This window comes from Electrona antarctica (assembly GCF_951216825.1).
Source record: "Electrona antarctica genome assembly, chromosome: 13".
Taxonomy (NCBI): Eukaryota; Metazoa; Chordata; class Actinopteri; order Myctophiformes; family Myctophidae; genus Electrona; species Electrona antarctica.
Window position 1 is genome coordinate 13996563 of NC_136794.1, and position 144179 is coordinate 14140741.

A 144179-nucleotide genomic window follows, 5' to 3' on the forward strand; every position below is an offset into this window, starting at 1 on the left:
CCTGGTACAGTAACAGGTCTTTGCTCTCTGGAATCAGGTCAGCATAGAAATGAGCCACTGTAGGATTCAAGAATAAAATCATTTGATGATCCAGAGGTGACTGCATCCTGAGATCACAAATAAATTGAAAGATGAGGAAGGCACCGTCGGCTACTCTTGACATTTGATCGTGAGCGAGACTTGAGAGAACATACATTATTACACACTTTTAGATGTACTATAAAGTAGCCTGGGCAGCATTCCATTTCGTATATATGATCTGGTTGGGAGCGGGTGGTAACTTTCGTCATGTTGTAGTCAATGATTTGTAGTCACCTGGCAGGAAACCACAAGGCGGAATCATTATTATGAATGGGTACTTTCTTATTCTACCTTGTTTCCTGCCTGATGACTACAAATATGACTACAACATGACGTAAATTACCATCCGCTCCAGACCGGTTCACATGGCGATTTTGGAACACAGACCAGGCTTTCCTCCGAGGTGGAAATCCTGGTGACCCAAGTTACTATGAAGAGTACTTTATGAGTTCACTGTAGTGATTTTTATTAAGAGCAGGCCTCTACTGTATACCTACTCCCTGGCATATTCATTGAAGTCTTTACTCTTTACACAAACTTAAAATGTATTTAATTGTCATTTGTCATGGATAAAGTGTTAAATATGGATATGGTTGAATGCTAAATAAATAGTTGCTTCCTCTCATGTAAGATAATAAAGTTAGTTAAAAAAAAAGGGAGACGGGTTACAATTCGAGGAATTTGATTGATAAAAACAGCAAAGGCTCACTCAGTGTTAAGCTTTTCAAAGACCCAAAGCAGACTGCTGCTGTAGGCAGTCTCTGCATTACTGTCATCTGTCTGGGGGGGGGGAGGAGGTATAAAAGCAGGCTTTTCTGAGCGATATAAAAATATATCGAGAACTATTTCAGTAGAGGCACAATGGCAGCTATTGGCATCATAAATGGACATATAGCTTCAGCTCAGTGTACATTTCTAACATGTATAGATAATTAATTATGCTCATTTTGAGTGTATTATGTAGCTCTTTTTGGATGAAGTAGAACATTACCTACTGATGCCACTCTCTCTGGCATGTCTATCCTCCCACCCCTCACGCCAGGAAACGGGGGTTGCAGGACTGTGATTGACAGCAACAGCTGAATTTCTCTCCTGATTTATACAACACCTTTAGTTCAGCTTGACGTTGTGGTAACATACCAGATCTATGTTAATGATGCACTAGTGGATCTCTGCTACTTAGCCCTCATGAGCAAGGTCACCAAATTGTTAATAAATACCTTTGGAAGACTGAACATTTGTTGAGGTCCTCATAACCATAACCACACACACACACACACACACACACACACACACACACACACACACACACACACACACACACACACACACACACACACACACACACACACACACACACACACACACACACACACACACACACACACACACACACACACACACACAAAATATATATAACATATAATGGCAGGAGTAAAAATAAAACGGTCAGAAATGTTTCTTTTTAATCCTATCTCACAACTTTAAGAAATAAAATAAAACCCCAAGAATTCTGTGATATAAATTGGAAATGGCAAGAAAGAAAAAAAAAACTAACAATTCAACCCCTTTGTATTTGGCTTACTATGAATTGCATTTCAAATACTCAAATGATATTGATCAATAGAAAATACATTAGGCCTATAGTAATTTCTAATCAGTTTCATGATAGGCTATACAGTAGCATATAAATAGGGTATGTGCTATATTTAACATCACGACCAAAGTGTGAAAGTTTGTCTTTGTTCCATATGTTTTTGACTGCTGGGTAAACAGCAGTCTGCGATGTCTGCGATGAAGCAAAGCGATGTCTGTTTGGGTTCAGATCACTTAACAGAGCATATTGACAAAGTGTGTAGCCTATGGAGGCATCCATTCCTATACACTTGAATAAATGTAAATATTACAGGTGACAAATGATTGTAGCATTAGATGGAGAACTTTGGAGAACTATTACCAAGGGCACCATGGGGGGAAGCTGCAGTCAGAGTAGGCTTACATGATGCTTAGTCACCATCTGACAGCTGCAGAGAGACAGCCAAAACATAAACACAGACGATCATTCTGTCAGTGATGTTGTCCCCCAAACACTTCGGAAAACAATCCCCCCATTGCTGCTGCCTGCTGGCGTAAGGGAGCTAAATGGAGGTGATTAGCTGATCACTAGGTTCAATGGCAAGCTAAAGTAGACTTTAACTAGTTTAGTTAGGCTACTAAATGAAAAACAGTGCTTTCAAAATAAGTAGCTACACAAATAGCTATTTGAATCTACTTACCTGGAAATGGGCACACTTTTGGGGTAGAACGGTGCACATTCTTTGTTTTACATTTAAAAACTGTAGGCCTACTCTGGCCCTGCGTGTATTGTGTTTATTTCATCCAGACTGGCGGTCAGTTCTTTTGTCACCAAATCCTTAGGCTTAAAGTTTTCCACAAGCTTCATGCGGACCACATTCTCTGTAAGTTAGCCCAGAGAAATATATTAAGAGTGGCAACACTATAGCGTTGACTCCTAACAATGGAATGCGGAAGTACTCATTCTATCTCAATGGGATAGTTCCAGGAGCAATGTTTGGAACTATAGCCCATAGGAACTAACCTGACTCCGCCAGATGGGGCAGCAGCGAGTACACTGGGTTCCCCCCTCCTGCTCCCTTTGCGGCGAGATCAAAGCGTGTCGCTACTCTCCTACTCTACACAGGGGATGATAGCACGCTGCACGTACGCAGCAGTACTTTATACAGCTAAATCTTCCTTAACCTTAATGCGCTTAATTATGTACTAAACAAATACCAGGTGTGTCTGGTGTGATGACAATTACCCCCAAGAGTACGCCACCTGTCAGAAGCATGACAGGTGGTGAAGTATAAGACCTGCCCTGATTTGTGTCATTGCAATCTTCTAAGAAATAAGAATTGAAGACTTAATAAAATACTATAGAAATGTTTTATAAATGAAAAATTCTTCACTGTCCAGAATGTTTAAACTGTCATATATTTAATATCAATAAATTAACTTGGTACTTAATGTCAAGATTTATACAGGGACCACTTTGTAAAAAGGACACAATTGTCCCTATAGGGGCCCACTTAGCAAAAGCCCAGTTCTCTTGTATTTCTGGGTAATGTTAAGCTGGTATAGCGCCTTTCAGTAGCTACTGTCCAACACGGTCAAACAGCCATGCTAGAGATCAGCGCGCACGTGTGCACACACACACACACACACACACACACACACACCCCCCAACACCTGCCCTGACCTTTATAGCTCTAAATTGAGCAATGATGTCTTAGGTTGACAGTGACTATCTGTGAAATATGAGGTTGACTTCAACGAATGAAAATGGATTTCACTACATCAACACAGCTGACAGCTCGATGGAAAATGTCTCATGTCATGAATGAAATTAGTTGGAATCTCAGACAAATTATGAGAGAAGTGACACAGCAATGTCAATCAATGGGCTCTCTAGTAATATCATTGGCATTGGTGTGGAATCTGAAGACCTTGGCTCAACATCTTTCATTACCAATCTTCACAATGCCTTAACTACTTGCTAAATTTGTCTTCACTATTGGCAAGTCATATCAGTGGTAGCCTACCTACACAGTAATAGTGTTTTTTTTAAATGTCTCTACTTGTGACTTGTGTTAAACATATGTTAAAATCACACCCGTGTGAAGTAAGTGGTGCAACTCCGTGTGGGAACACACCCAGGGTGCCGGCCCGGTTCCGGCGAGCCGCCCCGTGTCCGAAACGGTAGAGAAATGACAGTTACCATGTGGGGGCCCCCGGGGGTGGGGGGAGCTCCAGACCCCCAGGAATGCGCCCAGGGGGCCGGGCCGGTTCCGGCGTGCCGCCCCGTGTCCGAAACGGTTGAGAAATGATGAAGTTACCGTGTGCCGGTCCCTGTACTGCACCCTCTACTGTACTGTATTGTACTGGCACACCCAAAATCATCATATATACAGTTAATGTGCGTGTGTTTGCGCACAGGTGGTGAAAAACAAGCATGCTGTTTTCGTGCTCATACCCAGCCAGCCAGCCAGGCAGGCAACCACCCACACACACACACATAACTCCGTAAGGGAGTGGTTGCACCACTCAAAAATATTTGTTCTACTGTATATGCAATTTCGATATAAACATGTCGAAAATGTACACACTTTAAATTGGATGGAAGTAGTAGAAATAGTATTCAAATGAAAGGTGCAGTAAGAGACTTTTTGTTAATCTGATAGCAAATCATTGCTATATAAGATTTATTCAGTAACATGGGTCTCCTCTCCAACTCTTTAGTAAACAGAAAATGCATTTTCAGGTCTGGGCTACCAATTTTATCCAATCAGGATTAAAAAAAAACTTGTAAATGATACTGGACAAGCAAGTTAAATTGGAAGTGATAACACAAAGACATTAACAGACAAAATTGCAGAAGACTCACATTAAAGCTGATGAATAGGTACTCTCCTGATTGCCTGAAATTGGCCAACCCAACAGAAAATGTAAGAGCCAGAGAAACAGGGAGACCCATTATTGAACAATCTATAATTTTTACTATCAGAATAGAGCTTTAACTTTTTAACACAACCCTTTTTGTTTTAACCCAAAATTATTACTTAGAATACTTACCCTACATTTAATGTGCAGGAAATTTCAATCGTACAGACTATAAGCTCACCATGTACCGAATCTGCTGTGAACTCGTTTTGACTAATGCCACAGACGAAAAACAGTCTATGTCCACACTATTTATCCATAATGTATAAATGATGGATAAGGGGTCAGGACAACGAGGCCTTTCGGTGGAGGGGTCAGAATGAAATTTGGACTTACTGTTTTTCGTCTGTGGTACTTGTATTAACTTGCGCCACCAGACTTTCTTCTAGCTCAGCATTCACTCACTGTCCGCAGACTGCATTTGGGCGCATGGTAGCCTCTGGCCCTCTCACTTCTGCCCCCCAAAGGACAGTAAAATGAATAACTAAAACTTAAAACCTGTGATTCTCTCTGAAGGGGTTTTACTTTTGTAAATAAAAATGTTAACAGTTAATAAAATAGAGCTATCCAGTGGACTTTACAAAATACTCATCCATGACACACTGCAATTCACCCGAAACAGATAAAAACACTTTATTTCACTGGTTTTCATATGAGCCGATAGGATGAGCATACTGCAATTTCACCCTTGGTTCGGCTTGACTCTCATTCATCAGCCATCATCAGTTCAACCTTCTGACGCAGGCACCAGGTTAATGTAAATACTGGACTGTACACACAGAAGGGTGGGGAGAAGGGTGGGGGGGGGGGGGGGGGGGTGAAAACCTCCACAACCAGTCCGGCAATACTGCAAGGCCACACACTGGGCTAGGCTCACACACACCTAAAACACAAAGAGTCCATATACAGTCCCAAGCCAGACAGCTTGCTGACCTTGGGTTCATTTTAAGGAAAACCGTGCAGAAAATAAAATACACATCAGTCTCTTTCTTCTGTTGTCCCATATGCTCCAGTAACTGTCAAGTTTCTTTGTTCTGAGTGTTCCGAGTTCACAGAAGTGTTTTGTAAAATAAATTATCACGCAAGAGTCCTGGCAGCGATCTTGGCCAGGTCAGTGTCAAGGGAGGAGTAGGAGGAAGGAGCAATCCTTCCACGACCTCACCCGCAACCTCGTGTATGGAGGTGAAAGAAATCAATAGCACGGGGCACACTTCGAATCACAGATCAAAGGTCATCATCTCACACGCAGACGTGACATCATCCATTCAAGACCTTGGCACAACCTAGGGGTTAAAGATGAAGGAAGTTGCAGAATTGTAGAAAGATTAGTAGGAGAAGAAGAGAAGACAGAGAAAGGTTTATTACGTTATGTGCTTCATGGATCACTTATTAGTAATTAGGTCATATTTGCAAAACCGATGCAAAAAATGCAGTGTTTGTAGTACCCACCCCTCTCCAGTTAGGGCGCAGCAGGCCTGGATGTGCCACTGGTGGTCTTTGACGGAGGTGAGCTGGAGGCTCTGGGAGATCTCAGCCACAGACATACAGCCTTTCACATCCTGTTTATTGGCAAAGATCAACAGCCCTGCCTTTTTCAGGTCCTAGGGTTGAGATGGGAGAGATTACAGGGTAAAGAAATATTTATGTTCTTTCAAAACATCGATTATATTGAATGCATCTACACAGCAATACTTATCTATACAAGCAAACTATAAACACAAATGGTAGATGCATTTAGTAGCTTATACAGCAGTATATTTAAATTCTTTAATGCTTTATCAGTTCTGCCTTTAAACCCATTTTACTGTACACAATATGCATAACATTATGTCTCATTAGGGGCTGTGTCCACAGACGGAGCATTGACACCCTGGCCTTCACGGTCAAAAGCTATAGCTGTAAACATCCTGACATCTGTGTTAATAGCAAAAATGGCTAAACTGAAACGGTAAAAATGTACTTCTCATGGTTGTAACGATTCAATGTCAGCTTGTAAATGACCGGGTTATCAGACAAAGCCAGGAGGATAAAAATGACATTGATGAATAGAGCTCCTCTCTAAAAGTTGACGTACTACTCTGCTTGATTCCGGAAGTGCTGAAGCGCTGGGACAAGGAGCACTCCAGTGCGTCTTTACCTTTCAAATGCATAGCAGACAGGCAGTGGCAGCTAAAACAAATAAAAAAAATGTGCTTTCATAATAACTCACTTCATGTGCAAGCATTCTGTAGAGTTCCTCTTTGGTCACGGAGATCCTTTCTCTATCTGTGCTGTCCACCACCACAATCACAAACTGCACAGAAAAAAGGGGTGAAAGGGAATTGATCAAACATATAAAACTTTGTTTTACAGTACCAGTGCATCCCATGTTTGAAAGCTTTTTAACAGGGTAGAATGACAGGTGGACATTAACACAATCAGCGCCGGGATCCCTCGCGTTCATATTTTGAACGAGAGGCAGGTCAGAAGTCAGAAATGAAGAGCTTAGTATATCCATCTGGTCAAAACCACGGAGAGCTCCCTAGATTAGCAGATACGAGGCAATCTTTCTGATCCGTGTCGTTCACTTCCCTGTATACTACAGGGAAGTGAACGGTCTAAAAGGGTTAAGATAGAAAACAGAACATGGGACTAACTTGGTCTGACCTGATTAGATTTTGCATTAGATTTTACTTTTATTGTTCACTTGGAGAAATTTCTCCTCTCCATTAAACCCATCCTAAGGGTGAGAAGCCACCGTGCAGCACTCAGGCACCTACTCCAGTTGTAAATACCAGGACCTTGGTCATATGATTCACAATATTTTCATACTCAAACATTCAGTGCCCACTAATGCCCTGTGGATGGGGGAGTTCCAATCAGGATACAAACATTTCATCATAGGACAAACAATTACTCAGATTTACAGCTACCCATCCTACTAAGGGGACAAGTAGACCCAAACCATGGCAGGAAAAAGCCCCCCATAGCATAATAGAGCCACTGGACCCCTCATTGTAGGTGTCCAATGCTGTCCATCATTCAGACCTCTTTGTGTATACTAAAGCCTACAAGCATTCACCTACTTCTCTGACCATAATCAAAAATGTCCACATCACTGCCTATGGTTTTTGCACCGCAGAACTCTTGTGCATTTGTCTTTTTAATGAGGAGTTAATGCAATGCAACCCTAGGATGACATCCCTCTCTATGTAGTTGTCAACAATAGACTGTTCTTGTGTACTGATCATGACCTGAATTGACAGTGAATTCTCAGTCACCTGAGAAAGAGTTGCTCTTCTGGTTTTTCTTACAAATCACATTAATGCACAAGCACCACAGTCATTGAATTACCAATCCTATTTATCTTTCCCGCAGATCGAAATGCAGTTGTCACTTTAGTCACTGTTCCTATTGAAAGAGTCTTTGTTACTGAAACTCCTGTCATCTGTTACTCAATTATAAACCCTCTTTCATAATCACTTGGATCTTAGTTTTTCTCTTGCCATCTTGATCCAAAATTGAGGTCAATTTGGCCAGCCCATCATTTTTATACATGCCACAGTGCATAATGGGATGTTAATTGCTTAATTGTATCATAGCCAACCTGTTTGGAAGGAGATGCATTATTTTGTTTCTCCGCTCAGTTAGTTTTTTTTATATACATATATACTACAGTATACCAGTAAGACGCCTGAGGGTGAGACGCTTCGCGTGCACGTCGGGTGACAGCTGACTGCTGGGCAAGCGCACAGGCATGGGGGGGGTCAGATCAACATATGGAATGAATTCTGTACTGGCCATATATGGAGCGTGTCTTGAGTGTACATGGTTTGATGTGGTCAGATCAACATATGGAATGTCAGAACAGGTCAGCTCCATATATGGAGATCTAAGGGTGGCAGCGGGGCAGTGTCTTGAGTGTGCAGGGTTTGATGAGGGCCCAGGTAGGGCCGGGCCTTAATTTTCGACTTCGAAGAGAGGTGGCGAAAAAACAAGAAAAACAACAAATGATAGCCTACTCTGGCAGGCTGGCAGCCCATGTGCATGCAAACCACAGCATGCAAGCCGCCTTTGTTTTCAATGATCCCTCCATTCGCACGTCGGCAAACCAGTTCTCACCTATCGGCCGGAGATGCGCTGACCCCCCCCCATTCACGATGATAATTTGTGTGTGTGTGTGTGTGTGTGTGTGTGTGTGTGTGTGTGTGTGTGTGTGTGTGTGTGTGTGTGTGTGTGTGTGTGTGTGTGTGTGTGTGTGTGTGTGTGTGTGTGTGTGAGAGAGTGAGTGAGTGAGTGAGTGAGAGAGAGAGAGAGAGAGAGATGCTCTCAAATCTCAGACATGCTTTTATTTGTTATTGTCAGTAGTTAGTAGTAAGAGAAGTAGCCTGCAACACTGCCCTGGGTAAATACAGAATAGATATAGGCTATTATATTTAAAATAATCACTATAGGAGAGGATGTTACACTATTCATTATACATGTCGTAAATTGACATTGAGCTTTTTTGTTAAATAAACATTTGACTTCTTATTTAAGTTATTTTATACCATTTTGGAACCGAAATAGGGAACCGTTAAGAAACGGAATCGATAAGCAGAACCGGAATCGGTACCGGATTCACAAAAATCCTAACGATACCCATCCCTAGATTTTACCCTAAGTTAATTTACCCTTGACTTTATTTTTTACGAAGTAAAATAATTTCACACTGGTATCAGCTGTATGGCATACTGTAGTCTACACTATGCCATACAGCTGATGCCAGTGTAGACGATACCTTGAACCTATTAGTAAGCCTATGCAAAGTGAAAGACCTACTGAAACTATCCTTACCTCTGTGTTGGTGTAGTATGTGTTCCAAGATGACCTCAGGGATTCCTGTCCTCCGATGTCCCACATCAGGAAGTGGGTGTTGTTCACCACAATCTCCTCCACATTGCTGCCTATCGTAGGAGAGGTGTGCACCACCTCGTTCATTGAACTGTATCACAAAGTCAGGTAAAACTGTCAGGTTCTCCGTGACACAAGCAAGCTCACCACACATACTAATTGCCAATATTTCATGAATGGACAGCAGGGCTGAATGATATATCGTTATCTAGATACGAACATACAGGATGATATCACAAAAGGCTATTGACTTCCGGTTGGCCTTCAAAGTAAGTGAGTTTGTCAAGGGAAAAGGAAAGTAAGCAAAGTAAGAGTGAAATTGACTTGTTTGTTTTGAAGAATGCTTAGTTTTCACTGTTGCTACACTTAAAATATAAAATAATAAATGTGAACCTATTGTCACATCGTATCGCTATCGAGACATTTGGCAGAAATCGAGATATGAAGATCTTTCCATATCGTTCAGCCCTACCCTACCATTTGATTAATTGATTGTATATCATACTTTATTAACATGATTAGATTAGATGTCTTCATTATCCACAAGGGAAAATTGTTTTGCTGTTTTGATTAACAGTACAGGAAGTACAGTCAGGTAATACTAAAAGGATAACAGAAAAAGCACCAGGGGCTTGTTTCCGTTGTGGTCCATTGTACTCAACTAGAGTGGTGCCCGTGGGGCCTCTACAGTGGTGCCCCTTGGGCACTAGCCTACTTGGAACGATGCAAGTTGGAAATGCATGCCCCACCCAGATAGTATGAGTTGGAGGCGGAGCCTCTACAGCGGTGCCCGTTGGGCACTGGCCTACTTGGAATGATGCAAGTTGGAAATGCATGCCCCACCCAGATATGTCTGTGTCCCTTTTATGCCCATATATGGAGTTCTTTGTCAGGCATGCTCAAATATGGAGTCTATGCAGACGTCAGAATGATGTCAGAACAGGCCAGCTCCATATGGACCCTGTCCAGAGCCCGGGCAGAGGCCTTTTTGGGGCACTTCTGGACAACCATGAGTCGGACCGACTCGACACCGGGCACTGCACTCCCTGTGGTGGTGTGGAACGTGTGTGTCGAATTTGAAGTCGGTGGGGCTAACGGTTCTCGAGTTACGTGGATTACACACGTACAGAGACTCGGTGCATTTATAGATAGATTCATCAGTAATACATAATACATACAATATATTATACAAATACAAAACAAACATATTTGAATAAAGCTCAGTAGAATCATAAGGTTTACAGAGAAAGGGGGGGTGGGGGAAAGAGGACATAATATGTGCAGTAATAGTTATTTCCATACGTACAACTGGTAAAGAATCGTGGTCTTCCCAGCGTTGTCCAGGCCCACAATAATAACCTTGTGCTCTGAAAGACAGAAAAACAACCCACTCAAACTCACCAACAATTAATAACACAAAGCGTGACATCAACTAAGGAATACGATTACAGTGTGACTGTTAATCGCAGTGACTGATCATCACCCACACAATCTCTGCCAATGTGTAATGTTTCACTAACATGCCCATTGCCCTTCGTCTCAATATCTGGAACACAAGACTAGCTTGAGCCCCTGAAACAACTGTGCTTCTTTATTCTTGACACCACTTTCTCTGAGGCAAATTAAGCGTGGCTCGCATCTCTCTTCACCAACGCATTGTAGTGTTGGAGACAGTGCACTCAATCAACATTGGAGTAATACATACACTACCTATAGTGTTCACAATAGCGGAGAAAGTTCTATGTTATAAGCCATGTTACTTTCCATCTACTGTAAAATCATGCTTACCGCGCATTAATGGTAAAATAAATAAAGATTTAGAAGCTCACAACGCATCGCAATTGTGGTGGGTTACTGGGTTGAGCTTATTGCATGTAGTTCGCCCCAGAATAGGGACACTAGGGTTTAAATGGTTAAACTTTTAAACTAGATGTTGTAAATAGCATTCTTTTTTTATCACTGTCTTACACAGATTTGGACAGGTTGGACATCGCTATGGTCAGTGGAAAATGAACTGAAGGAAGTGAAGTCTAGTAGTACTGAGCCGCTACCTTGCATTGGAAAAGTGCCATGAGTGTGTGTGGCGATGATCACACGCACGCACGGTGTCGCGCACACACTCACTACTCTACTTAGCGAGCCTGTGCCATTGATTGATTGATTGAAATATTTATTAAGTTTGCAGAATTACAGTACATTTCAAGGACGACCCAATAAAGCATTACACTTGTTTACACCTTGTTCAATTCATCAAAACATTTAGAGACGTACAAATAGACACCAAAGAACAGAACAGAACAGGAATTCATCATAAAGGAGGTAAAAAGGGAAAAGAAAGATGAGGGGGGAAACAAACGGGGGGGATTCCGATTTTACGGGGGCCAGTTTCGAATTGCAGCCATCCGTAGTGCCCTTTGAGAGCGGTTTTGAAGGAGTCAAGGGATTCACATGTCTTAATGACTGTTGGTAGGGCATTCCACATTTTGGTGGCATAGGAGCGAAAATAATTTAGTCCCTTGTTTGTGCCGAATCTGGGTTGTACATGGTTTGTTGCACTCCCTCTGGTGTTGTGGGTGTGGACTTCGTTAACATTAAGGAAGTATTTAGACAGGTACATGGGTATCTTGGTGGTGTATCGAATCTTGTGGACCAGACCCATTGCAAGATGCTGTACTCTGTCGTCGACCCTAAGCCATTCCAGCCAAAGTGGGCAGGGGTGAGGTGGGTTCGGGGGGTGAGGCCAAGTAGGAGCCTGACCAGTTTGTTTTGGGAGGTCTGGAGCCTTGTTTTAAGGGCCTTTGAGGTGCTGTGGTACCAAGAGGTGCATGCATAGTCAAAGAAACCTTGTACGAGGGCTCCTGTTAAGGTCTTCAAGGTGTTTTTGTTGACCAGTGAGGAGATCCTGTAAAGGAATCTTGTTCTTTGATTGACATCAGAACCACAGGCGTAGTGCAATATTATGCACACAAATAGACACATATGCCTCTACCTCTACCAATGAGAAGGTACAGTACAAACAAGAAATGACAACGACTAAGGGAAATTGCTATCTTTCTGTTTACACAATGATGTGGTGACATAATGATCTGAGATCATTTGTCACATACAGACTGGAGGCCAAAGGACAAAAGATTACAGATCACTGGGCAACTCAGTGTTGGCTGTAGCAATTGTGTTCATTATTAAGATAAATTGCTACTTAAATTATTGACTTAAATTATTGGTATTGATTGTTTAAGGATGCCCAATAAACCATTTTAAAATATAGAACAATTCAATTTCAAATATTGTCTCCGCTATAACTGCAAATTTGTAAATGGCACACAAGCTTTTTTTGCAGGCCTGAGTGATTCCAGCAATCAAACTCAGTCTTTTCTATTAAAGTGAACAATAATACAATATTCATAATATATCAATGAATCAAAATAAATATGATTATTATCAAATTATATTATCAAAATAATAATCACTTGAAACTACATGAAATTGAGTTGTGCTTTCACGTGAAATGTACCCATTCTGCAAACTGTTAGTACATCAATCTATCGTGTGTGTGAGTGTGAGTGTGTGTGAGAAAGAGAGCAATTACATAGTGAATTGATATAGTGTGGATTACACAACTTTCTACCATGCCCTTCTTATTTTAAAAAAATAATAAAAAAAAACAGCAAGTTCCTCTCTTGGTAAGGGAAATGAAACTCACTTTTGAGCTGTAGCTACAAATATGGTAATTTAATATTTTCATATTTCCTCTTCATGTCCTGCAAGGAACTCCTGTGCGTGAGAAACATACCTCAAAGAGTGGCCACAACTCAACGAGTAACCGTTTTAGAGTGGACATAGTTAAGGTTTCTACAGTGACAGCAACAATATGCAGCAATAAAAGCCCTTCTTGAATGTTCAGGTCATATTACTCAATGCCTGTGGCCTGTGACCGGCTGTTAGTATTGGGAAAATTTTTTATAGGGGTTTCTTGTGACCCTACCATTAACATCCTATGGGAGGCAAAGATGTCAAAAATGTCAAACTTTCCTTATACTTTAACTAAGTAGCATGTGACATGTCAAACTAGGGGGTTTTCATGATTCTGAATCCATTCCAAGCATTAGTTTTGCACAAAATACACTCCTTGGGCTAAAAACAGCCATAGCCACTTGCCAAAAATGTGCTGACCTCATCACATTTGTCATGATTGCAATGGCCCAAGGAGTGTTTTTTGTGCAAAACTAATGCTTGGAATGGATTCAGAATCATGAAAACCCCCTAGTTTGACATGTCACATGCTGCTTAACCCATTTAGGCCTGACATCGAAATTAAAAAAAAAAAGGTATTTTGAAAGAATATATATTCAAAGATTTGTGCCGCATTTTCACGATTTTTCAAAAATAGCAGACCTACAAGCTCGTAGCTTGAGCTTTTCAATAGCTAAAGTATAACATAATGCTTAGGGGTTCCCGTCCAGAATGGGTTAAAGCAAAAGGAAAGTTTGAAATTTTTGACAATTTTGCCTCCCATAGGATGTTAATGGTAGGGTCACAAGAAACCCCTATAAAATAAATTGCCCAATACCAACAGCCGGTCAGCAAGTGGATTCATTAATGTATGTAAATAGACAATATTTTAGGCCAATAAAAAATACTATATACCAAATTTCCCACTTTAAACAAAAGAAGCCTGTCGGCTGCCGGACTACTCCGATTGGCCTACTGAACGTCCCCTTTTGCGACACACATAGAACTGCATCGCCTCTAGTCATGTGTCTAAAAATGCAATTAATTATGTGTCACTGGCTGGCTTTCCTCTGTGGTGGACAATAGTGCTCGGCACTGGCATCCGGGGGGGGGGATAATTTAGGATTCTGTCGTGTCTATAACGGTACATAACTGAAACGGTGCCGAGTCGGCTCTAGCGTCCAACGTTCGGCCCGGTGAACTCTTTGCTCAAGCCCGCCAGAGACGGGCAGGGGCAGAGGCGCACCTCTGTCATGTTTATTTTGCCTAACTACTGCTGTAGTCTTTTCTCACCAAGTGGGCACTGGGGGGACAAGAACTATGCCTACAGTAAGCCTAACCTTAAAGGGGAATACCACTCATTTTCAACAATTTACTATGTCATTAATATACCTTTGAGCTGTTGTGTGGAAAAAATACAAATACAAAAGTCCCCCCATTCTGTGTTTCCTAGAACTGGAGTTTTAAAAAAATCATTAACATGGTGAATCACATCTTGATGACATCATCAAGATGTGATTCAGTCTACTCTAAACTCTAGCCTATACATGTTTTGAAACACGCCTCTCTTCTTATCTCTAATCATGTCAGACAACACAGCACCAAACACACATGATGTAATTTCATTGCTTGAGACACATAATATAAGCAAGCATGATATTCTATGAACCATTCCTTCAAAGAGGGCAAGGTAATTTGATGATGTCACATTTATCTAAATACAGATTAGGTTGTGTCAAGGGGCAGAAATGACTGAAAATGTCATTTTCTTTTGAGGACAATCACTGTGATGTTTGTTAGAATAAATCACGAATCACGGCACAAATTCCTATCCTAACCCATAGAATTATTTAAAAAAATTACACTTATTTTGCCCAAAACGTCTCCAGACGTCTTTATAATTACACCTGTAGAAGGCCCAGGACGTGTGGAGGTCTTTAGGTCCTTTTTAAATGGTATAAAACCGAATCACTAAAATCCATTTTTGACAGCTCCCGTTGCTAGGCAATGCTCCCGAACATGTTTCGCGCAAATGCGCGCAGCGCAGCCATTCACTTCCTTGTTTACGGGCCGACAAATCTTGCCTTCATCTCTGAATCTACGACACTCTCCATGGATTTGATCAGAACGCTGATGTTCTGTCCTCATTTCAAGCATCTCGTTTGGAATATTAATGCTTCTAAAGAGAGATCAGACGCAAAGTAGTAATGGAACATTATACCTCCTGGTTTTGGGGGAATTTCCATTTCCCCAATTAACACAATCATGATAGTTGTTATAATTTGGCTACTTTACATTCAAATCTCATTGCACTGGAACTTTAAAGTCTTATTAGGGGGAATAGAACAGAAGGAAGCAAGCAGGATTGAGCAGAATATAGCGTAAGTAAGTGTAATAGGCCATTTGTTGATCATACAAATTTGCCTCACAATGATGCCTGATGCCTCCATAACATACTTGGCTCCATGTCTGTCTATCTGTCTGTGGAAACTGTAGGATGTTTTAACAAACATTGCAGTAGTTGGATGTAGGTTAGTCTTTCTGACAGCTGTTTAAATGTGATTGATTGATTGATTGAAATTTGTATTCACAGTATGTAGAATGCCAATGGGTACATTTAAAAAAGAAAAAGCACAAGTCAATACAAAAACTGCTACGAGGATGAAACCAGAAAAGTACCAAGACTTGTTTACATCAGGGTCCTCCATTTTCAATTCATCAGAGCATTTAAAGACTTACAAATATACACTTCTATGAGCCAGGTTATGTATCACATAATTTCACTCTCTTACAACACCATCTTTGCACAATGCAGATATGTGACAAGACAACAATCTAGCAAGTTGTAAGGATGAACACACGGTCACACACAACATCGGTCTTCGCAGCCTGACTTACTATAATACTGTGACTAGTCTGTAGCCTTTTCAACTGGGGAGGATGCCTTTGCAGTTTTAGTTTTTGGCAAGTCAACATGACACATGTTTGTTGCACAACAGCTAGATCTGTGGCATATGGAATAGCCTATACACTAGCCAGGCAGCATTTAAATTAATTCCTATTGTAAATGTCTTGCTGCTGTGGCTAAGTTTTGTTTATGTACTCTAGCAGCCTTGGCCTAGAATCACACAGTCAGACTGGGATAGTTTAGGAGGGGATTAACTTTCAGGAGCCTGTATCTCACGTTACATCATACGGGCATATCCTTTTACTGCTTTAGGATCTGTAGGCAAATTGGCATAAAACAAATATGGCTTGCAATCTAATGCAAATGTTGTGTATATGAATGTGATTGATTTGATTCTGATTGATTGAAATTTGAATACTGTATTAGTCAAAAATGCATACAGCACTGTGGTGCACAGTAAAGCAATTTGGCTAAAAGGATATTATACTCCATGGACCATGACATAACGACATTGAACTATGGCTTCAGTGCAAAGCTACAGGGTTAGTGAGAGTGAAACAGTGAAATGACAACAGAGGACGCATTCCCATACAGTATTAAAGGCAGTGCACAGTCAGTCAGTGATCCAAACATGAACAATGGGTACCCTCATCACACAAAAAAGAACAACTAAATGGCAAAGAATGGAGACATTCTCCAATTGATTGACATGAGCTCTTGAAACAAGAACACAGGAACATGGGCATTTTTAATAGTTGTAAACTGTAGTAATTAGAATGATTGAAACAGTTTCAAAAATATAAGTTACTTTCCATCTAATGCAGAGATAAAGCCTATACTGATGAATAAATACAAATATATAGGTTTAATTGTCGTTATAGATACATTATAGTAACCCCCCCTCCCCCAAAAAAAGGCACATTCAAGCCGACACACGCCGTAAGAGAATGTAGTAGTAGACATCTATAGGGAAGGGAACTATGGACTACAGGTTTGCCTCATTGCCTGTACAGTCAGCTCCATATGGGCCTTTTACTACAGTAGCTGAATTATAGCTAGCAAGCCATCGGCCTTCACAGAGCCATGTCACGTTCTCATTCTTACCTTGATGGTTAAAAAGCCTCCATAGTTTAGTAAAAAGTATTCCCATGGCTGATGTGATGTTTTTTTTTCTTTTCTTTTTACGATGCCAGCTTGTAAGAAATCGCTGCAGCCAGCTGTGGCTATCATTAGCTATCTAGCTAACTACTACACTTGGAACAGCTGTGGAAAAGGACTGGGGAACTGTCAGCGCTTCTAAGTAAAGCCTCCATAATTGATCGAATTAAATCTTTCACACAATGTGAATTGTGACAGTGACCTACCTATCTTCTACCTATCTATCTGATTCTGATGTGGTTACCTGGCCGCTATGCTATCACCATCACTATCAGCTGGCAGTGGCTGCGCTCAACTGCGCTGCTTTGCTGTCAAACGTGCGCATGCGTGTTTCATGCTGGGCGGTGCCAAACAGTTGACTGAAAAATATGAATTATCTAAGTACCTAGAAAGAATAAACAAATGAATGTACCGGTATGTAAGAAAAATGCCTTCCTACACAATGAACCGTAAATAAAGAACATGAAGTATGCAAATGTGGCCTAAATCTAAGCCCGCAATGTAATGTAATAGAATAGATACGCCTATTTATTTGCATGCATTGCCATTTTTGGCAAGGATCACAGTATTTTAATGCTCATAATAGGCTAATATGCCTTCATTTTCATGCTTTAAGAAATTTAATTCCTAAAGGTGTAGGCAGAAAGTGAATGGTCATTGTGTGCTTTAAGAAATTAAATTCCTGAAGGTGTAAGCAGAAACCTTAAGTTTGTGTTCTTGCATAAATTGGATGCTATTTATTTTTATTAAAGCATCTAAATGACTAGGCCTATAGTGAATCATACAATAATGCATTATAACAGGGATTATACTGCATTTAACACAACACGGTATTCATACACTAAAGTCATTTATTTCATTACAGCTGCAAAATTACAGTAGGCTACACACAAACTTCATATTGTTGCATGACTTGCATCATTCTCTCACAAGCAGTATTGAAATATTTTGGGATCATTGATTGCGCTCCAGTTTTCTTCATCAACATTAACAGCTACTGTACGTAGTGTCTCTGTGGGTTCACAAACTGTTCAGGCCACGACCCCTCAAAATAATCATATTTGAACTGCCCTGACAAGCCTGAGAAGCACTTGGACTTGAATAGGCATTTATACATGAATTTGACTCGGTTCCACTGTAAGCTTGTAAATCGTTTAAATGCAAAAAAAAGAAAAAGAAAGGGAAATCGACTATTTTCACAATGTTTGCCTCTTTCTTACATATATAATATTTGACAATTTGGCCAATTTGGTATTAAAAATGTCTTAAAAGTCATTAAATTGCAACTTTAGAACTGTGCAGATACCCTGTATATACTTACACTGTATTTTGGTTTGTTTACTGTTGTGTGAGAAAACAATGTTGCACATTAAACTAATCATCTGGGGACCTCCACAAAATGTTTGACCCCCTATGGGGGCCATGACACCCATTTGGGAACCACTGTCCCAGAAGCACTGAAGCACAAAGGCCCCTTTTCCACCAGGGTTGAACCGGTTCAGTTCTTTTTGGTCCATGAGCCATAGCTCCAAAATTTTAACGCAAAACCATACCTATATTAAATTGTATATAGGATCAATATAAGTAAATGCATATATGATAACCCTTCCACAGGAGTAGCTTTTACATATTTATCACGCATTTTGTTATTTATAGGTAAATAGGTAAATAGGTAAAAATGTAATTAATAGTTATGACCATTAAACTTCCCCAGTTGAGTTGCATGAAGACAATGATTATTTGTATTACAAATTTTCTGAAAGGCATTATATAGGAAAATATGGAAAAAAATTAAAATGTGTAAAATCTACTACTGTGGAAGGGTTATCATATATTAATTTACTTATATTGATCCTATAAACAATTTAATATAGGTATGGTTTTGCACACTCAATTCATTATTAACGTTCCATTTTTGGAGCTCTGCATGGCTCATGGACTAAGAACCAAAAGTCACAAAGAGACACATGGTCCATTAGTTAAAAAAGCTCAAACAACCCCCACTCCCCAACAAATATTAAATTACAAGATGTCACAAAGGTAATGGTTTATTCATCCTATGTTGGCTGACAAAATCTGCAAGTAAATTTGCCTGATCCAAAATGCCAATCCTATGTATGAGTCATGATAAGGCAAAATTAGCTCAATAGCTACACACATTTAAAAGCATACTTGGGGGATTAGTGTTATTCATTCAAATTAATTCAATGAAATGAGATTGAGAGGGATTACATTTTTGATCAGCCATTGGAAGACTTATGCAGAATTTGAAAGAGAGACAAATGGAATGTCAATTTAATTTATTGCAAGTGTACATTCAAATGAATAAGGTGGCATATGAAAACATTTCTGAACAAATGTCTGCATATACAGTAAAATGGCCTTTCCTCACAGAAACATCTTTCCCAGTAACGGTACAACAATGCTCAAACTTTTAATTATGTTAAAATATGAAACCTGTTCAACTGGTTAATATCACTTGGATATACCCATCAAAAGCCACCCACTTAAAATAAACTATTATTACAGCCTACAACCCATTTTAAGGAGCTCTGGTCATGCCCATTTCCAGAGGAGGGAAATCTCGTAATATTAGTTTTATGGCAGTTCTCCACTGTTTTTGTCTGTCCCGATGTCTGTCACGGAAGATTGGCACTAAACTGGTTTTAGGAGAAATAAGAGAGGTCCAGACCAGAGAGATAGAAAATCGTAAAACCATATTATTTTCATTAACTCTATTAGCTTTTTTGTGAAATGGTCCCTAGAGATTTGAATACACTCATACGCAATACATTGTCAAACAAACTAATTATTTTACTGTGTGGAAACATGCACACAGGTTATCTGCAGTTCATCGCCACAGGATGCTTGGTGCTTTCTGGCACTGACTTGAGGCAGGTACTGAACTGTAACGATGGCAGTCCCACCTGCATGCTACAGTAACAGCTGAGATGGCAGGAGGAGTCCAGAAAGGCATAAGCCACACGCTACCACCTGCTAGTGTACTTCCTATAAACCACATGCCTCATCTGGGAGATATTCAGACGAGCAGAGGCTCAGCTTACACTTTCCCTTTGAAACACAAGCATTTTTACCCAATTTCACATGCAAAACCGTCTCTTAAGTGTGTAAAAGGCAAGAACAGGAATCACATTCTGAAATGTATAGGTTCAAGTGGTAAGAACCACAGTCAAAGAGAAAGGCGAGGTGCAGAACTACACTTCTGATAAAAATATGTTAAAGTCCAAATAAACTGGAGCCAAAGAGCTGTAGCCGTTTCATTGTTGTGACAGTGAAGCTGCCACAGCTGTTCGCTCCACGGCAGTGGGCTAGAGGATAGAGAGGCCTGCTCTGGGTTTACGGTGGGCTCCAACTCAAAGCCTGTGCCTCGAGTCCTGACTGTAGCCTCCCGGGGAGGCGGTACGGTGAGGCTTGTACGAGTCCTGGTAGGGATCCTGATAGTCTTCCTCCACCAGAGGATAGTGGTCTCGGCTGTGCTGTGAGCCAGAGGACAGGCGGTTACGGTTTTTCCGGGTTCGTTCATTGTGGGAGTTCTCATCGGCAGGCATCAGGCTGCGACGCTCCACAGACGAGTGGTCTCCCCCCGCATGGTTGCTGTTTCTGTTTCTTTGGGCCTGTCCGAGAGAGGGAATAATTATGCACATTATGAACATTTCCCATAACAGTTCGTCAGAAAATATCAATAGGGAGGACCTCATACATCATAAGACATTGAGATATGGTTTAACTATTTCTTATGAAGCCCATTTCTGCATTATAAATATACTTATAATGTATTATAATCTGTATAATTATAGTGATAAGCACTGACAGACATTCAAAATGTATGAGTGTTTATAACTAGAAGGAGATGAGGTTAGCAATTGTGTTTCAGTCTTTCAAATATTGTTTCTTGCACTCTCCTGTCCCAAATGTTATGTTGTTTATCTATTTTTTTGCCCTTTCCTGTTTTTGCATACTCCCCATCCAATTTTCTAGGTTCAGGTGAGTTTAGTTCACCTGTATGGCAGCAGGATATGGGGAGAGAGCAGTGGAGCCCAGGTTGCGTCCCAGCAAAGGGTTCAGAGGTGTGCTGAGGGAGGTGTGCGTGGCACGCCAGTAAGCCTCCAGGTACTCGGCCAGGTGTTCACATGCATCCTCCAGCTGGTTCTCATCCAGAATGATGTCAAACATCTCCTGAATGAGCAGGAAGTGGGGTAGGTGGAGAGGGAGGGACGGGAGGAGGGAAGAAGGGAGGAGAGAAGGATCAACATATTTGATATGTTGATATATGAAAGGCAAGCAAAAGAGAGAGAGAGAGAGAAAGAGAGAGACAGAGAGAGAGAGAGAAAAGGGACAGAGAGGGCTGTGTGATAGACAGTTTAAAGTGTAGCTGCTGCTATAGATGTGTATGTAAATGTTGTCTGACATGCACAGATGGGATGAAGCTCAACCTATGAATGGTGGCTGTTGACAAGGCTGCAGCAGATGTCTTATGCGTTTCTCAAGTTTACTCACAGGAGGACATTGTGCCAACTTGTCTGCTGCCACTAGCTGCACATTCAGGTGTTTGCTTTGGGACTTTCCTCTCGATTTTATCAGCCGCTGGAGGACCTGTAGAGAGCATAGATACAAAAACACCAGTTAGAAAGACCTATTTAGACAGCACGACACAATGCCTGGCGCAATGTCTTGGGGGTGTAACCCAGCGCTATTTTGCCATCTTCCACCAAGCACAACACCAGTGCCGATTAGCCTACATGGTGATATAAAAACAATTGATACGAGGAATTAACAGTCATATTTGTGAGGATTACAAGTGCCGGTGTCCAAGTGTTGGCGTGTTGTGAAGCCGCCTGCCAAGAAGTGTTCTGGTGTACAACCAAACCCTTGTGCTTTGTGGATAAGACGTGCTCCGTGGGTATAAAGACAATCGCATGGGGAAGATAACATAAGGGCCAGCTATAATCAGAAATACTGCATATCGCTGGTCATAGAAAATATGTTTTATTTAATTAATTACTGTGTGTACAACTACAACTATAAAAAGTTGAATGACTACTACCAACAGAGGGCAGTAGATCACAGATTACATGATGACAATCTAAACAAATATTACCTTAGGCGAGGAGACCTTAACATGGACGATGATGGGTGCTAATGAGGTCTTGATGAGCTGTGCTGGATGGTTGATGGTGTCAGCATCCAGCACCACCAGCTGTAGAGACCTGGCCAGTTCAAAGATCCTTTCTATCTCACTCTGGACCTCCGCTACAGCACAACAGTACAGAGTACAGACACGACAATGTAAAGGCATAAGTTAATTCACATACACGTACATACACGCACGCACGTGCACACAGATACAGAGAGAGAGAGAGAGAGAGAGAGAGAGAGAGAGAGAGAGCACAATAGGGTAATCCTGAAGCATTACCAAGACTTGAGCGTGTGTTGGACCTCTCGATGATGGCTCTCTTACTGGGGTTGTTCAGCACTGATCTCTTGGCCAGAGATATATCAGCTGTTACCCTTGTGATAGATATCCTGAAATGGAAAAAACATGATATATGCTAACTAATAACTCCCACCACTCTCCTCAGTCTGTGTATCTGTTCTTTGAGATTATTGTCTGTCAAATTAACACATTCCTTATAGAACAAAGAGGAGATCCGGGCACACTTAATGTTAAAAGGAGGAAAACTTTATTGAACCGACATGTTTCGACCTATACGGTCTTCATCAGGGCTCATACAGTCTATCAACACATTCCTTGTTGATAGACTGTAGTGTGTAGTGTACATCATACTTTATTATACACACTGTTACACAACACTGAAGGCAGACTGACTGACTGTGTGTGTGTGTGTGTGTGTGTGTGTGTGTGTGTGTGTGTGTGTGTGTGTGTGTGTGTGTGTGTGTGTGTGTGTGTGTGTGTGTGTGTGTGTGTGTGTGTGTGTGTGTGTATACACTATGTGTACACATACTTACTGCTCTTGCTGCTACAACACCTTCATTTCAGTAACATTTTGGCCATTCAGGCTTTTGTCAGAGTGATCTCTCTGAAGCCCAACTCATACTTTGTCGTGTGACTGCAGCACTTGCTTCAGTTAGTTTCACTGAGCACGGTATATACTTCAGTTCTGCATATATAGTATATTAGCCATGACGAGTAGTCTAGTCTATGTTCGTTTTACTCTTGCCTGCTCAAACAACCAATTACTCACCTCCCGTCAAACCTGTGCTTCAGGAAGTCAAATAGTGCTTTCTGCATCATATCTGTCACCTACATCCATGAACCATGGCATGGCGAAGTGAGAAGATGAGCATGGGATAAGAGAAGGAGTGAAGATGGATGATATAAAGAGCAGAAGATAAGAAGATAAGACAGAAAATCGGAAATAATAGAATAGTAAGGGAGAATAAATAGGAGTACAGTCAACCACCTTCAACCTTATGCTATTTTGGGCATGTCATAGGCGAACATGTTGATAGATCAAAACGTTAAAAAAAGATAGGCCCTAAGTGACGAAAAAATATACAAGAACTGCCTTTCGCAGTTGTATCACCATTCACACAACCTCGTCTTAATGTTCACATTTCATGGTAACACTCTGTTACGCAAGCCAAGGCACAGAATGGTGTGGAATTATCATTCATAGGTTTTATATCAAGGCCTGCAACCAAGCAGCCTTTCAGATGATGAATCATCACTCTATGGAAATCAAAGAGGATAATAAACAAGGAAGGTTGTCAAATCATTAAAAAAATATAAAAGAAATCTCAGTTCTCCTGGGCGTCCGTTTAGAATGTGGTGCACAATTAAACATGAATTCTCATTCACAGACCTACTAGTGCACTATATAATATTATTCTTCTGTTTCTCATTTCAAACCGTGCTCTACTTCTTCAGACTGACGTAGTTTCCCCGGAAGGTGTTGCCACGGCAACACCAGCATGAGAGGTGAGGACTGTGATACTATGACGAATGAACCCGTCCCCACTGCACCCCCCTTGGCCTCCTTTACCATTATTCCAGCGGTTCCAGTGGCTATTGATTATTAGAGTTTTGAAGTTAACCACATGAACCCTAGCATCCTTCTGGGCATGACAATGACATACTGTATTAGATGAACATTCAGTGCAGCTCTCCAAGCTCTTGTGACGCATTGTGAGGTTGTATTGGCTATTTTAGGCAAAGACAAGAAAAGGAGGAGAAAAAAGAGGCGGCCAAGTATAGAACCCTGGGGGACTGTGGTCACCGAAGTATATAGAGATTGGTTACAGTAAAAGGTGGTAAATAGAGAGAGGGGGAATGAAAAGAGAGGCATGGCAAATTTTGGCAATATATTGATATTATATTGATATTGTGATATGACTAGATATTGTCTGGGATTTAGCATATCATAATATTGTATCATAAGGATTTTTACAACAAGGTTTCATGTATAATTTTGTAATGATAATAATTAAAATATGAGTGTTAAAAGATGTCACGTTTTGCTTTCTATCTGGGTTTTTTGAGTGGTGCAAACCACTCCAACAACTAGCTTTGTTTGTACCCGTGTATGTGTGTACCTGTACGTGGGGCCCAAAAGAATGAGCATGGTTACTATGGTCACTGACATTACGTCAGACCACAGCTGATCAGGCTATATAAGACCTTGCACCACTCAGTTCACACAGGTGTGATTTTTTTTAAAGGATAATTATGGACCAGCGCTTTTCTGAAAAAATTTAAAAGAAAAACAACATTCAGAGGGGACCGCAGCTCAGAGCAGCTGTGCGCTCGGTCTTAGGCTTGCTCGGCTTGTTATAACGATAGAAAGCAATACATACAAAAAACAGTTGTCCTTTAAGCGTTATCTTTTACTCGTTTTAATCACCAAAGACCTATTTTCTAAACAAAGAAACAAACCAAAAAAGACTATATTATCAAGCTCACAACACATATCTGCCATTTTTAAACATTTTTGAAAACATTTCAAACCTATAATAACATGCCCAAAATAAGGACTCCAAGTTGAAAGTGGTTAAACATCGGGACACATCGGCTGCATAACTGCCAATACCGAAGTCAAATATAGTGACAGATATATTGGTCTGGCTCTAGTCCTACCTCATACCCCTTCAAGGAGGGTCCCACCAGGACCACTGGCCTCATGGAGGGTACCACGTCATATGGAGGGATGTGTTCTGCCTGAGATGGTGAATACACGCGCACACGCACACGCACACGCACACACACACACACACACACACACACACACACACACACACACAGAAGAATTACATTAATATATGGCAATACGTTGTTATAATGTTTCATACAGCTATTTATTGTAGATGTAAGATGTAAACCTTTAACACATTGGATCCTAAGGACGGGTATACTCGTCGTATAAATAGATTATGCGGGGCACGCACCACGAGTAGGCTTGTCTTAAGGCGCTTGATATCGCTATAAACAAGCCCTGCTGTGTTTCATCTTTGGAATCGCTCCGGTTGCTATGGAGGCTTGCTAAGGCCTTGCCAGCACTGTTTTTGTTTCTGTACAGCCATTAGCTTCTGTCTTAGCCGCGGCCTTTGCACGTTCTTTTCTCGGAAACTACGGCAGGCTGCAGACAGAGCAACGCAGCAGAGAAGCATGATCACACTAACGGGGTGACGGGGAAGGAAGGGCTCACCCTGACACGGTGCATACTACAGTTATTTGACACGTTTGCAATGTTCGAATGTCACTCGATATAACTTCAGTTCAAACCAAACACGGCTGAAAAAGCACAGCGCAGCCAATGCCATCGCGGTGGGGGGTGCGTGGCAGACAACCAGCTCACAGCCTGGTGACGCGCGGTTACAGATGCAATCGGATCGATTATCTGTCTAAAGGGCAGGGGGGGGGGGGGGGGGGATGCACAACGCGAAGAGAACTTAGAATATTATAGCAGCAGCAGCCGACTATTCTATGCCAGTCAACCGTCTTCCTTCGTGCCGAAATACAAATTACATATTTGCCGCAAATACAAACGCAGCTGCATGGTATTAATATGACTATCTATGTCATATACGTTACTAAAAAACGTATAATAAAGCGCATGTTTCACCTGACATGTATGACTGTCATGTCATCATTTCTTGTTTCTAAATTGTTTTGAACAAGAGTAGTATTGAGTTACACTCACCACTTTCTGTTTCTGCTTTCCTGTAGAGCAAAAGGAAAACATGGTCAGCGGTCCAAGTCAAGTCACAATGTGTGTACACAGACATTACATGACTTTAGCGCTACAGTTATTGAACAGTTGTGGTTGTATAGTGCTAATACTGCGCACATACCAAGGCAAAGGATTGACAGTGACACTAGTGAGTCTGGTGAAGGTGTGTGTTCCTCCACTGACCTATACATGCTACTCTGTCTGTGGGACTTACCCAAAGTGTTGGGGTTTGGTTTGAAGGTATCTCCAAGACTGGAGGAGGAATTCCCAGTGGACTTACTGTTAACATACAAAACCAAGTATAGACGATTTACAATTTAGGCATTTAGCAGACGCTCTTAATCCAGAGCAATTTACAGTACGCAAGAACAACACATGGTAATACATCAAATACTGTACACATAGTAATAGTCATCAAGGATCATAAGTAAGCTAAGAACCTAACATTTGTCTAACAGTAGAATACCTGTACAATGAAACTATAAGTATACGTATACATAGAATGCTAGTATGTCTATTGTCTACATAATATATGCTATCTAAATTACATAATTGTAGCCTTTGCATACAGTACGCCTGCAAGGTCGTCGAGGCTAGGGCAAGTGCTACGGCATGTGCTGTGGGCTAAGGTGGAGTCTGAAGAGTTTTGGGTTGAGAGTGAGTCTGCAGTTCTGACTGCAATAGAGTAATAACAGTGTTAATGTGATGAGCAGGCAGACATCAATCAAACGGAGCAAACTGGTCATTAGCCGCTCTGAGCCCATCATAGGCTAATTGTGTTTTTCCTTTTTTTTTTACCACTTTCAAACTGGCGTCCATATTTTGAGCATGTAACTTTAGATGAAAATGTGTTAATAGTTTTTTTTCAAAAACAGTTCACAGATTTATATAGACTATACTATAGACTACGAAAATGTATGTTACACAGAAGGACTTCAAGGGCTATTATTTTGTCATTTTCATATTTTGTTGGTAACTGTATGATGTACCCACGACAACTCAGAGTCAACAAAAATGTGCTTTACAATGAAATGTCCTAATTACAACTGATTTGCTGACTAAAATCAATGGTGGGAAAGACCACCATCGTCAATGAACAGAAATGATGACACATGGCATTCTCTAATCCCTTAGTGTCTGAAACTCAACACCCTGCTTGATAGAGAATTCTGCTGTGGCCACAAACAGGCACACAGATACTGCGTTCACACTAGTGGCAACAAAGCAACATGCTACAAAACATTTTAAATGTAAGCCAGCGACATAAAGATATAAACCAAGCTCCGGCAAACCTGCACTTGCTGACTAAGATGAGCTGATTCCAACTTTTTTCAGTGCTACAATAATGCAGTGAAGTGTCAATCAATCATATGTTTTTGTTCACCATTTCCACTCCTCTTTTCTACCCCCATAATTCCTGCTATATAATGTCCACTAATCTGGCCTTTAGCCAGTCCCCTCTGTTATCTGACCCTAGGCTTTTTATTAACACAGTGTGGCTTGACCAAAACTTCAAACGGCAGCAATGTATGTTCTTTAGATGGCCACACTTTTGTAGCTTTGTCATACAACAATGTCACGCGACGATGTCACTCAGTATGACAACTAGTATAAATTAAGCTTTTTAGTTCTATCATTAGCGCCCCACACTCATAGGTGACATTCACACCAGAAAGCTTTGCTGCGATTAAAACGAATCCTGCTGCACATTGTCAGAAAGTGCACTTCGTTTGGCAGGTGTGAAGGCTCATTTGAATCCTAATGCGTATCAAAGAACCGCATTCTACTCCGAGCAAAAACGGGGGGTTCGCTTCGCTTCCAATCGCACTTGATTACGATTCGGTGCAGGTGTGAATGCAATCCGCAGTAAATAAAGGAAATGAAGCAAACAATGTGGCGGGTGAGGAGCTGAACACAGTTGGAGACGGAGAAGGCATATTTTACGCAGCGCAAAGATGTCCCGTTACCGTGGATAGACGTGGTCGAATGAGGAGACTGAAGCCCTGATCGAAATTAGGATGAGTACATCAATTGCTTAAGGAAACACATAAAAACACTGCAGTGTATTATAGCCTACACTACAGAATATTCTGTCTGTCTGTCTGTGCGTGCCGTAAACATAGAGTGCTGTCACTGTGTGGGGACTGGGGAGTAGGGACTTTCATCTCGATAAACTTGTAAACATTTTGCGCCGCTCAGCGCTGTTCCTTCCATGCCCAAAAGAACAGTGCGTGGCTGCGTGCGTAGAGAGAGAGAGAGAGTGAGAGAGAGAGAGAGAGAGAGAGAGAGAGAGGGGTGGGTCCAGTCCCAGACGGCACGACACATGCACGTTATGAGTATAATTTGACATTTTGATCACCATAGATTTCACTGTGTAGGCTATAGTTTATGAATGGAACACATTGATAAAGGTCCACCCTGCTGCGTTTCCAATAGCTGCGGATGACAGTGTGAAGGCAAACCGCAGCAAATTAAATATGCAAGAAGTCCCAATTCTCCTCCCATTCGCATCGAGTCTACCGAAGTATTAGGTGAGAATGTGACCATATACACCCATGACCTCCATGTATCCAATTTAGTTAATTTAAACAATTAAACTCAACCCATCCATACCTGGTCTCACGTCTTTCCTCAGCACTTCCACCCTGTCTACTTAGTTGAACAGGGTTCAACCCTTTCTCATAAATAGCTAGTCTACAAGCTCACAATGATGCGTTGTGTGCATGTTGATATACTATTGTTGTCGAACATTCGGCCCATAATAGGGACGCAAGGGTTCATGTGGTATGTGCTTAATGAACTTCCTTCCAAGGTCCGTTTCCAATTAATTGTTGCCTTCACTCACAGCTGAGCCTCTTTACCTATGGAAACGACTCCTTTTCTGTTCCTGCTGTAGGCGAATATTCTCTAGCTTCAGAGGGCTGGGGATGAAGCCAATGTCACAGCCCTCCTTCACCAGACGGCCAATCCACCAGTCATTGTTGTACTTCTGGACATCCATGAGAGAAAAGACAGAGAGGAAATCTACAATGTGAGAAGGGATCTGTGAAGGTTTAACCACTTAACTACTTTATATTGTTGTCCATTGTCCTGCTCCTTTTTTCCCTTTACACCACATCTCTTGCAACAAAACATGGTTGAGGAATGGGATGCCATCCCACAACAAAATGTGGCTAGGTTTGGTGACCAGCATGAGGAGGAGCCGGTGCCAAGCTGTTGCAGCTGCTTTTTGATCTTCCACCCACTATAGAGTTCCCTAACACAGAGTGTAAAATTAATAAAGTGTGAAAATGGCCTATCTGTGTTTTTTGGTTTTTTTTTCCTTATTACTGTGTGAGAGTGCAAACATCCAATCCACTAAGCAACTCAAAGCAAGGATGAATACCAATACACATTTTTTTGGAGGCGCTACCCACACGTTTAGCGGTGTTGTTCATTCCACGAACACCCGATCCTTACAATCTATACCTCGTTGTAAAGGTGACTAATCAATGTTTAAAATTATATAAAATACAATACCAATTGGTATTATCAAAGTGGAGAAATATTGAACCAAATATTGAAAAAATTACTTTTCCTATCACGAAAATGTTGTTGTCAAACAAAGTGTTTAAGTGGTGGAACACTAAACGTGCAAAAATGTGATTTAGGTTGTAGTACTGCCGGATTGCATAGCACCTCTTTGATGTGCAGGAAGTCCTTGGCATCAAAGGATATGGCAGTGCCTGATACAGGGACGTCTTCATCCAGAGCCCCACAGTAGCTGACATTGGTCCTCACAGCAAAGGCCACCGATTTCGTCTGTGAGATGATGCAGTATGTTTAATGTGTTTTAAATACAAGACAACATGCAAGTTTTGCTTCATGAATTCAAAATGCATGATGTGTTGAACAACTGCACAAGCTCACGATGTGTGGTGTACAGCTATTATAAGTCTTGCAAATTGTCCATGAGGTTTCAATGTGGTCATTCGACTAGAGTCTGACTTTTTATGGCATCGGTATCAGAAATTATGCAACCAAAAAATAGCAGATAGATCAGATTTTTATAAGAACACAAATCTAAACTTAAGCCTTTGAATACGTCTTAAGTCAAATGAAATGTTCATTTCATGTGTAATCTTATATTTACTTATTTTCTTGTTCATTGTTATTTTTCATTTATTTGTTTGCTTATAAGATTATCACCAACATGTCCGTACGGACAAACATGTCAATTATGTCAACATGTCAAAAAAATATATACATTTCTTCTCAAAATATTCACAGTGTAATATTTCCTGCATGTGTATGTGTATGGCAAGTGTCGGGATGACATTTACATTCTAGTCATTAATTATTCTGCAACAACATCAAAGCCCCTATTTGTGTTTGTTTTCCCCATTCGTGTGTGCTCACAGGAGGAAAGTGGAGAGAATAAAGCTTGTGGGAAAGCGGAGATATTTTACTAAATGCACGTTTTCTGCCATTAAATGTCAAATGGATATGAAACTAGAGCACAATCAGCTGACCCTAAGTTCCACTTTTCGATAATGCATTCGCAAAGTCGCAATGACGCCCCTCCGTTGGAAAAACGTGGACGTGTTCATTGCCTGATGTAGGTTTGCTGTACCTGTACATAAAAGTATACAATAGCCGCTGACTATTGTGCACCACTGTAGTAATATGTAATATTATTGTCGCTGCTGAACGTCGACTATGGAAATCAACGCGACTGCTTGCTATGAGAGATAGAGAGAGAGAGAGAGAAAGAGAGAGAGGTGGGTCTCCAGATGGGTCTCAAGACGACAGTAAAGTGACAACTTAAGGACTTTTAATACCTAATTGTCCTAATACCTAAATAAATAAATACAAATAAATGAAATTAAAATGGACCACTACTGAATCAAAAGTAATCAACAAACGATACTATAAAAACGTTTCAAACATTGGCCAAATTGTCAAATAATGTAAAAAAAAAGAAAAGAAAAAAAGGCAAAACTAACTGATCTACAAGCACATGTTATTTACATCATAATATTGACCATGTGGTCCTTAAAATAAAACGCCTATGGTATAATAGTTGCAGTTGGTCAAATATCCTATTAGCTGATCCCCATTCACTGCCTAGTGCCTATGGTTTCTGGTAATATTATCGACCACTTATGATCACTTTTGTAAGTCCGTGACAAAAATCTAATTTTGAGAAAATGTCCACCACAAGATGGCATGGTGGTGACCAAATCAAAGTGCTGAGACATACCTTGGCCCTCTCCAACTGGAGGGTGGCCTGCTGTTCCTTCTCCTGTTGTCCCCCCTCCTTCTCCTCCTCAAGGGACACATCCGAGTCGGACGGTCGGCTTGTGTAGGAATCAGCTGAACCCTGGAGAACAGGACAAGAGAAAGGAAAATTAACAAGAATTGGCATGCCTAGTTCAGCCAGATTGCTAAACCCCAAATACAACAACAACAAAATAATTCACCTTCAGAGATTACAATACTGATCAGCATTACTAATACTATGTGCTTGGGTAAGGTTAGGGTTGAAAATATGACCTATTTTTGTATCTTTATGATTCTTGGTTTGGGGATATTATGTCAGCATGACAACTAAAAATATTTTTAGGGGCGCTAGCCACTCCTATGTCCAGCTTTGAGGGTCTGTGTAAACAAACATTGAAGACAAAAGTGTGTAAACACAAACATTGAAGACAAAAGTGAGGACACAAATTGTGATTGGCCAGAATGAGATGATGTATAATGACGTATGATGATAAGAGCGCCCCTCACTTCACACCGATGTGATTTTTTTTCTAATTAAATTATCTACCAATTTATTAATCTATATAATTGATTTAGACCATAAAAAAAAAGAAAGTGCTAAACAATATGTGTTAAAAGAATGATATACACTACTATGAGATCTGCGCTCCGAGTTAGTGGAAGAGAACTGACTAGAGAACAGTGTCTGTCTGAAAGAGAAGCACCCTGTGACTTTCTGTCCATAAATGAGGCTAGCCTTTTCACATTGGTTCCATAAAATACTAATCCCTATTGAAAGGCTACTGGCAGTGTGCACAATGAATTTGGTGCTGATTGGTTCAATGGTTTGCAAAATCAGACCTGGAGAGACACAGACATACAGACAGACAGACCCGTGTGTAGACAGATCTGCCTCCTATAGACCTGCAAATAGGTACTTGTACTTCCTTGGCCTACTGGCACGGCAGCACACTAAACATTTGGAACTGATCAGTCTCACGGTTTGCTAGATTAGTCCCTGGACGTATACCGTACAGATAGACGGGTGAAAAAAATTTGTTAAACATGTAACAAATTCCAACACTTACTGTATCTGCAGAAGAGCATAAATAAAGGATCTACAGTCAGTGAGGAAGCCAAATCAGAGGATAACAGTCATTTTTCATTTATGCCATCCACCTTGTTAACAAGGATGTTTACAAAATAATATCTTGTAACAATCAGGTTATGGCAATAACTCAATTGATGCATATTATATTTATTTTAACTGCCCAAATACGGAGATGACACTGTATTGACGTCACAGCATTGATGTCATAGATTACTTTTAAATGAAATGTCCTTATTGCTATTATACCCAAACTGAGAGGTTCTTGATCACAGTGAAGATAATGAAGATGTTCCATGTTTTGACGTTGTCCCTAATTATAGCTCTCCTGTGCTGGTACCCCTGTCAACATGTGTATTGTTCGGAGCAGTTCTTTTCTGGTCCAGGTCAGTCTACTAGAGACTGCGACCCACGTGACCAAAACCAGGAGCAGGACTCGACACAGCAAAAGGTGGTGGAAGAATGTCCGTCACACATATATGATTCCGGAGAGGAGAAACAGAGGCCAGTTGTCTTAGAGCAGCTGTCAACACAAAAAATACACCAAGGCAATAATGAACAGACTGTGAATCCAATAGAGGCAGAGATAGTGGAGGAGGAAGTCTATTCTGAAGAGGTACTTGCGACTGCTGCTGAGCCAGAGCCCTACAACCATGACCAGGGTCATGACCAGGCGCCTCCAGCACCTTCCACCCCCAACCCCACCCCAGCCACAGACACAACTACTGCCCAGGTCCAGAGCTCCACAGACTCCCCAGCTCTACCTCCAGAGCTCCCCAACTACGCCGCACCTCCTACGCAACCCATCTCTGGCTCGACCACACATTCAACTTCAAACCCAGAAAAGCGTCAATACACAGCTGCCTCACATAGTGGCAGGCCAGACCACACAGGTGTGGCTATAGAAGGCATAGAGACCCAGTCAGGGCAGGTCCCCAGTTCTGGTCCAGAAGTGGAAGACCAGACCTCTCTGGTTACTGTGGACCAGGAGCAGAATCAGGCCCATGGGCTGTCAGATGATCTGGACCAGGGTGACGTGGCCTCCCACTCACAACAAGATCAGCAGGTAGTGGATGCCAGTGTGCGAAAGGAAACTGACCCCTCAGTGCCCAGTGAAGAGGACATCCCCACATTTGACGAGTGGAAGAAGCAAGTCATGGAGGTAGAGAAGGAAAAGAGTCAGTCTCTACATACCTCAACCAATGGCAGGCCCCAACCAGTGAGGAAAGTCCAGAAAACCTTCAAGAATAATTATGCCTCTGTGAAGTGTGGAGCAAAGGTACTTGCTGCTAACAATCAAGCCAAGAGTACCTCCGCAATTCTAAAGGAGGACATGGATCTTTACATGCTGAATCCGTGCGGCAACAAACTTTGGTTTGTCATAGAGCTCTGTGAGAATATTCAAGTGAAGCAGCTGGACTTTGCTAACTTTGAACTCTTCTCATCCACACCTAAAGACTTTCTGGTGTCCATCAGTGACAGGTATCCAACCAATAATTGGGTGAAGCTGGGTACATTCCATGGACGTGATGAGCGCACTGTTCAGAGCTTCCCATTGGACGAACATCTTTACGGAAAATATGTGAAGATGTTCACCAAGTACATAAAGGTTGAGCTTCTCTCCCACTTTGGATCAGAGCATTACTGTCCCCTCAGTCTCATCAGGGTTTTTGGCACCAGTATGGTAGAGGAGTACGAAGAGATAACAGACTCCCAGTATCCCTCAGAGAGACTGGAGTACTTGGATGACAATGATGACCACCTACCTGGTTACCAACCACCTAAGGACAAGGCCGCTAAGAACCTGCTTGACTTCACCACCAATGCCATCTCAAACATGCTCAACAACATTGCTACCAATGTGCTGGGGAGAAAGCCAGAGCTGGATGGTGGAGCGCACATAGAAGCCAGTGCTACAACAGGGGTGCAGAATAAGCTTGAGGGGAACTTATCTGTACCTCTCACACCCACACCAACTGCAGCACTGTGTGCTGATACTACATTGAAGACAACAGAGACTGGACAGTCAGTGTTCCAGGAGGTGTCTGTCTCACGAGTGTCCTCATTTAACGAGGACGAGGAAGGGGAGTTCGACGAGGAAGTGGAGGATCCCAGGTGGACCACAGTGATAGAAGAAAATGAGGGGTACAAAGAGGAGGAAGAAGAGCAGGAGGAGCAGATGAGAAGGGAGGCGAGGAGGAGACGGAAGGAGAGCCAGGTGTACTGTCCCGTCTCGCGCAAGTCGCCCCTTTCTCTGTCCTGCATGGCCACACTACCGGAGCTGCTGCATCAATGGTGCTCCGTCCGGCTGGCCATGGAGAGGCAGCCCAGCCTCAGACAGAGGAACATGAATGCTCAAACCTGCATGCCTCATGCTCACATGGACACCCCTGCACCTACGCAAACACATATCACTGCCCCCAGCATGTGCCCCCAGGAGGAAGCCCTTCCACTCACAGAGAGTGTCCCAGAACCAGAGATGGATCAGATCGAGGTCAACCCCCCTGCTGAGGCCCACACCATGAGCGTGCACCCCATCGATCACACCCCCGACTCGAACACAGACATCCTGCTTGAGCTCAGTAGAACCACCGCCATCCCTACTCACAGCCTCTCATATGCCTCCCTGACACTGCCCACCCAGGAGGACAACACACTACCTCACATTAAAGACACAGCCCTGAACCCTGATCCAACCCTCCAGGTAATACCAGTTCCAGAGACGCAAAAGTCTTGCAGTGTCACCCTAACCCCCAGCCCCAACTCTCCCCTTCAGCCTCTGGCCTCTGAGTCTGCCTCTGCAGACTTTCTGGTCTGTCCCATCGAAGAGCAACCAGCCCAACAAATTCCCACAGCCATCAGGCCTGCAGACATGATCCCCCCTCCTACTGAGCTGCCCACAGCCATCCCACAGTCAGACTCTCACACGGACGGGCTCAGGTCAGGCTTGGACAACTGGGAATCACAGATGCACAGCCCCCAGGCTTCCCAGACCCAAGGGGAACAAGTTGACTTGTTCACCCACGCCAAAGAGCCCCATCGGGCAGACTCGGTGGATGACCTGCTTCTGAGCACAAATGGCAAAATCCACCATATTGCTACAGACTTGTATGGGGAGCTGCAGAGTGCCATGGATTATGATAGCAGGGGGGAAGGTAATGGAAATGGTGGAGGGCTGCTGAACACTGGAACTGTGCATGACTCGAGTCAGAAAGAGAGCGTGTTCATGAGGCTGAACAACAGGATCAAATCCCTGGAGATGAATATGAGTCTGTCAAGCAGATACCTGGAGGAACTCAGCCAGAGGTACCGTAAGCAGATGGAGGAGATGCAGAAAGCTTTTAACAAGACCATCATTAAACTGCAAAACACATCCAGTATTGCTGAGGAGCGGGACCAGAAGCAGACAGCTTTCATTCATGTTCTACAAAGTCAGCTGCAGAACATGACCAAGCTGGTGTTCAACCTCACCGATACATTGGGCCAGCTGCAGAGAGAGGTATCGGACCAGCAGAGTTACCTGGTGGTGTCCCTGGTCCTGTGTCTGTCTCTGGGTCTTTTGCTCTGTCTAAAGTGTTGTCGCAGCTCTTCTCCCAACCCTCACACGAACCCCGCTACCCTGCGTAGCTTTACCTATCATGATATTACTCTAAAGCATAAGATGACCTGTCTGTTGGAAGTAGGTTCAGATGACTCATACATTGTAGAACCAGTCAAGGTTATGCCTCTGAAGCCGTTGGACCACTCCTCTCTGCCCACCAATGGAGGCCCCAAGTGCATCAGCTGCATCAACCCCTGTGCTTCACAGCCGCCTCCTCCCACTCTACCTCTCCCTCCCCCACCTCCCCCTCTGCCTCCCAACACATTTGTAGAGGAGGTGTCTTCACTCTGCCACTCCTGCAGGGAGTTCCCACCGGAGCCCAGTAGCTGTTGCTCATCCACCTACTCCGAGAGTGCCTCTCCAGAGTCTCCACATCTCTGCAGAGGAGGTATCGTCGCTCTCCTCTTGCTCATCCAAGGAGTCGAAGATCAGCAGCTGTTCCTCGTCCACCCACTCCGAGGAGTCCTACACCAGCTGCCTGCCTCCTCCTATCCCCATCTTCTCCTTGGGTCTCTGCAATGGCCACACCCTGCCCCTTCCCCAGCCTCCCTCCAAGTCCCATCAGGAGAAATGCTCGTTGAAGAGGTGGAAGTCTCTGCATGCAGAGCTTCATTTCTCCTCCATGCCTGCAGTTCTCCATGCATACAGCATACAGCGTCAGCTCCATGCCTAGCCTGCAGCAGCTGATGAAGGGAAACAAGGAGATCAGTGTACTATGACAGTCATAGTGGGGGTGAGGAGTTTGAAGAAAAAGTTGACAAGTGGACAGCTCTGGTACGGCAAGCTTTGGCAGGTGGCTCGACCATTAGGATGGCAGGAATTTTCAGTTCACACTCCAGATAATGCATAGGCCTAGTGTAGCTACAAAGTGTCTGACACACCACTGGTGTGTTTCCAAATGTAAACACCTTTCGTGGTTAGATTTGACCTCAGATTAGGCCTCATTTATACACTAGCTCCCAGTCCCAGGGACCCAAAAGGCCAGCATTGCCAACCCCGGCTTTTGAAACGGCCTTCTCCAGACCTCCTGCAGGGTCCCTCCCATCAAGAAGCAGTTGGTTCATCTTCTTAGGCAGAGTATTTCATTGCAGTATACCTCATCTCACACAAATAGAGAATGCAAGCTTCCAATAAAAGATATGTAAAACAACCCAACAACAATTTTGCATAATGTCAATGCTGTGGTTAGTTTACCAGAGCAGGGTGAAGTCAAACATGGCCCAGTACAAAGAAAATGTGTCTGCTAGTGAGCCGAGGCATCACGTACTGTAAACCTGAACATATCAAAGACCAAAGAGCATTTTAGATGATGCTCAACCACCCACTTCATCAGAAGTGAGATCGAGTTGGTGAGTATAAATACCGTATCTTGGTCTTAGTAAACAAAGTCTGATGCGTTGATTCTATTTTTTAAGAAGCCAACTTTCTTAAGTTAAGTAACTTTTTTTACAAAGACAAAATTCTCACAATTTTAGACATATTGTATTACTGATTTGTCCTTTGTTATTGTATTGTATGCTGGTATGGACATTCCAAAATCACTTGTGGGGCAGTCATAAGGCATCAAAGGTTACGCACATCCTATTTTTAGGAGATTTGGTGTAGACAAAGCGGTCCAAGTACAGTATCACTATGACCATAGGGTTTAAGTGGTAAAAGGCTTAAACTTGCTTAACTTCAACGGAGACAAAGATCAAATAATAATAAAGGTTAACGCACAGTAGCTCCCTTCAATGACTTTATTTTAGGACCACCTGACGCTTCGAGGACACTGCTCTTCGGGCTGAGAATCAACATACAGTTTTGGTTAATGGTCCGCATTCATACTTGTATTTTTTCACTGACTCTATCTGTCTGTCTGTCTGTCTATCTACCTACTTAAAGATGAGGTGCAATGGGTTTTTGGGGGATTTTATTTTGAAGTTTCAGTCTAAAACGGAAGGCTGTGTGCTTCTGAACCAATCAGAGCGTTGCATTCTTTCAGGCTATGGGTCGTATAGATCTGCAGCGCCCGGAGTTGTTTGTTTACAAGTCAGATACAGAGCATGCAGCTATTACGTGGCTTATTTCTAACCTATAATGTTTTCAGATACATATTTTAGTGTTCTGATTAAGTTTAAAATGAGTACGGTAACACACTGTCTGGAATCTGGTTGTCATCTTGAATGAGATTAAAAACGAGTTGTTCTGTAATCAACATCAGCTGTGTTTGGAGGAATGTGCAGCAATGATAATCAAACAAGTGAATGAAATCAAGATTATTTTTTATTCATGCAGGACTGAACACGTCATCGTCATCCGTTCAAAGGAAGTTATTAAAATTAGATTTGTATGGACTTTTGATATAAAAATACACAAACATTGACATTTTCCCATTGTTTTGGCATCCATTGTTAGATATGCCCATATGATGACCACGATAAGGTCTAAAAGTGTGAAAAACATATTTTTCTTTCTCTCAACTTTAAGGTAGAGTAAGTGATATGTTTTGGTTAAAACAAAAAGGTTTTTGTTACAAGGTTAAAGCACTATTATATAGTAAACATTGCTGTAGAGTGTTTGTTCAATAACAAGAGTCTCCCCAACTCTACATCTCTTTAATAGAGAAAATACATTTTCAGGTAGGCGGCACATTTTCAGCCAATCAGGAGAAAGTACCCATGTATCAGCTTAATGTTTATATTCTTCCAGTTCTAATTTTGTCTGCTCATTTGTGTAATAATCAATTGAAGTTTCACTTGTTTAATCTGTATCCTGTCTAAGTTCTCTATCCTGATTGGATACAATTGGTATCCCATAGACTCCTGCTACTGTAACTCTATCTATAGCAACGGGTACAATAATATAGATCTATTTAACAGTTATTTTAATCAAAGAAAATCATTTGCCCAACCGTTATTAATTTTTTCATTTTATTTTATGATTATTATTATTGATTGGTAGACAGTTTACATGTACCTTAAATGTTTGCCTGGTCTGTGGTGATGTCTATACTGCTTGCTGCTATGGATTATTGTTGTTTTCATTTAAAGACTTTGTCTTTTTTAACAACAGGAGGAGAGAATAAGTGAGTGAATCGGAGGGTGCAGCAAAGATCCAGGTGTGTCTGTGTGTGTGTGGGTTCTCCCCTGCGTTGCTTAGCATATTTAACGCCTCTCCTTCTGGGATCAAAGACAGCCTGATCAAAGTCTGCCAACCAGCCGAAAGAGCTCAGAAAGAGTGGAACTGACCTCGCATCACCAGGCTTTCCAAATGGCCTCGCTTTTGTTACAAAATGACCAGCATGATTGATCCGGTCTAGACCCTGCCTAGCCTAGAGCCTGCTCACCAATATCCATATCTGGATCTACTTATGTACACCGACGGTTATCACATGTCAGTAATTCAGTATCATGCATTTTATGTCAAATTCTCAATGGCTTCAGCCCAGGGACGTTTACTATTTTCTATAGTGGGAGAGAATGTAAAATTGTTTAAACCTTTCAAACTGACCACGTTTATTTTACCAAATGAAATGTCAGATTAAAGCAATAGTAACTGATGGATAAGAAATAATACAACCGTAGGTTTATAGTGAGCAAGAGAGCATGCTTACTATGGTCAAGCAAGCTTTGGTTTTAGCAAGAGAGAGAAAACTGTTCATGACCAGTGTCATTTTTAAGTGTTTGCTGTTTAAAAATGAACGAGTGATTATCCCATTTCAAGAAATGTTGTCTTGGAGGTGAGGAGATTTTAGGATGAGGATATATAAGCTACACAGTACACATTATTCTGCTCCTGTAAATGGTTACTTGTTGATCTGTTTCTTAAGCAGAAAGTGGTTCGCTTCTCTGTTCTTTCGACTGATTTAAGTTAGTGGACGACCCAATAAAGCATTACACTTGTTTACAAGAGGGTCCACCTTGTTCAATTTATCAAAACATTTATAGACGTACAAATAGACACTTCTATATAGTCAAAGAACAGAACAGGAATTCATCATAAAGGAGGTAAAAAAGGAAAAGAAACATATACAGTGAGGGGAAAAAGTGTTCAGATTTTACGAGGACCAGTTTCGCATTGCAGCAGTAGGTGCCCTTTGAGAGCGGTTTTGAAGGAGTCAAGGGATTCGCATGTCTTAATGACTGTTAGGGTAGGGCGTTCCACATTTTGGTGGCATAGGAGCGAAAATAATTTAGTCCCTTGTTCGTGCCGAATCTGGGTTGCAGCAACCTTATCAATAAGAGGCCATGTATATGTAAGAACGACTCCCACAGCCTATGCCAGCATGTTATGTAATTTATTTTAGCTGGTAATGCAGTGAAGATATGGCTATGTAAAGTGCTATACGGCGCAATAGACCCAATCTAAATAACAATCTTAACATTGAGGTGGAGTCTGAAGGGGTGGTTCTTCAGTTCTACTGCCTGCTACTGCTACACAATAATCATTTAGATTATTATTAGTCATTCTAAAACAAAAGTCACTAAATTAGCAATACAACCTTTAAATTGTAAGCATTAAAACATACACTTTTGTAGTAATGTTGACCACAACTACAGTGAACATGGCTCTATGTGCATGTGTACAGGCGTGTTTGTGTGTGTGTGTGTGTGTGTGTGTGTGTGTGTGTGTGTGTGTGTGTGTGTGTGTGTGCATTTCCATATGTCCTCAGGAGGAATCAGACTCATTCCATCACTATCAGAAGAGCTCTCTCCCCCTTCCCTCACCATCCTTATTAACGAGTCAGTAGCTGCTGTGTGTGTGTGTGTGTGTGTGCGTGCGTGCGTGCGTGCGTGCGTGCGTGCGTGCGTGCGTGCGTGCGTGCGTGCGTGCGTGCGTGCGTGCGTGCATGCGTGCGTGCGTGCGTGCGTGCGTGGAGGGGAGGGGGGTGTAAATAGACCAACTACAAGATATAAGTCACTTTCGTCAAGACTGCACTAGTGCTTAGTCCCGTTCCCCGCCCAATCCCCCCCCCCCCCACCACACACACACACCCACAATCACACATACACACACACACACACACACACACACACACACACACACACACACACACACACACACACACACACACACAAACACACGCACGCCGAAGCATTGTAAGGCAGTTGTTACAAAAGCAGTGATAGGCTAAGTCTATATGGGCATAAAGCTTCCCAGCATCACATTCAGCCTGCCTGCCTGCTGTGAGGGGGCGGATTGCAAGGGGGGCCAAGGGGGACGCTATTTCAAGCCTCCTGACGAAGTTGGTTGCAAGACATTGGCTGTGACGACTGCACATCATCTGTACCGCGCAGCACAGTGGGAGCTTTAACCCACTTTGGACTGGAAAAAAAAGTCTTCTGAAAGAATATATATTCAGAAGCTTTGTGCCGCATTTTCACGATTTTTCAAAAATAGCAGACCTACAAGCTCATAGCGCGCCACTCGGTGGCACGCTATGAGCTTGTAGATCTGCTATTTTTCAATAGCTAAAGTATAACATAATGCTTAAAACACCAACAGGGGTTACCACCCAGAATGGGTTAAGTAAAGTAAGGCAAAGGATGAAACGTGAACGTGTAGATGTGATGTAAGCCTCATTTGAGGAGGAGATTAAAAGAATGCTGGTGATTTTTAAGTTTCTATGAGTGTACTAAGTAGCTCTGTACTAGAAATACCCTGGAGATAAGTTTGATCCAACCTTTAATGCGCTCACTCTTCTGAGTAGTTTCTAGATTACTCAGAAGAATGTCTAAATCGGAGAGGAGCATATTCTTGACTCAGACGGATTCACCTTTAGTTGACTTAGGTGCCATCCAGACGAGGACGTATTCTGCGTTACCCGGGCAAGTATTTAGCCGATCTGCCCTTTCTGTCACACGGAGACGGCGTTTTTGGGGACTTAACCGGCTCATTTTGAAACCACCTTCCAGAGTGGTAAAGTTTGGAGACGCGACTTTGTCGTCTCCATGTGTACAGCGAATGCCATCTCTTTCCTGAGCCGGTGATGTCATAGTCCCCTCGCCCCCTCCAAACTAACCAGTGTGTTAATGGTTTATTTCACCATAACCACTTACATAAGTTCACAGCTATTTTATATTTGCACATAATGTCTATAAATCTCCCATGCATGAGCTTGTAGATGAGCTATTTTTGGAGAACAGATATAAATTATGGTGATTACCAATCTGGAAAGACAAGAAAAAAACGGATGATCTGCATTAATGTTACTATAATGGTGTAGTGTAGAATAGATTATAGGCTATATCTAAGATAGGCAGCACAGCCAGGCAGGTCCCTCTGCGAGGTGCACAGAACAGCAGCATGGACTCACCTCGTCAAAGTGCTTCGTCTTCTTGGGTGGAAATTAAACATTCTGAAGGTGCTATCCATGCTTCAACTTGCTCTCTAAATTATATTCTTTGCAAGCAAGCAGCCAAAAGCATAATTAACATAACCGCAATGTAGATGCTGGAAAGTTGTATATCGTTTACAAACTTGCACGGCTAACAGCCCGAGCCGTTCTTGTGTGGCGGGGGCCTTACACTGTACAGTATGCCTGATCTCCCATGTTAGAGGTGTGGCTTCACTTTCTAATGCTTGAAACCAACTAGGCATAAGCGCACAGATGCTGACTTTTTTTCCACTCCACATTAATGAATGCAGCCGTTCTCAAAAGCCACGCACGCACGGCCCACTCGTGCACGTGAAGATTATTTTTGGGGGAGAGGATAAGAAAAAACAACTTTAATGCTAACCCCTGACTCTTTAGTGAAAAAATGATGTGTCTGCAACATTTGATTTGGGGTCAATTGGACAATACGTTCATGACTTTTGGTATTTCTATTTTCTGCAAAATAGGCCCCTCCCGCAAAATAATGCGGCACACATTTATCATATGTCTCCAGAGGTAATGTGTGGCTTGATGTGAGTTTTGATTGATTGTATTACACATAGTTCAAGAGTTATATGCCAAAGCGTGGCCAGGTAAAAGCCGAAAAGGTGAAAATGTAATATCACCCTCCTGCCTCCCAGCATTCTGGCCTGGAGGATTGTACTATACACAGAAAGTAACTGTAACCAAAGACAAGGGAATAACTCTCTAGTTAACGATATGCGTGTCATATTTGCTTGCGCTTCTAAGCCTGTGCACACACCTCACATTGGCCTCCGGGCTGCCACACACACCGGCACCTCCAGGATTAGTAGCCAATCACCACGCTCACCCCTCCGACCGGACCTGGTCACATGAGTAGCGTAGTGTTACATAAGGGGTGAGGCTGAATGATGTGTGAGCCTTCAATGGCTGCCACTACTACTGTTACAAGTTGCAACCAATGACATCAATCAGTGGCCCTTGTGATTCATCGCCCCTGTGCTGCTGATAACCCACTGTTGTACTGTCATCTACAAGTGCTCTTTATCTGACTGTCTGTCTGCCTTCATCTGTCATTTGATTTAAACACATCTCTGGATGTCTGGTGGACTTCCTTTTTTGTTTACATTGTGTGTGTGTGTGTGTGTGTGTGTGTGTGTGTGTGTGTGTGTGTGTGTGTGTGTGTGTGTGTGTGTGTGTGTGTGTGTGTGTGTGTGTGTGTGTGTGTGTGTGTGTGTGTGTGGGGGGGGGGGGGGGGGGGTATAAAAGGTATTTATTTAAAGACCTTTTAAGCCTTGTACAAAGCCAACTCGAGTTGTGACAAATCATGACAACAAACACAATTTTTCGGGCCAAACAAATGATTAGAAAGAAGAAGAAAACGGCAGGTTACAACACTTTTTGTTGTTGTTTTTCTTCTTTGTAATTATTTGTTCGGTCCACAATGTTGTGTTCTTTGTTGTCATGATTTGTCACAACTCGAGTTGGCTTTGTCCGTGGCGTAAACGTATTTAAAAACATTATGTTATAATTTAGCTATTGAAAAATAGCAGATCTATAAGCCACTCGGTGGCGCGCTATGAACTGTGTGGGTTGAATTAATTTTCAAAAAGGCTAAATCAGTATTAGTGGGCACCGTCTACAGACCGCCTGACCAACATGGGTTCTATGATATACTTGAGGGGTGCTTAGCTGAGGAGGAATGTGTAGAGAAAATCCTGATTGGCGACTACAATACGGACATGCAACGTAAGTCATTCAGTAAGTTATGTGATCTACATAGTGTCAGTCAGCTAATTACCCAACCCACTAGAGTGTGTGATTCTACTCAAACTGTCATTGATCTCATTCTGTCCTCGGACAAATCCAGAATCTCCAAGAAAGGGGTTATTGTATGTGGGCTTAGTGATCATTTTATGATATTCTGTACCCGCAAAATACAAAAACTTAAGACCGGCTGCCACAAAACAGTCATATCAAGGGACCTCAAAACCTACTCTAGTGAGGTTTTTAACCAAGTATTGGAGAGTCTGGATTGGTCCGATGAGCTTAAAAGCACACTTGTCGAAGAAGCTTGGCTTGGCTTCAAAACCAAATTTACATCAGTACTGAACAACATGGCTCCTTTGAGAACCACCAGGGGCAAAACCCGCTCGGAACCATGGATGAATTCGGACATACTGGCTGCAATGAAAGCCAGAGACAAAAAATACTCTGAATTTCTAAAATGCAAGTCAAAGCTAGCCAAGCGCTTCGACAGTGTTCGCCAAGCTCGTTTGAACAACCTAAATACACAACGAATCAAGCTACGAAACAGTGTAACTGCCATGACCAAATCAGCTAAAAGTAACTTCATTAATGATAAAGCTCAGGAAAACAAAAACAATCCTCATGAGCTCTGGAAGCTACTAAACAATCAACTAAGCTATGGTCAGAAACTAAAAACCAGATTTTCGAACATAAACATCAAATCGGACAACACTCTCATCACTGACAACCTTGATGTGGCCAACTACTTGAATATCTTCTTTACAAACATAGCAACAACTCTGGTTAACAAACTGCCCTCCCACTCTGGGCTCTTTGGTGTAGAGCACATTACAACCTTCTACAGAAACCTAGGTGTTTGTAAAGACGATTTTAAACTAGTTATGGTAACAACTGGTGAGTTAATTAAGAAACTGAGTGCCCTCCAACCCCACAAGGCCACAGGCCATGACAACATTCCCTCCAAATTTCTCAGAGACTCAGCCATCTCTATAGCTCCAATCATCACCCACATAGTAAACCTCTCCATCAAACAGGGACAGGTCCCCCAAGATTTCAAACTGGCCAAAGTAACCCCCTTGCACAAGAAAGGGAGTAAATTAGACCCCGGCAACTACCGCCCTATTTCTATTCTTAGTTCCATCTCGAAAGTGATGGAAAAAATAGTCTATGAACAGGTTGAAAAGTATCTTGCCACTAATAAATTATTGTACGAGTTCCAATCTGGCTTCAGAACATCCCACTCCACTGACACATGCCTTCTCTATTTGAGCGACCACATCAAACAAGAGGTGGACGCTGGCAAATACTGCGGCATGGTCATGCTGGACCTCCAAAAGGCTTTTGACACCGTGAACCACTCCATACTGGTTAACAAGCTAAAAGCAATTGGTTTCGATAGCACATCAGTGAGCTGGATGCAATCCTACCTGGAGGGGAGAGAACAGATGGTGGAAGTGAACGGAACACTGTCCCCCCCCCCTCCCAGTGAGCTGTGGCGTTCCACAAGGAAGCATACTAGGGCCTCTACTGTTCCTAATATATGTAAACGACATGACTTCAGCCTGTGACTGCAACTTGTTCCTGTTCGCAGATGACTCAGCACTGCTGGTCTCGGACAGGGACAAACTGCAGGTTGAAAATGCCCTCAGCTCTGAACTCGGTAGAATCTGCACCTGGCTCGCTGATAACAAACTATCTTTACACCTGGGAAAAACTGAATCCATTCTCTTTGGCTCTATTAGTAATCTCAGCAAGGCAAATGGCTTCTTGGTTAGAGTGGGTGACAATGTTATCACACGTAAAGATGAAATTACCTACCTAGGTTCCATCCTGGAGGCTAATCTTTCCGGTGATAAAATGGCCACCAACGTAATCAAAAAAGTCAACCATAGAACAAGATTCCTCTACAGGATCTCCTCACTGGTCAAAAAAAACACCTTGAAGACCTTAACAGGAGCCCTTGTACAGGGTTTCTTTGACTATGCATGCACCTCCTGGTACCACAGCACCTCAAAGGCCCTTAAAACCAGGCTCCAGACTTCCCAAAACAAACTGGTCAGGCTCCTACTTGATCTAGCCCCCCGAACCCACCTCACCCCTGCCCACTTCGACAGGCTGGAATGGCTTAGGGTCGACGACAGAGTACAGCATCTTGCAATGGGTCTGGTCCACAAGATTCGATACACCACCAAGATACCCATGTACCTGTCTAGATACTTCCTTAACGTTAACGAAGTCCACACCCACAACACCAGAGGGAGTGCAACGAACCATGTACAACCCAGATTCGGCACAAACAAGGGACTAAATTCTTTTCGCTCCTATGCCACCAAAATGTGGAACGCCCTACCAACTGTCATTAAGACATGCGAATCCCTTGACTCCTTCAAAACCGCTCTCAAAGGGCACCTACGGATGGCTGCAATTCGAAACTGGCCCCCGTAAAATCTGAATCCCCACCCCGCCCCCCCCTTTTTTCCCCTCACTGTATATATTTCTTTTCCCTTTTTACCTCCTTTATGATGAATTCCTGTTCTGTCTATAGAAGTGTCTATTTGTACGTCTCTAAATGTTTTGATGATTTGAACATGGTGGACCCTATTGGAAACAAGTGTAATGCTTAATTGGGTCGTCCACTCACAGTTAACAGCCTTTGTATTGAGTTTGTGCTTGAAATGTACTGTAATTCTGCAAACTGTTAATAAATTCTTCAATCAATCAATCAATCAAAAACTTGTAGGTCTGCTATTTTTGAAAAATCGTTAAAATGTGCCTCAAATCTAATAATTTTTGAAAAACCTATGGAGAAAATGAACGAGGAATTCACTTCTGGGTCTCACGTCGTCATGAAAGGGGGGACTGCGACGCTCTATACTGACCAAAGCATCATATTGCTTAGTATTGTTAGATTATTGAAGCAATTAACTCTTTCTCATTGTGGGTTAAAGGATTGATTGATTGAAACCTTATTTATTCTCGAAAGAGCATAAATAGCATAAATGGTGCATTTATAAAGCACACAACAATGCATTACATTCACCAACACATTCTTCACACACCGACATCAGAGGAAACCATGCATAATTTCATCTGATGTACTGTAAAGGCTATCTCACTTTGGGCTATCTACTCTAGTGATAACAGAACCACCACACCAGACCTCAAGTATGATGAAATGATAACCACGAGGAGCATCAAATTATGAATAACAGTCTGTATAGGGTGAAACACTGCTATTTGCTACAAATGGTGTTTCATCAGAGAAAATGTGTGAGGCGCGCTCGTTGCAAACACACCTGCACATATAAAGCCTGTCATGCCGAGTGAATCAAGCCTCCATTTTCCTGGGCAGCCAGCTGGCCTACGCTCCCACTCCTGCAGACTCAGCCATACTGGAGGAAAAACTGGGCCTCAGCACAAATGTTTACTTAACAGACGATGGCACAGTCTGTCGTCCTAGTAGACATTGCCAGATACTCCACTCCACACAGCCCATTAACAACATCCATACATGCATACAGTATCAGTATGAGAAGAAACAGTGCAGCCAGCCTGCTAACACCTTATTAGCACTCTAGCAATCATATTATGTTGACTGCGGACAGACAGAAACTATAATGCAGGTTGGAATTAATTAATTGTCGTTGAAAAACAGTAGGTGAATATTATCGCAAGAATATAGGCCTACCGGTAGTAGTAGAACATATCCCCCATACTGTATGTTGCAGTCACTTTAAAGGAAAATGTGTGTACCCCACACCTATCTCTCATACACATGCAAGACAAAGCTCATGGGAGCAAACTGAGGGGGGGGGGGGGGGAGTGCTTACAAAGGGCTGTTTGACATGTGGATTAGGCATGATATATTGCTTAAAATTCCTGCCCTATTTACCAATTTCGTCTGAAATACTTTTACCATCTAAGAGTTGAAATAACACTTGTTATTTGTGTGCAGAAACAGAAAATACACATGCCACAAACATCAGTCAACAAAATTGGTAGAAGCCGAAGTATGCATGATGCAAGAACCATAGATTGCAGGTCTAATGTGCTGCTATACTGCAGAAACCCTGAAAATGGCTTGACTGCAAAAAACAAAAACACATCAATAATTTCATTGAAAATAAATAGTGAAGTGAACTGTGCAACAGAAGATGGGAATAGCACTAATTTCAAATCAACATGCCAACGTGTACGGAGACTCGGAGAGGATTAATGCCTTTGTCCGGGGTTCCTATAGGCACCCGTAAATTCGTAATAACGATCTATTGAGAGCCATGGGAGTCTTTCCTTTGATACAAATCACTGTTATTTACTGCCTCGTTACAAATGAAATGTATAAGGAGACGGAAGAAGAAGCCACACCTTAGACCTACAGAGGTGTGAACAACACCGCCATTTAAATGTTGGCTGAAAATAATGAAACACCTTTCTGGAAATATCTGCTTGCTCCACAGGGGTTACCTGTGCTTTTCATAGCACACGTACAGCTAAATCTCCCCCTTCCTGCTCCATTTGTACAGTCTCAGAATTTAATTAACTGTGCTTTCTTTAACCACTTTCACCTGATCATTATAGGTGAAAATGTTCAAATGTTTTCTTTCTGAAAATAGGGGACCTTGTAAATCACTTCTTTTCACTACGTGACATCGCCGTACGACAATAAATCAGGCTTCAGTGGTTAAGGGATTTGTCTTATATTATGCATTTCCTAAAAGTTACATATGTTTGGTATATAAAAACTATTTGCAAATATGTTTTTTGGAACTCTGCCACACTACAGTACTTTGGCCATATATAATATAAGCCTTCCAAGAATGTGAAAACATTGAGATTACAAGAAACGAAGGTGACATCATTTACCACCTCTTCACTTCCAGCAAGAGGGAGAGAAGAATTCAGAGCACAAAGCACTTTAAAACATTCCTAAAATGACTCTCATGGGCACAAGCACACAAGCAACAGCCACCCCATCCACATATGTGCGCACGCACGCACGCACGCACGCACGCACGCACGCACGCACACGTATCAGTCTGACACATATTCGGTACAAAGACTGGGTCATTAGTGAGGCTATTATCTAGGAGTGTCAAGTAGCCAGACTTGAGTCCATCGTGCCACACTCAAACCTTATCTCCCCAGATGCCAAAGCTCACTCTGCTTCCCAATCAACTAGCTCTCTCTCTCTGCTTCCTGCCTGCTCTCCATATCTATCAGGTCCTGCTGATGCTAGAAGCACACAGAATCACCCATGTCTGCAACTATCCCATATATAGCATATCCTATATAATACGCTTAATTCCGTGCCCACAATTCGGTGTTCAAAATCGGGTGGCCATGTTATAGGCTGTGACGTATGCAGAGTATGCGGAAGTGCCGTATACGCCTGTGCTTTATGCAAGGGGGCAGGCAGACTTTCCAACGTTGAAGCTCTGGGTCCTAGTGGTAGGAGGAGGGACTACAGGCGGACCCGTGGATTCATGACCGGGAAACCCCGTGCAGCTGGGCTTTAACGTTGAGCGCTCGGTTGCCCTACGTCACTCAGGACCTCAAAGTTGAGGTCCTGGGAGGGACTTCCGGCAGTCTTCCGGGTGCTTCAAAACGCCACTGAGCAACTTCCACTGACATGAATAGCTGGGGGGGCGGAGCTTCGCGCCAGTTCAGTCTCTATTATATATATACTCTATGGCTTTATGTCACTAACTGCATTTTCAACCCAGCTTTGTGGGTCTTCGACTACTGGCCAATCACAACAGGGCTTAGCTTTCCTAGAACTGCGGTGGGATCCATAATAACGACCCCAGGACACACGCTCCCCAAACACACTTCCGCAGAAAAGTGTAATAAGAAACAACTACAAAACAATGACGTGGCCGGAGACGTCCACTTCATAGCCCTGAAGTGGACGTCAATCCCGCATCAGAAGGAGCGTTTGCATCATAATAATATTGAATCCGAAAACGACGTGTGACTCTCCGCTACCTGGACGTTCCTGCTGGAGCAACATTAGTTCCTGCTTTGTGTTGGTAAACACGTGGCGTGCTCTCTAGGTGTGAGAGCGCTACACGCGCGAAAACCTCTATTAGCCGACAATCTGTATGAACTATGAAACTTCAGCAGGTAGAAGGCATTGTCATATCATATACTATGGAACACACATATTATGCTGCATTTACCAACAATGCCCCCTATAATAATTTCATGTTAACAATACATTTAGAAATGAGTCATGCAAAATCTTAACATACTGTAATAACAGATCATCCAGTACTCACAGGCTGAAGATTTCTGGACTCCAGTCATCTCACAGAAGCCTTGGACAAAGACCCACTTCCTAAAAAGCCCAACACTAACAGGCCAATGACAAGCACTGATAGTCAAGCACAGGGCCACTAAAAGCCTCAGATAGCTGACCTAAAACTGGGTATAAAGCAAGATAGACTGTGGTACTCCACTAGCTTATCAACTAGACTAGAGAGCTTTGTAGTCATTGCCAAGTTTGCCAACTCTGGATGTTTTCAGCCTTGTTGTTCTGACATCAGGTTTGGGTTAGGTCACCTTTTTTTTTTTACGATATTATGTTTGGGCCTTTTTCTGCCTTTATTGGATAGTGTACAGTAAGCTGACAGGAAATGGGGGGAGAGAGATGGGGAGTGACACGCAGCAAAGGTCATTGGGATCGGGAGTCGAACCCGCGACACACTGTCAGGCTGGATTAACAGCCTAGGTGCCCAGACCGCTAGGCCGGGCCGGGCCGGGCCATCACCTTCAGTTCTAAAAAGTTTATACGAGAAAGCTTTCTTGTGACTTTAAATATGCAATCCGTAACTTACTAAATAAGTTACGGATTAATATTTTAACCAATCTGTATGATAGAATTTGTATACAACTAATCTATCAAGACCTGGGATACCGAGCTGCGCTACTGAATCTGTCGGCAGGGGCATTCAGAACGTGTACACATTATTGTTAGTGGGAATGAAAACCAGGCACTCCACCGGAAGAGGAGGGCTGAGGGCGGACCAACATCCTGTTATCCATTATTCTATTGGCCCCCAGAGGCTAATTCAAATGGAAACAAACAGCAGAGGGCGCTGTTTTTTCCTTCTTTTGCTGATGAGTTCCCACTCCCAGATTGCAAAATGATCAGTGGTTACATTTTGACCTTGGTGTCAGGTAGGACACCTACTGGTTGACAAGTAGTACTGTCTGAAGCTCTCAAGCGTAATATCTAATTATTATATATGAATTAATATATTAATAATATTAATATTAATTAATTAATTAATTAATTAGATTCTAATAGAAGGTGCTCAGAAGGTGCTTTGAACTTACAGTAAATGAACATCTTCCAATTTCACTCTGAATACCTTGTAGGCTTGTACGTCAAAAACATTGTTGAGTATGTAAATGGTGCATTTATATAGCACCTTTATCCAAGGCGCTTTACATAGATTGTGCATTACATTCACCCACTCACACACGCATTCATACACCGATGGCGGCGGAAACCATGCAAGGCACCAGCCAGCACATCAGGAGCAATTTGGGGTTCAGTGTCTTGCTCAAGAACACTTTCTTCCCTGAAGAAGGAAACTTGTTGCCGAAACATTGGAAAAATAAAGATTTTGATGGCATCGTGACTACGAACCGTGCGGCCTCTCTCCTTTTCCAGTCAAGAACACTTTGTTGACACTAACTCTGGGGGAGCCCAGGTTCGAACTGGCAACCTTGCAGTTACCATCCAGCCACTCTACCCCTGAGCCACCGCCGCATGAAAATGTCTTCTATCATGAGGAGATCAGATAACCAATTGAGCGTATCATACAAAACACAGTGATGTCTATTGTGTGTACAGTAAGGGCAATTGAGTACAACTCTACAGATATTATTGTAGATGATGTGTCTCAGAGGTGTTCCGATATATGATGTCACCATAATCAATATAGAAAGTAGAAGCTGTTGAACAATGTGTTTTCTTATTTGAAAAGTAAACAATGTATTGACCTATACATTAATCTAAGACTATTAGTTACTTTACTCCAGACTACTACTGCATTATGTGCTGCTACTGCAGAAACCCTGAAAATGGCTTGACTGCAAAAAAGAAAAAAAGAAAGAAAAAGAAAAGCATATCAATAATTTCATTAAAAATAAATAGTGAGCTGTGCAACAGAAGATGGGAATAGCACTAATTTCAAATCAACATGCCAACGTGTACGGCGACTCGGACAGAATCATTAGAGGCTTGAAATCATAGACCTAACTATTTTAATGTCTGTACTGTTTTAAGTGGAGACCCAAACAAATTAGGAGGATGTACGATTACGAAAGTACCTATTCCTAGTACCAAACAACATGCTGCAAGATGTCTGCTTCTTTAATATAAGATTATTAGTAAGAAGCCATTCTTGAACCGAATTAAATTCAGTTCAGAATAAGGGAAGACACTTAAATAGATGAGAATCTATTGAATTGAACACACGCACACAAACAGTTAAGCCTGGGCTATACTTGGATTCATGCCATGTCTCCCATCAAAAATAGCAGAGCCACAAGCTCACAATGTGTGTTGTGAACTTGTGAGCTTGAATTGTTGGTGTGTGATGTTGGCACACAACCAACTAAGTACTATACATCACCCTTTAGGCCATACAGAACCATGGAAAAGAAACACTGTCCAGATCAGTAGATGCTCAGGTAGATGGAAGTGGGCATGGATTCCTCTTGTTTGTTTGTTGCATCCCCAAGTCTGATGCCTGGGGAGCACCACACAGGTTGGAGTATAGAGAGACTTTTACCAATGCGCTGTGAGTCGAAAAAACAACACATTCTCCTTCTGTCTCTGACTATCAAACACACACATGCATGCACACATACATGCATGCATGAATGCACATGAACACATGCACGCGCACAGGAACACACAGGCGCACACAGACCGCACACACATACGCACGCACGCACACCCTCCCCCCAAACACTTCTGACTCCCCAGAGGAAAGCAACAATGTGCAAGATGAATGTACACAAGTGTCAAATACACACGCACGCGCACACACACACACACATTCTCAATCATTAAGCATGTACAGTAGGCACCTCGCAAGCACGCGCGCACACACACACACACACACACACACACACACACACACACACAATCATTAAGCATGTACAGTAGGCACCTCACACACACACACGATACAACATGTATTTCACACCACTACTGTACCGTGTCACCTCACACAAACTCACCGCTTCCGAGTCTTCGAATCCATGAAGGTACAAATTATCATACATGGAGGAGTGATATTCCCAAAAGCACCTCTTGAGCGAATGAACAAAAGTAAAAGCGACTGCCGATCAACCAGCTTCGATGTAGGATGGATGGATGGTGATGAAGGGGGCCTGGGAGGGTTTACAACCCTGTCCCCCTCTCCACATGAAGGTAGGCAGAGCAGAGGAGACCCCACCACAGGAGCAGATGAGAAAAGTGGAGCCTGTTCTCTTTCCCCGAATAGACAGTGGATCGAATATTATCACCACCGAGCCTCAGAGCCTAACGAGCGTTGGTTCCCATTTTAAGGCAGCCTGGTTGTCCCCAGAGGCAGAGCAGACCTGGCATTTTATCTGCCTTCCAAGCACAACACACACATACACGCACACGCACACGCACACACACACACACACACACACACACACACACACACACACACACACACACACACAGTACACACACGCACACAGTACACACACGCACACGCACGAGCCAAACCCTTCCTCCCACACTGAGCGATGACAGAGAAAGGGATGCAGCATGCTGATTGGCCAGGAGATGCTCCAGTCAGCTTGGCTGACAGTGAATAAGGAAGAGGAGAGAGAGAGAGAGAGAGAGAGAGAGAGCTCCACAGGAGCGTTAATCACCATTCTCTGCACTGTGGTAACGGTTCTTGTTTAAAAATAGTTTCACTCCCGAGTCCCAACCCATCAAATACGAGTACCTGTTGTACCTGTTGTAACAGTCTGTCTGTCTGACGTGTCTGTGGCCCTTTTGTGGCCATATGGAACAGTCCTTGTGTGGTAACCGTCTATAGAGGATGTGTGGAGAATGTCTGAAGAGTGAAAACTGACTGAAAAGTGGACTGACTAACTAATCAAAAGGCAGGTATGGGTAATTTGCCAAATCAAGTTTAGACACGGGTTGCCTTGGCAATCAATTGGCTCATTTGGACCATGGTCTGCCCTATACCTTTTCTGGCATTTTTTGTATTGTATTGATTATATACTGTAGTAATAATGTATCAGGTGAAAGAGGCGCTGTCTCCATTGTCCCCCTTTTTGCCTTTGTTTTCCCCCCATATTATTGTTATTATTATTTTAGTAACGTGTATGTTTCACTATTAGAAATTGAAAACTATTATTTCAACTTGGGCGAGTCCATTTGGATGCGTATTGTCAGGCTTTGGAGACCGAACTAGGCATATGAATTAATTTGGAGCGTATTCTGCAGGCACACGCCGTTGTCTCTTGCTGCTGCTGAGAGACAACTTAGGCTGTTGTCTCTCTGCTAGTAGCGCTGGCCCGTCCCCGCATCTGACGTCGGGGACAAGAAGTTAATCATAAATATAAAACGAGATCTTGACCTGTTGTTATCCCTGCTCTGTTACAACACCTCAGGTTATGTGTTATTACATCTTCACGTACACACAGAGGCCATACGATCCCCATCCATCCGCAGATGTTGGAGCTATGTAATGGTATGCTATACTGCATTATATATCATCAGTTCTGCCATAGAAAAGGGTCAAGAGTACTGATCTGAAGATCAGAACCTGACTTCGATTTAGAAAGGCTCTGATGATTAAACTATTTATGATTGAATGTAACAGTACTATGAAGGGGAAATTAAGATAAAAACTGAAAGAATTACACAAATGAGGGAATTGGTCCTGTTAAAATTGTGCAACACTGCCCTCTTCTGATAAGGAATATTACAGCAGGTAGACTGTCACTATAAGTAAATCCTCACAGGTCCCAATCAGGGTGTAGTGGGGGGGGGGATGACGACGACATCCCCCCACTTCTCTCACGTCTACAATTTTTTGACACTCAATGCACTCACAATGCAAAGGTCCAGCAACTCACAATCCCCATGGTGAGTAAACTGGGGGGTTCTTCTACCTTATTCATTTGCTCCGTTGCACTGGCCTCATTCATCAATATATTTTAATTTGTTTTTAGATATTTTAAGGATCGATAGGTCATTTTAAATGTTTTAGGAATAATACTTTTATTTATATATTATTATTACATTGAAGACGAAGGTGAGGACGCAAATTCTGACTTGCTGGACTGAGATGATTTACGATGACTTTGCACGGTGTGATTTTTATTGAAGGGATAGCCCCTTGAGATGCAGCATCTAATTTCCGAGGGGGTCCCATAAAAACCTTAACAACAGACATATACATACATACAAGTATACAGATACATTCATACACAGATTTAATATACTCATCATATACAAATGTCTCTCAATTTTGATTTGTTGCATTTCTATTTCTTATTTCTATGTTGGTATTGTATGTTGATGGACAGAAGGCTGTCATGTGTATGGTATGTTCATCTGGAACTAGTGCTTGGTGCAGAATGCAGATGAGAGTGAGGTGGAGCAGCCAGGGCCCATTGAGTGTTCACAAGCATGACCCACATAAGGGGGAATTAGCTGTACAAAGCAGCCTCTTCCTTATCACGTTGCAGGCTGTACACTGAAAAAGAAATTGGTAGGATGGATGTCTTTGTTTGATGCATTGTGATTCAGAAATGCAATTAAATCTCTGGAATGAAGTGGCTGCGCTTTCAGCCTTGAGAGTTAATTCAAGTCAATGGGCCATTCGATTTAAATGTAATTCAGATTTGCATTACAGACCAGAGAAATGTTCCTTGGTTTCCCTGGCCATGAATGTAGGATAAGAAGTCCATTCAAAATTATCAAGTCACATTGAAGAGGTTTCCAGAAGGCCACTCTTAACCAATTGGATGCCTTTGGCGGAATATATTCCATCATCCAACTCCATAGGGCCCTATTAAAAGTAGAATCTTCTTTGGCTGTTATCTACGAAACTACGAGTGCTGTTCGTGGTGATCATTCATCATCCATCCGAGGTTCGCATGTGTTTTGTGATTTTTCATCACATCGCTCCCGACATCTTAACATTTCTGGCGAAAGATAAACATTGTGAGCTACTGCTAACAGAAGCTGTTTCTTACAATGGAGGTCTGCGAGCGAGGAACCCGGATGTGAAAACATGGTAATAAGTGAGGAGGCTGCAGTGAGATCAGTGAGGATCTGTAAAACCTGAATGCGGCATTAGTCATGGCCCTTCTTGGCTAGTAGTCATGGCCCTTCTTGGCTAGTGGTCGTGTCACTCGCCAGAAATAAAGTGTGTCATGTCCTTCAGTTTAATTAACTTTGCTCAGCTTAACACCTCTCCCCAGGGGACCTTCGAGCAGGATGTGAATGTGGACCACTTCATGCAGTGCCACAAATGCATGCATGCAGGTACCCTTTCCTTTCACTTTCCTTTGAAGACGCAAGTCAGTGATAGGTCATGCCAGATATTCACAGGCTCTGGCTGCCACGCTCATCTTATCCTAACCCTAATTCTCTGAGAAAATCTGCACTAAATCCACCACTGGACACTCCAAACATCATCTTTGCACTCAAACACATAGATCTGGAAGCTGAATGAAATAAAAGCCTGGCTCTCTTTCTCCCCAAGCCTTTCATCAATACATCACACACACCAGGTTTGCAAATGAAACACGAATACAAAGCTCAATTAGCCCTTCGCTAAGTCCCTCCCCAACACGTCCTTGTCCAATAGGCACGTTAGCAGCGAGGAGACAGGGCAAGCTGTCCTTCTCATCCATTGAGATGCATGTTAAAAATGACAGTATATAGGAAGAGCTCCAAAATATAAATAAAAAATAAAAAATCGGTATCGGCAGAATACATCGGCAGAAGAATCAAATGATCGGAATCGGATTGGGAGCAAAATAACGTGATCGGGACATCCCTAGTCATTAGTATTAATGTAATCACCTGGGTGGGTCAGTCTGTCATGAGGTGACGAAAGCTTGTCTTGCTTTGCAACGGTTGCTAAACTATTTGGATTGGCATTGCACAATCGCTTTTTCTGGTGGGGTTTATCAAAGGGCTAACTGATCATATTCACACAGAGACCATTTTGCTGTTACGTCATTAGAATCTCTGACAATTTAAAGTATAAAGTAAGAGCAAAATCCATTCTACTGGGTTGTTATTAACCGTCTGAGTCTCCCTCGGAAGAGTATATAGAGCGGTGATTTACTAACTTTAATTATTTAATTTCCACTTTTAGAAGTGAAATTGAGGATTATTACCTGCCAGTCAAACAGCTGGCCATGACCCATATTGTTGAGCAGTAGTTGTTACCATGGATACGCCAGGGTACGCAAGAGCTTAATCACAGAGCCCACTCCTCTTCTCACCTGATGACAAACATACGGAGGGTGACTAAATCCCTGTGCATGTGAGTGGGTGTGAATGAGCGCACAATGCTGCATATATGTTGGAGAAAGAGCATGAAAAGTGTAAAATAGAGAGATTGAAACTATTCGTATCGTGTGGGTGAAAACATGTAGGAGTGCTTTAACTTTAAAGTCTCCGTTCCTTTGAGTAGGATATGTCTTTATGAGAGTTCTCTGATATAGTTTCCTCCCATCAGCACGGTGAGCCACATAATTATGCCATGCACAGTTCCCGCTGTGCATGCTCTATAATTAATGAGCAATGTCAATAGGCTGAACAAACACTCAGGGGAGTTCACAGAGAAGCCATCATAAGCTCCATTATGATGATTTATGTTGAATGCAAAATTAGGCTTTACTGAAGTGAATATTAGACCAGAGTTTGTTCTGGTCATCAAAAAGAGATATGTGACCAGAAATATCCCAGTGCTTAAATTAAAACAAAAAGAAAACAATAAATTCCCCCATGTATGGACTGACCTACATTGTACAGTGGTGTGAACCTGTAAGAAAATATCATTGACAAATATTCACCCTCTTCATTAATGTATTGCATCATAACCGTGTTGTTTAACCTCTCTTACATATTATTTTTAAGCCATCGCCTATTTTGTTATTACAGATGTACATCAAAAAGCCTCTGACCTGATTTGTTTTGCTTTGATATGCTCACCTGTAATAGGACAGCTGGTGTGCATGATTGGGGGTGGGAGAATGAGAACAAAATAGGTTGGAACAAAAGTAGCTTATGACAAAGTGTCCCTGCATTGCTGAATGGTCCCTGTGTGCCTGCAGTTCCCTTGATAACTTATTAGCTGGGATGGACTCACAGCCTAGCGCAAGTCCTTGCTGTGTGAAAGAATAATTGCTGGACTGGACACATTTGAATCTGTTTCACAATGTTGCATGTGAGGAGAGAGCAGGGAGTGTATTTAGGCAACCCTGTCTAACCCGTAGAATATGAATTATACATGGCTTATAGGCATTAAGCAACTAGTAAATCCACTAGTCAACCTTGCTGGTACTAGTTGACTAGTTGATAAGTAAAAAAAAAAATCACACCCGTGTGAACTGAGTGGTGTAAGGTATTATATAGCCTGATCAGCTGTGGTCTGACGTAATGTCTGACGTAATTAAATCACACCCGTGTGAACTGAGTGACCATAGCAACCATGCTAATTTTTTTGGTACGAACAAACACGTGGACACGTAAACTAACAAAGCCAGTTGTTGGAGTGGTTTACACCACTATATATATATAAAAAAATATATATATATATATATATTTTCCCCCGATTTTGTAGGCCTCAAGATCCGGTAGATTATCAATGTACACAGTTTTTAAATGCACAAATATTTATTTCCCAAAAAAAAAACGTTTTTTTTGTTTTTACATAATAGGTGGTTAAACAACTAGTCGACTAGTCGACTAGTAAACTAGGCAACTAGTCAACTAGTAAAAATGACTAGAAGTGAATGCCCTAGGCTGAATTACTGACCAGCCAGAGCGGGCTAAATTCCTTGGATGATACAAATCAAGGCCACTGATTCCCCAAACAACAGTAGTGCAGTGCTCAAAAAGCTCCTGCCAAGGTGATGTCCATCTTGACTGCACTCAATATATCAACTGATAAAGAGCCTTAATTTCACCCTGAGTTTCTGAGACAAGCTGTGTGTAAAAAAGAAAAGAAAAAAGGAGTTGAGGAAGACAAACTAAAGCCAACGCTTTTACAAGTTTTAAATGAACTAGGAGTACATTTCCAGTTAGCAATTCTGAGTAAAATTATGGCATATGAGTAAACTAGGAGCCATGATTAGGCTACTTAAAGGGCCACTTCTGATTGTAACTTGTAAGAAAATCTGTCTAGGAAACACAAAAACCTCTGTGTTCATTTAACAGACCCAAATGGACCTTTATACTGTAGGTTCCTTCCAAATAGACCCTTATGCAAGCCTGGTGCCATGGGAACTGTCCAGCCCCCTCAGTCAAGATGAATGTGAAAAAGGATGAATTAAATTAGCCTGGTATCGAAAAAACTGCCGATACTCTCATTCACAGTAATATTTTTGATGCTTCAGTTTGTACACTCTCAGAGTTACAGACTTGTGAGGCCACATTGGACCCCATTCAAGCAACCCTGAGAGTCCCTGGACCCCAGTTTAAGAACCACTGTCCTAGTCCTGGTATCGGATCAGTACTCTAACAAGTCGTGGGTATCAGAATTGGTATCGGGAAGGAAAAACTTCTCCAGTTTTCTGTATTGCAATACAGCAGGATATTCATCCACTCATTCGTCAAAAGACCTCTGACATTTAGATCTCCCGATGAGTAAATTGTTGATTTGCTTTCATTTTCTTTGGCCAAATCGCATTTCCACATGCGAATGGAGTCTGACTGGTTGCCCAGCTTTGTGTGTCTGTGTGTACTACATTTGTGATGATTTGATTGGCTGAGCATGGAATGTGATGATGTATGATGATAAGAGCGCCCCTCACTTCACACAAGTGTGATTTGTATGTATTACTTTTCTCTTCATGTGACCACCGCGCTCTGACTTTAGGTGCGTTACCCGTTCAAAACATATCAAATAAATAACGGTAGTGGGTCGCACACACCAAGACTTCAGTTCAAAACTTTTATTTCATTTTTGAACAGGGACAAACGTTTCGGCTATCCAGCCTTCATCAGTGTTGAAGGCTGGATAGGCGAAACGTTTGTCCCAGTTCAAAAATGAAATCAATATTTTGAACTGAAGTCTTGGTGTGTGTGACCCACTACCGTTATTTATTTGATATATTTATTACTTTTCAAATAATGTCAGTCATCAATGTTTATATAGCTCATTGTGTATATTGTGAATATCTTTTTTCTTTTTGGGATTGACCCCGTCTTATACTGTAGCTGCTTGCAGCTATATTTATTATCATTGCCTGTATGTTGAGAGTCTATTGTGTTGTTAAATCAATGAATAAGAACATAGGTAGCGTGTCATTCCAAACACTGAGGATTTGAATAAGTCACATACAGACTTTGTCCTACCTGTCTGAGGATAAAGCTGGTGGAGGTGGTGCTACCGTCAGACCTCTTCAGCCGACTGCGTCTGGAGTACGTGCCTCTGTTTGCCTGGAGAGGGACACATACACAAACTTCAAATTCACTTTTTCACTTCCTCTGTCTACCTGTCAACCACTCACACAAAGGTACCTTTCCTCCAGTGATCTCTGTAAAGACAAGCATCTGACTAAACTGCCTCCTGTAATCTATCTATGGCAAGCATCTGCATGCTTGTTGATGCCCGGGGGTTATCGCAATGACGCCTCACGATCACGAATGTCGAGTTCATATACGGACATATCTGTGGACTGTGGACCAGACAGACGCAACTTGAACTTTATATAGAAGAATATACAGTGTATATGTACTGTATGTCATATTGTATTTCCATTCACTATCTTATTGTGTGCTGAAGATCAGGAGTGTACTTTTCTGTACTGTTCTTTGACTATATAGAAGTGTCTATTTGTACGTCTCTAAATGTTTTGATGAATTGAACATGGTGGACCCTCTTGTAAACAAGTGTAATGCTTAATTGGGTCGTCCACTCACAGTTAACAGTCTTTGTATTGAGTCTGTGCTTGAAATGTACTGTAATTCTGCAAACTGTTAATAAATATTTCAATCAATCAATCAAAATGCTGTGCTTGTAAAGGAAAGTTAGAACTTCTACACTGCAGTGTTTCCTTATCCCCTTCTTGTTACAGTGTGATAGCTCCTGTGACATTAGATGGGAATGATGGGTTCTGTGGCACAATTCCTTTTGAACATAATGCACCTCATAACAGATCAGAGGCAAGTGGCCAAGCTTCTAACTATTTCATAATGTTCTTTCAAAAATGAATAGTTAAAAACTTTAAAGTGATGGGGACTGCAGAACTACATATGAAAGTAAGCCTTGCCAAGCCATGATGTCATGAGGCCCGGTCGAGCCATGAGGCCCATAGGGCAGGAGCCTATCTCCTGTTTCTGTAGCGTGAGGCAGCTTTGATGCACAAGTACACCCCCTGGACATGACGCTAGTATGTCGCAGGGACTTACCCCCAATCCAACCCTTGATGCTGAGTGCCAAGCAGGGAGGCATTGGGTCCCATTTTTAAAGTCTTTGGTATGACCCGGTTGGGGATCGAACACCCGACCTCCCAGTCTCAGGGCGGACAGTCTAACCACTGAGCTGGTAGTGGCCTAGAACTACATATGAGCAGATGGCTAATGTTGTGTGCATCTCTATTAGTGTCATTGTGTAGAGTTGTAGACCTATACCATTACCCTTTAAAGACTAGAATTAAATTCATATTACACAGCACTATTTAAACTATTTTTTGGCATACTGACTCATACTGATATAATCCAGTAAATGTTTCTATTTAGGATTTCCTTTAATTAAATAATTCCAGCTGTGGAAAATGTAATAGTAGCTACAACTCTGCTTTACAAAATTAAAACTAAACAAGGCCATATTGACTATTATGACAATTTGTAGATGATATTTTTCTTTATATCTTTCCTTGAGATGTTTTCCCTCTAAAGTCCCTTGTAAATCCCATTTAAAACGAGACGAGTTCCATCTAAACTGATGCATAATTAAAACCCCTATTTTGCTTCCATTTAAATAAATGAAATTACCCGCATATAGGCTACGGCAGGCCTGCGCCCCTTTTTGATTAATGATACATTATACATTAGTGGCCCATTAGGAATGATTACATTTTCAGCTGAGACTTGGGCCTCATTCACACGTACCAAACACCAATCAAGCAATGTTTGGTCGTTTTTTTGTTTTTTTGGGCCACCACAATGCTTTTCCAATGGGAGTCACATGGTTTGATCAAACATTTGTGTTTGATCGCTGATTAATGATTGCTCCCCCCTCATCAAACAAAAATGTTTGGTCAAACCATGTGACTCCCATTGAAAATGAATTGGAGCAGCAATCAAAAAGCAATCAGGCATCACACACGGACCAAACATTTGTTGTGTAGGTGTTAACTAGGCCTGAGAGTGAGTCAGCGAGAGAACGCTTTCATTGGAAAGGACAAGAAATCAGCGTCATAGCGCAAAAATAGATTAAAGCTGCAACAAACATTGGTAATTTTTCAAAGTTGACAAGCTGAGGAAAGGAAAGGATAGAACATAATTTGAATTGATGTGTTTGTTGACAACACCAATTAGCCCAGTCTATTAGAAGAGAAGATGTCACGTTTGTTTTGATTGATTAATTGAAATATATGTATTAACAGTTTGCAGAATTACAGTACATTTCAAGCACAAACTCAATACAAAGACTGTTAACTGTGAGTGGACGACCCAATTAAGCATTACACTTGTTTACAAGAGGGTCCACCTTGTTCAAAAGATGTCACGTTTGTTTACCTGAAACACTGGCTTCTGAGTTCCGTCGCCAACCCCGTGACGGGTGTAGATGTGTCGGGACATCTCGGCCAGTTCATCGGTCCAAGGGGGAGGCTGCCGCTCTGTCCCGCTCCACTGGAACTGCTGCTGCTCCTGCGGTGCAGTGCAATGAATTGCGGTCTCCAGCTTTGCTCGTTATCTTCACGTCAACTTGAAGAGAAATGAAGGAAGCCGTGCCCTGTTCGAGTGTTTTGACCGCGATGGTCCGACGGGATGAAGATATTCTCCAGCGAAGCCACAAGGGAACTGTTTTTCTTGCTGGTCCTCTCCAGTGCCACCTCCTCTGGTGCAGACGCAGGAACCTCTTTCCTCTCTCTCCCCCACTGATAACCTTCTCACTGCACCAACCCCCCCTCCACAAGTCTCCAACGCGCTCGCTCGCTTGCTCGCACGCACGCACACACACACACACACACACACACACACACACACACACACACACACACACACACACACACACACACACACACACACACACACACACAGGCATTTGGCTGGGGAATTCATGACCTATTGGTCAGTTTCCTTTAAAGCTTTTTCTTTGATCTTTTTCTTTGATTATGTGAAAATAGTCTTTTGTATACGCCTATAATTTACCTGAAATGTAGGGTGGGTTAATCTACCAATGAGGGAAATTAAATAGTATCACTGTGAAAAACTGTTATTGTAGATTGGCTATATAGTTGTATGTCATTGTTCTCCTTTCCAGCCTTGAGTTGCCTTAATGTTTAACCACATGGACCAGCTAGCGTCCCTTTTCTAGGCATTGTCATATAAATAGGTGCACTCATAATAGCTAATCTACAAGCTCACAATGTGTTGTGGCTGCAGTGAGCTTGTAGATTGGCTATTTTCGACAACGAGATTTGGTGTAGAGGGGGGGGGGGGGGGGGGCAAGAGGGGAACAACTAGACCTCTGAGGGATACCTGTCAACAAAAAAGTTTATAAATTTGCCCTGCCTTGAGCCCTGAGGGACCTCGGTCCAGGCACCCCTGGTTTAGGGTAATGGTATTTCAGAGATGCATCTAAAGAAAAAATCACACCCATGTGAAGTGAGGGGCGCTCTTATCATATGTCATCATACATTATCTCATTCTGGCCAATCACAATTTGCGTCCTCACTTTTGTCTTCAATGTTTGTGTTGACACACTTTTGTCTTCAATGTTTGTGTTTACACAAACCCTCAAAGCTGGACATAGGAGGGGGTGAGGGGCTAGCGCCCCTCAAAAACTAAATGTAGAGCAAGGAGGACTATAAAAAGGACGGGCTCACTGAATAAATCATTACAGTGTCTCCTGGATAAAGATTACAGTCTAAGTAAGCAGGTGGTTGACCACGCATGACTCATAAATGGCCTCAGCAGGTGAGATCAGGGGTCTCTGGACTGGGCCTCAGTGTGAGTGACCTCTTGTTGAGTGGGGTCCCTGAGTCCTCAGGTCTCAACACAAGTGTATTTAGTTTTTTGCTCTACATTAAAGTTCATCGCTGAAAATAGCTACAAACTTCTAAGCTCTGCTATTTTCTGCGAAGGTTTTCTCCAGAATACCATGAATATGGATGCGGTTATGTTAACCACCTGGACTGCCTTCCAAAGTTTGCAGGATTGGTCCGTTTTGAACAAAATGCCTCAAATCATGAACACAGCATGCAATTACGGTGACAATTTTCATGCACATTCCCACTAGGCTGATAAGAAATGCCACTTACAATTGTTCTAATCAGCCTCATGGTCGCTATAACAGGCCGATTTGTGTTTTTGAGCGGTGCACATGTTCATGTCTCCAATGAACAGCTGTGTGTGTGTGTGTGTGTGTGTGTGTGACTGTGCGTGTACAGCATGTAGGTCTGTATGTCTTTGACTGTATGTCTATTTGTCCCTATGTCCGAGTACGACCGTTCGACCTATTGACCCCTGCAGCTGTTTTGAGTAGTCTCACACACACACACACACACACACACACACCGTATGTCTACATCTCACAGGCAAATATTGTACAGAGTACAGTACAGTAAATAACAATAAAAAGTATAGTTGCGCCAGTCAGTTCACACATGCCTTTTATAGCGCCATCAGGAGGCAGACTTATGTAAAACACATTTTTGATACTGCAAATTTCACAAATCACTACACATGACCTCTGTTTGATTGACCTCTGTTCATATTCCTTCCTGATTAACTACGATTGTCCTCTAAAGTTTGCACGACTGTCACGTTTAGAACAAGATGCCTCAAATCATGAACGCAGCATCCAATTGTGGGGAAACTGTGCACGCACATTTGTACTACGAGGAACAACAATGCCACCCTTTTAACATTGCCCTATTATAGCACCACCAGGAGGCACATTTTTGAATAAATACAAAGTTCATTAGTTACTGCTACACATTGTCGAAACATCACAAACAGGAGGCCTGTGCTGCAAGGAGCACTTTTTCCAGTTTTTACTCATATGCATACTCAAGACACTTTTACAAGAATCAGATTGAATCAGATATAATGGTAAGCATATATTTAGATTACAGATTGAGATTGGTCACAAATCTTCTCATCTTCTTTCCCTAACTAAAAAGAAAAAACTGAACAGAGACCATTTTGAACACAGGATTTTTATTTATTTATCATTTCAAAGAATATTAGTTTTATACTGTGTTACAAAAGTTTTGTTTTAATTCTGGATACAGGACATTTCCCTGTCATATTTTTAAATACACAGCTAGATATACAGCAGCTTCCAGAGACAGAAGTTGTTCCCCAAAGTTCTTTCCCACGTCACGTTTTCATTTCTACAGAAAACAAGGCATCCAGTGGTAAATAAATGTTTACAAAGTTAAGGTGCAATGCTGACACTGACACAACCAGATATCTTACATCTAATATACATTGCCTTTTAAATGAGGCAAGAGGAGAAAACTACAGTTCTTGGTAGAATCCTATCTTAATCTATCCCACTAGACAGATGGCAAATTCCAAAACCATTCCGTTATAACCCACAGATTGAAGTTTTTTTATTTAATCTATCAGATCTCTAGCAACTGTCTCTTTGTATCATTCATGAGTTTCTCATTCGAATCACAATTTGATTTGTTTTTTTATCCGTTTGCATTTCGCTTGGATTTTGAAACAGAATCTTCTTGACAGTAAGAGGGAAAATATGCATTATACATTCTTACAACATGAAAATATTGGGTGTTTATCCCAAGCATTTATAATGTACCAAATAATATACAAATAAATGTACAGGTGATATCATTTACAAGTTTGACAATTAAAAAGGTAGAGCCATGCAACAGATCAATATTTGCACCTGCATAATGAAACTGAAAACATGAAATTATGTACTTAACTGATCTTCATAGACAACCAGGTTACATTGAATGAAAATGACACCCCATGTATGTCCCATGGAGACAACAAACAAAGGTATTTTAATCTAAACACTACAAACTGTTGGGACTACAAGTGGCAAGAGTCAGCCAGGCCAGAAAATGCTCTCTCTTACACCATCAAATTTAAACTTTATGAATTATCTCCTATTATGGTGCCCTAACCTAGGCCTTGGAGGAGTAGCATGGAGCGAGCAATTTCCCTTCGATACAAGACCACATGGGAAGGCAGACAGACACACAAAAAGGATTTCTCATGTCTCACACAAGCCCCCAAAACATTGAGTTGCAAGGCAGCGAGTTCATGAGAAACTAGTCCCATAATATCCATTCATAAAATGTTACTGAATATACATATTTGAAAATAACTATGTACTTCAGATTAAGATTTGGAAACTCAGACCATATAAAGATCAGCTGTGAGACAGATGCTGGTGTTGCGAATGAAACTACGGTCTACTACCTTCCCAGTCGACCATATTCACACAATGGCCATTTTGCTGTTATGCGCCTTATCCCTATGCCTAAACTTATTTTTAAATAGTGAAAATAGCCGATCTACAAGCTCAGAGCTTGACTTGACTTATTCCTGTAGGCTCCTAGGTGGAGCATAGGGCCGCAAAACTCAGAGCTATTTTCAGTATTTTAAAAGGTTTTCAAAATAATACAAAATGCCCAATGAGATTAGGCATAAGGCGCCACGCAAGATAGGGCCCTATGTGTCATAATTCAATGTGACACAAGGGGCCCTTTGTATCATAATTTAATGAGACACAAAATTGCCACTATCTGAATATAGTCAATCTTTCGCACCTTGTCCTGAAGTGAACACCTGTGCCCTGGCTTGGATTGTGTTGGCTTCGTTGGCTATCGCACCAATCAGACACATTAAAATCCACTTGTCTCAATGTCTTAGTTGCGCTTGCTTAGAAGGCTGGCAAACTAAATACCAGGAAAGAGAAATATTACTGGCCCTCCTTCAAATGAACTTCACTTCCACACAGCTGACAAGTTCAAACATGATAAACGTTTAAAAAAATCTGATGGTCATTAAAAACTAAAATCACCCCGTTGGAAGCAACATGTTGCCTAAAAGAAAAAAACAATGAACGCCCAACTCTTTAGTATAAGACAACATTCACTCAACGCATGGCCTTCCATCTGTGGTTAGCCAGTGTTTCCTATAGTATACGACAAACCTTTGGTCTGTGTGAAGACCGTTGCGCACCTTCATTGCCAGTCAGTAAAGAGGGGAAGAAGGCTGAGGAAAGATCACACTCAAAATGCAGGAAAATAACAATATTACATGTGGACACAACATGATCTAGGTTTAGATTCCACGGTAGACCTTCGTTACATTCACGCCTCAGATATCTTACTTGCTGTGGTTTGGCCTGTCAGGCACAAAAGATGACCAGTGGGTGGGGTGGTCCTAACCCGATTTCCCCACACACAAGGCAGGCTAGATCTTTTTTTTGCAAAACCACAACAAATTGAAGGATGTGAATTAGGTATTCATCTCAGGTTTGTTGTCAGGCAGAGCTTTACAACAGAGGCTGCTGATAGTAGGCCGCCTGCTGCTGCTGCTGAGGAGGTGCTGGGTGAGAGGGAGCCACCATTGGATAGGAGACAGGAGTCATGTTGGAATTAACACTCTGATAGGCCGACATGTCCATGGCCACACCCATCTGGTGTGGGTAAGCAGGTGGAGCAGCTTGGCTCATGTACTGAGCGTTCATCCCACCGCTGTGAAGAAAATTAAGGTTAGGTCCTAATCATGTAACATGTTACATTACAATACATGCTTTTTGCTTATAGTAAATTAATGTTGAATCAATCCAAAACATTATTTAAGCAGGCAGACACACAAGAAGAAGTAGGTCGGGAGTGGCTTATTATCGGTATCAGCCGGTAACACGCGGGAGTCTGTCCCTGTTACAATGCGCTAAAACCCCTGGCAAATGGATTGCTGAGGTGGAGCGCAACACCACCATCAGCTCCCAGTACTTCCCGCACAACTTGCTGCACCCTGGCCGTGCTACTCATACGCTGAGTTGGCGGTGCCCGGGATCGAACCCATGAACCATGTGGTCCAAAGGCGAAAGCTCTACTGACAGAGCTACCCGGACACAAACATGTGATAACATTTGATTGGAACCAATTTACTGAAACCAGGCTTTACTTTCCTTCTCAAAACTGTCAGATCTTGTAAATTATTGAAAATACTGTACCTCATGTAGGTAGCCTGTGCGTGCTGACTACTGTGTGGCGCCGAGATATTGGGAGGCATTGACTGTAGGGGCCCAGGCTGGTCATTGGGCAGGCTGTAGGTCTGGGCTTGAGGGGGCTGGGGCAGGTAAGAACCAGGAGCCTGGCCTGGGTAGCCCTGAGAGCGTCATGGAGAAGGAGGCAAAGATGTCTTGTTTAAGGTTTCATTAGAAATAATGACTATTATTGTTACTATAGCGAATACCAAACAAATGGGATTGTTGGAACATTATCTTTTCCAAGCGCAAGAAATTATAGGCTGACCAAAAGACAAACACCTTGGCAGTGAGAACAATGAATGTGTTGGTATGATACTGTCTATTTTGTCTGCACTAGAGGACAGACAAAATAAAGCACTGCTCTAGCCTGATTGCAGAAGTTTATGTTTTGTTTTTCCCTTCTTTTCTTCAAAGTCTCCAGGGTGGAGACGGTGACATCAATCACTACTGAGAAAACTGCCCTGCCATCAAAATCCAGACAGCCACAAAATAGTAATAGTAATAATAATAATAACGGCTATCTAACTGAATGCCACTATCGTTGTTTTCATTTCTTTTAAGAGAATGCTCCACCACAATGTGGCACATATGGTCACTCGCAACCTGACTGATTTTATCCTTGTGTGTCCTTTTCCTGTCTGAAAAGATAATTGAGCATGCAAAGAAAAAAAAAAACCTGATCAATATACAGGTCAACATATCAATACATAGGTCAGTGGATCAATGGATGGAGTTCGGTGTGAGAGTGTGGCGTTCTCACTCTGTGGTGGGGGGTTGTGGTAATTAGCTTGGACCGAAGTGTGATGACATGAGAAAAACGATGTCCAGTTTCTACAGAACTAGAATAGTATACGCTAGTATAGTTCCTATTTATCATCAGTATCACAATGAAAACAAGGTTCTAAATAAACCTTTACATATTTTTAATATTAATGTTATATGTGAATTAAAAGCCTTTTTATTTGGAGACTTCATCTTGCAATATTCTCACGGCCCAGAGCTTCAAAGTCTCTGCTCTATGTAAAAAATTATGTCTGCCCTCTCCAGGACATAAAAATAACTTGTGCTCAGCGGTCCAGGCACATTGGCTGGTAATCCAGTCTGGCAGTGTGCCGCGGGTTCGACTCCCGATCCCGACGGCCTTTACTGCATGTCATCCCCCCATATCTCTCCCCATTTCCTGTCAACCTACTGTCTGTCCCTCCAAAAAAATAAAAAAAATAAAGGCGAAGGCCACAAACTAAAAAAAATAAAAAAATAACTAGTGGTGTTTGCATCTGTCTGACCTGCATGGGTACAGCTGAGGTGGGTGGTGCGTAGAGTGCTTGCGGCTGCATCTTGGAGTAGGCCGAGTAGAACGGAGCCTCGTTCATCAGCTTGTTGTACAGCTCCAACGCCTCTAAGACCTTCACGTTCAACTCTGACATCTCAGAGTGCTGCCTATGATGTCACATATGCACATGGAAAGTGTTATACAAAACAATGGAAAATGAGAAGCCAATTAGATGAACCGCCAAACCTTTCTACATGTAGATAATGTTTTGGCAGTTACATTCTGATAGAAGAGCACAGAGAGACTAAACAATCAAAGATGGCGCAGTCCACTGTCTAAGCTAACAACAGATAGCCATCCGAAGCCAATGTGAGTATCCTTTCCACTAGATCGAATCAAACACATTTATACAACTGAATAAACGTAGGCTACGCATTTTGGCAGTGTCGCTTCCCGACAAATAACGGAGGCTATGTTTTTTGGCGTGGAAACAGTTAAAAGCTTTGGAATTTTATGAAATGGAAGATGGTTCAGTAATACCTCGCAATGCCCTGTGCTTCAGCTTAGTGCCTGGTTAACTGAGCTGAATAGTAAAATAGTATGTTATGGGATTACAGACTATCGTTTTGATTCAAGTTCCGTCTTCAGAGAGTCAAAGATTTTCATGACAACATACATGGAGGTCTTACGTGAGGATATCAGATTCTTCCTGCCTTTAAAACAATTCAAATATTTTGAAATACAGCTAGCTGCCAGACCTAGATGAGTATCACAATTAGTCTGTAGGCTATAATTATGATTCTCATAAGTGTCTTTTTCCTCTCCATGCCATCTTCAAGTACAACATATTACCTCACCTGTCAATCTCTTGTAGTTGTTCATCAATCATCGGGTTCATCTGCTCGCAGGCACCTGTATAATCAAACACATTTACAGTTGGAGATGGGGTTAGTTTACAAAGAAACCAACAGAACAGTGCTGCTGAGACATGCCCAAGAGCCAAGGACAGTCAGTGCCAGTGGCACTAGATTTACACCAGCGTTAAGAGCCTGTACCTTCCAGTTGGACCAACTCTGTGCTATCAGGAGCTGCATCAGCAGGATCTGCGTTCTGCAGCATTGCTAACGTTCTGTCCATCTTTTCCTGAAGAGGAAGAAAAGAAGAGTGAGCATAGAAAAATCCAGTGTAAACTGCAAAAATGTACATTACTCTCTGATATTAACCTTTATTTATACAGGTGAAATCCCAGTGAGTTACAAGCTCTCTTTTACGCGGAAACCCCTGTGTGTGTGTGTGTGTGTGTGTGTGTGTGTGTGTAATTGTAGATGTGTGCAAGTGGGATAATGAAGATAGAACAAAGCAAAAAGGCGTAAGGAAATTAAGAGTGAGACACAGACTTAATTATACAGTCTTCAGGATAACTGGCCTGTACTGCTTTATACTGTAATAATAGCACTGTTCCATCTTGTGCAGATGTTGTACCTCATCAATGAAGACAGGCTCTGGTTCTACTTTGGTTTCTAGGCTGGTCTCCTCAGTAGACACTGTCATTTCAGCATGTGTCACTGTGGACGGAAAGGCTGAATTATTTAACAGCTCTGAAACAAATGTGTCCCAGTTAAGTCTATGGGCAGAAGGAACATGCAGGACTAGCATACCTACAGTACACCAACGGGTACTGAACTGACAGTGTATGTGTCAAACGGTGCTTTATTTAATTTTGGGCTATAATATAGGAGATCTTACCAGCCTCTGGTTCGGCATTCAGGTTGGTTGTCACAAAGTTAGAGGGAAAGAGGCCCACTCCTCTGTGGTTCTCTCCTTTCCACCAGTTTGGGTCACTGTGTATACACATACAGACACGGTTAGAAGTACACTCATTCTCAACAGAAAAAACATAATGGAAAGCTAAAATCTGTTGGTTACATGTCTGGCTTAGCTGGGTGGTATTGCAAAGGACAGTGAGCTGGGCATTATTGATAAATAAACCCTGACAATGTGAATAAACCCTGATACGAATTAAGCAGAGCGGTCTAATCACCCCGAAGGGATTTATGCAAGGGATAATCGATGGGGAGCGGGTCATTATTGAGGAATAAACCCTGGCACGGTGATTGGACCCCAACACGATAGCAGAGGTGGTCTTACCGTCTATAATCAGACTGAAGGGGTTTCATTTCTCAATAATGACCCACTCTCCATTGATTATCCTACTTATTACACGGCTACTAAATTGACCCAAAAATAACAACAAAACGAAGGATTTCATTGCTTACAGTAATGAAAGTATTCCATTATTTTATGCCAGGTGCATCCAGTGCAACGCTGTCGCCTCGGAAAACAAGTGTTGATAAAATAGAATATTTTTTTGTTTACTGCATTGTATATTTCTCGCTATAAGATTTTGTTCTATGACTGTGTAAACACCAAATCTCAAAAGAAAGAGAATGAGTGCAAGTCTCTACTCATCAGGAATATTAAGTCTGTTTCCGCCATGTTCCATTCTTGCATTTACCTGTCGTCCAAAACCAAAATGAGCTCGCCAGCCTTGAAGGTCAGCTCATTGTCCTCGGCCGCCTCGAAGTCATAGAGTGCCCGCACCTTCCTAGCCTCCTTCCCCCCACCACCGTTGGTGTTGAAAGGGGGGTCAGCGCTCACCACCAGTGGCCGTGTCTCTAGCTTCTGCTCCTGCAAGGAGAGCTCGATGGCTGAGGAGGCCAGAGCAGGAAGAGAAGAGAACGAAGCGACAACAAGGAAAGAAAAGAATATGTGATTGAGCGGGTAGGGCATCAAGGGAAAACGAAGAAAAATAAAGGCAAGGAAAGGAAAGAAATAGGATGTCAATCAACATCTACACAAAAAGAACCAGAGAGAATATACATTCATGCAGCAAATATGATATTAATCTTTAGAAAAATGATAGATTGACTGTGCTGTGTTTAGTGATGGAGATCATGCCCTACCTTTGGCAAGGTCATCGTCACCAGAGGCTTTGGCCACAGCAGGAGTGCTGACCTTTGGACCACTGAACCCCTATGTTCAAGAATAATAATGTGGTTATTCTGTAGGCATGGAGTCATGGACTGAGAAGCTGCAAGTGAAGTCTGAGCAGCGCTACAGAGATAGATACACATGAATGTGATGCCACCTGTAGTTCATATGAGGTACTACAGCTTTAGTGTTAAAATATATACTGGTAAAAAGGTCATGTGGATGATACTGGCAACAAAATACAATTTAGTTATCACAACAACCACCTACTTAGTTACCATCTACTTTCACAAGCAAAATAAAGCAATGAGTTCAATATAAATATAATAATGTAATTTATCGGTATCGGCCAATATGACCCTGCAAATAATCAGAGATCGTATATTACTCATAATTTCAATGTTGTGCATCTCCATTGTTTTGACACACTGTAATGTATGTAGTTATCAGAAAGAAGGTGAACATATAAACAGCAATGGGTTAGCTGGGCAATGACATTCAGATCCGTGCACATCACGTCAAGATTCAGGGAATTGCACAAAATGCAGTATGTGGGGAGGAAATTACATTGTAAGCCCTTGCCTTACAAACACAGACAGAAGAGCTCCACCTTGCCTGGACTTTTATATTGGCAACACATGGCTGAGGGCCTTAGGCACACGCACGCACGCACACGCCTATTTGGTTAATGTGGTCTGTGGGTCGGAACTGTGACCACGGCAGAGCAAACACCATGAAAAGGAAATGTGAAAGAGATCTGTCACTTCACTTGAGCAAAGGCTGAGAGCTGCTGATAGCAGACACCCTACCAGATTTTTGAGATGTGAAGGGGAATTATGGGCGTGCAGGTGGTACACGGTTAAAGTTCCTGCTTATGAGCACGGAGACCATGGGCATTCCAACAAACAATTGCCCATGTTTGCAGGAGGGAAGCCACATGGGGAAGGAGTTGTTTGTCACTGCACTAGTGATGGCAACACATACATGTTGGTCAAGGTGTATGTCAGCAGGGGTGTTGAACTGTGAAAAATAGAGTTCCTCCACATGCAAAACCATCTCCTGGTGAGGGTCCTCACTGGCAGGGTAAAAGCGGTAGGCGCTTCGATCGGAGGAGGCATGTGGTTTCAATACACCCATAGAACCTACCAGTCCGACGACCAACCAGTAGGGGTCAGCAGTGACAAAATTACACAACTGGTTGTAGGAAAAGGGGGATTTAAATTATCACAGAGTTTACAAAGTGCAAAACTCTGAGATGACTTGCTCAAATTCAAATTTCCCTGAATGCTATCGAATTTTGACAGGCTGATTTTGTTCTCCTCTCCTGGTGATGTCAAATATCTTAACTCATTTAGACAAGTTGTAACCTATACGTTTGTTATACCTTTCAATCCAGGAGCTACCTCTATGCCTCATTAGTTGTTGCTATACATGTAGCATTACCTTTTTACAATTTTGAATACGAATTTGAAGGTTTTCAGAAATCTTAGGTTAGGTTTTAATGGGTTAACTAAAAAGTTTAGCAAAACATAATCCAGATGTGAGGAGGGTGAAATATCATCTTCAAATCAATGGATGTACTAATGGGTGTCCTTATACCTGTGAACCTGCTGCGGGGAAGCTGATGCCCTCTTCTTTCAGGGACTTGATGGTAGCGCTGACGAGGCTAAGCTGTGGATCCTTCTGAAAGTTCTCTGCACACTCCACCAGGAGAGCTTTCAGTTTCTCACACACTTTAGGGTGAGCCTGGACAGGATGGAAGTAGAGGTACATTAACATTAGCGTATTTGTTCGTGAATGTTTATGTTTAAGAGACGGGCAACAGCATGCTAGAGATTTAAAGAAAGATTTACTGTAATTCTTATATGCATTCATTTCATACCCTGCTCAGCACGTTCCGTACTTCACTGGAAAACTCTCTCGAGCAGATTTCTAAGTGGAATATTTTGCCACTGTTTGAGACACAGGCTCCCAGCAACTAGAAAAGATAAAAGTGTTAAGATTTACATGACATGGGAGGAAAAAAGAATGGAAAAAAAGATATGACTGACTTTTTGATCTACTGTACTGTACTGAGTTAAATACAATAGATGTGTATTAAGGTATTTTTTATGCATTTAAAAAATAAAATCTGTAATAGAGGAAAGAGGCATGGGTTAAGAATGAAAGAAGATTCTGACAATAGGGCTGTTATGGTCTGAATGAGAGAGGGGGTATGACAGTAAAGTAGGCCATGTGACAACATACTCATGGTGACTCAAGGCCTATTCATAGTCTGGATTTTCGGTGGTGAGGTGACCACCGCTCCGGTGGTGAGCTGACCACCGGAGCTGAAATAACGTTGAGCGGTGGTGAGTAAAAACAGAGAGAAGGGCTGGAGCGGTGGCGGTGGTTTGCTCTTCACCGCGGCTCGTGACGTCATGTTGTAGTTCGGTGGTCACCTAACCACCGAAAATCCAGACTATGTATGAGCCTTCAGAGTAATCCTAGGTTATTTTCCAACTAGCTATCGCAGTTTTAGATGGAACAGTTTCTGCCTTGGTTTGACAAGGAATGTCTCTGGAACTACTGAAATGTGCCCTTTCTTTGCTGGATGACAACTCAGCTGCATACATGGACATTCAGTCCTTTACAGTCAAATTAAAAAAATAAAAAGGAGAAGAAAATAAATCATTCCCCCAGTGTTTGTAATTGATTGGTGTAATAGGGAATAAAAATGTAAATCTTTTTGGAGACAAAGCAAGCTAACCACTAAATGCCAATGTGACTTCATAGTTGGAGTTTGTTGCTTTTTGTGTGTTGATATTGATAACGATGGATGTTAAGTGTTATCTAAAAGCAATGAAATGAGAGGAAAATTTAAATGACAACAGTATTACAACATTTAGGTTTTCCTTTCCAAGTTAAAAAAAGACGGGGTTTAATAAATGGTGTAGCTTTTCATTGCCGCCTGTAGCTATATAAACAGTAGGTTTGTGTTATAGGCGTGCAGTTTGTGAATGAAGCATCAATGTTATATAAATGTACCAAATGTGAGCTGTGACATGTTTCAACTGGCTGTTTCAACTTTCAACGTTAGATTTTATCTGAGGTAACAGATGCACTTGTCTGTAAACTAGATACAGGAAGTTGACTTTTCTTTTTATAAAAAATATCCATGTTGGATTTTGTAACGTTGCATGTTCTATAGAACTCAGTGGACTCTCCAACACTGCCCTCTGAAACTATACTTAGTATGACTGGCTGCTGTAGCGCCTGAAGCTATCCATAAACCCCACACTAAGGCAGACATCTTTGGTTTAGTTCTGATCAGACACCACTGCAGCGGGCCCTGATCCCAACCAATAGTCAATACTCTTTCCTCACAACCGGTATTATGAAAGTATTACAACACAAACACTACTGTGGTCCAGTTTGTTATGATAAACTTTAATAAAAACATGTTTCTATTCCACCATGCATGACTGCAGAGAGCACATGTCCCTTAGCATTATTTGCAGTGTGCAAGCAAGAATCAAAGGAATAGCTTCACCTCAAAGCCGATTTAGTACTGGGCCTATACAGTATGTGATTTTTGATTCCCATCCCCGTTCATAACACCATAAAAGAAATACAAGAAATACAAAACTCACAGTGAGGGCCTGCATGGCTACGTGAGGCACCTTGTGGTTGACTCTCTTCATAGTGGATCTGAGGCAATCCTTTGCTCTGTATGATTGATAACAAAACATTAGCAGCCACAAATCACTACACAATTGTATATTCCTCATCAAAAAACACTGCTGCTCTGCAATATATGTAATATAAATGTATTCCTACAGTTCAGACAGTAAACTCTGAAAAAGTGCCATCTCAACACTGCAACTCTATTTTGGTTGGTCATTACCTACCAAATACCAAATTACACCACAAATAAAACATTACCCTTCAATAAGCGTAAGGTTTTATTTGTGGTGTGAATACCAGCGCTGTTAATATGTTAACAAAATGTTAATATACAACCTTCTTCCAGCTTACCCATTTGGTGTTGTTCCAACTTTATCACAGATGTCCATAATGAGACCCCAGTCATCTATTGTGTTGGTTTCGTTGGTTGCTTTCTCTGGAAATGTTTAGATGGGGATACACACAGTATGGTTGGTACAATAAGAAAATGTTTTCATGGCTACTGTCTTTCGAACAGACCAGTGTTTTTCAAGAGTATAATAACATCTTTGCCTAATTTCTTTTACCATGAATCAAAGCCTTTGGTGGACTGCTTGTTTACTGAAATGTATTATAAACTGCAGGCAGTCAGACTTTGTTATCATCCTAATGTAGCATTCAGAGAGCCAGCACGAAATGTCTGCTTTTATCTCTTACCAAAACCTGACACAAAGACCTCATGCTCTTCCAGAGAGTGATATGAGAACAGACATTTGCATCATGTCAATGATGTCATCATATGGAAATCAATACGTAACCCGAGCCAAGCACCTGGACAGCCTCAGTGGCCCAGAAACAAAGCCAAATGTCCTGCCGATATATATCTGAACTTAATTATTTAGAAATCACCCTTAAAGTGAATCAACACCCCAATAATTTATGTAAGCAGCGGGATGGTTAAGATCTAGCCATGGTTCACATGACGCTCGTACTATATACTATGACAGTCATGTTTCAGGGCTAGTTGAGATCTAGAACTGTTCATTTAGCTATAGTTGACAGGCTAAAGTTAGCAAACGTTAGCTAATGACATATTTGAAGGGAGCTGTTGGTCGTTTTGACAAGCAGTAATTTATAAAGGGATACCAGGGTGATACCGTGACAGTCAGCATAGCCACCACAGTTGTTTGTGTTGTCCAAAAACACCAGTGCTGCTGCTAGCAATCAAAGCTAAGCTATCTCAAAAGCTAAGGGGCTAACGTTATAAAAACGCAGAAGTGTTCACTTACCAACATCTTGGTCAAATGGATTCTGGGCAAATAAAGGCATATTTGCGGTTTTAAAAACAGTTGGAGGCTTTAAATACAAAAAAAACGTCAATGATTATCGTCAATACTGTAATGTTGTTATGAATATCTCTTCCTTGTCCATCAAACTCTACCAGTTGCTCTTCCGGAAACTAGACAGTGAAAACCAAAACAAGGGTCAGGCAGCGACGTCACTGACAATCGGACGTGTGTAATTTTGACAAGGATAAACACTAGTGACTTCACAAAAAAACAGAAGTGTGTTTATACTTTCGATCAGAGGGTTTCGATTTTTTAATGTTGAAAATAAGTGAACAGAGTGTGCAAATATTCTTTCTGTTTGTTTTTGGCGAGGGTCGTGCAAGTCATCCACCATCAGTGACGAACCATTTCTATCTTTATTCGTTGGTATTGCTTCCAATAATGCCTAATGCAAGACTGACATCTAGTGGAATAGGGGGGAAATTGTGACACTGGGCTGGTTGGTTACGATGGTTTTCTTTTGATCACATGAAATGCTTTGTTTCTCCATTAATCGACACAATTGAAATGTGACTTTAATGTGCTATAAAAATGCATAATAATCACCGACGCGGCGGCGCAGTACTGTCGACTCACTGACGTGTGTTACTAGATTATAGAAGAAGGAGGCTACTAATACAGCTCGAGTTGTTGCATGCTGTGAGCTAGCTGTGGCAGGAGGCGGCGCTCGTCACGGAGATAGTCCCATATCGTGCTGCGAGGCCGCTTTGAGCCTGTCATTTCCTGATTCGGCGCACTCGTCGTCTTCAGCCAGCCAGCCAGGACGGCCAGGAGGACCAACAACAGCTCAGGGTTGCAGTCATCGAGTCATGTCAGCACCTGCTATGGGGACCAGCAAAACAGCCGCCCACAGTGATGTGGCCCCGAAGAAAAAGAGGGGACCAGGTGCTCTGGCAACGGCCTATCTGGTTATTTATAACGTCGTTATGACAGCTGGGTATGTAGACCAGTGTGCGCTCCATGGTATGTGTGCTGCGTGAGTGAGTGTGCCTGAATGAACGATCAAGACTCATGGGATGATGCGACCTCCTGTCACATTCAACAGCATTCTTGAAGGATTTCTATAATTTCTTGATTTTGTTTTACGTCATGTCGTGTTTGTGTAAGCGTCTCTGAAGGTGCATACCTATATTATGCAGAATAACAACGTTGTAACGACAGAACTGTCATTGTTTTGGGGCCTTTTCGGCTCCACCTCCACCAGACAGTGTGCAGTTGTCAAATACTTGAGTGCAAATGGGTCCATTCACTCCATTGTCATGGCTGGCTGACGGAGTGGGCTAAATAACTGTGTCTACTCTACACACCACATTTTTCACATTTTTCTTATCATACTTGCATTTAAATAGCTCTGTCATTATGTGTCAATTGTCATAAGATTGTGAGCACGCATTATACACTGACAGGCTGTCAGTGTGAGGGGGGGGTTCTTAGGTCAGGTCACCATGGCCAAGGGTGAACCTAAGATTTAGACTCTTAGGCTAGCCAAGGTTATGTTTTGCAAGATTTACACTACATTTCTCAATTCCAAATTGGCTTGTACCTTGGAATGAGAGGTATGTCTTTTGCCCTGATAGGCTACATAACGTAGCTTATTGCACAATTGAATAGTAGGCGTTGTTTTGGCACCAACGAGATAGCTCGAACCAGTTAGGTCACATTATTGTATCCTCTCTGGCCACAGTAGCTTCTCTGTATTGAGCACAATGATGCATACAAAGTATATGCTACTTTCAACTGCTAATCATTGTTCAGACAGTGGCTGTATTTTAAGAATTAAATGGCGAGGCAGATCCTGCATGTTCTCAATCTCAATAGTCAATAGTCATGCTAGTTAGAAAGTTCTGATATCACCTTGTTGTGACAGCCTGACAAGGCAACATGAAAAATGTTGCCTGTCAGGTAAGCTACACCGTGTAGCTTACTCTTGTTTTAAGATTTCTGACTGATGATGTGGTAAAGGTTTTTCCTGCAAGGGGTGGTTTAGTCATCAGAAGACATGTAAGACAAAACAACTGATGGGGTATATTCGTTTTGCAGTAGCAGGACGTTTAGATAGGCTGTCACTGGAATTCAAGACATAAGATCCTGGGTCTGACCATGGCTCTGACTATGGGTAAATACAGTAAACTTTGTCTTGCCAAATTGCCAAATGGAACATTTTGTGCCAGTGGTGAACGCTCTTTTCTTTTTCTTTTAAATAACATCTGAATGTTTTTTTTCTGGTAGGTGGCTGGTGATAGCTGTGGGCCTGGTCAGGGCATACCTAGCCAGAGGCAGCTACCATGGCCTCTATTACTCCATAGAGAAGCCACTGAAGTTCTTTCAGACTGGGGCCTTGTTGGAGGTGAGTTACGGACAGTTCAGACAGAATCTGTCGTCTCTGTACACATGTACTATCACATGGATTAAAGTTCTCAGTCGCCATGACTGATTTCAGTCATTCGGATTCCATAAAAGCCAGCATGTTTTCTATGAAAGCATGTTGCACAGCGAAAATAGCAGATCTACATGCTTGTAGGTTGGCTATTTTCAGTTATTAGTTATTTTAAGATTAAGTCAAGAGTATTTGAAGTGATCTAAATAGCAATAGATTACATGTTTGAAGGATCTTCTATATGAATGGTCCAGAAATGTCACTAAAGCAAAGGTTAATGATGCCTCAAATCTGTGATTTGAAAAGTCCCAGAGTGAAATATCCACTGGTTCCATCCACTGTGTTGAAGTGTGCAGTCTAAAGCAGCATTATTCAATCTTTATGTGACCACTGACCAGGGCAAGTCAAAATCTCTAGGCACGCCTGTATTCATGGTAGAAAATAGCTGATCCCATGCAGTAATAAGTTAGCAAGTAGCCACTGGAGCATATATTGTATATACAAAAAAGAAATCCCTACAATGAAGTCAGACTGTGAAATAATATATTTATTGTTTATTGTAAATTCAGTGTGACTACCTTGGAACTACTTAGGCTTTATGTCGGTTTGTCTCCCAGTTGCATGCTTATAGTTTTCTTTTTCCTTCACAGATATTGCACTGCGCTGTTGGTGAGTCTCCCTCAACCCTCCCTCCTTTGCTTTTTAGTGAAAGTCACTTGTGCTTAATTTATAATCCGTCGTACGATGGTGCAATTTACCAAAAATAGCTAATCTAAAAGCTTGTAGAGTTTTTGGTGAGCGACACGGTCATACGACAAGTCACAAAATATAAATCAGGCTTTAGCGAACAACGAACGAATGATGTATTCTTCAGACTCTACCTCACCCCCTAGCATTCATTCGTTCCCTATATCACTTATTGTTGCCCATTCTTTGATCGATGCTAATAGAACTGTACAATTAATTAATAATTCCATTAAGCCCTCCATGGCTCCATCTGTGCGTTATATCTCCCTCTCTCTACAAGCTTAGGCTACGGCACCCCTCCCTCTCCCCTCCGCTGGCTAGAGTAGTAGCAACATGTTGCTTGGCAAAAAAAAGCAAAATGGTGTCAAAGTTGTGTCATGACTCATTATCCAAGGAATCTAATCTCCCTACGGTTCAAGAGTTCTAGACCAAAAGGCCATGTTTTTGTGCCACCATGAGGCCAATTTGAACAACTTGTGGCAGAGGTTCTTCCTTGGCCCACTGGTGGACATGAGCATGCAAAGTTTCACGCCGTTCAGGTTCAATGGTGCCGGAGCTGTTATGCACAGATAAACAGATAAACAGACTCACAGGAGTGAAAAGACGCTAATGTGATGATTACCTGGTATACTAATAGTGTTAGTAAGGCACTAAGGCCTGTACACTCTACATTTAAGGTGGTTGCACACTGGACACGTTTTTCGGAAAACCGATGGAAAAACGCACTCGGTGTGCAGGGACCTTTATCCTGTTGTTCGGTGACGATGTTGCGGCCAGAGGGTAGAGTAGCGTAGAGTGGACCAACATGGGTTAGATGATAGATCAGAGAGATATGAGTCAATTTGTTGGCTGAGACAGTGTTAATGTGATAAGAGGCTGAGCCTCTGTGTACTGTTGGCGCAATGGGTTCACAGTCCATTCCCTTCATTATCAGGGATTTTAAGCTAAAGCTAGCTGACCTTTCCTCTGAAGAAAAAGAAAAAAGTCTTTCTCTCCCAGCAGACTCTCTCACACAGATCATGCACACTGTTGCTCTGATACCATGTCTGATACACATGCATGTTCACAAACACTGCTCAGAGCTACCCTCTACTGGCCAGGCTACTATACCAGTATTTAATCAAAGCAATATTGTGGGGGTTCATTGATCAAAAAATTTTGTTAGATAAACTACTGTCCAGTTCTTTAGCAAGCACAATTACCTGTGTAGTATTAAAGTGGACAATACCATTCTCTAGTAACCTGTCCTTGGAATGTGTACAGTATTAATTGTTCCGTCATTCATTTTGAAGTAAAAGTGTATGAGTTGCCTCCTGCTCTTCCTAGTCTGAATGTTGTTGCTGTGTTGTAGGAATCGTGCCGTCCTCTGTGGTGTTGACTGGCTTCCAGGTCTTGTCACGGGTCTTCCTCACCTGGGCTGTGACACATAGTGTCAGAGAGGTAAGGCTGTTTTTCCCCTAAGTTCAATGCACACGTCACACACACACACACACACACACACACACACACACACACACACACACACACACACACACACACACACACACACACACACACACACACACACACACACACACATTGTATCTTCTGTTTCTGACACTTTCCAAGGTATTTGTTTTTGCTGTTGTACTGAATGACAAAATACTGTTAGCTAGCTATCTGTGGTACACAGTTTCAAAATGATTACATGTTGTATTATTTGCCCTGTTTATAGACTGAAGAGAAGTGGAAGTGAAGTACTGTAAGATAGCCTTGCTCAGCCTCTGAAATGTTGCAGGAGTGTATGCTTAAAGCATTACTGAGGATATAAAATGCATTTTTAAATGCATGTCAAGTGCATTTTTGGTTTTAAATTGTGTGTTTTTATATTGTGTGTGTGTGTGTGTGTGTGTGTGTGTGTGTGTGTGTGTGTGTGTGTGTGTGTGTGTGTGTGTGTGTGTGTGTGTGTGTGTGTGTGTGTGTGTGTGTGTGTGTGTGTGTGTGTGTGTGTGTGTGTGTGTGTGTGTGTGTGTGTGTGTGTGTGTGTGTGTGTGTGTGTGTGTACGTGTGTACAGTAACTGTGTTAGTGTTTGCATTTATATTGTTGTTGAGTGTGTACAGTGTATGTGCCAGTCGACACTGACATTTGCATCACAATTAACTTCATGTCTTGCACCCTTGAGACATGTGTCCTTGCCTTGGTGTGTTCATGGTGCTTAGTCTGACTCTGACCTTGCACTTTGTGAGTTGCTTTGGATAAGAACGCCTGCTAAATACCTTAATTGCTATAAACTTGATCTTTGATGAGCTGCTGTATAATGTAATGTGAGCTCATTCTTCTGCCTGTGCTCTCTCTCCACTACCATGTGCATGTCTGTCTCCAGGTGCAGAGTGAGGACAGCGTGCTGCTGTTTGTAACAGCCTGGACCGTCACAGAGATTATCCGCTACTCCTTCTACACATTCAGTCTGCTCAACCATCTGCCCTACCTCATTAAATGGGCCAGGTAGGGAAGCCACTGAGATGGTGTTTTATCAGTTTTGTTCTTATCAGCACTAGACACATGTTTCAGATTGACATTGAAATCCATGATATAATGTTGAAAATTATAGTCCCATCTATGGTGCTATTTCAACAATATCTGTCACTTTTGTTCCATAGATTGGACAACTGCTGACAGCAAACAAGCTTTCCAACATGAATATCTTGTATGTCAATAATGTATTAAATCTACATGCTCAATAACCAACACAACCTTAATTGCACAGAACAGAGATCTCTGTCTTTTGAAGCCTACTAGATTAGTAAAAAGACGGAGAATGAATTTCTTGATATCAGCGAGTGATACACTACACTACAGTCTGGAGCGCCTGCTGTACAACTTTCGACATCATTTCCCGTTTGGTGCGTCATAAAAAGTTCCCCCCCTCCATTATAGCAGACGGGAGGAAAAATCTTCTTTCTAACGCTAATATATCTGAATCTAAATCACTGATCTCAATATCTAACCAAAATCTGTTTCTAACCCATCGCTGTCCCGTCACTAGTCGCGGTAGAAGAAATCATGGCTCGGGTGGTCGGCGGGCCTCCCGCAAATGTTTTGGTTAGATGCTATGCTATCTGCACAAACACGATGGAGTCCTGTGTCACCTTGAAATGGGCTCTGAAGCTGTAAATAGCTGGGCACACTGATTTACTGGTTCCAATTGATGCCTCTCCCCATAAGCAAGAGACCTGCTTTGTTGCTAGGTAACAGAATACTAATGCTTCATGTCTCCTTGACTTTCACTTTGCTTTCTGCTCTCGGAGACAGATATATGATGGGTAGATCAAAGGTGTTTGATTGAAAACTTTATTAACAGTTTGTTATCACATTCCTTTTATGACTTTTGGTAGGGCGTTCCACATTTTGTTTGCATAGGAGAGAAATTAATTTAGCACCGTCCTTGTTTGAACCGAATCTGGGTTGAACGTGATTTATGGAACTCCCTCTGGTGTTGTGAATTGTGATTGTGGACGGCGTTGACGTTTAGGAAGGCGTTAACTCCTATTGCATTGCCTATATCCATGAAATGGAAGTAATATAATTATACTTGAATCTCTCCTCTATGCTACAGGTACACCTTTTTCTTTATGCTGTATCCTATGGGGGTGACGGGGGAGCTGCTGACTATCTACGCAGCACTGCCATATGTGCAGAAGACGGGGCTGTACTCGGTCACTCTCCCCAATAAGTACAACTTCTCCTTTTGCTACCACACGTTCCTCATCCTCACCATGGTTTCGTACATTCCACGTAAGTGGCTCAACAGATTCAGCCCTTCAGTATTTTATGCTTCCCGGCAAACTGTCAATCACCACACTTTGTTTCTTGAAAAACTGTAATCCCGTTATGGGGAAAGAGGGATAGTTACCCTAGCCTTCACACACAAAACTGAAAACAGTCGTGAAAAGTCATCTTTATAGACTCCACATGCTAGAGACGTCTTAACACATTGCAGAGACCTGGGTCATATTTACAACAACATTGCTTGCGCTCCGATGTACACAACTGGCATTGGTGCTGGGTCGGAAGCCGGCAGAGGATTGTATCCTTTTTGCTGCATTAGCGTCTACTGGTTTGTGCTTGTTCAGGCAGGAGGGGAAATGGGGAAGATGAACATTCCACTTTCCAGTGAACCTGCTCCTTGTCGGTGCAAAGAAGCAGCTAGTAACTCCATATTTATCAGAAATGCATACGGCAGTCATGTCAACTGTGGGGGATTGGTAGTGACAGGGACAACACTACACATGGGGAATTTGCAATATTTAAAATGGGAGAAAATGGGGGGACGGGACAGAATAGTTTGATGTCAAATTGAACAACCATTTTTGCCGTCTTTTGCTCCAGTGTTTCCCCAGCTTTACTTCCACATGGTGCGACAGAGGAAGAAAGTGCTGGGCCATGTGGAGGACTACAGCAAGGTGGAGTAAGCCGGACCAGATGGCCACATCTGATCTAGCGGAGTGAAAACAAAACAAAACCAAAAGGAAAGGAAAAAAAGACCCAACAATGTCAAAACGAGTTACCAGCGGACAGAAGAGAACTTCTCCGAAGACAAACGCATACCTGCCTGGCCAATGAAACCATGTTTGCTTGTTGAAATCAGGGCCCAGAGTTACCCTGGCAGTATTTTTGTTTTGGGATTTTCTTTTTTCTTTTTGGTAGTTGATCTGGTTTTTGGATTGTTTCCTGGGTTATATTGATTGCTCATGTACTGCACAATATAAATGGCAGTGGCGTGCACAGATAGACACTAGGGGGTGCTAGAGCACCCCCTGCCCTTTTCAGCAATGTGCTCTTTTGAAAAAATGAAAAAATAAAAATCTTTGTACAGTGTAAGTGTACACTGTACAGTATGTGGACCATGGTGACATTGATCAATTCTTGATAAAAAAAGCTTCTAATATATTATTTAGGCCCCAAAATCGAATAAATCTCTGCCACTATTAAGGCAAACAGCCGGTCCAATGCGCTGCACAAGGTGCCCTTTTTTCACTTGAGCACCTGCCCCTCTAAATGTCTGTGCACGCCACTGATAAATGGACTGGTATTTTCTTTTTGTTTGTCTCTATGAACAAATTGCAGTTATCTTTAACTCTCAAATCTCACAACTGTAAAGAAACGGTACGGTATTGTAAAAGGGATACGGTCACACTGCCTCTTTGGTTTGAGCAGTGAGCAGAGCCAGGTCACAATGCTGGTCAGACAATGTATGAATTGAATGCACTGATACAATCAATAGCTTGTTCTCAAATTACATTGTAGAAGAGAACAAAATAGATCTCTCACCCCCCATAATCTTTTATGTTATTTAATGGTAAGTAGCATTAAGTAATTTTTTTACGACATAAAAAGAGCAAGATTATGCTGGCACTAGTAAGTAGCAGTTGGACTTATATTAGTACAAACAGTGGTCGAAAGCCTGTTAAGTTATTTTTGAGACATTTATTTGTTGTTTGCAGAGAGGCTTGATTACATTCCCTGTTTAGGTAAATAAAGCTTTTTCATTCTGTGTTTGCATGGTTTTCTTTATATTTTTTGTGTACTAAAGAGTTAGCTGCTGTGTTTTGGAAATTTGATTTCACACATTTGTGTTTCTTGTGATCTAGCATTTATTACAGAATGTGGATCGTCTTTTGACCAATTTAGGTTTGCACTTGATTGTGGTTTGGTTCTATTTAATCATTTTTTCATTTGATGACTATGGTTTGAAATCATATACATCTACATGTATGTCCTTTGAGAAGCTGGAGTTGAATTGAGCTTTGATGAATGCTTGTGACTGCTGGTCAAACACACTTTTGACATCAGTCAAGCCTTTACAAAAAAGAAAATCAGAGTTTCATTCTTAACTTTGTATTAGCTCTTGGAAAGCGATATTTGTCTTTGTAGAATCTTTTATATTTTTTGCACCCATAATTCATACAATAAGATTCGTCTTTCAACATGAAACCCCTAAATATCTCTCTCTCACACACACACATACTTTTATTATTTAAATTTTATTTGATGGGAATTTACTGTACGAACTGCTTAAAACATGAATAATACTGTAGATATATTCGGTGGATGAAGAATTGATGGCTCATTCATTGAAATACAGAATGTATCTATAGGCCTATGTATGTTGAAAAGTTGAAGCTTTTTCTTCAGATAAACGTTACTTGAGAGTGGCATAACGTACACTGAAAGAAGGCGAACCTTGACACTAGAATGATTTGGGTTAGTGAGCTTGTAGTCATACTTAATCAGTGAATCAAAATGTAATCTACAGAGAGAGAGAGAGAGAGGTGACTTGGAATTATAAATATATTGTTACCCCGTCACCTCTATAGCCCAGATGATCCAGGACCTTATGTCGTTTTTTGTTGATACGATCCCATTGATACAGTTCATCTTTATCCAGTAACCCAACGTCAGTACCATGGGATTGCCTTGGTTTGCCTAATGGATGTTCTAGCTGTGAACTGTACAAACAGTACCTTAAACTTGGTGTTGCATTGCTCTTCTTCAAGGTGATGGTTGGTTTTAAGCCTGCATCATCATACCTGCTCTATTTGGATTCATTCACAGATGAAGACATTGTTTAAGCATGATTGGAATAGTTGGAAATGTCTCACATTGACAGGAGTGCAGCTCAATGTACAATGTTGCATGAAAGAGGAAATAATCCAGTTGCCTAGCCCTAGATTAATGATGATTGATGATCCTTTATAACCCAAAAGCATGGCACATAACTGGTTCTACTGAGCAAAGTTCAGCTTTTTGATACAAATGTTTTGCATGGGACCAACAGACTTTGTGCAACTAATTAAAGTTATGTAGTATATATTTACAATAAACTCATGATGAATCAACAAATTGGTCTATACTGTTACTTGTAATTAAGGCCTTCATAGTCCTGGATATGGGGGCAGATGATAATATTGGCCAGTAGAAAAAACATTGATTATAATTATTACTAACTTTCAACAACAAACATTACTTTGACAGGTTCAGTAGCAGGGAAAATACATCAGCATGATTTTGAACTACCTTTTATTTCCAGTGATTACAGAACTGCTTATGTCTCAAACCTGTGGTAGTTATCACACAGGCACCCATAAGAGCAGATGATTCAACATCTGTTGTTTGTGTATGCATATCTGTGAGCATAATATGCATGATTCCATTTCAATTTCTCATCTCAATGTGATCCACGTTTTGTAATGAGATGCAGGTACCAAAGGTGATTGAGTTACCATTACCAACAGAGATATTTAAATATCCCAGTTCATCATTCAGCTTATTTCTCACTATAGTGTTGACCTGACTATAAACGTGTCTCAACCCAAATGATCATAGATGGAGATCCACTGTTTCCGCCTTTCTGATACAGTATACTTCTGTAGTGAAACTTGATGCTCAAGGTGCTGGACCTATATCAATGTGTTGCATGACCACTTGGGGGCAGCAGTGGACCAGTGGCTCAGGAGAGCGACTGGAAATTTCCCCGGTTGATCCAAGGTTATGTAAAGAAGGACAAGATAACCATGTCACATTATTGGTCCCAGCAATTCCATTTGGCAGATTCGTCACTAGCCTGAAGTTGGACAGAATGCAATTGAAGTCAATGTGTCCGTCCATCAGGTTCTGAAAGTTTCCTACACTCGTTTCCGATGCTGCATGTAAGGCCTTTTAGGGGGTATGGAAGACGGGGGCGGAGGCTATGGGGGCGCTAACTGCTTGGTAATATGGGGGTGGCTTTTACAGATAAGAAAGTTCTACTTCGAAGATGGGGACGCTTTGGGCGCAGGGGTGTGTGTTCTCTCCTCCGTGTCATCAGCGGCCATACCAAGCCAAGGGCCTTTATGTGTGGAGTTTGCATGTTCTCGCCGTGTCGCCTAGGGTAGGAACCCTCACAAACACATGCAGTAATCCTGGTCTCTATATTGCCTCCCCCTGGTCAGCCAGGGAACCTGATGGAGGGGAAAATAACTAGTTACTTTGAACATGTTATTCAACGCTACTTCCTACTGGGGAAACTAGAGGTGATAAGAAGCGGCCTGCTCACTCATCATGCATTAGAGGAAGCATGAGCTCAGTTCGGGGCTCTCCTCATGTTGGCAGAGGGAGAGTAGCTCCCAGGGTTACAGTTTAGGCAATTGGCCGCAGGTGAAAAATGGGTTACAACTGTGAGTTTCTTTTTCTTTTTTTGATGATGAGGAGTATGGGGGTTGGGCAAGAGTGTGTGGAGTGGTGGGGCAGGGGTTCTCAATCTTTTTTGGCTGGGGACCTGCAGAAATGCTTTGGCCATGTCTCGCGACCCCCTCCACACCCCCAATGTTCATATGGGGGGTGAGTGGTGTGGCCCACACCACTCACTCATCTGAAATTGGCCAATGTGGGACCATGTCAAGGGGGTCCTTGACATGGAAATGTTTGGCAACCACTGACTTTTCACTGAGAAAGGTTTGTGAAAAAAGTTTGTGCAATGCAAAGGAGATTGTCGCTATTCGATTGGCCATGAATGTTGTCAAACAATAGCTTTATGCATATCTTTTATTTACACACAGTGTTAGCCATGAAATGCAAAAGCACACACTACCGTTGAAGGCAAGTTATTAATGATATTCCACTGTGACTGTCAAGCTGTGAACTGTATCAACATCTTTATGGATTGTTTTGAATCGCCTGGCTGTTGATACATGTTTATGACTGTGGGGAAGCATGCAGCCAAAACAGTAATCCCCATGTAGAAAACTATATTGCAATTATTTCTTAATATGCTATCCTATAGAAGAAGAAGAAAAAAAAAACATTAAAATGCAATAAGAAGAAATGGCAAGGCCATTTTTATAGCCTTGCCCTTATGTTTTAAATGTTCCTTATGTTTTAAATGTTCCTGTTTTATTAGATGTTTTTATTGGTGTGTTGTTTCTTCTGCTTTTATTTTGCTGTAGCACTTTGAGATTCCATGGAATGTAAAGTGCGTTATAAATAAAATCCATTATTATTATTATTATTATTATGTTGAGTGTGAAAGGGTTTTATTTTTAGGGTCCAACATGTATTTTTAAATGAATTAATATAAAGTTGAAGCACATAGACTCCTGGCCTTGCTCTGAGTCTGGACTTTATGAATTGACACATTCTGTGGGTATCTGCCTGTAATCTACCTTTCTGTATTGTGGTTTTATGAAACAGATGTCGCCTGTCTTGTGTGGCCTCACCAGCCTTGTCCTGGGGTGCATACTTAGTTTAGACTAGTCATTGGTTAGACATGGGTTAAGGTTAGGTTTAGGTGTGCTGCCCCGTGTGAGGTTAGGTTTAGGGTGAGGGTTTGAGATAGGTTGTAGTTGTAGGACTAATGACTGGTCTAACCAATGACTAGTCTAAACCAAGTACTGTCTAAACTCACCTGCCAATATGCATGTTTCTCTGTTCTGTACCCTATCCCAGTGGTTACCAAAAATCAAGAAGCCCCCTAATTTATATACATGACCGAAGACCCCGCCATCTGAAAAGTTTTTGTGTTTAACATTTTCACAATTATTCAAAATCTTTCATAATTCTTCTACATTGATTGATTGATTGATTGATGAATTTATTAACAGATTGGAGAATTACAGTACATTTCAAGCACAACTCAAAACAAAACTGTTAACTGTGGACGACACCATAAAGCATTACTCTTGTTTACAATAGGGCCCACCATGTCCAATTCATCATAACAATTAGAGACGTACAAATATACTCTATATAGCAAAAAAATCACACCCGTGTGAACTGAGTGGTGTAAGGTCTTATATAGCCTGTCTGACGTAATGAAAGCATGTCTGACGTAATGAAATCATGTCTGACGTAATGAAATCACACCCGGGTGAACAGGGTGAACATAGCAACCATGCTCATTTTTTCTGCACAGACTAACAAAGCCAGTTGTAGGAGTGGTTTACACCACTCAAAAAACAGGGCGTTCCACAGTTTGGTGGCATAGGCGCGAAAATAATAAGAGTCCCTTGTTTGTGCCGAATCTGGGTTGCACATGGTTAGTTGCGCTCCCTCTGGTATTATGGGTGTGGACTTCGTTGACATTAAGGAAGTATTTAGCCAGGTACATGGGTATCTTGGTGCTGTATTGAATCTTGTGGACCAGACCCATTGCAAGATACATGTCTCGACAATAGCAGATATGTAATCTCACAAACTCAAACCACCACGTGCTTCTGGTTGGTCTGCCACGTATTCTCACCACAGAGCAGCAGAAAAAAGTTGAAAGTTTCTTAACTTTTGCTGGCTCCACCTCCTTGCTGCAGCAGCGAAAGTTGTTCCGGGTACTTTTGCGTTGCCAAAGTGGTAAACTAAATACCTTTGCAAGTTGGTTATTTTGTACAGAGGGGTCTGAAGCCTACTGTACATAGACCTATACATGTATTGACTCTTCACTGCATAGAATCAGAATCAGCTTTTTTGTTACATCACAGGTTAAAATCGTTATTCCATAGGGAAAAAAAGGGAAGTATAGAAAAACTATTTACACAATAGTACCTGGCAAGTATATCCTAGCTAGCCCTAGTCTAATCTTTAAAACCGAAGGCTAATAATATCCCCTTTACAGCTCTACATTAACTATTATGTTTACAAGTAGACTATACTTAAAATTAAGAATTGTGGATCTACAAGCTCACAACCAGCTAAAAAACAAGCTCACAACCTTGAAGCACGATGAGCTATTTTTGGTGCGTGATACGTTGCACAACCAAGTATAAATAAGGCATTTATACTTAGACATTATAAATATAAATCAGGTATTTACTTTTCCACAACTTCTGAGGTTTAGTCAATGCAATATCTTTCACAATTCATTATATAATGTAATGTATGCTTAACAACAGACTGTGACCTTATTCCATTCGTTCGCATATGACAAGACAAAGAGCATCTATTAAGAGTCAGAAACGTCAAATTAAACGTACAAGCTTCACTGTGGTTTGCAGGTGGTCCACAGGTGTGGAATGTGCTTGATTGCACTATAAATTTTTCATTATCTGTGTTTTCTAAAAAGTGTCTAAGGCTGCACTTGCTTCTAAAATATGATTAAACTTCAATACCCAATTTGGCTGCATGGGGACTTATTTTGCACTTTACGCCATCCATTTAAATTCCTCCAGACTTGACTATTGCAATGCACTTTATTCAGGTATCAGTAAGCGAAATATTCAAAGACGGCAACTGATACAGGACACAGCTGCCAGGCTCCTGACTCACCAACTGATACAGGACACAGCTGCCAGGCTCCTGACTCACCAACTGATACAGGACACAGCTGCCAGGCTCCTGACTCACCAACTGATACAGGACACAGCTGCCAGGCTCCTGACTCACCAACTGATACAGGACACAGCTGCCAGGCTCCTGACTCACCAACTGATACAGGACACAGCTGCCAGGCTCCTGACTCACCAAAAGAGAAGTGAGCACATTACACCAGTCCCTGCGGCCCTTCACTTGTTACTCATGAGTTTTCGAAAGATTTTACTGCTTATTTTTGAGGGGCACTAGCCCCTCCTATATATAGGTTTAATGTTTGTCTTTAGTTCAATGTTTGTTTTGTAAACGCCATTGACAATGAAGGGGAAATAATGTGCCTCATTACGTCATATTGTCTCTTTATAATGTTTGTGTTGGCACCGTTTGTTTTACATCAACATTACATCACCATAATCAACATGAGTTAGACTTTAATATATTAGCGCCCCTCACTTCACACAGGTGTGATTTTTAAAGCCCTAAATGGTCAGGCTCCTGCTTATATCTGTGATCTTTTAATTCCCTATAAGCCAGGCCGCTGCCTGAGATCATCCAGCACCAGCAGGGCCCTATAGACGGTTCCAAAGTCTGGCCTTGTCACTAAGGGCGACAAGGCTTTTGCCCCTCGGGCCCCTCGGCTGTGCAACCCATTGCCTGGGGACCTCAGGCAGGCAAACTCAGTGTCCTCTTTCAAATCTCTTCTAAAAACTCACCTCTGTCGCACTGCTTTTTGAGGGGCGCTAGCCGCTCCTATGCCCAGCTTTATGGGTCTGTGTGAACACAAACTATAGCCCCTATACTGCTGTGTTTGGGCCCCTATTCTCATGTGTCAGATAGCTTATCAGGGTGTCCCATTTCCTAATATCTCCAGTATGTCTCATATGATCGTGCTTGTATTTAACTGTTTTGTTGAAATAAACTGAACTGAACCTTTGGCATTTCGAAATAGCTCCAATTCAGTCCCCTAAACTGCTTTATGTCAACTGCAGATTCTGATTGTCCATTTTTTGCTCATAAACAAAGAGAGAAGTAGCAGTAAAGTACTGTTCAGCAGACTATTTTAAATTGATCTACAGACGTAGGAAAAGTTTACTCTAGGTAGAAGAACTCCACACAACATTGCGTTTAAAAATTACAGCACTTTATTTTGTATTTTGAGGTACATTGTTGTATTTGAACTGAAATGTTGTGACATTTGCTCCAAATAAAATGCTCCAAATAAAAATGCTCCAAATGCTCCAAATACAAATACTTAAAATACCGTTAAATACTTAAAATGTGTTGAATGAATGTGCTGTGCATATATTGCACACATTGTTCCGACTCCTACCACTTTAGTTTCAAGGCGACCTGCGGCCACCTTGACTGAGAAATTCACTTGAACATGGCATTCATTCATCATGCATTTTATATCATATTAATTTGTTCTTTGGTAAGACTAAACTGTTGGTGTTTGGTGACGTGTTTGGAAACATGCAGGAAGGTATTCAGCGGATGTGGTTTTTACTTATATATCCCATGATTCCTAATCTTTGGACAAATGTGTGGTGTTTGTACATGTGGTGGTCTGGTGTTTGTTCTTGATAGTTGATTCATTGACCAATGACCACATACTTAAACATCCTGCATCATTCCTCCTCTAAGCCTCTCCTTCCTGTCTCTAGACTCTGCAGTCTTTAGCCAAAACCTCTTCAACATCTTTTTAACAAGGGTACTACATGCCAAGAGTTTAGGGTTGGTTTAGCTCAAAGGCTGTGCTTCAAACGCCATCTTATATTTTGTGTTTTATTTTGGATCAGGACACTTGAAACTGTGGACTTTTAGGAGCTCTTAAGGGCTAGGCGGCAGTCACTCTCTTTTCCCATCTAACAATGCATGCATCTAAAATGCAAAGTCAATGTTATGCGAAGACCTGCACCCTGGTACAATAAAAGTTATCTGTTGTTTTACGTAGAAACATAAATCAAGAGTGTTATCAAGCCATTTATAATCAGGACAATGAGGCCAATGAAGATAATAATGAATCCTTTTGACAGGGAGCCTGGGCAGAGTCGAAGTGCAGGTGTAATTAAAGTAAACAATCAGCCTTCATTTTCAGGGCTTTAGCTGTCAGAGTGTGAACCTGGCTCACAATGCTGTGTTATGCGGATCATGAAGGTGTAATTGATGGTATGTGATAAATTGTGAGTGGCAGGTGCACTCAAAGCTGTAATCTAATCAGGAAGGAGCTGTGATGCTGACCTCTTCTGTAAGAATCTCGGATGGAATTTGCCACAGCTCAGCTGAAATATGAAACACAGAGTTCTCTTCTTCTATTCGTTCAGTCTGATAAAATGTTAAACTTATTTTAGGTGACATGATATTGATGTATGGGAATGCACTACACATACCCAACTTGTTAAAGAATATATATATAGTAGAGGTCTACTGGCAGTGTGCACAAGAAATTAATTTGACGCTGACCGGTCGAGTGATTTGTGAGATTAGCCCCAGACACACAGATTGACCTTCTTACAGATGGCTAGACTCCAGTGGTTTGCAAGATTAGCTCAGACACACACAGACATACAATACAGTACAATACAGACAGACAGACAGACAGACAGACAGACAGACAGACAGACAGGCAGGCAGGCAGGCAGGCAGGCAGGCAGGCAGGCAGACAGACAGACAGACAGACAGACAGACAGACAGACAGACAGACAGACAGACAGGCAGGCAGGCAGGCAGACAGGCAGACAGACAGACAGACAGACAGACAGACAGACAGACAGCATCTTATAGCTTGACTCCTCTGCAGAGCCATGTCATAAAAATACATTAATTTGTACTAAATTAGTGCTATAAATCATTTTGCAAGAATCGAGGTCTCATTTCTTTTAAAACAGGCCAACTCATTTATGTGCTTCCCTTCCTGTTTAAAACTGACTCATTGTTAATGTCTGATGATGCAGACTAGGTGATAAAGACCCACAGACCCGCGTCTGGCTTGTTTCAGTACGACTTCCTTTCCATTAACAACATAAGATTTCACTTCCCTAACTCACTAACCTTTGCAAAAACAACACAAGAGTTCAACCTCACTCACTAACTCATTAACCCTTTCATTAACAACACAAGAGTTCAACCTCACAAGAGTTCAACCTCACTCACTAACTCAGTAACCCTTTCATTAACAAGACAAGAGTTCAACCTCACTCACTAACTCATTAACCCTTTCATTAACAACACAAGAGTTCAACCTCACTCACTAACTCATTAACCCTTTCATTAACAACACAAGAGTTTAACCTCACTCCATAACTCATTAACCCTTTCATTAACAACATCCTCACTCCCTAACTTACTAACCCTTGCATTAACAACATGAGCGTTCAACCTCACTCACTAATCCTTTCATAAATAAAACTACATGAAACCTTGCGTTTTTGTGACCTAACCCACAATCCTTGACACCTCAAGTCCCCGTCACTCGATCACCCCAGGCAAGCCCCCAGGTCATCGTGACATCAGCCCCCTGGTCACCCCAGACAAGCCCCCAGGTGCCCAGATCATCGTGACACACGTGACATCAGCCCCCATATATGCTGCCCAGGTCATTGTGACATCACGTGGCATCATCAGGGATGGATATACAGTAAATGTGACCTGCTGTCACAGTTAAGCCCATATATGGAGATCCCTGATGTCATCAATTTATGGCCAGCAACTCATCTGACCTCAAACCTCAAACCCTTAGATCTCCATATGTATGTCAGAAGTTAACTTGTTCTGACATTCCATATGTTGATCCTTCCCCATCCATCATTCCTCTTCGATGTCTCCCTTTTGACTTATACCTGTCCATTCAAACTCTAGAATTAAGGCCTGGCCCGGCCCGGCCTGGGCCCTCATCAAACCCTGTACACTCAAGAGAATGTCCCCGCTACCACCCTTAGATTTCCATATACTGTATGGAGCTGACCTGTTCTGACATTCCATATGTTGATCTGACCTCATCAAACCCTGTACACTCAAGACATGCTCCTTATATGGGAAGTACAGAATTCATTCCATGTTGATCTGACCCCCCATGCCAAAGCGCCAGCGCTCGCCCAGCAGTCTGCCGTCAACGAGGCGGATACGTGCAAAGGGCGAGGTCACTTCTCGCCCTCAGGTGTCTTACTGGTAATAAGTGTCACTTTCAGTTTGACCAAGTGCAGCGGGTTGAAAAACAGCTGATGACGATTGGGTACGTACAGTAGCATGTTTTGGTTGTCTATGATTGACTATTCTGCTTCAGCTTTCTATCTATCTTTAATAACCTTTTTTATTTCAGTTATTACTTTGTAACCCTAGTTGGTTTTGAAAGGTGCTACAGTAGCCTATAAGTAACAGTTAACTTATTGCATATTCTGTACATGTCGTGTTTAATCTCTGCGCTAAAGCAGAGTACGGTTAAGCAAGAGCTTATATCAAAGTGAGTTATTTAGCTACCCTGATAAGAGAAATCTGCCCTGAGCACTCACACACGCCCTCCCCCGTTTCTCTCTCTCTCTCTCTCTCTCTCTCTCTCTCTCTCTCTCTCTCTCTCTCTCTAAAAGTTTAATGTTTAACTGGCCTGCTCACGTTGGAGGGAGGGTGTAGGAAATCGGCGTAGGGCTGTACTGGACGTGTGCAGCAGTTGACGCCTGACATAGAGGAGAGGTGAATCCACTTGTCTTTGTACCAGGATATGAGAGGGTCATCAGTGATCCAAAACGCTTGTGGAAGACATGCAGATCTGGTAATCATATTGCTGTATACTGACCTTTGAAGTGCTACTGAGGACGGTGAACATTCTCTCAGGGCAAACTTGAGACCTTTAAACTTTGAGTATCAGGAGTATCATGGGGCGATATATCCATTGGTGATTGAATGTTTCCCAGCCACTGGGAATACCTGCCTCCATCAGAGTTTTGGAAAAATCTGCGATATATGGCTTTTTATCTCGCCTGGATTTCTCGCCTGTGGATTTTGTTTTTGTCAAATAGGTTTTTATTGAGAACACATTGTTGTAGATTAAACATTGTGATATGAATTACATTTTTCTTTTATAGAAAACAAAAAAAGAAAGAAGAAATACAAGCTCGCCTGTGGATTTTGACTCCTCTCACTGGCCTGTTCACATGGACTGAGCCCTGTGGAACTGATAAGGTAAAGAGAGAGAGAGAGAGAGAGATAAATCGATAGGGGAAAATCTGAGCTCACCAGTTGGTCGCCATGAACTTTGAAGACGCAGAGATAGCAGAGGAAAAGAACTGGCATGAGCTAGAATCCAACTTTTCCGTCAAAGTCTTCCTTACCGTTCTCTACAGCGTCATCCTGGTGACGGGAATTTTGGGTAATGCCGTGACCATCCGGGTGACGCAGGTGCTCCGGCGCAATGGCTACCTGCAGAGGAACGTGACGGACCACATGGTGAGCCTGGCGTGCTCCGACCTGTTGGTGCTCCTCATTGGCATGCCTGTGGAGCTCTACAGTGCCACCTGGTTCCCCTTCACCACCGCCTCGGGCGACGCCTCCTGCAAGATCTACAACTTCCTGTTCGAGGCCTGCAGCTATGCCACCATCCTCAACGTGGCCACTCTGAGTTTCGAGCGCTACACGGCCATCTGCCACCCGTTCCACTTCAAGGCCCTGACGGGCAGGCGGACCTCCTGCCTCATCGCCTTCGCCTGGCTGGCCTCCGTGGCCGTGGCGCTGCCGCTGCTGGTGGCCACGGGAACCGAGGGACACGTCCCAATTCGGGAGGACAGGCCCGCTCAGAACCTAACCTTCTGCACCAACCTGAGGGAGCACTGGGTCATGTACAGGGTCAGCATCTACTCAGCGTTCATCGTCTACATGGTGGTGCTGGTCTGCGTGGCCGTCATGTGCCGGGCCATGATTCTGGTCCTGAGAAAATCCATGGGGGCCGCGGGGGCCAATGGAGCGGGGGGTGCATCCAGGCATGAAAGTTCAAAGGTCAAGATGGCCAGGAAGCAGACCATCCTGTTTCTAGGTATGTTTGATTTATGACTTTTATTATACACCTTTTTCATCTCAATTTTGCTGTGTGTACAGTGTGTGTGTGTGTGTGTGTGTGTGTGTGTGTGTGTGTGTGTGTGTGTGTGTGTGAGTGAGTGAGTGAGTGAGTGAGTGAGTGAGTGAGTGAGTGAGTGAGTGAGTGAGTGAGTGAGTGAGTGAGTGAGTGAGTGAGAGAGAGAGAGAGAGAGAGAGAGAGAGAGAGAGAGAGAGTGAGAGAGAGAGAGAGAGAGACATTATTTTCATATAGTGTGTGTGTATGTGTTACGTGTGTAAGGCGTGGATGGAGCCGTCAGGTTGTCAAACAGTCTTGCTATGTTTATTATCACTGGATGGGACGTGTCAAATTGACTCTATAGTTCCCCTAGCTATCAACATGAGTTGACATGATGTGGACACTGTACTTCCGATGTTATGATCATTCAAGTGATTGATTATCATACATGCAAGCTCAACATTTTAAAGTCGCTAATGGTTGAATTGGCTTGCAGCAGTCACAACCTTTGACGAGATCATACTGTCACAGTGAGACTCAGACGTAGGACCCAAAATGCAGAACAGACAGAGGTAGAACAGGTCGAATGCACAGGATCTCCAGAACATGCAGGAACAGGACTGTACAGAACACCTACACTTCACAAGGACCAAAAGGAACAGAGGGTTTAAGCACGCTGGGCACAATATATGCTGTAGAGAGTGCATAGCTGTATTTTGGCGGAAGTAGCAGGATTTGGGCGGAAGTATACCGCTCAAGATTATTGAGCAAACACTATAGCAATGTTTACTATATAGATCTATTCAACACTTATTTGAATAAAGGAAATTCACTTACCCTACCTTTACATTTTTGTACATTTGGGTCCTGGGGAGACACCAAATGTGTGGATAGACCTGCTGTCAAAAGTATGGTTAGGTTTATGGAGAAAAGTCATTCAAATCATATCTATTATTTCTTTTGTTCTGTCTGTTTGTCCTAGGATGTTTATTCTAGGATTACAGCCATCGAAGTTAAGACTGTGAGATGCAAATAAAAATTTAGTAATGCTCACTTTACGCAAAACATTGCATGGAAATACAGACAGTTGAACATTGGATTAAACACTTTCCACTTGTAGCCATAAGTGTTTATTTGTATTGTCAATCAGTGTAACTGCTGGTTCTCAGAAAATGTTCAAATCAAATGCTGTTGTGTTAAAAACTAAAAACTTACTACAGTTAGCCTATAGTCCATCCATCCGTCTTTCTCCTCTCCATCGACATTCCTGGGCTTCTATCTAGAATCCTCTGACACATCCTTGACTTGAATTTGTCATGTAGTGTACTAGTGTTGTAACTTGTTATACAGTTCTCTACTCTTTACAACTCCCAGTCCAGTGGTGATCAACTGTGGTAATATTTCTTTCTGTTTTTATTTTACAATCAGCACCATGCACATGCGATTTATACAACAAGCCAAAAAGGAATCACTTTGATGAGCTTAGTCACATATTACATGCACAGCTTGTTAACCATGAAGTGTGAATCACAAATCATGAATACATTATTCATCTGGACCTCTATTGTCTGAAAGCCGTCACACCTTTGCCAGCTCATAACTACATTGCTATTCTGATGCCGAAGAGATAAATGACAAAAATAACAAGGAGCCACATTGTAATTTCTATGGCAAGCAGCAAGTTTAGCATTGTAGTTGGTATATTTATCATTCCTGCCATATCTTTGAATGCATGGCCTGTGGAGACAACGCAAGTCCCTTAAGATTCCATTGCAGTCTCAGCTGAGTGGCTGCAGAGAGGTAAATGCTGGTGTCACAGCGGGCTCACTGCTTGGACTGATTGCAAGGTATTGATTTCACAGTCTGACTGGCACTGAATATGTGACAAGGGGTGTATGACACCTATGTGTATACATTTTCTATATAAGTTCTGTCTGTCTGTGCTCTGTAGAGTGTAACAGCTCCTGGTAAATTCAATGGATTTGTCATCTGGGACACACACATGCAGACATAAAGTTGCTATGGTAAATGTTCATGCTTTTGAGCAAGTTGGTGATCTAATATATTTGAATATATACCAAAGGTTCAGCCACTTGCAGCCTGCAGAACATAAATCATTATAGCTATAGTTGTAGTACACAGTAATTACACGGTTTATATTTTTTATTTTTTATATTCTATATTTAAGGACATCAATAATCATGTTGTACAACATTTTTCAAATAATCAAATAATGATATTGTATATTAGAATAGAACAAAATAAACCTTTTTTGATTACGTAGAAGCCAGGCAATAAATATCCTCATGATCTTTTTCCCTGCGCTATAGTGAGTGATGTCTTGACACCACATGAAACAAAGTATTTTGTAAATTGTATTTTATTTAGTCTCTTCCTGTGTATTGTCTATGTCATATTGTGTATTATAGGATGGGGGCTTGTCTGTGTTTGTGTATCTGTGTAAATCATATTTTAATATAGATTTTATACTCTTATGTATGTATCTTTGTATGTTCTGCTTGTTTGCTTATTGTTGCAAAAATCGACAAAGAGATCGATAAAATAGAATTGAATACTTTATTGGCAACGATTAAACAACACACAAATTAATTGATTGGGTAAACACTCATAGAGACTGAGGTATGATGGTAATTTTAAGTCTTTATTTCAACGTGTTAGTATGTTAAACTCACTGAATATACATATTACTGTAAGAGTATTTTATTGTAATGTACTGTAGGAGTGTCTTATAGCAATTATATTAATAGGCTACCACATTATTTATTATGGTAAAACCGAGAGAGGTCACGGTGGAGGAGTGTTATACGCACATAGACAGTGGGTGCTGGGTTAAATCCAAGGCATAAATAATGAGAGACAGATAGGTGGTCTGCATCAGTGTTTTTTATTTTATTATTACTGCATAGTATAACTAGCATCAAGAAGGGATACACGGAGAGAGAAGTGCAAGGGTTGAGGTGAAGTCTGAAGAGGTACATTTTGAGTGGAAATTGTGGAGTGAGTCTACAGTTATCACAGGAGGGGAGGAGAGGTCAGAGCAGGTCATTCCACAACTTGGGAGCCAGGAGGGAGAAAAGTCTAGGATGCTCGGAGCATTGGTCAGCGTGTCAAAGGAGGGGGGGGGGGGGGGGGTTAGCTACAGTATATATGTGCAGGAAGTGGTTTAGGGGTAGATCATGTCCTGAAGGTAACGGGAAGCAACCAGAAGCCAGTGAAGGGAAAGAAGGAGTGGGGTGACGTGAACATTTTGCTAGGTTGAAGACCAAGCATGCTGCAGCATTCTGCATAATTTGGAGGGGCTTCAGTGAGCATGCTGCGAGGCCAATAAGGAGGCAGTTCTTGCAATGGTTCTGGAGATGACTGAGGCCTGGAGTGGAGACCGGATTGTCCTGCTGGTCAGGTTCTTGGTAGTTTGAGCAGGAGTTAGGGTGTTGTTGATGGAAATGGAAAGGACATCCATTGTGAGATGTCAGCCAGGCAGGCCCAGCTGGACATAGTATATGGTACACTTGTAGTATACCATGTATGCCTTGTATGGTATGGTGTGTATGGACACAGCATGCACAGTCTGTGTTGAATATAGACACTTGGATCCACATGAGTTTCTGTTGGAGGAAATGTCATACAAATAATGATTGAGATGATGGCAGTCCTTTTCGCACAGGATAAAAGGAGTTGTGCCTCATGCAGTTACACACATGAAGTATGCTGGTCTGTGGTGGAATGATCTGAGAAATGTTCACCTTACCAGCAGAATTTCATCAGTAAATGTATTTCTCTATAAATGGTTTACTCTTCGAAAGAAAACTAACAGTACTCTGCTGCATGAACTAAGAAGTAGTGTGTGCGCGCGCGCGCGTGTGTGTGTGTGTGTGTGTGCCTATTTTGAGGCAGAGAGATAAGTACCATACAGTATACCAAGTAAAATATTTCCTGAAATTGATGACCTGAGAGAGGTGTTACATATTTAACAGAGCTGTTAATTGGCATGTATTATTGTCAGCTGTATCACAACCGCCCCTCAGATTAGCATAATGCTGTGATAATCAACAGATGTTGACGTTCCTGCTACTTGGTAGCAGGACCGTTGTGTGAGATCATTACCAAGCATCGGACACTGTGTATGTACGTCATCCATCTTGTAAGACAAACATTGAGGGGTACAATTGTGTTTAGTATCAACAGATATTCATGAGCACTGATTCAGAGTGTACTTTGTGGTTTTTATTGCTGATATACAGGCCATAATGGCTTGATGTTTTTATTATCTCATATCTGTTGCACAGCCAACCTCAATAATTGAGATGACTGCAGAATTTCAAAATGCTCTTTAGACAGCCATGCTGACCATCATTTTGAAACCTTTTTGTGTGACTACTAAGCAATGTTTTTAAATTGGAATATTAAAATAACCACATGTATTTTGTGCAGGGCTATGCCATAGTGTTATCATCTAATACAGAAAGATAGCTTGATTCATAACAGCTTAATTTTTATAAACAGCTGTGGTAGCAGCTGCAGTGCAACTTCCTAATTGTCACATTGAAATATTTTATCATATAAAATGGGAGGTCAACAGGCAGGCATCAATAATATCTGCCCACTTACTCTCAGATGGATTGACTTAGGCCTAGTTTGTGCCACAAGTGAGTCCGCTGCACCCTCTATATTTAAATAGGACATTTCATTTGAATATGACTTGTCATTATTGCAGTTTGTGTACTGAGACCCAGTATTTCCATGTCATGGAACCGTAGGCCCTATATTGTCTTATGCAACAATCTTCACAAAGACTTGCTGTCTAAGGGGATGTCAGAATACTGGTTAAACTGTTCTCTACTACCATGGATATGTTATTATAAGGGATGGGCATTGGGCACACATCCATGACAAATCTGACATGAGTCTATACTGTCAACTAATCACCAATGTTTAAATTATCTCTGGAAATACAACGTCACACATTACTGTTGCTGCTTTACTTTACCTTGGAATAACTTTTAATCCCAGTTGTGGCTAATTAAAAGTAAAGTAGTGCATGAAGTTGTTACGGTGCCCACACATGACATCCAGGATGGAAGGTTAATTGCTTCAGATAGCTTTTTAGTGACCTGGAGCAAGCACCTGTGAAGTGAATATTAATGTTATAGTTGCTGCCTTCAGCCTTGTCTTGTGACCATTTTTATATCCAAAATTGTGATGTGGAAAGTCAGTCAGTCTCAGATTGGCACTGAAAAGACGTGTGATTTTGGGAGAACTCTGTGTTTTGATTGTTCTTCAAATCAACTGACACAACGTCATGTCATTGAAAAAAATCACTGGTGCATACATTCACAAGACAAACATACCGGTTATCTAACGTTTTTTAATTCAGTTAAGATATAGATAACTCATTGGCCGCTACTGTTAATATGATCAATGCGTCATCACGGCCGCCAAATGTTATATAGGGAGAGCAGCGGTGCCTCCTATTAACACATGTGCCGCATGAAGCAGGAGGTCTCAGGCATATTTCTTGCAGTGGATGTTAAGGCAAGCTGCTCTACTACATAACTTAATATGGGTATTGGTATACCTAGAAAAATAAAATGGAGGTTGGGCTGTTTTTGATGTCTTTCTATACATTGTAAATAACAGATAGTATTTATTTGGCCCGGCATTCATCATTACTCATACTGTACCTATCTAAGAGCAATGTGCCCTCGATAGGATGGCAACCTGTGATTCCAACAGATAGTGTGGGTACCACATGGATCTGATGCATACAAATGCTGGATGCTGCATACAAATTGTGTATGCTGTAGACAGAAAAATGCATGTTCACTGTTTTTAAGGGGCACTATAGCCCCTCCAATGCATGGCTTTTGAAAATAATGTCATTTGGCAGACAAGTCTATGGACTTTTTAATGTTTGTTTAGAGCACTTAAGACGTAAATCGAATGGCAGTCAAGACTATGGACTTTTAATGTTTGTTTAGGCCAGCAGTTAAAAAACATTGATGACGTGAGACGTCATGTGGCCGTTATAAATACAGTGGGCACCCCTCACTTCACGTGATTTTTATTATATTAGAAGAACAAAGTAATAATAGAGAGATACCCAGCAAGCCAAATTACGTCATATTGACGTCCTCCGGTGACTCCTTCAACTTCAACTTCACTTCAAATAACTTTATTTTTTCTTTCAGAAACTTATTTTGTACAGTGGTAGAAGACAACAAGAAATCACAATTCATGCATACACATTTACTATATAAAAATAATATAAAAAAATACTTTTAAAGAAACTATAAGACGTTCAGGACTAGGCCAGATCACAGCCCATATGGGGATGATCTTTACGTAATTTCCAGGATGTCTTCACCAGTTGAAATAATATAGCTTATTCTGGGCTAGATCTGATTAGTTATGATATGACTTAACTTTTTCGCTACTATCTACGTTTATAAACGTAGCTAGGTTATCGGTCTACCTACTGGTGCTATCTACGCGTATGTTCGTAGACAACTGTATACTCCATATATGAAAGCAGCGACCGTCTATTTACTTTTTAGCATTGCTCCGGTTAGTATGGAGAGCCCCTGTCCCCACCAGCTATGGGGTTTTTAAATCCAGCTCCATCGAGCCTCCATTATAACAGGATTTTCAAAGCGCTGTATCTCTAAAGCTTCGAGCGCTGTCCGCGGTGAGCCACCGCGCACCCGACGATCGTAAATCATTTGTGAGTTTGTATACCGCATCGCTGAGCAAATGTAACTGGTTGTAATGATAGCTAAAGGGTCTGAGCTGTAATGCGACTGAACACTGTGCTCCTAACAAAAGCCCCCACCTTCCTGAATAACCCGGAAAGGAAACAAGGAGCGTAGAGTTAGAGTGGACGTGTGGCATTCCTTAGGTGTGCGTATGGCCGTATGCTACCACCCATCGGCACTGAAAAAGTGAACTGTTGATCTGGCATCTATCAGACTCTCTCTGATTCATCCAGGGATGTTTGTCTTAGTGGGCAGAATCTATGTTGGTTGAAATCAGGTGATATTCTCGGCCAGATCTGACTAGTCTTGGTTTGACTTGATTTGGCCCCAATAGAGACGTCACTAATTCGTCCAGGTCCTGGCCGTGCTTGCTAGGTACTGCCTTAGCTATATGTTTCCCTGTTTCAACTGAAATGGTCCCAAGTTCTGGGGGGCCAATGACTGAGTCAGTGAGGGACTAGATGCATGGGACTGACACGCAATAATTTAATTATTCACCTGCAGTGTACTCGGTCAGAATAATTTTATTCAGTCTCTACGGTACCCTATTTGGCAAAATAAATCAAACTTGTGGGAGTGTGTGAGTGAGTCAAGCCTAGTTTACTTGCAAAAATAGCAGAGCTCTGATTGAGCTCTAATTTAAATTGAAAGCCCTTTGTGTGAAAATCCCCCCCCCCCCCATGACAGTTAAACTCTGACCCTGCTTGTAACCTGAGGATGTTTGATGATAGAATCCTCTTTATAATAATAATAATAATGAATTATTGCATTTTTATAGCGCTTTTCCATGTGCTCAAAGCGCTTTACAATGGTTCATTCATTCATACATTGGGAGGTGCATTGGGAGGTTCTTTTCGATAAACCATGTCCTCCCCTTGTGAACCTCTCTCCAGGTGGCTATAGCTCATAAACCGTGACAAGCCTATTGCCACACACACCGACCCCGTCCCATGGATCGATGAGGTTCGTTTATTGTGTAAGACTGCAGATGCTGCTGCTCTGCTGGGTTCTTGTAAAGCGTTTTTACTGAGCGACTGCTGGCAGGGAGAATAAACCTCTGGGAGGATTTGTTGCCGGAGATGTATGAACCCCACTGGGCAGGTCGATGAATGCGCCGCCCCGTTCTATCTCTCTCCCTCTTTTGCACTTTTATACCTTTTTTACTATTCTATTTTGTCCACCCTCCTCCTATCTCCACACACACGCACGCATGCACGCACGCACGCAGCACGCCGCACACTCTTGCTCAGCTGACTCTGCCCCCCCCCCCCCCCCCCCCCCGTGAATGACAGTCGGTTAGTTTAATGACGTGCTCCTGAGCTCTGCACCCCAGCAACTACGCTAACGGCCAGGCTTTACAGAAGTGACAGCTGAGCCCCTCACTGCCCGGGCTCATGGGATGTCATCTGGTGTGTGTGTGTGTGTGTGTGTGTGTGTGTGTGTGTGTGTGTGTGTGTGTGTGTGTGTGTGTGTGTGTGTGTGTGTGTGTGTGTGTGTGTGTGTGTGTGTGTGTGTGTGTGTGTGTGTGTGTGTGTGTGTAATAATAATAATAATAAAATAATAATAATACATAGTGTCAAAATATAAGAGTAAAACAGATGACATCCCTTGGCCTTACAGTATATGTGCCTGGGCTGGTCAGGTTTGCCGGAGGTAGGAATAGAAATATTGTGCACATGATTCTATCACCAATATAAATGGCATATAAATACACTTAAAGACCTATAGGAACCTACCTGGCCATCTGTACCTGGACTTTACGGACATAAAGTAATATAATGTGCAATTTACTATATTAATATGGTCATATAGTAATATTTGTACTAAGAGTACCAACAGTAAAATCGATCACTGATAGACATGTAGACGTGTACTGTACTGTATGTGCTATAGTTGATTAATATAAGTATACAGTAGGTAAGCACAGGTATGTGCAATCTATCACCAGTATGCATTACTGAGATGTTTGAACTAGTTGCACTCAGACTAGCAAGCGCTCACACTCACATCCCAGAAGATAACCTCCGAGGCAAAAACAGACACAACTCTCAAGGTCTCGAGACCAAGACGTATTTCAAGGAACATGTTGTTGTCCTCCTGAGAGGCCCCTCTGGCATGTTTCTAGGTTGCTGAGGCTGAACAGGTGAGGATAACCTGGAGATGGTTTTCTGTTTCTTCTTGTCTCGTTTCCTTTGGGAGAGAAACAGCAGAAATCGAGTAAAGGAGCTATGCCTTTATCCAAACAAACAAATCGTCTGTTTCTCACATTCGCTCTTGAAAAGGCAATTAAAAAGAAAGTGGTGAAGAAAAGGATGAGCTCTCCAAGTTACCTTTGATCATTTCGGCATGGGAATTTTCATTGAGTGGCTTGTGAACTTTATCACTGGCATCTGATTAATAATTCATGCACATCTCTGGATACTGACATTTTAGTACACGTACATAACTTTAACCCTAGTCTCCCAATGCAACGTTTTGCGAAAATAGACACGATACGAGAGCAGATTTAGGACCCAAATGCATGACGAGCAGACAATGTTCAAATCAAAAGTCAACAGGCTTATTACGTTTTCCCAGGCATTCTGATTGGCCAGTATGAGATGATGCATGATGATGTATGATGATAAGAGCTGATAATTCCGCTAAATATGACGTAAATTAAACATCAAAACATTAAATGTCATTGACATTGAATGGAGAACTTACACCATATGTACAGTAAACGAGCAAATCGGCTAATCACATGTTGGTGGGAGCGCTTGGCCAATAAGGGACCACCTTATGTACCTTATGTAGCAACTCTGTCATTTCTCAACCGTTTCGGACGCGGGCGGCTTGCTGGAACCGGCTCGGCCCCCTGGGCGTGTTCCTGAGGGTCTGGAATCTCTGGATGTTCCGGGGACCCCCACACGATAACTGTCATTTCTCGACCGTTTCGGACGCGGGGCGGCACCCTGACCCTGGGCACGCTCCTGTGGGTCTGGAAGTTCCGGGGACCCCCGGAGACCCCCACACAGAGTTGCACCACTCACTCCACACGGGTGTGATTTCTCACTACCATTGCCACCCTGTTGGTTAACAAACTCCCCTCGCATTCAGGTCTCTATGGTATAAATCATATCAAAGCACACTATGAAAACTTCTCACATAAAAACTGTGCAAAAATAATAATATAATAATAATAACTAGAAAAGTCGCAATTTTGAAAAATTGCAAAGTGTGGTTGCCGCAATCGCTTACATAGGCCCCTCCCACAAATTTTGCTAGCCAATTACAATGTCACGTCACTACGCGATGACGTCATGATGGTGTTGACCAATCAAGAGATAACGTGCATGTTACAACCATGACGCGTTACAACCGTGGCGGCTCTCCCCTACTTAGTTACTTTCCACCACTGCAAGTATCTAAGGTCCTTCTACTCATCGTTGATACTGTGTAGGTCCTTCATGAATGCCAGCTGGATCAATGGGCCTTGTGTTGATAAAGATGATGAAGGTAGGCCTACTACTCAGTGAGAATGTTCTTGAGTGTTGAGAATGAATTGAGTCAGTGCATGTTTAAGTGCTGTCAGCGAGCGCACTTGGCATTGCCTCAAGCGGCTTTTGGCATGTTGACAAGTTGTTAAATCATTCACCCCCCACCCCCCCAACATTTCCCCCCTTGCTTGCAGAGGAAATCACGAATCATTCTGACTCCACTATGGTTGTTTAAGCAGAATACATCCACAAGTGTCATGCACCACCAGACGACCACTCAGGCTACTTCTACTTTGCTGCTGTCCTGCTCTTGCTGCCCCCCCCCCCCCCCCCCCCCCCCCCACCCTCCTTGGCCATCTAGCTAGTTTTTTGGCCCCCAAAGCAGTCTATTCCCAAACTAGGTTTGGTCTTCTGCCTCATATTTGGTTTTAATATAACGGTACTAAAAAAAAAGAAAGAAATATTGAACCAATGAAAAGTATTAAAAGGCGCAAATTAACCAACGCCCAACAAAAAAATAATTTGTAGTATTTTTGTTCTGTTATCATCTGTGTATTTATAGTCTGTATATCTGGAATGTGATGCTGTTGCTGCAGGGTGAATTAGTATTAGCATATGTTAAAAATGTGACAATTGTAGTTTTAGCATTGCAAATATATTTTAATTTACATAATTGGATTTGTATCATTTTTATCAATCATTTTATCATTTTATTAATTGGTTTTCAATTATAAACACAAACGCATGCGCTGTCCATCTGAGTAGACTGAGTAGACAGGTCAGAAAATTGGTGTTTTATAAAAGTTGTTATTTGTATGTCTAAAGACACATAAAACACTTAATAAGATTTTTTATTTATCATAATTCATGTGTCAAAGGGCTAGACACACTATGGAAATGTACAGAAACATATGTATATAGGCTACAACATAAGTAAATGGAACTGTATGCATGCCACAACAACGAAACGTAGGATATAATTTACACTTGGGATGGGTGTTAGGAAAAGTGACTCCCCTGAGTACAGAAGGGTTATCTGGGTACACACAAGAAGAGAAAGTCTCCCTTAGGATGATTACATTACTTCCAATCTGACTAATATTCACTGAATGTATTTGGTTTAATGGCTATAATTTATCTAGCATGATAATTAATTTTCCTACACTTTTCCGTGGATATGAGCTAATGAACATTATGAATAGTCACTTTTTTATCCATTTGCTGCAAGAGGAGATATTACTCTATTTGTGCCCGGAAAATCAGCAAATGGAGGTTTTCTCTCAGTCTCTCTCTAATATGAGATCACATTAATATATCTTTTCATTTACATATTACATAGATGTAAAGATGTAATGAAATCTTTGGAGCTCCCAGGATGAATGTAACTGGTCGGCATAAGTCTATATTTTAATTAGGGCGTAAGAGATTAATTCATAATGTATTTTTGTATATGTTTGGGTCCCGGGGACGGAGGGAGACACCAAATTTCTCTTTTGGGTCTCAAACTGATAGCGTTTTGTAACCCCTAGTTTAGTCTACTTGCACCTCAATTGTTTGGAATTTATTGCTTTGGATGTAACGTAATGATACCAGACAGTTTAGACACTTTCACACATCACAGGAAAGACTTTGAAAGATTGAAATTCACGTTTGCAGTGACTTCATGCATTCATTTGGAAATCTTCAGTGAGAGCATGTTTGGCAGTTTAGTGAAGTCGAGTGTCTCAAACAAACAACACTTGTTTGAATGCAATGTGGTTCTCTGTTTCGCAGCACAACTGTGGTATGATGAACCTGTTGTCTCCTCTAGTGCATGGACAGTTCCAGGAAAGTACAACACATGCTTCCTGTTATGTGTTGTGGTAATGCCTCTTCGCCACACTGCAGGAAAGCAATGTATTTTGTCAGGACGAAAACATTTGAGTGACATCTTTTCAGTTGAACCGCTTTTGAAAACATGTTTTAATTATTATGTAGGCTGGGAAATATATTGCTATTTTGATATCATTATGAGACTGGATATTGATGGGGATTTTGGATATCGCCCCCCTCTGCCCCTCCACTCCCTGGTAGAAAACAACAACAAGGAAGACAATGACGTCACTATATTGAGAGCGACGCCCCTCTGCACTATAGTTCACTCCCACTCCTAGACCAGGAAATGTCTCACGTTCCCCCAGGCTTTCATTTCTTTGAGCTGTAGCGAACGAAAATAAAAGCCTGGGTACAGAGGCTAGACCATCTCTAACCCTGTAAACTGCGTTAAATATCAATGTATAATGACCTATCATTACATCACTGCCTAATTCTCCACTGTACTCGAAAGTAATGACAATCAGACGGACTCCAATTACAGCAGGGACAGGAAATTAATTGCTTCAATAATCTGGTGTAATTGCTTTCTAATTAGTTGCCACTTTATAGTTCTTCCCTGCGGCAGAGAGACAGTAAATATTCACCCGTGAGAGAGTGTGCATGCATTGGTTGTGTCAGTGAGTGTTCAACATGAGGTCAGAATTTTCACACCAGAATTCAGGACTGTTAAGTAGTTTATATCATCACCCGCCCTAAACCACTAATGATACATTCATTTATTTGTCTCGAATCTTTCACAAATAGAATGTGGAATTCTGAACAGCAGAGTGGACACAGTGACACAGTGGTAGCCAAAACAAGTTTACCTTTATACCGTATGTATCCCTGCATTCAACTTAAAGGTGCTGTAAGAAATGTCTTTTGGTAGTTTGGGATTTTGATAGAACAAAACAAATAATCTATATTCTCATAGTAATCATTGCTATAAAGTGTTAGTTCAGTAACAGGGGTCTCTCCGTCTCTCCAGGTCTTTAGGCCTAAATAATATACATTTTCAGGTGAGTTAATTTCCAATTTGATAGTGTACCAGTTCCAAATTTGTCTGCATTTTTTTGTTTCATCACTTCCAATTTCACTTGTTTAGCCTCTGTTACTGACATACCAGTGTTTGAATGTTGTATAGTAGGGCCAGTTTGTGAATTGTAACTCATCTCTATATGACTCATCCAGCTATAGCTACCCATGCAGGGCATTCCTTGTGCAGTCTAGCAGGCGAAAACGGAGCAAATGTAATGGTTCCTCTTGGGGATGGACCCAAAATGCTAATGCAATGGTAAAGCAGCAATGTAGTAACTGTGATTTCATTTATTTTATCTCTACAGCTGGCAACTGTATGAGATGTATTTGCCTACTTCATTGCCTCCAGTGTTTCTCAAACATTTTCATGTCAAGAACCCGTTAATTGATACATATTAATCTGTTACAGTCCACCGCAGCAATCCATCTCCCAGGCATGTAGTGCACTGGTAAGGGGACATCCTCGCTCTCGTCTGAGCAGATACCGATATTAAGCCACTCTGACACTTTCATTGCTGTTGGGAGGAAACCGACCTAACTCAATGTTTTTTAGGTTTTAGATTTTTGTTTTTGTTTTCATAAATCAATGCTATTGAACACCCTTTACTGTCTGTGTGTTGGTTAAAAATAAGTATTAAAAAGTGCTTCGGACAAAACCTCTTAACTCCATTGGACCCTCAAACTCCATGCACCACCTCTCCCCCTCTCATGTACAATATATAAAGTCAAAATTGTTATGAAAATATAAAAAAATATATAGGGTATACCTACCCTATAGTATAGAGGACATGGGGAGAACATGCAAACTCCACACAGAAAGGCCCTTTCGCCAACAGATTTGGGTATAGGATTGTGTAAGAAAGGGTTAAAAATGAACCCCATGGAACATTTTTCTTGTCGGTTACCTGGCAGAATAATAAAATACACCCTTCAAGGATTCCAAAAATAACTGTTGGAACATAAAAATCCACCTAGGAATTTAGTAAACAGAGAAATATTATTTTTTTGCAGTTTTTGCCCCGAAATAGTCAAGATGCTTGAATCTTCATAATAACCTTTTTACCAGCAGCTTCGGAGAAGTGCTGGTTAGTGTTTACCTGGGAAACTTGCAACACTGCTAGTCGACCGGTAGATCTTTCTGCTGAGTGTTGCCAAGTCTGCATATTTCCAGCCTAACGTGGATTCATTCACAGTTGCTTGCCTGGTTTGGTTTTTGGAGGCTGGTTAGCTTATTTCTGGCACGACAGTTGGCAACACTGGCAACCATACTGCCGAGTACTTCTGATTGCTGATTGGCTGCTTTGGCTGCTTTTCTCTCAGTCAGTTTTCTTCAGTTCAGAGTCAAACTCCCGCGATCATGGGACATGATCGCCAAAGCGAACTCTATAATCTCAATACTAGGCACAAACCAACTATTTACGAGGAACAATATTGATGGAACTAAGAGATTCGCTGAGTTAGCTATATTTTATATACAGACATTTAGAAGGAATAAGCAAAATCGCTATGCAACATTTCCTCCTCCTCCCTTTTTCGCGGGGCGGAATGTTTGAAGGCACACACACACACACACACACACACACACACACACACACACACACACACACACACACACACACACACACACACACACACACACACACACACACACACACACACACACTGGGGTAGCAGTGTCATGACGTTCTTACCTAAATGTATGTGCAGTGCATGCACTCAAACTGTATTGAATGGGACAATCTCATTTCTTTTGCTTTTTAATTGTCACAATAATTATTATTATTACAAGAAATAATAATAATACATTATTATTATTATATAAGACGGTGGCAACAATTGTGCAAATAGCAAATCTACAAGTTCACAACGACCTTGTACATCTGCTATTCACAACATTTATCTGTGGAACCATTCTGTTGCTTGTCTGGGTGGGGGGTCCCCACTTCAAATATGATTACTTTGGGGGGGTCACAGCCTGAAAAGGCTCCTAAAAATGCTAACCTTATATTAAACACACATAGATACGGAAGCTGCTGGTTATTATTCATAATGAATTATGTCTTGTTTGTTTTTTTGGAAACGTGTTCATTTGTCCCTGTAGGTTGTTTATGTCAATAGTGTTTTCTCTTGTCTCTTCATTTGCATATTTAGGTATAGGGTATGTGTAAGAACAGTTTAAAAATGAACCCCTTGGGACATTATTTTTTCTTGTTACCTGGCAGAATCTTAAAATAGACCTTCAAGGATTAAAGAAAAAACAGGTGGCGTTAAAAATTTCACCCTATGCGCGTGAATCCCCCGTTCCATCTCGACTATTAATAATTGCTTTGGAGTTAGGTTTCATGTCATGAAAATCCACCTGTACATTTTTAACATTGACGCCAAGTGACATCGTGACATGACGATTCCTCAATCCTCATCATGCAACACGTTTTGTGAGTTATTATTTATTAACGACTGGGGTGAATGGAAAAAGTATAAACTCCTGCCGAGGACAGACAGCATGCACTTCGAAAATGTTCAGTTACAGAAAATGAATTAAACAATATGTACTTATGTAGGCCTATTATTTAACAATGTGTGTGTGTGAGAACAGGTCACGAAAAAGTTATATATAGTCAATCTGTTGAAAAATCGAGCTAAACTCATTCTGACATGATTTATTTATTAACCACAGTGATAAGAATTCTTATCTGCTATCAGTCTGCTTTAACATTCCTTTCTTTCTAGTCTCAATTTCTGGTCTGCTCCCCCCTCTGCCCCCTACCTCTGGTTGAGTCATTAGATTTCTATACTTTTTCCACTGTTCTCATATTTTTCTTCTCACACTTGCCGCTCATCATATATCAATTTGTTATACCGGTGATTCGGCCCTGACTTTTTGGCCCAGACAGGCCCACCACAACTGGCATGCAGACAGCAAATACTACCGCCCTGCTCCGTCGAGGCACTCACAAACAAAACAAAACCACAATTTTTACTGAAAAACATCCCTCCATGTTCTTATATTAATTAACCGGAATGATCCTTTCTCATCACCCAGGCATATGCACGCCTGTCCGCCACTACTAATCCAGTCCTTTGGTTTTAGTTCTGTTTTAGCAAATAAATAAATAAATAGTTTTATTTATTTATGTTAAAGCACTATATTCTGATGGTAATCATTGCTACATGTGTTTGTTCAGTCACAGGGGTCCCCCTGTCTCTCCAGCTCTATAAACGGAAACTACATTTTCATGTCACACTTTTGCCAATCAGGAGAAAGTAGCCATTTATCAGCTTCATTATAGTCTTCCAGTTCCAATTTTGTCCACTCGTAACTCCTGTTACTGAATAAACACTCAATGAGTACTATCAGAATATAGAGCTATTTAATACTTATTTTAACCAAAGAAAATCACTTACTCTGGTGGTTCAGATCGAGGACAGAGTCTAGGGTTTGAATCCGTCTCTTGACCTTGACCTATACTCTCCTCTCTCATCTTTTCACTCTATCTGGCAGTGCAGAGTTTCTGTCAACGTAATCTTTAAAAATCACACCTGTGTGAACTGAGTGGTGCAGTGACGTCACACACTAACCATAGCAACCATGCTCACCTGGTACACGTACCACGTACAGGTACACGGGTACACGCACAGGTACACAGGTACAGACAAAGCTGGTTGTTGGAGTGGTTTGCACCACTCAAAAAAATGCAGATCCTCTACATCTAAATTTGTGTTGGGTCATAGGCTCGGTCGCCTTTTAGTTATCAAAATATGCGATTTAGCGTATAACCAGCACACACGGTCAGAGCTGCAGTGCACTCTGGATGAAGTTATGCAATTATTTCACCTGTACCACTCGTTCTTTGATATAGATTAAGGTAAGAAAATGGGTAATCCAGAATTCTCCTTTAAAATCTTGTCTAAAACCAGCATGAAAGTTTGAGTCAGCTTTTCAAAGTAAATCATCAGATACCACAAGTTCCACAACACCACAGTAGTAGTTGAGTTACTGTTATTTTTCCTTCATCAGACATCTGTGACATGGCTAATGGCTTCTATGTTTCTCCTTACACTACCCTGGAAATGATTCACTATGTTTTTGGAATTTCAAACATAAATCTAAATTATTCAAACACTTCTTCAAAACACCTCTGTCCCTCCCCAGGAGTCCCGTGTGTTTGGTAAACAAGAGTGTGGACATCCATTTTCCTTTGGCAGGAAATGAGATGTGGGACAGAGCAATCTGTTACATTTTGAAAGGCTATTTGGTCACAGTGTGACTCACATTAAAAGCATTGGTGAGACGGATAAACAGCAGATAAGAGATGAGGACTGATGTGATGCTCCTTCTACGGAAGAAACACACAGATGAGATAATTGTGTCTAGTTTTATGGGTTGCAAGTAATATATCCTTTGTACATTTCCTACTCACCCCCCAAAAAAAATAAAAAATAAAATAAAATATATATTCCTAACTAGAAAAACTACTCTTTGGCACCAGGTCAGGTAGGTTTTTGTGGGTCAGCAATTTTCGGAATTCGCCAATCAGGATGGAATATAAAAACCGATCACACACACACACAGCGGTGGAAGAATGCAGAGCTAGAGAAAGAGAGAGAGATAATGTTATCTGCACGACACCATCGTGCAACGAAAGATGATCCAGGCTTGAACCCATACAGATCGAGTTATATATAACTTGTGGCATCATCATGATCTGTACATCAGAGCAAATTGGTTGTTTAATACTAGATTGATTGCAGCTGCTGCATCAATGCAAACTGCAAAGCCGTTATGTTTCATCGATATTTGGGGTTGCAACTTGGAATAGGCAAGTTATATAAAAGTTTAAGGGGATAGGATAGATAGTCTTTCTGTCAACCCAGATACATATCAAACATGTTTGAAAATGATCAGAGTGGCTCTGATCTGATCAACTCTGGACGGTTCAAGATTGGATCTTTGAACATTCACAGATCAGGGGATCTGCTGCTCCACTCAATTTAGTTCTGCAAAAACATTGCAACTAATTTAAATAATTGAGTTACCCACAACCCATGTCTGATCTGTCATGAAGCAGAACAAACAGATTCTGCAAACCAGATCGCAGGTGTATTTATACTGTGGTGATTGCAACAAGGATTGGCTGTGGTGAGTGGAGACAGCTGTAGTGTATACGGGTGATTGTGAATGGGGAGTGGCTAATGTGTGAAGGCAGTGTGGTATATTGAGAAAGGGGAGTGGCCGTGATAAGCAGAGGGTGGTCTGAGGTCTCTACTCCTGAACCTACGTTGAACAAGACTACATTAAAGGGACACTTCACCCTTTTTGCAAAAAAATATGTTAATGATGTTTAGACGATTTAGAACACTTTCCTGGGGTATTTATGTATGTAATATGTACAGTACAGTACAGAGCACAGTACAGTAACTATAACAATAAATGTATAGTTGCACTGCTCAGTTCACACAGGTGTGATTTTCATAATTACACTGATCAGCAGTGAAGCAGAATCTCTGCCTCCCATTCACTATTTCTCCTGCTCCCCCCCCCTCCCCCCCTTCTCATTCCCTCTCAGGTCTGATTGTAGGCTCCCTGATGGTGTGCTGGATGCCCAACCAGGTGCGACGCCTCATGACGGCGGCGGTGCCCAAGTCCGACTGGACCGTGTCTTACTTCCGCAGCTACGTGACCCTTCACCCCGTGGGTGACACCTTCTTCTACCTCAGCTCCGTCCTGAACCCCTTCCTTTACAACCTCTCCTCCCGGCAGTTCCGGGAGGTGTTCCTGCAGGTGTTTCGCTGCCACATCACCGTCGAGCATGTCAACAAGCGCAACGTGCTGCGGAGCTCCGAGGCTGCCTCCGCCCGCTCCCTGCGGCCCTTGCTACTCAAGTCGCTGCGGCTCAGCAAGGCGAGTCGCTCCACCACGCGGGACAGCAAGGACACGGAAGCACCGCGACCCGTGCTCACGACCTTTCAGACCGCCAGCACCACTGACTCCGGAGTGGGCTCGGACACGCAGGAGACCCTGTGCCTGGCGGAACTGTCAGATTCAACCTCCAAGACAAAGAGAGCTGTTCTCTCAGAGAGCGAGATATAACACAATTTTAATGCAACATAAGACACAGTCAAGAACATGACTTAGACCTTTTTCCTTTTTTTATACAACGATGCTTGTACTGCGTCCAGTAATAAAGATATGGATATTCTGTATGAACAATATGGGTATGCGCATGCATAAAGTGAGTGGCAAAGTGAGTTTAATGTCTTTTAACATCATTTAATGCAATCAGATAGGACTTTTCTGTTTGGACATGGGCTGTCAAGGCCAGAAAGTAGTTTTTGCCACTCAGTAGGCGTTCCCGCACAACTTGCAGGTATGATGATGATGTCACGCACATACACTCTATAAATATAGATCACTACCAACGACGAATGCCGGACAATCATTTGTTCATAGCCTTATTTCTTAACTCCTATAAACTTAATTGTACGTCAAATAGCGAAAATAGCTGATTAACAAATCAGGTATTTGACAGCTATTTGCAAATCAGCTATTTGCCCTAGGATGCCTTTAATTGAATAATAGATTAACATTACTGTCAACAATCGAGGAACTGCCCTGGCAAACCAAATGACTTGTAGTCCTGCTGGGAATTCCTGACAATGTGGGGAGGGAGTTGGCTGAAAACACTGCAGGTGCTGCTGCCCGGCTAGACTCGTCATTACGCAGTTATTCTGTCAGAGATCTGGAGGCCTGTTTCAAGACCAAATATGAGGCCCCCAACATTCACCCCCTATCACTCTCGACAATTACGCCAGCAACAACTCTCCTCATCCTGTAGTCCCTTCACAATAAAATGTTTCCCCTTTACCTCCCAATGCCGCACATTTTATCCAGGTTATTAACAGGAAATATGTGTAACTTAATAACAGCATGGGAGACAGCAAGGCAACGAGTGAGTGAGAGACAGGGCGAGACTCAGCCTGGGCACACCTGAACTTCCATGCGCGGCCAAAAGAAGCTGTCTGCCGGCGTCCCTTCCGGGTTTTTGGAGTGGAGTCCCCCTAGAGGCTAGAGGCCCGTTTCAGTTGAAACTGATGAAACATAGCGAAGGACTCCTATACATTCTGCAATCACAGGTCGCTGTTTTTCTTTTGGTTACCCATATTGTGCCGAATATAAGATGTTTTATTCTGTTAAAAACGGGATTATAGTCGAGGTCTAGACTTTTTTACATGTCATTACACATCCGTGCTGCTAGATGGCACCATTAGCACTGAAACCAGTGTTATGAATGGAGCGATAGAAGCAACACACACAGACGCGATTACAGCTGTGATATACGATGGAGGAACGGTGTGACCATCTCGAACAGATTGGTTCAAAAGCTGGGCAAGTTAACCAAACAACAGAGAAGTTATGATGCCTTCTTAATTAATCTCAAACCAACACAGCAATGCAGTACCTTCATAACACCCAGAGTCTATCGCTGAACTCTAGGCTGTCCCACACTTTTACCTGTACCCCTATCAACATTGGCAGGTAGGAACAATCATTACGGCAAATGTTAAAGCAAGGAGACCTGATATGCCTATTAGCCTGATTGTTAGAATTTGTTACTGGTATAAGAAATACCAAGAGACTACAGTTTATTTTCAATTTTGTTACTGTAGCCTACCTTTACTACGGTAACCTATTGTCACATGAATTTCAAAGACATACTATAGTATTAGTCTACACACATAATTTATTAGTCTATACATAATTAAAATGTTTAATCATTTTAAAATAAATGTATTTCCTTCATAAAGAACCAGATTTTGTCTTCAATGTGTTTTCCACAAATTAGTCTTGAGAAATTGGGGTCGTCTTATAATCAGTCTTCTTATATTCGGCACAATGCAGTCATTTTTTACACCCAGATAAACACCTCAGCAGTCAACAGTGAATATGATCACTTTCATGTGTAGGAAACGTGTTTGTCTAAAAACAAGGAAGAGACGCCTGCTCTAGGCGTTTTCTTGCCACCTCTTGACGCGTAAATGTACCTGCACCTTATGTAATAAACACGGTTACAAGTAAAACAGAGTCAAACTAGAAAAAGTGCCCTTCTGGGCACAGGTCTCCACCAGGAGGATAGGACTGTGTGAGATGTTTGGCAAAATGTTTAGGAGTAATATAAATAAGTAATATGTTTGCCTTTGATGGCAATTGGATGATTTGAGGCATTTTGTTCCAAAAATGTGTTTTGCAAAAATCAAGCTGTTGGTGGCGCTATAACAGGCCAATGTGAAAAGGGTGGGATATATTCCTCAGCCTAGTAAGAAAATGTGTGAAAGATTTGACGTAAATTGCATGCTGCGTTCATGATTTGAGGCTTTTGTTCAAAACGGGGCAATCTTGCAAACTGTGAAAGCCAATTATAGCCAATTAGGATGGAATATGAAATATCGGACAGATCCGACTTGAGCACATGACCATAGAGATACTGTGGAACGATTTTTGGACAGAATCTGGAGGAGTAATATCCAAAAATGTGTTTTACAAAAGTCGGCCTCCTGGTGGCGCTATAAAAGGCAGATGCGGAAAATGCAGGTCAAAGGTTTGTCCTTGGCCTCTAGGGAGTGTGCATGCAACGTTTCACGCAGATCGGTGCAGTTTTAGGTAAACAATGTGAAAAGCTGCCTCATGGTGGCGCTATAACAGGCCGTTCTGGAAAATGTGGGGCTTCATCGTTGGCATCCAGGGAGTGTGTGTGCAAAGTTTGGCATCGACCGGGTTAACGGTGCCGGAGATTAGCTGGTAACGGACGGACGGACGGAAGGAAGGACGGACGGACGGACGGACGGACGGACGGACGGACGGACGGACGGACGGACACACACACACGGACGGAGTGCAAAACATACTCTCTCCCCATGCCTTCGGCCTGGTGGAGACAATTAGGGACCTGTGACTCATGGTTAAAAGCTAAAAGGGGTTATTAACATTGGAAGTGAATTAAGGACAGCATATATGTCCGAATGAAGAATCAGCTTGATATTAATATTCCCAATTTATGCATTTACATTTACAATTTACAAACAGAAACATCATTCATTGATTTGGATTCACAGATTGTTTTTCTAACAGCATAATAAAACTAAAAGCATAATACAACTTTTAAATCCAATAAATCTACATCAGAGATGATTTTGAAATAATTTATAAAGAGAATTGAAAAATACCCTGAACAAACAAAAAGCCATCGGTTCCAAATAATAACAGTGTGGACAAGATCTAAAGATCTGATTTGAAAAACAAATCAGATTTGCCTGCAGTCTGAACAAAGCCTTAGACACCAGGTTGTATGCAATTAATGACGAATTCCACTGCAAAGGAACATTCAAATAATTTACCACACGGAGGCAGAACTGATGAAGTCTACCTATGAGACAATGCATCTCTGCAGAGAAATAGTGTCAGTTTGTAGTCCTTTGTAAAGCAGCTGAAGCATACAAACAGGTTAGGGCTTTATGTCAGGACTGATACAACAGTATGTGCATAGGGGTTCTATGGGTTCCTGGTAACATAAGGATGTAGGGAATATAGGGATGACCTACACGACAATGTAGAGATCAGGCTCTGAGCTCATTTTAATCTATATGATGATTTGATATGCATTAATGTCTAGTGGGACCCAAATCTACACTGTAAAATACACTGTGAATTTAACCCGTATGGATCCATTTGGTTGCATTTTTACAGTCAGAGTTAAGGGTATAAGGGTTCATTTAACTATCAATCATTTAGCAGTGGACATCCTGGAACCCCCTCAAGGACCCCTGGACCACACTTTGAAACACAACTTAAGAGATACACAAAATTCCATTCCTGCGGTTGCAGTTGTTTGGGTCCACAGGAATGGAGTGGTGAACTATTGACCTAGTCCTAGAACAATAATGATGCACAATTTGAACCACTGCCGAAACAATTGGAAATGACAAAATGAGCCGAGTCTATTTCCGTGGAACATCCGTCTGATGATTTTCCTTCCAGGATTTGTACAGTAGCAACTGCACAAGAGTTTAAAGGATGTAATGTGACAACACATTGGTTTTTCATCAGGAATCACATATTTCTTTTCACATTCAATTGACTAACATCAGTTTTCTGTATGTTTTTGATCAGTTTATTATATCTGCAAATATCTTTCCACAGCCTTGAAAAACAAGAAACACAAGAATTATTTTACATTATCTATACCAGTGGTTCTCAAACATTTCACTAAAGAATTCTCCTGTATTTGCCTTCAGGCCTCCATTTGGAAAAATGTGTCAACATTTTCAAATAGCTGAAAACTAAAGTTATTTTTTAGCTGTTACTCATTTTGCTGGCGACCCCTGGCCCCCCTCAAGGACCACTGGGGTTGAGATATGGTTGAAGTCCTCCGCTGTAGCTGGAAGGCTCAGCCTGCTGTCCCATAACCCAGACGGGAAGCCACGTTTCGTCCATTACCAGTACCCATTCCATCCTCACCCAGTAACTAATGAGTCAACTTAGACAGAAACCACAATAATGTTAAAGACAAACGATGATAAAAAACAAACAAACAAACCAAAAAACACAGAAGTCCACAGGTGAATGGGAAGAGTCAAGTGCCGATATAATACATGCCTTTTTAACACCTGACCTGGCCTCACCACATGTCTCTGTGGGCACACGTCTCTGACATGCGCTTATAGGTTGCAGTACATTTTGGATCTTCCTGCCCTCTGTGTCTGAAGATCTGTCAGCAGCAGAGGTCGGAGGAGAACAGAAATAGGACGGAGAGGAAGATGACGCAGCGGTGGTGTTCATTCAGGACGGATGGCGCGGCGGAAAGCGACGGGCGCCTCTTTTGTCGCGGCCCGTTGCACAGAGGCGTGTTACAGCAGCTGATGCACACAGAGTTGAGCCTGCCGGTGCAAAACTGCTGGTAGCCAGAGGAGGCGATGAGGCAGGCACCTGAGGACGCGCAAGACTTGCGGTAATGTATACCTGTAACAAGAAGAGAAACATACACACATTTTGTTTTTTACTTTTTATTTAACCCATTTAGACCTGAGGACGATTCTACAAATTCCTTCTTATTCATGACTGTTTCTATGTCAATGGTGACCTTTTTTATGTCAAGGACCCCCAGAATTTTCTGTATTTGGCCAAGGACCCCCATCTGAAAATATGTTGTTCCAGGGACGCCCCAGAAGCAAAGATTTGAGTTAAAAACGTTTGCTCTGAAGGAATATATATTCAAAGATTTGCGCCACATTTTCACGATTTTTCAAAAATAGCAGATCTACAAGCTAATCAACATATGGAATTAATTCTGTATTGGCCATATAGCGTGTCTTGAGTGTACAGGGTTTGATGAGGTCAGATCAACATATGGAATGTCAGAACAGGTCAGCTCCATATATGGAGATCTAAGGGTGGCAGCGGGGGCAGTGTCTTGAGTGTACAGGGTTTGATGAGGGCCCAGGTAGGGCCGGGCCTTAATTTTCAGGCCTGTTGAGAACTCTAGTTTTCGCTGGCTGCTGGGCGCAGCTTTACTAATAACTTTGGGGCAGGCCCGTCTAGAGTTTAAATGGACAGGTATCAGTCAAAAGGGAGACATTGAAGAGGAAGGATCAACATATGGAATGTCAGAACAGGTCAGCTCCATATATGGAGATATAAGGGTTTGAGGTTTGAGGTCAGATGTAGAGTTGCTGGCCAATATTGATGACTTCAGGGATCTCCATATATGGGCTTAATATTGATGACATCAGCCATCAGGGATCTCCATACATCAGGGATCTCCATCCCTGATGATGTCACATGATGTCACGAGGCATGACCATATATGGTCATGCCTGGGGTGACCAACCAACGAAACAACACACTGACGGGAAATGCACAACGTTATTGCTTCATTCAGCCATTCCGGCCTGGCGGGGATAAAATAAAGCCCTCTGCAGGTATTAAATTCAGTAGAGACTACAATGGTGTGGATGACATGCATAAATATATTGTTTTTCATCATGAGCAGTAATTGGAAAGAGAACCAGATGGAAATAATTTAAACGTGTGGCATAGGGATAATGAAGCATCTTTCCATCAAACAACCACCGACTAATTACATAGAATATTCTGTCCCTTTTAAATTATTAATAACCTCCTATACAGTTGTTTGATTTCTGTCTAAGTGCAGTCCTGAGACATATGAGTCCTTCTCTAAAGACATTATAATTGTACAAAACTAGTAGGTCATGGATTTATTGCAGCAGAAAATTACTGTTTATTCCAGTAATCAGTGCTTCCTTGTATCAACCTGGCACCTTCTTAGAGCAGCTGTATGTAATCACTCAGCACTTCTATTATTTTGTCTCCAAGACGAAAAGAGTGTTTGTGTTTGAGGATGAGGAGTGCAGCATTTGGAGCCATTTTTACATCAAATAGTAGGAAATAGTAACACAGTGACAGGTGTTACCACAACACTAGGGAGAGAGTATGTTTTGCACTTTGAGAGAGTATGTTTTGCAACAGGGAGAGAGTATGTTTTGCACACGTCCGTGTGTGTGTGTGGGTGTGTGTGTGTGTGTGCGTGTGCGTGTGTGTCTGTATCTATATTTGCAAGTTTTGTTTATTATATAAAATACTCAATTTCTTTGGTTTATAGGTGGGGGTGGGATGCATTTGGGAATTATGTTGGAGGATTTCAGGATGTTTATTGGTTTTTGTTTTCTCATAAATCTCGTAAATAATTTATAATTGGAAAAGCACGAATATCATGGAGCCACTTATGTTTTACAGTATGTACTGTTTGTTTGACCACAGTTATGTAAACATTTAACAGCTTCACTGCATAACACGCTAAACCTGCGTTTTATTCCATCGTCTTTCCCTACGTGACACGCTAAACCCGTTATGAGGCCGACACGTTATGATGACGTTTTAATTAATTAATAATTGTTTTAATCCATTCTGTCTCGGAATCTTTCCGCCATCTTGGATCTTTCCTCGATTGCAACTAACAGCGCCCCCTGGCGGTCAGGGTTTGCGCAGCCAGTTGCACTAATTTGGGGAGATCAAGCGAGTACTAACTGTGGCACTTGTCTCACTGACATTTAGGGCTGGACATCTGTCATGCCTCCGTGACCACTGGCTACTGAGAGGTCCCTCATCCACCCTTGCAGGCATTCTCATCACTGATACTCATTAGGGCCATCTGTACATTTCCTAGTGCTGTTGTTATGGTATTTGACAGCTCGCTCATGTGCAATCAACCCACACTGCAGAAGCGCAGGTCTCCGGATTGTAGATCGAGCAGAAGAATCATTAGAGCAATTCTGTCCAAATCATGCAGAGCATATACAGGTTTTATTGCACCTTCAATGGGAGAGTGATATGGCCTTGTGGGAGGTTGGGGCTCAGTCCCCGGGCAGAGTCATACGAAAGACTATAAAAATGGTACCCAATGCATCCCTGCTTGATAATCAGCATCAAGGGTTGGATTGTGGATAATTCCCTGCGACATACTAGCGTCATGTCCAAGGGGTGTACTTGTATATTGTGTGACATACTAGCATCATGTCCAAGGGGTGTACTTGTATATTGTGTGATATACTAGCGTCATGTCCAGGGGGTGTTAAGTGTACATTAAGCTGCCTCACGCTACAGAAACAGTCAATTTCAATTTCAATACAGAGACTAATTCTATACCCTAAAACAGTTAGCCCTAGTTAACCCTAACACTAAATATTATGCAGACCGGGGTCCCTCAGGGGTCTGTACTTGGCCCATCCTTTTTTCCCCTATACACCAAGGGCTATCTATATCTTGCGCCACCCCTTAACCCTTATCCCTAAACTAATTTGCCATTTCTTTACTATTTAAAAAAACCTTTTAAAATAGTTCAAATAGCCGATCTACAAGCTCACAATGTCTCGATGTAGATCGGCTAGTTGAACTATTTTAAAATGATTTTCAAAATGGTAAAAAATGGCAAATAGGCCTGGGCCGTGGCTCAGCGGTCCAGGCACCTTGGTTGGTAATCCAGTCTGGCAGTGTGCCGCGGGTTCGACTCCCGATCCCGACGGCCTTTACTGCATGTCATTCCCCCATCTCTCTCCCCATTTCCTGTCAGCCTACTGTCTGTCCCTCCATAAAAAAATATAAAATAAAGGCGAAAGCCACAAAAAAATACATAAAAAAAAAGAAATGGCAAATACGTTTAGGGATGAGGGATAAGGGTGGCGCAAGATGGAGCCCCAAATCTCTTCACCTATTATGACATGCCCAGAAAAGGTACGCTAGCGTTCATATGGTTAATATATAATAATACCTGCATGAACGTTACATTTGCATTTGCTAAATCCGGCATATTTGCACTTCATCATGTGTCTTAGTGTTCATTTATGTGAAATCCTATGGAGGAACATGAAAAACCTTCCCTCAAACAAAAGCACCCCTTTGACAGCGTATCCATCTACAAACAGACTCCAGAACTGTCCCAGTGGATAATTGTACAATGACCACACTGACCTCCAAACAAAAGCTTTGAAAAGGAGCTCAGATAACAGCCCATCCTGTGAACGCCCTGAGCTATGCTGGTGAGGTAAACACTTCATCACAGGTTCACCAAAGCAGCACTGAACATGTTCTGTAAAATTGTGTTTTCCTCCCTTATCTGTGCTATTGCAGCGTCAAGGTGAATTAAAAGCTGGTAAAAAATAAATAAATAAAACGTTAAACCTCTCTGCATAGCGTGTACATATACATTTACATATAGTACTGTACGAGCATCAGTTGTAGTAGTAGTTTAGTGAAAGCAATGTAGAATGTACTGTACCAATAATTGTTTAGGGATCAATATATTATATTTGTATAAGCATTACACTGAGCTTCTGGCTTGCTAGTAACACCAGAACACCTGTAAAATTCACAAGTACCTACTGTATGTCATAAGGTATAATGCATTATGACTTTGTTCCACAAAGGGTTTGATCACTGGTGGGGGTGTCTTTTCTGGCCAACATCACAATAAATCTGACCATGCAGCCAGCAGGGGAACACTCAACTCAGATTGCATGAACGCAATAAAGATTTACAGACGTTATGATGTTTGGGCAATTTTTGTCTCTCTCTGCTGGGAGGGATTTGTGTGTGGAAATGTGAACATTCAGCACTCCTATCTTAATTATTCTACTGAGAAACTTTATAGAAAAGTGGAAAGAAATTACATTTCAATCATGTTTCCAGCACTGCAGGAAAACACATGCTTGAAGGACTAATGTGGAACGCTGTGGTTGGATGCACAAAGAACGATGAAGAATGATGAACAGACCAGCGTCTCAAAGTCTCTGGTGGTGACACTTGAGGATTTCTCTTTTTTTTAGTGAGACAGATGAATCAGCCTGAAGTTTCAGAATGCATGAAATCAAACAACAAACAAGGCTCATGCAATATTTGCAGAACTGTTAGAAAGGGGACACCATTACAGTTTTGTAGAAATCGACCCTTTTAGGTCCAAATAGCAATAGGTCCATTCATACTCTGGGGGTTAAAGCACCAGATTTGAAAGATTTTGCTGTGCCGTAACGATTCTCCAAACATTGATTTTGTTTTAAGGTTTTCTGAAGCCCTTTAAAGAATGCCCGCAAATGAAAATACAATTCAGAATTGATGTTACTCAGCTAGTGCTTTCCAATTAAACTCCAGTCCCATCCACACAAAATGTGCAGACCAGTTCCTGTGAACATGAATGTTCTGCTCAATGCACATATATGTGATGTCAAGTACAGCTGCGAAGAAAATCATCTTGGTTAATTGGAAATCTGAAAACTCACCTTCACAGAGACACTGGAATGAGCTTTCATCATACTGTACTCCTGAAAAGATACTGTACAATGTAAGGAGAAAGCCTGCTACTTTTGAAAAGATATGGGGTAGGTTCTTTGAGGTTCTACCTTCAATATCTCCTCTGGGTTGATTTTGCTTTAGTTTTATTTATATTGTTATTTTTATTTATTTATCCGAGTTGATGTTGTCAAGTGGTGTTGTGTACAATACAGAGTAATGAGAGCTGTGTAGTTTACCTTTCTGGGGTTGGGGTGGGGGGGGTGGGTGGGGGGTTGTTTTTGCTGTTTTTTGTCTTCTTTTTTTTTTTTTTGTCTTGTCTTGTTTAAAAAAGAAAAAGAAAATCTTGATTCTGTAATTCATTGTTTTAAATGATGTCTGTATTATCATTAAATACATCTTTATAAAAATAAAAAAAGGAAATCACGTGATCGCAAAAGTACAGCTCCCATCCACTCCCATGTTACAGGATTTTCTCAAGTGCCTTTATCTTCGCTTCTGTAACGTTCCACTTCCGCCAGCATAGCATTTTTGACGGATCATAACAAGAAAATACGAAAGAAAAGCTGCCAGTTAAGTGTGGGTGGATCATTTCTGTATTTAATATGGCAGTGAATGAGTTTTAATTAACCAATAATAATAAAAGTGCTTCAAAGAAACAATGTTTGTGAAGAGATCCACTCAAAGAATTTATTTTTTTACATGCATTTTCAACTACAGTCTACAACCTAACTAGAGTCTGCGGATGTTTGTAGTGTAAACGAGTTCACATTTTGGTTCCCTTGGCTTGAAGCGTATGGGTTTCTTGAATGTGTTTTTTGGTTTAGTTGCCTGTCAAAAGGTCTGTGGTATAACACGAGCTGAAGTGAAGTTTTTCTACAACATAAAGGGAGGGAGCCTTGAGTATCTTCATCATCAACATGCCTCTGTGTATTGCGGCAATGGCTTTTTTAAACTAATTAAAAAATATCACAGCATTGCTGCCATGTTGTTCCGCTTCATCCTCGATGATCCTCGTTAAGGCCAAGAGCATTAAGAGAACATACGAATAGGCCTATACTCTAAGATGTGGACAGAAAGGTCAGAGACAATATGCATCCAGATGCTTAACCTTAATCTTATTTTTGTATAATTCTTATTACTTATTTCTAAAGTACAATAATTGAAATTCCTAATGATTCAATGTACTGTACGGTATGTTGCATGTGTATGTGTACTTGTAGCCTACATACCTAACTATTGAACCATTCAGATATGATCCATGCTGAATGGATATGTTGTGTTTGTCAGTGTATGTGTGCACGCGCGCCTGTGTGCATGTGTGCGTGCGTGCGAGTGCACGTCCATGCACGCATGAGCACACTCTCTTTTTCTCTGTAGCGTAGAGCCAATTCAGTCAGTAAAATTCAGGTTGTTTCTTTCATGCCATGCTGTTATTTTATTGCAGTAACACAAACGAACGAGGGTCTGTCATCTTCATTGAAATGATATCTGGACATGTTCTGACTCATAAGTGCTATATAGATAGTTATCATCATCATCACCATCTTCTGAAGAAAAGTGCAATATAAATAAAGTTATCATCATCATCATGTTCTGGGGTACTCTAGCGAAGAAAACAAAAAACAAGCCCAAGTCCTTCACAAAGACAGGATCTCAAACCACGTTTCCAAATTATAACCAGAAATGACTCCTATAAAGTCATTCAGAGTTCCACAATAGATGGTGAATTGTATCATTGTGACAAAACCTTGCAGTAATTTCCTCTGCCCCGATGCAGCAAATTAACTTTCATGAATAGTAATGGCTCATTTAGATAAGCAGTGAAATCGTGCAGGGACACTTCTGCTACAGACATTCTGCTGTCCCTCCCTCACTGGTCCTGTCAAACAGAGGCAGCGGGGTAATGGGACCGTGGGTTGCTGGGGTGAGTCCCTGGCACGAAACCTTTCCTTGCCTTCCCCTCTCAACAATTACTGTCAACATGCCCTTGAGCATATGGCAGTTGACCATCACCGTGGCGTTACCTGCAGGGTCTTATACCTGGGGTGGCAGAGAGGAGGCATGGTCACTATCAAGGACACTGCGAGGAGCTGGGATTGAACAGGGAACCAGCTGATAACCAGGTGGCTGCTCTACAACAACCACGGTGTTATCAACCATATTGGTTGATAACAACCAGTTTGTTACTTATCAAGTAGAGGTGTATTTCTTAGACTAGTCAATTTCGGGGACACCTCCTCAGTAGTGTCATTTGAATCATGGGATGTGTCAGGTCTTTAAACATACACACATACAAGTCAGCTATAGGGTGATCAAGCCTTAGCTTGTGGCCCATGCCCAATCATTAAGATGTGCCTATAGTTGTATGTAGAGTGGCTGACATCCCACAGGACTATGCAAGGCAGGGGCATCCTCTTCCCTGAGCCAACCGTACAGCTGACCACATACCTCGTATGCCCTCAAGTTTGAGGGGTTTGAATTGGGTTCTCGTGGGGGGGGGGGGGCAGCACGTTTGACCTATATCCACTGGCTGCCTCTTTTAGCTGCTTCAGAAAGTCGTAAACGGTTCTGAATGATGGTCTGCTGCAGAGCCTGGATTACAAGTTCCTTCAGTAGTCTGATGGTGGAAGAAGCCATACATGCTTGTTTGGGGGTAATGAGTCTGTTACACTATTACTGTATCCAAAATAGTCTACAGCCTAAAACACATGATTATAAAAGTATAAGCTGCCTGCATTGTGGACATGTTTATATTTAATCCATGTCCACCTAAGCATTTTGAGGTGCACTACCTTCCTGATACACCACAAAATCCAGTGTTAATTTAACTCTGAAAGTCATTGAACTATAATGCCTAATAACTTACTCAACAATACATAATAAAATAACAGCAAGTATGAATCTGGCTTATGTCTTTAACCACATGAATTGTGATAAGGTTGTGTTATGTATTTAGATATTCCCAGTGCTGTACAGTAGATTCTCATATGTTCTACATTATTTAGGCATGAGATTCAGTGCAGCAACATCTCACACTGTGAAATCTGCAAGGCATTTCATGACCACTTACAGTATACACATGCTCATAGCTATAATAACTTATCAATTTGCAGGCGAAAGGAGCATTTCACAGCACCATTTTCTGCTCCAGTGCTGTGAGTTAGTTAGAGCATCACCTGAGAAAGATACCACTGTATATTCACCTCCTTACACCAATCTGAGGGGAATCATTACACTAATTTGACTCACCAGGCCACCCCATGTACCCTATGTAGGCTACCCATGCATTTCCTCTTGGGAAGTCTGATATGTTTGACATTTATTTTTTGATAATGTTATATTTTACAATTTATTAAAATCATGTCTGTTAGTTTTGTCATTTATCTATTACAAAGATAGTGGAAATAGATCTACAAGCCCACACCATGTTGCAATGCAATGAGCTTGTAGATCAGCCATTTTCTCTATTCGTCATATAGGAAGGAAGTATAGGGTATAGCAGTGGGCATGGTTTTCTGGCACAACTGAAAAATCTGCCATTCATTCTTCCCATAGAGATAAAGTGGTTATCTCTGTCCCCCAGTATTTGCTAATCGAACCATCTAGAATCATGGTTGCGTTTATTAGTAGGCCAAAACCATAACAGCCCAGAGTTGAGACCAGGTGGTAGTGACAGTTCTACATGCTCTCTGCACTCCTATTAGAACAGTCACCCACCCAAAACCCATATAAACTGTGCTTGCACAGTTTATATATGATTTATTATGAAGCTGGTCAATCATAAGGTTCACTGCAGTTATGGCTCGTACACACTGCCCGATATTTGCTCCGATTATGCTGTCTGGGCGCTCGCCGACAAAACCCCCGATCTGACGCAAGATCGGGCTTTGATCGCCAAGGTTTTGCTCGCTGTGTGTGAAAGGCTCTGCGAGAAGATATAGCGCCGATAAAAGCGATCGCCGACGCCTCCCCGAACGTTTCTGAATATCAAGCAGGTTTGATATTTGTCTCACTCGTCGACTGGGCATCGTACAGTATGAACTGGGTTGTGATCAACCACCGAGAAGTCCTGTATTACAGCCAATGAGAGCACAGGACAGCTGTGCTCACGGACACTGACTGTCTGTCTGTCTGTCTGTCTGTCGACTGTATCGATAGATGATCATATAACCTTATTCCTTGGGTAGCTATATTAGCGTAATGTTGCTGTTATATAGTCTATAAAACCAACGCATTTCACTTGAATAATGTTGATAAAAGCGCATCGGAATCAACAGTGCAGAGCAAACCTTTGGACCTTGTGCGCTGTGTGTGTTAGTGTGTGTGTTAGTGTGTGTGTGTGTGTGTGTGTGTGTGTGTGTGTGTGTGTGTGTATACAGAGAGAGACAGAGTTATTTAATGAAAATCAAGATTTAACGTCCTGTCTCGCTATAGCGCACGTAAGCTATAGGCTATCACAAACATTTCGCCCTGTGTAGCCTGGCTATTCCTGTGTGTGTGGCGTGCACGCAGAGAGAGAGAGCGAGAGAGAGAGAGAGAGAGAGAGAGAGAGATGCGTCCAGCGTCCTGTGTCAGTCTCGCGCTTGTATCACGGTATCCTGCACGTGCGTGAGATGTCAAAATGAATTGGAATAAAAAACAAATGATGTAGCCTATATGTATCGGGTCTGGATCGCATCTTGGTGAACTCTTGCAGTGTGCATGATGCCTAGTCGGCGACCAATCGTTTAGTGTGAAAGCCACAACGATATAATGACAGACGATTAAAAAAAAAAGACTCCTGCAGTGTGAAATACATAATGATCTGATGACTTGCAGACAACTTTAAAACTCCTACAGTGTGTACTGTGTAGGGGCCATTAAACAGTCAATGAGGGAAGTGGTCACCTGCAGATCATCGAAGACCACCAAAGCAAACCCCAGCATGGCAGCCATCTTTGCAAAACGACAAATAAATCTCATCCATTAGGAGCAGGAATCATTACAACTTCACACCCTGAAACCCATATTTTGTGGATAGTGTGTGACTGTGTGAGGGTGAGTGTGTGCATATACACGCATGCATTGTGTGTGATTGCGTTCAATGACTTTCTTTCATCATCTTGGAACTGGCCTGGGAGAAAATAGCGGCTGACCCAGTCTATATCTCTAATGACAGTGCAGAGATGTGGCACAGAGAGGTAATTCGAAGTCCTTCTCAGTCCCCCTGCTGAGGCCCCAGGGACCTCCACCACATAATAAGCAGCAGACATTTAAATGTACGGCAGGCAGCTTGCCACTCAGTGTGAGAGCTGAGAGGACAGGTCTCTTTAGCCAAATGAAAAGAACCACTTTTCATTCAGAAATCTGATGCAAACAGAATGGAATAATGATGATGATGATGATGAAGGTAGTAATGGTGGTGGTGATAGGGGTGAACACAAATAGATCCTAATTGAAACGGGTGCACATCAATTTGAAAAATAACAGCAAGCTAACCTGTATGTTAGGGTTAGGGTTACAGAACCTTAGTCTGTGACTCAACTATGTGTATTAGTGGAGCAGATTACTGAAACGATCGTTCACTTGATCATACAAGCACCAAATTTGGCACACAAGTGCTTCAGAACCTACTCTCTCAGAAAAGTACGTTGTCCACTTGAAAAAACAAAATGGCCACCATTTCTCAAGATGGCCGCCTTTCAAAATGGTTTTAAACAGTGTTTGAACTATAGTTTGATTGAATAATCTTATTGTGATGGCCTATACATCAAAATGTATGTTTCTGAGTATGAGAAATCCAATTCTGCATTTAGCAAATCAAAATTATTGAATATTATGATGATAAGTCAATATTCCATAAGAATCTTTCACTTGGTGGTACAAGCACCAAATTTGGCACACATGATGTCCAGGATGTATTTCTATGAAAAGCACCTTATCCAGCTGAAAATCCAAGATGGCTGCCAGTATTCAAGATGGCCGCCTCGTCAAATGCAAGAAATGTGTTAATGATCCAATCAAAATGAAAGTATTCTGACTGTAAGAACTTAATGGTGTTGGAATTGAATTCCAATATGGCCGCAAGTTTGCAAGATGCAGTTATTACGTGACTCAAAATTAGCTTTTTCGGAAGCTGTATGATCATAGATATTGTTGAAGGGCAACATCATTCGTTGATCATGCATTGAAATGCTGTGATCAAGCTCTATTGGTTTGTAATTTTGTATATAAGAGTGATGTCAAAGCACAACCAGGACACACTGGTGACATCACTGCTGTGAGACTCTGCATGGGGTTCAGTGTCGGCTTGTAGCGTAGCTGTAGTTGTGGTTTAATAACTGTTGTAGTGTACTCACTGTAGTTTGTTGTATACTTTAGTGTCCTAAATGCTAATTAGCCCCTGTATATAGTTAGTTGTAGTATTGTAGTTAGATAGCCGCACCTGAATTGACAAGATGTGCCAGTGTGGGAGAGCTGAGACAAGGGTAACGGGGCTTCAGTTACCTGGATGGTGTACAGATCGCACAGGACTTAAATGGCACTGGATGAACGGTCGGGCTAGGTGTAGGTCACCAGATGCTTGAACGTAGATCAAGGTTCAAGGTTGGACTTTATTGTTACATCTTATGTACAGGTATATAAGAGTAAAACTTATTTTTCTTTGGCTTCCTTACAATGACAATGCAGCGGCATAGATAGCATAATATTCAAACAACAAAAAACACAGCAAGCACAGCAAAACAAAGGGAAGAGTGCTAGAAAAATAGAGTGCTATAAAAATAGTAACATATGTACATGTTTCCCTGTAGTAGCAAAGTTAGGTAAACTCGCCCCTGGTTCTTATCAGTTCGTTCATGTATCTGATTGTTTGGGGAAAGAAGCTTATTTGCAGTCTATTTCCAGTGGCTTCGAGACTGCGAAAACGTTTTCCATGTGGTAGCATCTCAAACAGTCTGCGGTTGGGATGGCTTGGGTCCCTCATAATTCCACGACGAGCTTTGCTGACACAACGATCGTCATACAGGGCTTCGATGGGGGGGGGGGGGGGGATCACATCCGCTGCACTGCACTCTTTGAATTTTTGCGTGTCCTTCACCAGGATCATTCTGAATTTCAGCTGCTCTCTTAGTGGAACACTGGAGTTTCAGTTGCTAAACATTTGCCCGACAATTTTGGTGATACTTTGTACTGTTTTGCCTCAATGTATCCTCACTGCCACCTCCATCATCCAATCTGGATGAGTCTAACATGATGGGCAACAGGTGTATTGCCTGAAATACGGGGAGACTTCAACTCCTCTTTCGTATCTGTTTGACACTTCCTCCAATCAGTTTTAGTAGCGGAACATCTTGTGTTAAAGGCCGAGGGCTATATCCTTTTACCACCCAACCATACAAAACATCAAAGCACATTGAAATATGGGATGCATCTAGGTTCAAGCATCTGGTGCCCTACACCTAGCCCGACCATTCATCCAGTGCAAGTCCTGTGCGATCTGTACACCATCCAGGTAACTGAATCCCTGTTACCCTTGTCTCAGCTCTCCCACACTGACACATCCTGTCAATTCAGGTGCGGCTATCAACTACAATGCTACAACTAACTAAACATCTATTTGAGATATACAGTATACAGGGGCTTATTAGATAGCATTTAGGACACTAAAGTATACTACAAACTACAGTGAGTATACGACTACAACAGTTAGTAAACCACAACTACAGCTACGTTACAAGCCGACACTGAACCCCATGCGGAGTCTCACAGCAGTGATGTCACCAGTGTGTCCTGGTTGTGCTTTGACATCACTCTTATATACAAAATTACAAACCAATAGAGCTTGATCACAGAATTTCAATGAATGGTGATGTTGCCCTTCAACAATATCTGTGATCAGACAGCTTCCGAAAATGCAAATTTGGAGTTGCGTAATAGCCCCCATCTTGAAAACTGGTGGCCATATTGGAATTAAATTGACACCATCAGAATACATTCATTTTGATGTTTGGATCAATGTGTGGATCACACATTTCTGTTCACTAAAGTTCTACTTATTAATTTGACGAGGTGGCCATCTTGAAAACTGGTCGGCCATCTTGGATTTTCAGATGGAAAACATACTTTTCCTAGAAAGTACATCCTGGACATCAATTGTGCCAAATCTGGTGCTTGTACCACCACATGAAGGATTATTATGGAATATGGACTTAATCTGCCCCACTTTATCGTTTAATTCCCATTGTATCATCATAATATTAAATAATTTTGATGTTCTAAATGCAGAATTGGATTTCTCATACTCAGAAACATATATTTTGATGTATAGGCCATCAAAATAGGATTTTATAGCTCAATATAACTCAAACACTGTTTAAAACCACCTCGAATGGCGGCCATCTTGAAAAATGGTGTCCATTTTGTTTTTTCAAGTGGACAACGTACTTTTCTGAGAGAGTAGGTTCCGAAGCACTTGTGTGCCAATTTTGGTGCTTGTATGATCAAGTGAACGATTCTTATGATATATTGACTTAATCTGCTCCACTATATGTCTTGTGTATTTGTACTGCATGTTATGTTGTGTTTTTGTACTGTGTACTGTGTACTGTATGTACTGTAATGTTGAAGTTGTGTGTATAGGACCCCCTCTAAAACGAGATGTTGTATCTCAAGGGGCCATCCCCCCCAATAAATTCTGACCCTGTTATAGCACCACCAGAAGGTCGATTTTTGCTAGACTAATCTTTTTGTTATTACTCATACATATTTGTCCAAACATCAGTACACATTATCTCTATAGTCATGTGATCAAGACGGATCTGTCAGATTTTTGTATTCCATCCGGATTGGCTAAGATTTTCTTCCAAGATTTGCAGGAGTTGCCCGTTTTAAACAAAATGCCTCAAATCATGAATGCCGTGTCCGATTGGTGTGAAACTTTGCACGCACATTAATTCCCACTAGACTAGAAGGAAGAAATGCCACCCTACATTTTTCAAATCAGCCTGATGGTGGCGCTATAACAGGCCAATTAAACTCTCCTAAAACTCTAGCGTGTAGGTCATAGGTCATAAAATAAAAAATATATTTTCCACTTGGATTCCATGGATCATTACGGACTGCCACACCCATTTCCACCTGAAAGGTTTTTGCACCATGTTGCGTTTTCTTTGCAAATTTTTAATTAAGGGAGGATGGGCCGTCGGGCCTCGTCACGTTCATCTCACCATGTTGTCACGCTCATGTCACCATGACCCAAATATGGCATCAGGCACTAACCACATGAAACCCATTATGGGCTAAACATAAGCCGAAAATAGCTCATCACAAGTTCACAACACGATGGTAAATGGTGCATTTATATAGAGCTTTTATCCAAAGCACTTTACATAGATTGTGCATTACGTACATTCACCCATTCACACACACACATTCATACACCGATGGCGGAGGAAACCATGCAAGACACCAACCTGCTCATTGGGAGCATTTAGGGGTTCAGTCTTGCTCAAGGACACTTTGACACCAACTCGCAGTTGCCATCCGGCCGCTCTACCGGTCACTCTACCCCTGCAGCCATTGCCGCCCCACTGCCGCGTTCCAAGCTTGTATATATCGGTTATTTTCAGCAACAAGTGTTTGGTGTATAGAGGGAAATATTAGCAGATGCATAGAGGCCTGAGGGACCCCAGTCAACTAAATCTATATACTATAGGCTCTATAAGTGGTTAAGACTTGCTGTCTAAGAGACAGATGAGGTTGGAGAGAGACTCATCTGTGCTCGGGGAGTGACACTGAGGACACACTTGACTTCACTTGTTCATGTTCTACATCTACACCTGAATGCAAAACCGCGACTCTAGGGCGGCAATCACGCAGTACGCACTCAGTACTTAGAAAGAACAAATCGACCCACTCGTTGCAATTCCAATTAGCCAATCTAAAACCACATACCATGCAGTCAGACGGCGGTACAGGTGTGTGAATGCATCCGTTACATTTACATAAACTACAAACAGTGATAAGGGTGCGGTCAGTTATAATTCCCAGAGTCCGTCTTTCCGCGCAGAGGAGCAATAATGATGAAGCTGAGAGATAAAGGCATGGATGTTCATGAGCATTCATGTGGAAATTTTCCTATTAGAGAACTGCCGACTCCACATTACATCGTTCCTGGCCTTTGGATTGGGTATGACATGTCATACATCCGAAGACAGGGGCTTATTGCTTTTATTCAACCTTGCAGGGGTGGGCTGGGGTGTGTGTGTGGGGTGTGTGTGTGGGGGGGGGGGGGAATTGGGTGTAGCGACCTGTTGTCGTTGGGATGATGACAAAGCACTCAAATAAGCATATTATGGGAACAGAAGCGTAATTTTGGAATGATAAAAATAAGAAACAAATAGAGGGTTGCAAATAAAAGTGACCATTTAAGCCCTATTTCCTAAATTGCAGAAATAGCGATTTTTCTAAATAGAAAAAAGATTCATTGAGAAGAGTTGAGATGAAGAACCCTGACCCCTCCCCGAAAAGTCATATCTGTCCTGTCCCCTTATCCATAATTTATCCATGAATCTAACTAATAATTCTAGATATTGCGTCCTCAAAATGTGTGGATGGAATGCTGTGATTGGCTGGAAGGTGTGTCATTCTGCACTGTGATTGGCTGAGCAACGGGTGTGTCACAGGGGACACCTGTTATACAGTATATAAGTGGCAGATAGAGGAGGGTGAGAGACGGGAGAGAGATAGGGAATGAGGGTCATAACCCCCAACGGGTATGGACTAGTTACTGTATGGATAATTATGACTTGCGCAAGCAGAGTGCGCAAGTACTGTAATCGGCTGCGTATGTCGGTGTTGTCCGTCGGCCAATCAGGGAGTGGCTGATGGCGTAACTAAGGTATGTATGTATGTATGTATGTATGTATGTGTATGTATGTATGTATGTATACCGTAACGGATATATGTCAAACTCAAGGCCCGGGGGCCAAATCAGGCCCGTGGATGAATTATCTTTGGCCCGTGGGATGATATTTAATTAGTATTAGAACTGGCCCTCTGGTATATTGCACAGACCACCATAATACTACAAGTCCGACAATTCACTGCGAGTGCATTGGCACATATATCACATACTATGACATCAGTGCTTGGTGAGGATCATAGAACAGGAAACTGAGCTTAATAATAATGCATTTTCAGTTTTAAATGCATTTACTTTTTTGCTGTTTGCCTGGGACGTCTTCATGACCGTGGTGCCCGTGTGTTGAAACACAGTCCGGCCCTCGACCTCGACCGATTTCTTTATTTTGGCCCACTGTGCATTTGAGTTTGACATCCCTGCCGTAACGGGTCTAAAGGATTTAGAACAGCAGTTCTAAATCTAGTAACAGACATTAGTTAATAGGTCATGGTGTGCAAGGCGCAAGTTGGTACCTCGACAGAGTGCATTTCTAGTTATTATAATTATTATGGACTCTTCAGGCATTATAGGCATACAATTAAATTAAACTGATTTTGAGTTTAAATGCGAACACTAGTGGGTGGCAATTACCATCCCCTGGGACCCAATAATCCCCTATGGCTGTAAAAGAACAATAGAAACACTTTACTCCTAACAAAGCAAGTTAGTAGACTGCAAAATCAAATAAAGATCACAGAAAACATCAAACAGCAGCATTGAATCTAGCTGGGTGAATCTGCCAAGGTGCTTCGGATCTCCACATAAGCCCTTGTCTTCTCCACAGCTGAGTACTGTGCCCCAGCCTGGTGCAGAAGCCTGCATGCCAGGAAGGTTGACGTTGCCATAAACAACGCTCTACGGACCATAACTGGCTGTCTGAAGACCACCCCCGTGTTCCATCTGCCAGTACTAGCAGGAATTGCCCCGGCTGGCCTCCGGCGAGAGGCTGCTACCCTAGCCCTAGCAAGGAAAGCCCAAATACACGACTGGCATATCCTGCACAACACCACCACAACAGAACTGCCTCTAAATAGACTCAAGTCCCGCCACTGTACAACAAGGCGGCTCAAGAGCTGCTCAGGTCCATCCCTGAGGACCTGTCTACAGAGGCATGGCTGGCAGCAACCTGGAAGCAGCAGTGGGAGTCAGCCGGGCCAACACGCATCCACCGTTACATCCAGGACCCAGGAGGCAGCATTGATGTTTGTCTTTTTGTTTTTGATTGATCTTATGTGATATGGACTACTGTCTGAAAAATAGATTATATATATTGAAGGAGAGGAACTGCCACGCCGGCAATGGACCCTGCTGAACCGCCTGCGAACTGGGGTTGGACGTTTCAAAACATCCATGAGGAAGTGGGGCCTGACGGACGGAGCAGTGTGAGTGTGGGGAGCCGGAGCAGACCTTTGACCACATAATCACCACCTGTCCCCTGTATAAACCACCCTCGGAGGCCGGCCTATTCGATGTGGGAGCTGAGACGAGGGTGTGGCTGTACACTACTGAGCTGGACATCTGACGATGGCACACGAAAGAAGAAAAAAGAGATCTGGCGTGAATTTTCAGGAGAAATTCAGATGGAGAGAAAAATGTACAATCATATTCCAGACCATGTCTTAAGTCATTAGGAATTATATGATTGGGCATGTAGTATAAACTCCCACTAGTCAAACCCACCAGAATGCTTGCCAGTACATGGCTCTAGTCTAGAACATGCATGCACGAACACATGCACGCAAAAATGCTTGCATGAACAATTTGAACGTCCCGCGCAAAAATGCGCGCACACGCGCACGCACGCACGCACGCGCACGCACACACACACACACACACACACACACACACACACACACACACACACACACACACACACACACACACACACACACACACACACACACACACACACACACACACACCTTTTGTTTCATACACTTTTTAACATCTCTCACCCACTCACATGCTCTAATTGTGTGCATGCACCAACACACAAACAAACATACAAGAACAACAATGCATTCGTGCAGACACAGTGTGTAACACCTCAGGGGGATTTTAATGGTCCCTAAAGGTAGGTGGCCACATATCGATGGCTGTTCTATAAACTGCCAGCTGCAACATTACTTTTACATGCTGAGATATGGTCACCTGCAAATTGCACAGAATAGCCTGAGGCTGGTGTGTTTGCTATCCTACTAAGGGTCACAGCCATGAACATTATTGTACTACAGGAAAAAGAACATTTGGAAAACCATTATTATCTGGAGACTGCACACAACCACATCAGAGGAGTCCTGGGAGCAGCTTGCTAAGCTTGCAGACAGTTATCATGGTCAGAGCATATCAAGGGATATGATTATTATGCATCAGCATTACACTACCTGGGTTTTTACAGCTACCACAAATAACGGAAGTGCATGTGTGTTTATTATTTGATCAATGTAACACTGTTCTAATCCATCCTGCCTTCAGGTTGTTGTTTTCAAAGATTATTATTTCAAACTTATAAAAGGAATTGCAGCGCACGCACGCACGCACGCACGCACGCGCAGACAGTATTGGGCTGTCAAATGATTACACATTATAATCAGATTAATCACAGATTAAAAGTTAATTCATGATTAATCTCCAGTCTTATACTATGCCTGAAATACAGCATGCTCATTTTCTGTGTACATTTTTGTGCACGGAAAGATAAAGACTCTCTCTCTCTCTCTCTCTCTCTCTCTGAGACACTGCCCATTTAAATTGTGCAGCCTTTTCTGGTAATAACCAGAACCCCAATCCAGATAGGGCCATGCACAGGTTTGCTTTACATCTAGCAGCCATCAGATAACAACTAAGAGAGTGGGTGGAATTATGTGAGGATGGAAATCTGAAAGACCTGTATTGTTTAATGACTATAGAGGTCTGTGTACCGACTACCGACTTGCGTGATTGGTAATATCAAGGTTCTGCTCTGCCATCCGGGGCGTGTGTGCATAGTTTCCAGTGGCGGTCCGTGCCGAAATGAACTAGGCCTTCAACCCCCCCCCCCCCCCCCCCCCCCACCCCCCCGAAACTAGCCGATCTACAAGCTCACGACGCGCTGTGGGCTTGTAGATCGGCTATTCCCCCCGCCCTGTCATATGATCTTATACAACATTACACCACGCAAAAATTGGTGGAACTGAACCACACTCATATCAGGCTCTGTAATATCCCAGCTATGCTGCACCGGCGGGGACTAAACACACGCAGCGCGTGCGCGCGTGCACACACACACACACACACACACAAGTGGCTCCGCAGCGCACAGCCACATAAGACTCGGCCACACACACTGTCAGCACGGACAACCACACGTCCTGAAGTCCACAACCATAGCCTATAAAACGATCAATCAATAAGCTGCGTCGCATCGCGATCGCATGTATATAAATATTATATAAAGATCCTTACCATGGCTGCCTGCATCATACCAATGGTCTACCCTGCAAGCTTTTCTTGAAGTCCTTCCTTCTCGAAAAATGCTTTGACTGTAAATCCACCACTAAATCTGTTTCTTCTCCTCCTTCAGCCGTTTTCCGCGTTTGTTTGTGAGTTAAATCTATTTAGCTCCTCAATCAACCCACACATGGGAACTCGCGCAGAAAGTTTGAAACACCCAGTTCTCTTTTCTCATTTGACAATATTTCCCCCCAATGATGGGATCCAAGCAAGACGTTAACGTCACCAAAGGCCAGCTAGCTGGCGCTGGTACATGAAAGAAAACGCCCAGCAGGGCAAACTCGAAATCTGATTGGCTAAGGAACCTGTCAAGCTCTATATTGATCCCATTCATTTCAACAGCAAGGGGATTCACTGGAGTTTCTGCAGGCCTCCCGGTAGAGAATTTTACCCGGAGACAACACAAGGAAATAATCTCATTGGTTAAAAAAAACCCAAGGGCTGTTGTACCTGCACAGAATGGAAGCAGAGCATCCAGCCTGTCTGAGTGAAAAACAGTGCAGTGGCAGCGAAATAAATATAATATTATATATAATATTATAGATATAATATTTGTTAAAAAGAAAAACTTATTATAAAATATAAATTTCTGCATCAGGCAAGTGGCATCAAGCAAGTGGGCCAGCAGAGAAGGCCTTGCTGGCCCTGACGGCCCACCACTGATAGTTTCACTGAGATCGGGCCAGCCGTGCTGGAGATTAGCTGGACGGACAGGGTGAAAAGCAGTCTTGCAGACAATAAACCACCTAAACCAAATAGTTGACTGGAGTCCGTCAGGGCTCAAGGGTCCGTCCTGTTTTGGCTCAACACTAAATATGTTCGCCCCAGAATATGCTAGACCAGTGGTTTTCAAACTTCTCAAAAAGTCAAGGACCCCTAATTGTCTCCACCAGGCCGAAGGCATGGGGAGAGAGTATGTTTTGCACTCAGTCCGTCCGTCCGTCCTTCCGTCTGTGAACAGCTAATCTCCGGCACCGTTAACCCTGTCGATGCCAAATTTTGCACACACACTCCCTGGATGCCAACGATGAACCTCTGCCCCAAAATTTCCAGAACGGCCTGTTATAGCGCCACCAGGAGGCCGCTTTGTGCAAAACAAGTTTTTGGACAGTACACCTACAGATCACGCAAATTGGTACACAGTCTCTCTAGAGCCAGTCAACGAAACGTGTCTTTCAGATTTCTCAGACTCCACCCTGATTGGCTAAGATTGGCTTCCAAAGTTCGCAGGAGTGCTCAGTTTCAAACAAAATGCTGCAAATCATGAACACATCATGTGATTTCCGTGAAATTGTGCACGCACATTCCCACTAGGCCGAGGAAGAAATGCCACATGAATATTTTCAACTCAGCCTCATGGTGGTGCTATAACTGGCCGAAAAGTGTTTTTACCTCTAAGTGCACGGATCTGTGGATACATTTGTATGCCAACTCCCTAGAGGCCAAGGAAAAACCTTTGCCTGGAATTTTTCACATCTGCTCTTTATAGCGCCACCAGGAGGCCGACATATGTAAAACACATTTTCTAATATTTATCCAAATTTCACGCAAATCGGTACACATCTTCTTCATAATCATGTGATCAAGACGGGTTTGTTTGATTTCTCATAATCCACCCTCATTGGCTACGATTGGCTTCTAAACTTTTCAGGAGTAGCCCGCTTTGTACCCGTTTTGTCATGGCTGAGGGAAGTAGGGGTGCTGGGGGGGCTGTAGCACCCCCTCCCCCCAGGCACAGCCCCCCCTCGAACAGGAGGGGAAGAAGAAAAAAAAGAATAAAAAAATTTGGCCAGG

General features: G+C 42.0%; 7 protein-coding genes across 10 annotated transcripts in view; 3 read left to right on the forward strand and 4 right to left on the reverse strand.

The window, feature by feature from the left end:
• Positions 1–5184: 5184 nt before the first annotated feature.
• On the reverse strand, positions 5185–17583 carry arl5a (ADP-ribosylation factor-like 5A). Its single transcript, XM_079517508.1, has 6 exons — positions 17198–17583; positions 10760–10820; positions 9397–9544; positions 6791–6874; positions 6031–6182; positions 5185–5864 (listed from the first exon to the last, which is right to left on the reverse strand). The coding sequence occupies exons 1-6, from the start codon at positions 17241–17243 to the stop codon at positions 5816–5818; spliced, it is 540 nt and encodes a 179-aa protein (XP_079373634.1). The 5' UTR covers positions 17244–17583; the 3' UTR covers positions 5185–5815.
• A 1467-nt stretch (positions 17584–19050) lies between these two features.
• On the reverse strand, positions 19051–63864 carry LOC306934745 (voltage-dependent L-type calcium channel subunit beta-4-like). 2 transcript variants are annotated; one of them, XM_079517493.1, is made up of 14 exons: positions 63524–63864; positions 61136–61219; positions 31703–31822; positions 30139–30261; positions 29322–29449; positions 26675–26739; positions 26431–26450; positions 25368–25448; positions 23476–23534; positions 22686–22795; positions 22371–22522; positions 21770–21865; positions 21272–21448; positions 19051–20886 (listed from the first exon to the last, which is right to left on the reverse strand). In XM_079517493.1, the coding sequence occupies exons 1-14, from the start codon at positions 63584–63586 to the stop codon at positions 20626–20628; spliced, it is 1539 nt and encodes a 512-aa protein (XP_079373619.1). In that variant the 5' UTR covers positions 63587–63864; the 3' UTR covers positions 19051–20625. The 2 variants fall into 2 exon arrangements, with proteins under 2 accessions (XP_079373619.1, XP_079373620.1); XM_079517494.1 differs by lacking the exons at positions 61136–61219; positions 63524–63864 and adding an exon at positions 53779–53842.
• On the forward strand, positions 33093–37083 carry LOC306935528 (SUN domain-containing ossification factor-like; the record flags this gene model as incomplete). Its single annotated transcript, XM_079518629.1, has 2 exons — positions 33093–36732; positions 36794–37083. 2 exons carry the CDS (start codon positions 33093–33095, stop codon positions 37081–37083), a joined length of 3930 nt encoding a protein of 1309 aa, XP_079374755.1.
• A 2291-nt stretch (positions 63865–66155) lies between the features above and the next one.
• Positions 66156–78788, reverse strand: stam2 (signal transducing adaptor molecule (SH3 domain and ITAM motif) 2). The gene is made up of 14 exons (XM_079517492.1): positions 78414–78788; positions 77497–77581; positions 77112–77187; positions 75362–75457; positions 75079–75225; positions 73452–73521; positions 73004–73196; positions 72235–72329; positions 71971–72053; positions 71544–71631; positions 71346–71400; positions 70502–70655; positions 69180–69334; positions 66156–68694 (listed from the first exon to the last, which is right to left on the reverse strand). The coding sequence occupies exons 1-14, from the start codon at positions 78451–78453 to the stop codon at positions 68493–68495; spliced, it is 1539 nt and encodes a 512-aa protein (XP_079373618.1). The 5' UTR covers positions 78454–78788; the 3' UTR covers positions 66156–68492.
• A 142-nt stretch (positions 78789–78930) lies between these two features.
• Positions 78931–87133, forward strand: hacd2 (3-hydroxyacyl-CoA dehydratase 2). Its single transcript, XM_079517506.1, has 7 exons — positions 78931–79410; positions 80703–80820; positions 81501–81519; positions 82949–83037; positions 83961–84082; positions 85194–85372; positions 85967–87133. Exons 1-7 carry the CDS (start codon positions 79283–79285, stop codon positions 86047–86049), a joined length of 738 nt encoding a protein of 245 aa, XP_079373632.1. The 5' UTR covers positions 78931–79282; the 3' UTR covers positions 86050–87133.
• An 11019-nt stretch (positions 87134–98152) lies between these two features.
• On the forward strand, positions 98153–118186 carry gpr39 (G protein-coupled receptor 39; the record flags this gene model as incomplete). The annotated part of the gene is made up of 2 exons (XM_079517662.1): positions 98153–98933; positions 117663–118186. The coding sequence occupies 2 exons, from the start codon at positions 98153–98155 to the stop codon at positions 118184–118186; spliced, it is 1305 nt and encodes a 434-aa protein (XP_079373788.1).
• Positions 118187–121140: 2954 nt separating this feature from the next.
• LOC306934756 (ly6/PLAUR domain-containing protein 1-like) overlaps positions 121141–144179 on the reverse strand; it is a 32034-nt gene continuing 8995 nt past the window's right edge. Inside the window, exons 3-4 of one of the 3 annotated variants that reach the window (XR_013791338.1) lie at positions 122773–123109; positions 121141–122627 (exon numbers count right to left, since the gene is read on the reverse strand). Coding sequence is in view for 1 of the 3 variants with exons in the window: in XM_079517509.1 (XP_079373635.1) it covers positions 122862–123109 (248 nt within the window). In the remaining 2 variants the exon portion in view is untranslated. Of the gene's footprint in view, positions 123110–144179 lie in introns of all 3 variants that reach the window. The other 2 variants (XR_013791339.1, XM_079517509.1) reach the window with 2 other exon arrangements.

What these genes read in the sequence shown, in the direction of transcription:
- LOC306934745 (XM_079517493.1), bottom strand. Translation starts at nt 63,586, where the DNA reads ATGTCCCGACACATCTACACCCGTCACGGGGTTGGCGACGGAACTCAG. An exon ending in ACTTCCTGCACATCAAAGAG is followed by an intron (nt 29,450 to 30,138) that starts GTGCTATGCAAT and finishes ATGGATGTCCAG; the next exon opens with AAGTACAACAATGACTGGTG. An exon ending in CCTCCTTGAAGGGGTATGAG is followed by an intron (nt 23,535 to 25,367) that starts GTAGGACTAGAG and finishes TCATGGATGTAG; the next exon opens with GTGACAGATATGATGCAGAA.
- hacd2 (XM_079517506.1), top strand. Translation starts at nt 79,283, where the DNA reads ATGTCAGCACCTGCTATGGGGACCAGCAAAACAGCCGCCCACAGTGAT. An exon ending in TACCTCATTAAATGGGCCAG is followed by an intron (nt 84,083 to 85,193) that starts GTAGGGAAGCCA and finishes TCTATGCTACAG; the next exon opens with GTACACCTTTTTCTTTATGC. An exon ending in CATGGTTTCGTACATTCCAC is followed by an intron (nt 85,373 to 85,966) that starts GTAAGTGGCTCA and finishes CTTTTGCTCCAG; the next exon opens with TGTTTCCCCAGCTTTACTTC.
- arl5a (XM_079517508.1), bottom strand. Translation starts at nt 17,243, where the DNA reads ATGGGAATACTTTTTACTAAACTATGGAGGCTTTTTAACCATCAAG. An exon ending in GAGGCTTTTTAACCATCAAG is followed by an intron (nt 10,821 to 17,197) that starts GTAAGAATGAGA and finishes TCTGTCTTTCAG; the next exon opens with AGCACAAGGTTATTATTGTG. An exon ending in TGCGCCCTAACTGGAGAGGG is followed by an intron (nt 5,865 to 6,030) that starts GTGGGTACTACA and finishes TTTAACCCCTAG; the next exon opens with GTTGTGCCAAGGTCTTGAAT.
- stam2 (XM_079517492.1), bottom strand. Translation starts at nt 78,453, where the DNA reads ATGCCTTTATTTGCCCAGAATCCATTTGACCAAGATGTTG. An exon ending in TCCCCGCAGCAGGTTCACAG is followed by an intron (nt 73,522 to 75,078) that starts GTATAAGGACAC and finishes TCTTGAACATAG; the next exon opens with GGGTTCAGTGGTCCAAAGGT. An exon ending in TGACGATGACCTTGCCAAAG is followed by an intron (nt 73,197 to 73,451) that starts GTAGGGCATGAT and finishes TGGCCTCCTCAG; the next exon opens with CCATCGAGCTCTCCTTGCAG.